Consider the following 144,179-nt stretch of genomic DNA (forward strand, 5'->3'; position numbering starts at 1 on the left):
TACAGACAGAGTTCGCTTTGAGAAATCATGCTAACTAACCGCAACTTTCTGCACCTGGACTACATAAATTCAATCAATCATGTTACGACTTATAAAAGTTGGTTCAACTATTTAATTGGAACTAACCAATGACTTGATATTTAGTTTATTAACTTTAGTAGGAGGTAGTTTGTTAGATTGCAATTATTATGCATTTTTTAAAGATGAAAACGCCCTTATACGGTGTCAATTCGTTGCTGCGTGGAGAGACAGACCGATTAACTTACTTCTACCTTCATGTACTATCAACCACAAGCTGAAAAATTTCAAGACTTCAAATAGCCTATATACTTTCGTGTTCCTAAAAAAAATCTTCACAAAAATTACATAAAGAGGATGTTCTTTACTCCTATCAAAGAAAAAATTATTTTATTATACTTAACGCGTATAGGCAATTTGAAGTTTCAACTATATCCAGCTACTTATGGGGTTGACTGTACATTCAGAAACCATCCATTTTACCATTCCATATTACTAGTTGCAGTGTAGATCTATCCATAAATTGTTTAATAAAGCTATTAGTACGAAACTATCGTAATCTCAAACGCTTTTAAATAGCTCGCTTATCTAAAATGCAAATTTTATAGTTTTAATACCCTACAATAACTATTTAGTAGTTTAAATTTTTAATTATAAGAGATATGTATTTTTAGAAATAAGGAAACGTAATCCAATTGTAAGTCATTACGTATTATAAAATAGAATACTAATTAAATAATATCGGCCTTCTATTATAATGTACTGTCCCACTGTTGGGCACGGGCCTACTCTACTACTGAGAGGGATTAGGCCTTAGTCCACCACGCTGGCCTAGTGCGGATTAGAAGACTTCACATACTATGAAAATTCGTATAGAGAATATCTCAGGTATACAGTTTACGATGTTTTCTTAGAATAATAACGAATTATTTAAAATTAAATTCCAAATTACAGGCGATTTCAAAATTAGAATCAATCCATTTCACCGCAAAAGACCAGTAATCGTCTTAGTTTAATTTACTGCGAAGCGTAGATAAACTACCAATCTACTAGCAATTCAAGTAGGACCGCCTTCCCGAAAGAAATAAAATCATCTAATAAGTTTGACAGTGAGGACTGCCATCTCAAATTGAAGCCAATATCTACTTAATAAAATCCAAATAAATTTAGGCTAAAATGGAGGTTTCGTTTCGGCCAAAAGGCTTTGTTGTTAAATTTTCCCCGCCCTTAATTATGTCTTAGTTACAAATTTCAAAAGATTAACAAGACAGTCCACTAATTCCACCCCTTCGGGCCGCTAGGTAAATAATTGCGGTATTAAATCTAATACTCTGATGTCCAATATAAATTAATAAATGTCTTTCAAAATAGCATTATGAGGAATGCAGGGAGTTTCACGAGCGCTGTGACTTGTCCCTCTTTAAATGAGGTTTAAAAAGATTGTTTTCTTCCCGGTAGGCAACGGTTTGTCTGTGCCCATAGCATTGCAAAGAGCTTGGACGGCAGATATTGCTTATCATTCAGTGAACCGCTTGCTCGTTTGCTTACTAAGGCAATAAGTAAAATAAATAAATAATGTATACTAGTTTTGTATATTAAGTATTTTGTTCCACTATAATAAATAAATTATTAGTAACGTAGGAGATTATATTTGTAAATGACAGGTCAAGGTACATGATAATTAATAAACTATTGGGCATAGGCCTCTATTACTGAGGCAGTTAAGGCGTGTTTTCTAACTTTGTCAGCGCTAGCCTGATACTTATTAAATTTTATTCGACATTCATAATATTAATATATAGAAATATTCTATAAATAATAAACAGCCCGATAATAATATTTTGGTTGGTCATTGAAAACACCCTATAGGTAGTTATACAACGTCCCGAAGCATCCGTTCTGAACTGAGAGATACTGACTCTTTATTGTCGGTCTCTATTCATAAAATAAGCCCACACACTGTCTAATACTTATTTGCACCGTTGTAATGTATAACAAACAATAATTAAAATGTAGCCTTTGCATCGGAAACACGTTCTTTTATTTCAATTCACTCGAATAAAAGTTTGACTAGATATTATAATTCGTACATATAATGAAACAGAATGTGTACAAAGTTGTTTTTCCTACAAACATCATGAGTTCACAAAATCGCAATTTGTGCTGGGTTGCGTTTCGTAGTTTTTTATTTATTTTATTCTGTGCATGGACTGTGATAAACAATTCTCTGAAACATCTCTCTGTTTTAAATTAAATAAATGGGTACGCATGAGTTTGCTGATAATTTTTTTTATAGATATTAATATTATTATTTTCTTTGGAATTTGTATGCGATAGATACATTTATACATTTTCAGCTCGCGTATAGCTAATAAAACTAGTTTCATCTCTATACATAATATTATCTAATTCCAAGTCATATTGTTTATAACAATGTAAGTTGAATCTGTAATTCCTTTTACAGTAACAGAACAATATTAATTAAAACATTGGCTAGTAGTGAAAGCAAATTTTAAATGGAATAGGGATTAAGTTTTTCAAATATTATGTTGAAGAAGTCTTGAAGAAAATTACGAGTGAATGCTTTTAATTAAAGTAACAAAGAACAACATTTAATAATTTACTTTTCAAATGAATACATATAGTATAATAATAAAAAAATCACTTAATATTTAACTTGAAATGAAAACGGACTTCAAAGGACTCTTTAATCAATCAACGTATATTAAGAAAGGACAGAGACGGCATCAAAGCTTTTGTAATAACGGACTGACTGACTTAAAGGCAGGATAGTGTTGAAATAATTAAATTATCTTAAAAATTTTAAATGTTTCTATTTTTAAATGATTATTTTTTAAACGAGAACGGCTAATTGATTCACTGCAGCTGATGGTAAGTGGAATGAGGTCCAGTAGAATTGCGACTGACAAGAGATGATTACCCCACGGCACTCAATAGTAAGTAAGCAATGTTAAATATTTTTTTGGTATTTAGTGGTTTTTGAAGGCGGTATAATTTTTCACGTATCAATATGGTTAGAACAATAATATTTTTTTAAGGGTATTTGTGACACGTTTTACTATAAAAATTACAGACTGATAGATTTCGCCTCTAAGCATTATGACGAGTAAACTAACAATTCTCTGCAAGCCATTCATATGGCACAAAATTAGACACGAATGTACGTACAGTAAAATGACTATTTTGGTTCCTAGCTAATCAGACCAATAGCTAAAGCATGTAATGTTTAGAGATAAGACCACAACCAATTCCATGGAATTACATCCGAAATGCTTTGATGGTTTCCAATATTCAGTTGACATTAACTGCCAAAGGCTTTGATACAGTGAACATCCCAATGTTTGAAATCAAACGTGCGAAACGCACTAAACTGAATTCACGTTTCGTAAAGCCTTCTGATCCTGATTTTGATCTAATGACGTGTGTAGGATTAAATAGCATTTGTAGTGGGCAATATGTCAACTTCGTGAAACTCATGGTGACCGGCAAAGTAGATGGGAGAAGGCCTCATGGCTGCAGGCTAATGCATTGCACACTACGATTAATGAATAAAATATTTTAAGTTTTTATTAAAATCTGTTATGTTTTCTATTTTATAATTTTACCTTTGATTTATTTATCAATTTGTACGTAGGTACTGCAATCGTACTTCTTTATGAGCGGACAAGTATAGCTAACGCGGGGCAGCAGGGCAGACAGCAATTTATAAAGACAATATTATTGTTAAGAATATTTATTTATTCGAGTAACATAGAACTCATATTATTAGTAAAGGTAAATTTAAATTTCATACCCCAAATATGAAATCTAAATGAGGCGTGTTTAAATCGACTTTAGATTTCAAGTAGATACTTAAATGATTCCATCTGCCTACGGAAGATAAACTCATTTCGAAATCTTTCCATTCTGCCAGCAATTATTGTAATTAAACGTTATTGCGGTCGCACAAAGCTGAGACTCCCTTGGGTGACGTTGGAAATAGCCTATGCAAATACCGCTGCAGTAGAAGCTATTTCAAATGACCTCATTAGCTGCACTTACTTGTCAACTCTTTCATCTCTCACGGGAAGCTGTTGCGTAATTGTGTTTCTGTTTGGTTCTATTGCAAATGCGTGAAAGTTTCGATCTATTTTAGGTCATGTTGTAGAAATGGACTTGTCAAATAAAACATAAGTAATAAATTACATGGAATTTAAATCGAAGACGATTATTGATGTGGTAAAATAAAACCAACGCATGACAATCGTGCCATTCTTTAGTAAGCTACGATATCACATACAGACAGCAAGACATATTTTTGCGTCAGGGGTTAAAAAAGGATGTCAGGAGTAACATTTATATTCAAACGTATTTAAAAACTCTTTTGTACCAAATTCAATCTTATGGATACACAACCCAGATTTAATTAGAAATACTCATACTGTGAAAAAATTACGGCACGTCCCTAACAAGTCGTTCTTTGCGCACGAATGCTTCGTTTGAAAAGGCAAAGAACACTCTGCTTGTAAAATAGGATTACTGTGTCACTGTTAGGTTCACTTTTTCTGCTCCTAAAGATTTATTCTCTCATTTTTCCTCGTTGTTTCAAATGGAGGTCCTCTTGATGGTTTTATTGTGCTTTGTTTCATTGTGTGGTTCGTTGTAATTAGAAAATATATCGGAATGTAGCGAGGTCGTATATCTTGCTTCTTATTTTTATTTTCTAAAGAGTAATTTCTTAAAAGCCATAATTGCTGCATGAAGTATTTGCGCTATCTAAGAACTAAACTGTTAAATTGATGTAGTTTCAAAACTCAGCGGATTTAAAAATAATATGTCAAAATTAATGTGAAATATCGATCAATTTATTTTGCAAACAATTTCAATCAAAAGTCGTCCAATATTTTTCTCATATTTGTTCTATCTTCATGATGAAACAAACAGTTCTGCAGAATAATCATTAGTTTCTCTCAATATAGATTCGATAGCAAATGCAAACGCTGAACTTGTGAGATTGCAATTATTGATTCAAGTTGGAGAGCTGTTCCCATGGACTTGAAGAATACTTTGCTTTGACGCAGTTCTTTGTGTTTGGATTGCGCTTTATTGAAATACCGTCTAATTTTATAAGAGGCTGATTCTATTATTTTATAACATATTTTACATAACGATAATTATTTTTTACGAAAATTGGTTTGTATTTAATTGCATTTATTAAATTAAAAAACCTAATGCACAATACGTCACTGATGAAATTGAACTGCAACTAGCTAGACTAATTGAATTCATAAATGAACCCCAAAATAATGTACAATATTTACTATCAAATTAACCTTTGTAGAATGTAGAACTAAAATATTATCAAGTTTGTACATAAGTTGCCTTAATATGCATTAAACAATGTTGTCTTGTACTTAAGCATCGGTGTAGTCGAGTCCTGTTAACAACTCAAAGAGAATAGTGTTCTATAACTTTGTTCGTTACCTAAGTGCGCTTTGTATAGAAACCCTTAGTAACTTTTACCTCAATTTGTGCCTTTTGCTTGTTTTCCTGGAAATATAACCACGTCACATAATTATTAGTTTTTAATATTCATGTGTTTAAAGTGTATTTTCGAATGAAATTAAAAAAATAGATCTCATTATTTAGACTTTTCATATAAATTTAAACATGGTTACTAGATGACAAAAAGTAACAACAATTATAATTTGCCTTCAAATTGCTCTTTAAATAAATGAAACGCGGTAAATTCTTTTAGGAATTTATAGTCCAATTTAATCATTTTCTTGGTTTTCCTCAAGATATTGTAATCGTGTTAATATCGTTAATACTTTTTATATGTATATTTGTTATCATATGAACTATAATTGGAAACTCTCTATATTAAGACTTTAATATAAATTCCAACATAGTACATCCGAAAACAATATTTTATTTCCATCCATACCTATTCATATTAATTAATAATCAAACGAGGCTATGTTTTTACAATCCATAATCCTGATCAAATTATATAGTTGAACATAAGGTGAAGCTATACCAGCAGTTAAAACATTGATGCCATATATCTTCCTATCTCGTTTCAATTTCTTTTATGGCTCGAACTCACCTTAGAGGATGTGGCATTGATTTTATGGCCTGATGGATTGCCTCTGTGTCACTTCGACTTTTAAGGGTTTTGTTTTGTTTTACAAGCAGATGACTTTGAAAAATTGTGTTGTATTTGCTACAATTTATTTTTATTGTATTCTTGTAGTTGTTGTCCTCGGTGGCGTAGTTGTATTGCATATCCGGTACAATAGCGCTTTGAGGTCCTGGGTTCGAATCCCGGGTCGGGCAAAGTGATATTTGGGTTTTTCTGCTCAGTATCAGCCCGGAGTCTGGAATTTGTGCCCGATATGGCGATAGGCTCGCCCCCTATCACATCATGGGACGGAACATACTTGGCGAAAAGTGGGTGCCCTAGTTGCACCTCTGCATACCCCTTCGGGGATAAATGCGTGATGTTATGTAATGTAATGTATGTAATGTAGTTGTTTTCCTGCAACCTTGTTCAGCAATGTTTTCTACTGAAACGACATTGCTATATTGCTGAACAAGTGGCGTTAGAATGCCTTACATTATCAGATGCATTAATATTGATATTAAGACTAATACAGCTGAAATGGGACTCCCTTGCGTACTCACACAACTGTTCAATAGGTACGGTACACATTTCTGGTTATACCTGTGAGGCTTTTAGTCTTGTCGTTTTATTTTATTAATTTTTTTCCTTTTATTTTAAATTATTATAATTAGTCTTAATTACTGTTAATACTTACATATAATTTATGTTTAGTGTGAGTTACCGCAATAAACGTATTTTCTTTCTTTCTTTAATTATAAATTTTATTTTATGGATTTCCTGGCATTTATATTTACAATAATACATTTGTAGTACAAATACATGAAATTGAGAGCCTCGATGTTAAAGTCGCTTTAACATTATGTCTAAAAGAAACATTAGTCTAAACGGTGGCTAAAACTGTCTTTTCTTTCCTCCCAGCCCAGTCTTCTTTGTTCATTTTGTACTCTTTCATTTATTTTATGTCCAATATAAAATGTCTGTAGTTATATAAGCGATTTAATTAAGTAATAATTAATTTGATTAATATTGTCATGTATCTTGACTTATCATAAGCGCAACATGTTCGACTACGTGATGAATAAACCATTTTATTTTATTTTAAACTCTAAACCTCTAATTTCAAATACTATATGAAATAAATTGAAGTATAAATTACTTGAAAGATAAAATAGGAAAGGACTACGTTCCCTCATTGTAAAACTCGACAAGCAATCGCAATGTTAGCAAAGAAATGTCTATATTAATATTTAATACGTCTATATTTCATTAACAATACACTCTAACTAACAATTGCAAAGGTTTTTCACGTAGTTGTGATTGTACGCGGTGCGAGTACGACTATCACGCTAGAGTTCTGGGTTCGAATCCCGGTTCGTGCCAAAATAATTATGACCATCTTAAGAAATACTCAGTCGAAGCCCGGAGCCAGGAAGTTGGTGGTGTGATGTCCCCGTGCTTCGGAAATACGTAAAGCTATCGGTCCTTCGCTTGATCTCTCTCCGGTCATGGCAGGTTGCCGTCTCACCGGAATATGGGAGTGAGAGACTAAATAGTGCACCTGTGTATTGCGCATACACTTGTGCACTTTAATATCTCCTGTGTACTTGGCTGATCTGTGTTAAGATTGGCCGCCGTGGCCGAAATTCGGTTAGGAAGAAATCTTAAAAGTAGTTTATAAGTTGGTACATAGGTCCATAGTTTAAACATAATTACATACATACATATATAGTATCACACATCTATCCCATAGGGCTAGGCAGGAGACTATGGATTGCCACTTTGCACGATTCTGGCATATTTCTCACGCTTCCTCCACCTTCACTAATCTTTTCATGCATTACATAATACTTAATACTTCTATTTGTTGGAAGGCATTATAAATTTACACACATCCCTATTCTTTATCTATGTTATTCAGTGATTGTCATTGTAGCTTTTCCTCTTTCTCTTTTCGGCCTCCCTAAAATCTATGTAGCCGTGTCGTGTTGAATAAAATTCAAGCTTCCAAAAGGTTTTGTTTATTATTAAAATAAGAAACCCAGTGAAAGGCGACAGCCTAGCTGGTTGTGGAACGGATTGTCGAGACGAATGTCCGCAGGTTCAAATCCCAAGGGCACACACTTCTGACTTTTCTAAAAAAAATATGTGTGTATTCTTTGTGAATTATCGCTTGCTTTAACGGTGAAGGAAAACATCGTGAGGAAACCTGTATGCCTGAGAAATTCTCTATATGAATTTCAAGGGTGTGTGAGGTCTACCAATCCGCACTGGGCCAGCGTGGTGGACTAACGCCCAAACCCCCTCAGTAGTAGAGGAGGCCCGTGCACAAAGAATACACACATATTTTTTTAGGAAAGTCAGAGGTGTATGCCCTTGGGATTGCCCGTGGGACAGTATATAATACAGGACTGATATTATTATTATTAAGAAACCCATACCAAAAACACTATTAACGTTTATGATTGTTACAGGCGGACATAGCACATTCGGCGAAAGGATACGAGTCAGAGGATGAAAACGCGGGCAGAAAGTGGCAGAGGGCCAGCGACGAACGTCCAGCCAGTAAGACTACCATGTACTCAAAGCAGGTGAGTGCAGCATCATTACAAACATCAATATCATCATTATCATCGTCATTATCGGTAGTCTTTTTCAAAAATTTGCGAGTAGGCCTCCTTCAGCATTGTCTTGAGAGTGCAGTCAGTAAGAATAGGAATTGTTTTGTAAATAGGTAGAGAATATAATTATATTAACATATACGCTTTAAACCTAATTGATATTATATTGAACATTTCATATCCTCGATATTAAATTCTGTTATATATAATTCTTGAGTTAAGTTTCAATATCTTTCGCATTTTATGAACGGGGAACGATAAACTTAAGCTTCTTATAGGCGTGTTGCTTCAGGGCTGTGCCAAGTCACGAATAATTGGAATTCTAACACTGAAAACTTGAATTTATTGGAAAAAAATAATATAATGATAAAAAAGATTTTTTTATTTTTACTAGCTTATTGCCTACACCTCCACCCGCGTAAAAGTTTTTCCTAGATAAATATATTTCTGGGATAAAAACTAGTCTATAGCACTAAGGAGTAATGTAAATAAAAATATATTTTTTTTATAGTTTCACGAGTTGTGAAATTGAAACCAAAATCATATATCGAATTATAAAAATTGTGAATGTTTCCTGAAATTATTAATGTAATTACGAACACGTAGATAAGTCAGGTTCTAATGGTCTGATTCCTAAAACATGTGTTAAAATAAAACTACTTTTCGGATTTTATCGCGGTTTTAATATTTTAGTTTTCCCCGACGTTTTAAAGACTTTGCAGCCTTCGAGGTCACGGAGGGGAACAGAAATAAAAAAAATTAAATAAAATTCCGATCCAAAAATTTCCTTCATTTATAGAAAATCCCCACAGTCCTTGAGTAAAATATCTGTTTGTCCTAGAAATACATTCACGCGGCTGTAAAGAGAGAGTAGGCGCCAGTACATAATAAATTTGATGAGTACAGGTGTGCGTATCGAAAATGGATATGATAAATGATGCCAATGTTGATGATGATAGTATGAAGGATCGATAGGGGATTACATTACGCATTGATAGAATTTGATGGAGAGAGCTATAATCACTTTCAATATTGATAATTGCTTCTGTTCATATCAATTGGAGTAAGTGTTTATAGCTGAAAATATACGTTTTGTATTCATCGAAGCAGAATTAAATACTAGTGGAAGTACAAACAATAATAAATATACAAAAAATATTTTAAATGTCGTCAAAGTTCATAGCGTTTTACAATGCAAGCTAAATGGTCTGCGAACAGCTGATAGAACCATTTGGGCGTACGCTGTGAAAAGTTAATCTTGAAACATATTGAGGCATCGACGTTTCGAAATGTAAAATTTTATATTTCTGTCGGAATGATGCTGAAGGAAGAAAATTTTCGAAGACTCCGCGAATACATTTTAATATATTATATTATTATAAGTTTGTTATGTTTGAATGAGTTTTATCAAATACTCATGGACAATAAGTTATTATAACTTTTATATGAATTCCATGTATCTTTAATTATACTTGCTTTTTTTTGCGGACACTGTAAAGTGACCCTACTACACGTAATGGTAAGTGAAGTGGGGTCCAAAAGAATGTCGACTGACGAGAAATGATTACCCCTCGGCAGTCGACACAATTATGCCGGCCTGTTGGAACCGGATATACACAGGTTGATCTCGGAACGCGACACACTTACCTGTGCCACTATGGCGGGTTTTAACACCTTGTGTACGGTGGTCGCCATCCGAGCGGATATAAAATATACCCTACCACTAGCACCTTGATATTATTCTAATGTAAAAAAATCTACACAGAAATTATAATAAACATAAATCAGTTCCATGAACCTCTGTTCGTATTATTATATTACTTCGGATAATTTGTATAGCTTTGTTACTTTCTATTGTATGGAGAACTTTTAATTGCTTGTCGTTTCGCAGGAATTCCGAGAACAATACTGCATCAACAACAAACAACTGGATCTGCTGGAATTGGAGAAGTCCAAGAAGGATAAATTCCTCGGATGTCTCTCCCAATATCACATCGAGAGCCCCTGTTCGAGAGCCAATAGGTAGGTATATTTTTAATAGAATTGGTGGAAAGAATGTAAACTTGGATGATATAACATTCTTCAAACCTATTTATCGTAATAATAATCAATAAATTATCAAAGCTGTTTGGCCAATTGAAGAACCAGAAATGGGAGAAGTTTTAAACCTTAAAGGTAATAATAATTATATCAGCCCTGTATTACATACCGTCCCACTACAGAACGCGGACTTCCTCTACTACTGAGAGGGATTAGGGCCTAATCCATCACACTGACCTAGTGCGGATTTGCAGACTTCGCATATCTTTATTTTCAGACCTATTAACTAAAAAATAACAGTATCTAGAATACAAAATTTGAAATAATAATTTAAAAAAATTAATAAACTTTATAAAAAATTAGCATTTCAATTTAGTGGAAAAAAAATTGTAGTTCTCGAAAAACGAAAGTTAGATAAGAGAGATTAATGAGTGCATTAATGATGGATCAAACATAAAAAACTTTCTATTAATATGATTATAATGCCTAGATTATTAAACTCAATTAATTTGTTACTGTAACTTAGTCAAATATATTAGAAGCAAACCATCCACAAACATTGAAGTTCATCCAACAAAACAATTAAAAGGAAGACTTACAAAGATTTATCCGAAGAGCGAAGTATAAGGTTAAAATCTTAATTGCAATGGATCAGTCGGATTAATATAGTAAGGTTATACCAGCGAAAGCCAATTTAATATTTTAAGAATTATCCAAGATTTTCATTATACAAATTTATCGCTTGGGTGTATTGTTTGAATGCCTCGTTCGGACAGGGAAAATAATGCCAAAATACTGAGTTCCAAATATGACTTTTAATACACAGAACATTACAGCATTAAGTAATAAATAAAAAAAGGATAGGCTCAAGTGTACGAGCCGCACTCGCGCGTCCTTCCACCCCTGGGAGAGGGCTATTAGGGCACTAAGGGATCGCGGGCGATGAGCGCTGGCGCATTTCGTAAGCTTTCGAACGGGGTAGGAGAGTTGATGACACGTGATGCCTCCGTACACTATGGTGGCGCGCTACAAATTGTATTTTTTTATTTTTACTGAAAAGAGCTTTAGGTAATGTTTTATTTTGTACATTTAATTGTCACAAAGAAATATTTTTCGCACAGACATTATCAAGCCAATATTGAGATGTTGCTTCAGCAAATGTCAGTTATAGTATTGTATTTCTCGCCTTGGCCCTTATTCTGTACGATAGTGTAAACGCGTAACGCGGCCGTGTCATGTTATCTTCGAGAAATGTGCGTGGAATGGTATTCTGTAAGCCAAATTTCTATAGTCCTAAACATGATGCGTTGTGTTGCGTGCTTGTTACGCACTGTCAAAATAACGTGCGGGATAGAGAATAAGGCCCAAGATGACAGAATCTGCGTGTCGCCTTATGTAACTTTCATACACATTTTATTACTACCGAATACAAATACTTTACTATGTAAATTGTTTAACAAATAACCAAACATTAACATTGCATTAAACAAAACATATTATTTTGTTGACAATTATTGTATTCCGTTTACATTCGATCGTTATGAATAACCTAATTCATATTTTAGTCAAAAACAAGTAACAATGATGTGAAATTGGAATCATATATCATTAACTGATAGAACAATGGAAATAAGTAGGTCGGTATGAGAAAATGAATTTAAATATATTTGCATTATAGGTACTTTTTAATAAATTCACATAATTATTGCGTTAATAATAATAGTTTGTCTAATATGAAACTATATGGCATAAACAAAAGTAATATCCCACTTAGAATGTGTCAAAAAACATAACACGACTGCATGTCGTTTTATTGTGGTTGGTTGAGAGACTAACACGTGACTGACGCATTGGTCTATCGACCACACATAACGACTTACGATTTGCATTTTTTTGGACATTGTAAGTGAGCTGAACATTTAAATAATCGCGGAACAAACACACACAAAAAAACATGCAGTCGAATTGAAACCTCCTTCTTTTCTTGAAGTCGGTTAATAAAAAATTACTCTGCACGCCAAAGCTTATACTATACACACACACTCACGCCTTTTATCCCCGAAGGCCTTAGCAGAGGCACAACTGGTCACCCACTTTTCGCCCTGCATATACTAGAAAAACAATACGGTATCTCATATCTATATACATAATATGTATTATAACAAGCACCAACAATCATTTTTAACAAAACCAGTACGAAAATGTATACTGATATTTTTCATTCGGTTATTCTCAAATATCTAGAATAAGTTAAAGAAAACCATGACACTAGAAATAAAGAAAAAGGTATTTAAATGCATAAAGCTGATTTGTTAGTGTTTGTAAGATGAGACCCAAAGTAAATAGCTTTTATTGCAATTGCGTCAATATTTGCAACTCTTGGCAAGGACTTTGTAGATGTTTGAAGCGTGTTGACTAGAACCACTTTGAAAACCAAAAATACAATGTAATTTGGTATTTATTTATTCCGCGCGGAATACAGTTGTAGCAATTTTTAATGTCCTATCTAAAGATATGTTGTTTTTAGTGGAAATTTTGAAGATGTAAAATCTAGTATTGGATATCATAAAATACTTTTTCTTTTTGCTTTTCGCTAAAGTAGTCCTACATAAATTTAGGTTTGCCAGTCATAAAATTGAAGTCATAATTGAAATATCTAGTACTGGATATAAAAAAAAATCGCTTTTCGCTAAAGTATGCCTACGTTAATTGGGTAACTCTGTAAAAGTATTGAAATCAAATTTCAATACTTTGACTACAATTTTCTATTTATAAAACGTAACAATATCTTTACTCATGTGTTTTTGATAGTGTATACATAAATATAATTATAATGTATTTGCCTCAAGCTAGACAAATTATTATTAAAATAAGTCAAACCCCGTTTTGGTAGTTTGCATACATTAATCAGGGGTGTACTTGAATTAGCGCAAACGAATGTCGAAACGTTTGCTAATATCTAGGAGGTAATTCAATAAAGGGCAACGAGGGAGCCTTTGTAATTTATTTAAGACGTTATTAATGCCGGATATCGTTAAACCTGAAGACGGAAATGCCGTAATAAGAAATTGGGTATTAAAAGATTACTAAAATATTACTTTGCGTTATTTATACACTTAATATCAGTCAGGTCGTTTGATATTACTTCTTAAAGATATCTTAGGAGAGTTTAAAATCCCTTGTCTTTATCCTGGTCGACGGAGTAAATAGCCTACATTTTATAATTAATATTGTGGTTTCGCTAATACAAGTTGAAACACTGGAGCCGGTTGACACATTTCCCCAGATACTAGAAAAAAAATACTGAGAATCCTTTCTTTTCTTCTGTGCCTCAGCCGTTTGAGCCTCCTCAGCCCATTGAGGCATTTCATTCATGATTCCTCGAAACCGCTCACCTATTAAAGCGGAAAAATTGCGAAACGTTCATAAAACGGTTGAATACTTTGTGTGACCGAAATTGAGCTTCCTTTATATTACTTTCTTGACAATCCCCAATTCGGCTATTACCCAGGTTGTTTCCATGCATAAGGTATGAGCAAACTTTTGCTATCAGCATTTCACGTATACCAAAGAAAATATTGTTCCCTGGTTGCTTAAGAAATAAGTTGCAAAAATTTACTTTCGTTTCCTCTGCTTCAAGTAACATGTTTCCGTTTCCATAATTATTAGTGATTTTTCGTGTCGTGTTTCAGTTTATTTCTAGTTTTATATTTGATTTTCTGTCTTAGGCAGATGTATTACGATAAAGGTGACCTAGTATTTCAGACATCGCCTCAAGTTTGTTGAGAATTCTTTGTATTTATTATAAAGTTAATTGCTTTAGTCAATTATTGTCCTTGTTTTAACAACTGTTTGAATTATTGCACTAATCAGGTACTTGTATAGTTTAGTATAAAAAAGATTTTCTCAACAGTAATTATAGGAAAAATTTTATTATTTTTAAAGAACAATTTATTTTCAATTCTAGGTAAAGTATAAATAATATATAATTTAGTTCAAGCTAAGTTGAAATCTGACAAAAGGAGACCAACTTCACATACTGTCCGAGTTACGAATGCAAGTACAGTGAATTTGATGTCGGCACAATTTATTTTATATTGATATGACCTAATATTAATATTAAATAATTCAAATAAAATTAGGAGCGATAACATTTATACCTTTGTGTTTTCAAACTCACAATAAATTAAATAATATACGTAATACCAATTCTATAACAACAAAGAAATCCGAGGAATCTATAAAGTAACAAATCCCTTTCCACTAGAAAATATTATTGGTGTCTTATTGGATTATTTGATACTACCTGAAATTCACAAGTAACCTTTGAAATTATTATACCGGTGTACTATTTCACACAGAGATGAAAACCTACAAATTATATTTTCGATGTTTATACATTATATAGAATATGTCAATATTATGTAAATACTGTATAGTTACAATATTAATGGTTATGCAATTCTTAATAAAAAAATAAAGCTCTTCTTAAACCTTAATATTATGTGTGATCTGTGTTAAGACTTATGGTAAGATCTTTTATGAAACCAAGAACGATGATTTTTTTATTGTCACGGCCAAATGAGCCAGTAGCGAATACACCTTTCTGAAGAACTGGTGAAGTATTTTGTACTTTAGAGAAATAATTTAAAGCATATAATACTATAACATAGACGTTATTTATGACATTAAGTAAATATTCACAGCTAAGTAAAAGGAAAGGCAAGCAAATAGTAATTCAATTGAAATTATAAATACAATAAATATAATCATCGAAAAATATTATACGGTAGATGTAATTTAATTCACTTTCTGACTTAATACAGTCAATAAATTCCTTTCCTATAACGAAATAGCTTTTAATAGGAAAACAGAAAGATTATTTCAAATTAGTGGTCACCTAAATTGATTTAGAGATAAACTGAGCACCGCTGGGGAAAAGTAAAAGTAACAAATTGGCCATTTTATTATTCTGCTCCCTTGTAATCTTATTTCCACTGTAATAGGAATGAATGTGCGTCAATCTAGTGTGTCCGGCCTTTATATCCTTATACGACTTGTGCTGCTACATTTTTAAGTTGTAATTTGGTGTAAGGAAGAAAAAATCAAGACCCTTGAAAATAAATTTCAAAAAATATTTATGAAAGAGAAATATACAAGGTCATTTTGACATCGCGTTACTAAATGAAACCACATACTTATCTACTTAGAAACAACACTTCACAATAAGTTACTTGAGCCGTAGTAATAAAATAAAAAAGTATAAGTTTCGGACAAAATAAATATTAATAAAAAGTAATTTTAATTTTACGCGCTCTAATGCCACTACTACTACTCTAAGAGAATTCATTGAAATGGCATCATTATACTTTCAGTCAGAAATACACGCCATATTCGCATTAAACTACTAAATGATAAAAAAATCTGAAAACTAAAACCAGGATTTTTGGTGAAAATATTCGTTATTAATGGATGATTTTTGGCACAATGTCAGCAAAGCTGAAGAGGAGTATGTGGTTTCATTTAGTAACGCAAAGTCAAAATGACCTTGTATATTATTATTAATAACTAGGTATTGTTCGTGACTTTACTCGCGTCAAGTATTTCCCGCTACAAAAGTCCCTAAAAAACTGTATGATGCCAGTGCCATCTATTTAAAAAATCAGAGTAAAAACTCTTAATTTCCCTTGGGAGTACGGAATAAAAATCTTATGTGTTAACCAAGGACACGGTCTACCCGTAGGCAAAGTTTCATTCAATTCCCTTTAATTGTTTTTGCGTTTACCTCTCACAAACATCCAAACATTTTCACAAACTTTATAATATTAGTAAGAAGTAATTTGAAGTTATATAATGAATTATAATATCAGCCCTGTATTATATACTTTCCCACTGTTGGGCACGGGCCTCCTCTACTACTGAGAGGGATTAGGCCTTAGTCCACCACGCTGGCCTAGTGCGGATTGGTAGACTTCACACATCCTTAAAATTCCTAGAGGGAACTTCTCAGGTATGCAGGTTTTCTCACGATGTTTTCCTTTACCATTAAAGCGAGCGATAATTCACAAAGAATACACACATAATTTTAGAAAAGTCAGTGGTGTGTACCCTTGGGATTTGAAACCTGCGAGCATTCGTATCGGTAGTCCGTTACACACCCAATTAGGCTATCGTCGATTAAATTGAAGTTAATATATTATTATCATTTACCTACTTCCTAACTCTAACATTCTGCTACTGAATATATTTTGATTTTAGTCATATTTTTGCTTGGTTGAAAGGTGATAATCTCTCTAAAAACCAAATTAATTTCTTCTATTATATACAAATAAATAATGTATAGTTTCTATTCTATCTCTAAGCATAATTTCTGAATAAGTTATATAAAACCTCATTTAAATTACCCTGTCATAATTTTACAAATAAACATAAAAAAATTCTATTACATGACCTAATTTCGTACCTACTTAATCTTGTTTCTCATTTGTGTAAATCCACGTTCCCATTTCCATTCAGCCTACGAGCTTACGGTCTGGATTTAATTTTTTCCATTCGGTAGGTGAAATACGTAGAAATGTCTGTTGAGATGAATTAGACACTTCTGTGAATTGACTAAAGGGTTTGATGAGATTTAAAAAATATTTTTAAATTTGTAGAGTGGTTTATAATTTGTGTTAGTACTGGAGGACATAGAGATTTGAGTGTTTCGCTTTGGTCATTGGATTCTGGGAATATAAGTTTAAAGAAATATTTAGACGTGTATATTTTTTATTGCTTTGAAGGACAAGACTACACGACCGCCTATAAATAGTAGAAACACAATCCAGCACCTTAAATTACAAATTATTATTTTGTTTTCCCCTGCGCTCGCCATGTTAAGTCTTATTACGTCCAGTAGTTACGCTGGCTACAGTGTTCTTCAAACCGGAACACAACAGTAACTACACACTGCTGCTTGGCGGCAGAAATAAACATTGCCGTGGTACTTACCCAGGCGGACTCTCACATCTGAGAGAGCTACCAACAGTCTCAATTAACTGAATTGGGTGTTTCGTAGTTGCTGATCTTTTAAAAATATTTAACGTCAAATTTATTTTTGTCGTTCCTTGTGTTATTTGAAACAAATATATAACTTAATGTGAAAGTTAAGGTGAATCATGTTTCAACGTAAATTGAATCTTAATTATTTGTTTCAGAGCATCATTTCTATCCGTGTGCGTCCGCCGACGTGTGCCCTCAGATGAGAATCTCAACACCGATTATGCACCCATACAGCGGTATCCCAGGTAATATAACTTATTTCAATAAACCGCGAGCCCTTATAATAACTTAATGAATTATAAAGCTATAAAATATTATCCATATGAGCAAAATTAATTTTACTACCTTTGCATATTTTGAGTTGGAATGTTTGTTGGATGTAAAATCAAATACCATTGAACAAATTTGGATTAAGTCTAACACATAGATAGACCGAGCCCAAATATAAAAGTATTGTCCTGGTGAAGTACTGAATGGAGATTTTACTCCGGGAAAGCCTAGTCACAATCCTCATCAAACATTTGTCTAAAGGTTTGGCCAACCCACCCCGGCACCGCCCGAGCTATGCGCCTACGATGCCGACCTGGAATGCTCATACTTCCGTCGACGTCCACGGTCGGTGTGCAGCCAACCTGACCCCAAGCGGTATACATGGATGCCTGAGGACGAAGACTTCACCCGGATGGAGTGGCCACAGTGAGTGAACATAAACGATAACGATTTGGTAATGTTTTATATTTGGTAATATTAAAGACTAGCTGACCTGACAGACGTTGTCTCGTCTTAACTATGAATTTGCAGCGCGCATTCTGTCAATCGCTCACAGTTATTTTAAACAATTGACAGTTATATAAAATTAATATTTTCGTTAAGTTTTCTAAAATTTTCTAATTTCCGCGCAATTTTTTGAATTTATTCTTTCATAAGAACCACTTCCTTACAATAACAAACACAACAACAAAAAAATTGTGAAATCGGTCCAGCCGTTCACGCGTGATGGCGTGACCGAGGGAAATAGGGATTCATTTTTATATATATAGATTATACAATATATCAATTGATTTTGTAAGGTCTTTTGGGTACCAGTCCTACTGAATAGCGACGTCTTACTCTGACGCCTTTTTATTTGATTACTGGTAATGGTAAATGATTTTTTATTTGTATCCCTTGCAATTGCGAGGCTCCTCGCAGCATTAGGCCCTGGATAATTGCCTTATTCGCTATCCCTAGGACTGCCAAATCCAATGCTACTGATCACGCATTTACTGTATAATTTTATTTATATTCCAGATTCTAAAGTTCTACCAGCTGTATGAATACATTGATCCTAATATCAATATCAAAAGGAGATGTTGTGTCATTCAAAATCTCATTTCCACTTTCTCATATAACACCAACAGTCTTGAATCGAAATCGTATAATTCTTCCATCTCTGCATTCAACATTAATTTTTTACTTCAATTTTAAATATTTCTCTACGAAATATCATTTTGACGCTTCATTTTTGCGAGATGCGACCAAGCTGTAATGTCTGTTTCGTTTTATCTTCTTGCTACAGTGGGTACGGAGTAGGGACGTATTTATTTCTGTCTGATATTTTATGCATTTAACTTAATAGGTATCGTATTTGAGTAAATGGTTCGTAGATTTTGTTGTGAAAGGCAATTGTCTCTTTACTGCATTTAAGATAATTTCATATGAATAATTATCAATTTCTAGGTCTATGGTTGGTTATCTCTTTATTGATTAATTTAGATTTTAGAGTAATAAGTAAGAATTAGAGTTTTCTTTATATTATGAATTAAGTATCTAGTAAACTTTGAATATTAAATAGGAAAATTATATTGATTACTAGTTTTTCCTAACAGCTGCGCCGCGTTAAGTAGTTTCCTGGGATAAAAATTATTCTACAGCACCCGAGAGTAATATAGCTTCCTAATAGTTAAAAATAAATCGGTTTCAAACTAAGAGACAAACTCTTCAGCTTTATATATTAGTATAATTCCAGAAGGTTATTTTGAATACTTTTGGGATAAAAGATACAAAACTATTGACCTTCGATAAAGCCAACAAATTTCTTTGTCCAATGTTATATTTAGTTTACATGGTACTTACTGTTAGGCACATTATTTACCTAAACACAAATAATATGACGTTGAAAGAATTATTTCACTTTATTTATTGAACTTTCATTACTCCAAACATTCGAACACAACGATGACATTTCAGATCAACAAAATATATTCATTAAGAAGCGTATTATATGGAATACGAACTTCTTTAACTTTGTGACAGCACGAACTTACCACATACCACAGGTATATCGATTGAACTTAATCGAATTCATTAAACGAAGATCGATTTAATGTGATTTAAATGACCGTCCGAAAATATCTTCGATGGGAAATCAATCGCTCGTTTGTGGTGCAAATGGTGGACATAATGTTGAAGAGCAGCAAAATTTACATAGCCACGGAACCTTTATCTATACTCTAATTGATTTAACTTGAGTGTTTTCGATGTTTTCGCAAATAAAATATTAACGAGCGTTCCTCGCATAATGGAGCGTTGGGAGCATTTTATTTCCCTTTGTTTAAAGTATTGTGTTTTTAATTTTCGGTCGGAGTTAGGCACGCTTGAGATCGTTTTATTGTAAGCTCGTTTGGAAAGTTAGTCACATGTACGTTATTTATTTCTATGGTACACCAACAACATATATGTACATAATATATAAATTTTAAAACATCTAATGATACTGTAATCGTTAGTGGCTGATATGTATGTCCATTACAGGTATAAGCAACTAAACTAAATTACAAGATAAAAATTAAAAAATACTAACTAAAAAAATTTAATTATGTAATTTAAAAGAATGCCAAATAATTTGTGGACATTTACAGAAAACCCATTGATATATTTTCCTGTTAAGTAAAGGTTTAAATTTTAATGACGTTTTCAAGATTCCTAAGACTAAAGGCAAAATGAATAGAAGAAACAAAGAAGAAACCTATCTACACAATTTACAACAAAATAGTAATACTATCAAATGAGGACAGCTAATGAATTCTGAACGCCTCTTATTTTTTCATCAAGTCTTCATTTCAGGATATACATTTTCATGTCAAGTACAATCTTTAAATACGTGAAACGTTCATGTAACTTTTTATATAACCGACAGCCTTCAGTCGTCTGGAAATGTCCCAAGCGAGTTACCTTTTCAACTTATTTTAGGGTTATAACCATTTCTATAGGGAATAAATCTACAGCTCGAGAATGGTAGAAATAACCTTTTTTTTTTATCTTTAATATCATTTAATTGACAGCGAAACCTGGGCAATATTATCTCTTAGTTTAACGAAATTCACGTGTTTTAAGCATTGTTTTCTACGTACAACCACAATCTACATACTAGACCATTTTGTAGTAGCAATTAGAAATAGTGCCTACGCATTTTTAGAGTTTTTCATCTGGAATTATGTATTATTACACCTGTAAATACATATTTGTATGTCTTAATATTAAAAGAATTCTTTAGCTTCTATCAATCTGAGTGTTATAAATTAAAATTTATCTAACAAACAGCAAATATACCATACATGAACAAAGCTTGCTTACTGAATTACGTTTTCAATTTGCATAGAGGCTTGTAGACCCTTGCGGAGTGTGATATTATACGACGTATAGAAACCTCATAACCGCAGTTTATAGAGTTGCCGAGGGTGTGATAAGTTTTGTGGCCGGGTTACAATTATGGTGTGTGTGTATAATGTTTCTTGTTTAGCAGATTATTATTAGTTTCACTAAATTAGGAAATATTATTGAAAATTGCATGCATATCATGCGTTTTTTAAATAATAGTTATTGTTTTTTGTTTTACTTCTTTATAATTGAAAAGGTAGATGGACATTTGTCTCTCCACCACCTTAAGGTTGACGGAAATAATGTCTATAGCATTAAGTCCGCCATTATACATTTGTATATTAAGTGTAATAAAAAATAAATAAAGGGTAAGTCGTAAAAAATATCCAATTTTTTTTATAACTTCGTGATATTTTGGTTTCATTGTTTTGAAATAAGTTAAAAAATGGTTTAACCATGCTCCTGTTGGGTATATTCTCCTAACAATTCTTGATCATAGTGTGCGATGGTCTCCTTGAACGTGCCATGTCGTAGAAGTAAATTATAATTGATATAAAACCCTATGTAAATGCAGTCACTGAATATAAAGTTGTAAATAAATTTGTAAATAATTTATACTATTTACAAATTATGCTCTAATTCCAAATGTAGCTTTCGATTGTTTCTAAATTCAAAAGGGTTTACTAACACTCAAATGTTTTAAACTCAAACCCAGCCAGAGTTGAAAGCCTGGATAATCTTCAAAAAGGTTACAATCCATCAGTAAACAGATACAAAATTAGACACTACAATATACAACTGATGTACATATAGTTATTTCTTATGTTTACGCGAATGTTAGACATTGAAATAAAACTATTTACAGATTTTATCGGGGTTATTTATATTATTATTTTCTCCCGACGTTTTGAAGTTTTTGCGGCCATCGTGGTCACGGGGCGGACTAATGTGGTGATCCGAAAAGTTAGTTACAATATCTAAGTCCATTTTTTTTTAAATTTAATTGTAAGCTGCAAATTCTTCAAAACGTCGGGAGAAAATAATAATATAAGTAACCCCGATAACATCCGTAAACGGTTTTGATGCAATAATGTACATATTTTCTTCTTTCCTTCCTGCCTTCCCGAACAATTAGCAATTTCTCAGAACTAACTATTTTGCTTCGAAATATGAGCTTTAGTTTTCCAAGTTGCATCGCTTCGGATTTACCCATGTTTCTGAAATCTCTTTGCAATTCGTTTCATATTACGAAAGCAGAGATTATTTGCTCGATATTTGCTTCCACGCCAAAGTACTCTGTGTAATTTGTGGAGCTATCAGTAAACTTTGGTATAGGAATCAAACGGTAATATTTACCACAAAATAACTGGAATAAACCTCTTCAATTAGATTAAGATCTACCAACTACGTATATACCTCTCTTATGCCTTTTGAATCTTCTTTTGTGTTTGTTAGTCTAAAGTGTAAATCAGTTAATAAATGATTTTAATTTGCTAATGAACAGATGGATTTACTGTTGCTAGGTGCTATGTGAGAGTCCGCATATATAGGTACCACCGCAATGTCTTTCTGCCGCTGAGTAACAGTGTGTAATCACTGTTGTGTTCCGGTTTGAAGAACATTGTAACCAGTGTAATTACTCGATATAATAAAATTTAACATCCATGTCTCAGGATGGCAAGCGCAGTAGAATACCAAACAATATTTTGTAATTTAAGGTATTGGATGGTGTTTTTACTGTTTATGGGCGGCCGTATCGCTTACCATCAGGAGAAGGGCAACCTCGTCTCATCATTCAAAGCGATAAAAAGAAAGATTGGATAACAAGGCACTTCTACACGATTATTAAAATTAGACAGCAATTAATTTAAGTAATGATGTGATTTTATTTCAGATCGGTAATAGAAGATAACGCGGGTTGGCCGCAGAATTATAATGTGGACCAAATCGCGTCAGTCAGTCGTGGTGGCTCTCTGCCGAGGCCGCCTTCTATAATACCGTGAGTATATTGGTTCCATTTGTCTTTTCTAGCTTGAAACAAACACTCACGCTTTTCATTCTCAAAGTGATAGGCAGAGGCGCAACTAGTGCATCCACTTTTCGACATGTGTGTTACGTTCCATGATGTGATTATGGGCGGCATAGTTGTAGGTTGGTCCAGCTTTGTGGCTTAGAAGCATTGAAGCAGACACCTACACTGTACTTTACTTAAGCTTCGCCTACCAATCGACTTTAGGATCAATTTTTTCAAACAAATATTTTAAATTAAACATAAAACGATCCGCTAACTTCAACCAAGTCAAAAATAACAAAAATCTTCATTGGCGACATTATCGCTAATTTGTAATAAAAAAATCAGTCGCACCGTATTTCGAGGTATATGAAAACATAAAGATAAACACGAAAATTACCCTTGTTTACATAAACAAAGTCGTCTAGGTCGTATGAAACCTTTGACACATACAACCCAAACAAATAAAGGGAGTTGATATGACAAAGAGGCTAATATTGCTTCAGTTGTATTTTTTTCCAACAATAGCTGATTTAAGCCAATCGCGTTTACGACTCTATTCTTGGAGTTACGTTTTATCTTCGTATTTTGAGTTCAAAGTTCTTTTTGACATTGGATACCAGAGAAATTGGTTGATAAATTCTATAACTAATAAAAGTATGGTTATTGTATATTATTTTATATATTATTGCCAGCAAAGGATTATCCCAATCCTTTGCTGGCATTTTGTTGGATTATATAAACATTATGTTAGTGTTAAAATTTCTTGGAATCTTTTTATGCTATCGAGATTTCTTTTTTGTGTGTGGAATTACTGCAGTGTGTGCGCATATTCATAATTAAGTTGCAACCTTCGTACATTGTGGAGTTTGTTTTAATAGCAGTTTGAGTATGGAATGTCTTTGTAAAATAATATGGAGAGATTATTGGAACGACAGTGGAGTATATACCTGTATTGTGAAATTCACATGTAATTAAGTTTAATAATGATATGGTAAAAGCACTTAGACTGGAATGCTGAACCCACTCCTCTGATATTTTTTTGTCCAAGCGTGATGATTGTAATTCAATTGTATATCTAGTGAATATGCTGTTTTGTTGCTTGCGTTAACCATGGTAAGCTCACATGGTAAGCGAAGATGACATAATGATTTTTATCCCAATAAATATAATATATACTACGTTGATATAATATTTCAATATGCTTGTTAGGTATCTTCTTTGTTTCTAGAGTGCCTGCCAGTATAACGGTATCAATATTGCAGATCAGGCCTTTGTATCGCATGCTCTTCAGTTATAAGCGCCTTTGTGAGACAAGTTGCTTGATGTCTAAGATGATTAGTTAAGGAAATTGCGACCATATTGACTAGCGTTTGAATTTAAATAACTGCGCAATAATAAGGTTCAGACTTTGGACACTAATGATGGGACCAGTAGACTAATGGTGGTAGGTTTTTGTATGCGAGGGGTCGTCTGGGTAGGTAATGTCTTTTTCTATCGTTAAGCAGCAGTGTGCAGGCACCTAGTTAGAATTTGGAGGATAATGTAGCTATCGTAATTACTGGGCATTATGAGCTTTAATCTCTGTCTCAGGGCGAGTGCACTGGAGTGCCGCTACATACTTAGTAATTCAAAGTACAGTTAATAGATGGTCCGATCGCTTACCATAAGATGAGCGGCAAACTCGTCTCGTCATTTAAAGGCAGACATAAATAGACTAACACTAGTATTTATCTAGGTGTGCGTTCTCAAGCAAAACTAGCCACCTATAGTCCCTAAGTTCCATCAGGATTTTGATGCAGATAGATTGACAGTCAAAGCTGAAATATCCATAAATCTGTCTGCTGTACGTCACGGCGGATTATAATCCATCACGTTTGCGTTCCAAAGCCCTTGTGTGGACGTGATCAGCGAGATTTGCCGTATTGATGCGGATATTTTTGTCCCAATATTTGTTCAAATATTTGGTTTAATATGTAACAAAATTATCGTTTAACTGTTAATGCGGTAAGACTATAGTATTTTACATGGAGGTCTTTTTGTACGTATTTGTTATATGCATTTCGACCGCCATGCAGCAGAGTAGAAGCTCTGTTGTGTTTCGTTTTGAAAGGAAGTTGTAGTCAGAGTAATAACTTATCGTTGTTACTCAAGACCTGTTTTAGAGTTATCAAGTAATACCAGCTGCCCCATACATTTAATTTAAAAGTAACTTTTACATGAAATAGGCATTTCAGATATGAGTAAAACAAAGCTACCCCACTGCACCTGATGGTAAGTGGAGTAGAGCCCAGTAGAATATCGATTGACAAGAGATTACCCCTCGCCAGTCGACACAATTGTGCCGGCCTGTTGGAACCGGAGATACACAGGCTGATCTCGGAATGCGACACACTTACCTGTGCCATCATGATGAGTTTTAATAACAGTTTACGATGGCTGCTATCCGGGCCGATATAAAATATATTATACCACCAGCAAATGAAAATATATAACCTTGTTTGAGGAGCGTAGTTTAAGCAATGATGGCATTCCACTGCAGTGATCTGTTCGCCGAATTCAACGCAAGGGCTGTACCACGCGAGGCCCATGTAAGCCCAAAGCATTTTTAAGGTGGGCAAAGATGTTTCTAGGTAGGCACCCATCACCCATGCCGCCCTTGCTGTGCCCATATCTATTACCTTATCAATTAAATGTTAAGCAGGTACGTGATAATGTAACGCAATAAATTTGTAATTAAATTTGAATTAGGAAATATGAATTCTAAGATTTACAAATGATACTAACCGCTCCGCAATGTGTGGGGGCGCGGGTAGCTGTACGGATGGCGAAAAAAAAGGTGTATAGTAATGTACTATTACATCTTTCATACGTAACTCATGTGTTAAAATTGTATTTATTTTCTCAGCATATATAAAAAGGTTTTTGCTTACGGTTTCTTCCACAATTCGATTAGTAAAAACTGTTTAAAAAGTAGACCATATACTGTCTTAGTTTTCAAAGTCAATCCTTACCAGATTTCATCGAAATCAATTCACTAATTTACCCGTGAAAGCGTAACAGTTATCCATTTAGGTATATTAATATGGATATGTCGTTTTCCCACCTCCACATTTTTAAAGGGCGAAACACATCGCTCCCTTAACAACTCACTCAGCAATCATGTAGAGAGAACTCGTGCGTTGTAATGCGAGCTTTGAGCTGTTTCATAAAGGTTACTCAGGTGGACGTGGCTTGCGTGGAATTCCTTTTATTTATGTCTTCTTTTAGTTTTATCACTGAATTTATGATTATGCGCTACAATTATTGTTTTGTTAGTAAATTTAATCTGCGCTGGATGTATTAGGTACTCAGGTGCAATTTAGAATATTATCAAATAAGTGAGTGCCTCGGTGGATTAGTTGTACTGCATGCGCGGTACGGCAGCGCTCTGAGGTCCTGGATTCGATCCCGGCCAGGTAAAGTGGTGTTTAGGTTTTCTGCTCAATATCAGCTCGGAGTCTGAAATTTGTGCCCGATATAGCGATAGGCTCGCCCCCTATCACATCATGGGACGGAACACACTTGGCAAAAAGTGGGTGCCCTGGTTGCGCCTCTGCATACCTCTTCGGGGATAAATGCGTGCTGTTGTATGTGTTAAATAAATTAGAAGCACCAACTTGAAAAATAAAGCAACTAAGTGTAATAATTCATTACGAAATATATTTTAGGTAATCCACTATAGTATGAAAGTTAATAGAACATCGTTTATTTTACACGTAAATTGAAAAAAAAACAATTAATGCGCGTGGTACGATGGATACACGATTCGCAAATATATGCACTCAAACCAGCTTATTGAAATATATACCTTACAGTTTAACAAAATAGAATTGCATTCTCTTTATGTACATCGATTACAACTAGTATAGCTTAACACAAAAAGCAATCAACGTATTTTCTATTGTGAAATGATGTCAACGGTTTATAATTTACTTGGTCCTTTTCTTGAATATTAAAGTGCATATTGTTCAACGTTCTTTGAAGCAGAAATCAATTTTCTCCCGTCCCCACGATGTCCGGCTTTGTGTTATAATGAAGCTTGACTATTAATATACATAATAGGGGGTTAGGTATAGAGTACATCGTTTTGCTTCGAAATTTTTTAATGCTTGATATATATAAAAAAAAGCGGCGATAGCCTAGTTGGTTGTGTAACGGACTGTCGAGACGAATGTCCGCAGGTTCAAATCCCAAAGGCACACACCTCTGAATTTTCTAAAGTTATGTGTGTATTCTTTGTGAATTATCGCTTGCTTTAACGGTGAAGGAAAACATCGTGAGGAAACCTGCATACCTAAGAAGTTCTCTATAGGAATGTTGAGGGTGTGTGAAGCAGTGGCGAAGCGTCCATACAAGCCGATTCCTACCGGGTTACCTTTTGTAAATTAATTAAAAATAATAAAAGAAAAACATAACAAATATAACAAGAATAATAATAGTATACTCTAACAAGTCATCTTATACTTATTCAATTAAATCGACCCTTTAACGATAACGGTACATAGTATCAATTCGTTAAATCGTAACTCGCGCGCAGTGCTCGCACCTTGTAGTGTTCGAAGGGAACCCGGCCGCGCATAGCTTCCCTCGCGATATTGTTGTCTCTTTCACACGCAGCGCGGTGTCTTTGTCTAATCTTTTGGAAGTGACGTAAAAATACATGTATGCGTGCGTGTATATGTACTTCAGGGTAACCCGAGAATCTGCGGCTTCATGTTGAGCTATTGGCGCGAATTTTTTTAATAATTTAGAATGTATTAATTAGTGTTTGTGTATACTTAGTGTGCGTTATTAATATTTGTTGGACTCTTTTAGGTACCTATGTTCAAAATAATATGTGATTATTTTTAAAATTTAGAGTTTAGATATGTGTTAGAAGGAAATTATTAAGTATTACGATATTTTACTGATTTTATTTTTATTGTGAAATGCGTATTACATCTGTAGAAAAAATATTTCTTCGGGTTCCCTTTTGAAAATTTTCACCCTTCGCCACTGGTGTGAAGTCTACCAATCCGCACTAGGCCAGCGTGGTGGACTAATGCCTAAGCCCTCTCAGTAGTAGAGGAGGCCCGAATCCAGCAGTGGGACAGTATATAATATAGGTCTGATATTATTATTATATATTATTATATAAAACGAAAGCTACAATAAATTAAGATTAAAATATAACATACTAACAGCATTGATGATAACAAGTTTATTATAATAAATAAGAAAGATAACTAACGCAGTTGCTTACGTAGTATGTAAACCGATAATAGATCAGATATCGGAGTTCAGGGATCTACAATGTTGATATTCCTCAAAATTGAAATCTAATACGAAATATTATCGAATAGGGATTGAAACTAAGGACATCGTACATTTCATACTATTATTCATAATAACAGTAGCTTAACGCAACATACCTGAATAAAGATGAAAAACAAAATAACTCAAGATCTAAAATAACTTTTTGCCCTTTAAAACGCCTTATAATATTTTTACATCCACTCTAATGTCACGACATAAAGGTTATTGTCAAAAGGTCAGCTCGGCCGGTCTGTGGTGATTTCCAATTAGTACTGAAGTGATATCCATATGGTGCATTTCAGTGGACCTGTTCCTTTATCATGATCATAGTGGAATATTGTCTTAGTTTCTGTGACGTGCAAACGTGAGTTCTATTGTTTTGTATTGTGTTAGTATAAACATGTTTGTGAGGGTACTTGTTTTTGATATAAAACGCTGAGCGTTGACAGAACGGGGCCCATAATCGTTGATGTCCCCAAACATCTTCTCTCAGTGGCCGTCCTGAGCGGATGCCGTGGCCTGAGGGTCGCCCTCAGCATGGTCACTTAAGGGCTCGCAGTTCCTAAAGCACTCACCCGCAAGACCGGTGTGTTTGTATAAGACGGCCCTGCCAAGATAACAAAAAATAAAAAAAGACCGGTGCCATTGGTCGTTGAGTCGTATTGGTCGGTTGGTGAAATATTTGTGAAAGTTTTTGTGTGGTCGGTGATATTTCTTTTATTTCAATCAAAGTAGCTTTAGTATCTTCACAATTGTGTTAACATTTAAACGTATATATAATGTACATAGAGATAATACGTGATAATAAATTGATTTTTGAAAGTTGGCTTTTTAACTTGGCTCGGTTTAATACACATGGTAAGTACGTTGTGGTAATAATGGCAACCAACATTGAGTCCGTTGAAACGCGCCAGAATTATATTTGCCTTGTATATTCTGACTTATGTTATGGTGGGTTTTTGAAAGTAATTATCTATGTACGTTGGTCGCTATTCTGCGAGATACATAATATTTTAGCACACATACACACACACGCGCGCCTTTTGTCAGCGAAGATATAGGTAGAGGCGTAACTGGTGCAGGCACTTTCAGTCATATGTTTACTGGTGGTAGGCCTCTCATATGTGAGAGTCCGTCTGGGTAGGTATCACCTCAATGTCTATTTCTGCCGTCGAGCAGCAGTGTGTAGTCGCTGCTCTGTGCCGGTTTGAAGCACTGTAGCCAGTAACTACTGGACATAATAAGATTTAACATCTCATCTCTAAGGATGGTGAGCGCAGTGGAATACCAAAAAATACTTTGTAATTCAAGAATTAACAATTAAGTATCTACTATCTACCCAGACAGACTCTCACATATGAGAGACCTACCACCAGTACTGTGTTAAAAATGATTGAAAGGAAATACGTGACCATAATATGAAATTCTTCGGAAATGTTCAGTCATCTCATAAATTCACAAGATAGGGGCGCAGCTGGCGATCTCAAGTTTTAATACCGGGCAAAGGTTTGCGATGCAGACGTACAAGTTCTAATACATGCAATGCAAGGAATCTGCTGCATGTCGGTTTTGAATTTAAATTATGAAAGAAAATATGAATGCCGCTGTGGCGTAGTTGGCAGAAAAATGATTGCGGTTTTGCGGTCTTGAGTTCGACTGTAGGTCGAGCAAAGTTCTGTTAGGTTTTCGATAGATAGGTGATAGGCTTGCCCTTATCCATGGGGTGAATATGGGGATATACATGATTCGTATGACAAAATTCCTAATATCCGATCTATATAATCTTAGGGTTGCATTTATAAATGTAAGTCAGTTCCGCTCTCAAGTACGATAAAGCTGAGACGCTGACAAACAAATATCGGCATCTTAAGATAGCCGCTATTAAAGAAACTCATATTAACTAACCTCAAATGATTATTAACAAACAGCATAATATTAAGTTTTAAGTCACAATATGTGGCTGTCTTTTGTTTATGTATTACCGCCAACTCAGCTGAGAAAAAGCTCTCAAATGACAGCTTAAGCCTGATTTATAAATAGTTCTATACATTATGTCCACTTGAAATGTAACTCAGAGGTGAATCTGATGCATTAATAAAGCCTTTATATCTTTTCGATATATAGTTTAATAAACAGCCAAATGAACGGAACGGAACGGACTGCCAAGACGAATGTCCGCAAGTTCAAGTCCCAAAGGGCACACACCTCTGACTTTTCTAAAAAATCATGAGTGTATTCTTTGTGAATTTATCATTCGCTTTAACGGCGAAGGAAAACATCGTGAGGAAACCTGCACATCTGAGAAGTTCTCTATAGGAATTTCGAAGGTGTGTGAAGTCTACCAATCCGCACCAAGCCAGCGTGGTGGACTAAGGCCTAATCCCTGTCAGTAGTTGAAGAGGCCCGTGCTCAGCAGTGGGCAATTATATAATACAGGGCTGATATTATATTATTATATAAACAGCCAAATACCAACATTAATATCACCAACACTCATAAAAAACCGCATTATTAACCCGTGCGTAATCCCAGAATTCATATAAAACTAAAAACATACAGTTAACCCTCCATAATCCAGCTTTGAATTCATCTGTGTCAAGCGGTGACGCTGTTTGCTTCGCGCCCGTACATTTCTGAGGCACGTACACACTAATAACCGTAGTCCGATGGGTATAATAGACCGTGTAATTACTACATCGCATACAAGCCAAAACTATCTTAGTGTTACGTTATACGGGTTTATTGAAGTACATTTTTGTATGGATGTTTTTGATACGTGCTCGGTGGTTTGGTTAATGTTACGTGGAACGTTTAATGACGTCGTATTCTCTATTATTATTCCAGATGGATTTTAGTTAGCGGTGTATTTTGCTCGTCTATGTACTAAATTTATTTCTACTTTTATATGATTTACTATTGGAGCTTATTTTATTTAATGCTTACTTTTATTAAGACATTTCGTGTTGTAATATTTGATTGCTTCGGTGGCGTAGTTGTATTGTGTACACGGCATACCTCGCGGAGGTTCTGAATTCGAATCCGGCAGTCAGGCAAAGTAATATTGAGTTTTTATACTCAAATTCAGCCTGGAGTCTAGAATTTGTGCCCGATACAATAGGCTCGCACCCTATCACGCCATGGGTCGGAACAGACATGTCGAAGAGCGAATGCCTTGATTGCTCTTCTGCCTAACCCTCTGGGGATAAAGGTGTGATGTATGGCATAGTACATTTTTTTGAAAATCCCTTGGGCTTGAGTATGAAAATAATTTGATCGATGTTCAATATAATCTGCGGATAGAAGCCAAGATGTGTATTTATCCTTGCCTCTAAAAGCCTTATTAATAAATACAACTGTGTTTCACTCTGACGTGCGATATCAACTGAGAGCCTGTCAATTTAAAGTTAGCATCTTAAGGTCGCTATTTAATAAACAGCTATCAATAATATCTCAAGTGATATCTTAAGTCATATGACGAATTTTGATAACTCAACGTAGTTTATTTAACAATGCCGACTCAGTTGAGAGCAAGCTCTTATATGATAACTTAAGCTTCGTTAATTACATTCAAGATATTAAATATCTACTTGAGATCCTACTTAAAGGTGAGATTGATTTTTTAAAACGGCAATAAAAGTAAATGTTGCAACTATTTAACCTTTAAAAGATGACGTCACAATTAGTTTTTATTTTTAAGTATAGATACAATACTTTATTTCAAAACGAAGCATTAGCCTTAAATAGAATAATCCTTTCTTAAGAAATAGAGGATCATCAAGGTTATCTTTAAGTAAAAGAAAGATAACCGCTACAGTACATAATCGCTAGTATTTCTATACATTTCAGTGAGAATCCGAGAAATTAAATTAATAGAATGCTCTCAATGGGCACTGTTAATGCTGTATTGTCACGGAAAATAGTAATTTGTAGTATAACAAAATGTTTACTTACATAATAGTTTACTATAGCTATCAATTTGCAAGGAAATTACTTTTATTTGTTCAGTATTGTTTGTATTGGGTATAGATAAATTAATGGTTTTGTTTCACTTGCTTTTCGTGGAAGCGTTTAGTTAGAGTTTGGTTGTAATTAAATTATAGCATTTTTTTGGAAGTTATAAGATGTTGTTTCAACTTTTGACCTTATATTGTTAGTTGTCGGTCCAGAATGTCTAGTAAATATTTTTTTTATTTTAAAAATTCATAATTGTCCCCTCTTTAACTAGATATAGGGGAAATAAAAAAAAATGTAAAGATACTTAAACATATTGACGTGCAACTACTATGTTCTTATCTCTGCACCACACCTCAGGATGGTTGGTAGAGAATGCCTCTGGCATTAAGTTTACCTTTACATATAATCAATAAATAAATAAAAATATAAGTCATTATTATAAAAATGTCTTCGTTTATCTTACGCCTTATTGTCCCCGACTTGGAAGTTTCTAGTAATTTACATTTTCCTAGTATACAATGTTTTCGGCGTACCAATAATAAATACTCCCGCAGTTGTTTTCAGAGTAAATATTGTTTACTTATGTCAGACAGCATTTGCTTCGTCCCCGAAGTAACAAAAACTATGTTTTTCGAGTCATAAATAAGAGCAGTAAGATTCGTGAATTTATTTATTTAGAAATATACTAAGAAAATAATACACTGCCTTCTGAATTGTAAATAAGCGTTCCCTAAATTTTTGGATGATGAGCTATTACTAACCAGGCGCCGCAAAGTAGTCATCTTCTACGATCGTTAACGCTAAAAGAAAATAGAAAAAATGTATGAGAATGACATATCTTAACGATAAGTCTATCGTTAGGATATGTCATTCTCATATATAACATTAGCGTTAATGATTATAGGACTGTATCTCGACTAAAGCCACTGTATATATTATTTTGTTCGTATATGGACGTAATAATTGTCATTCGACATTGTGTATGTATGCTGTACAATGTTTATAATGAATTTATATATATACATCGGTCCTGTATTACGCACTGTACCACTTTTGAGCATGGACCTCTTCAACTGCCTAGAGGTATAAGGCCTTAGTCTATTATTCTGGTCTAATGGAGATTGGCAGACATTACATACTCTCAAAATTCTTATAGAGAACTTCCCAGGTATACAGGTTTCCTCACGATGATTTCCTTCACCATTAGCAAGCGATAACTCACAAAGAATACACAATACAGTTTAGAAAAGTTAATGTTTATATGTTTGTATGTTTGTACCCTTAGGTTTTGAACCTATGGATTTTTGTCGTGGCAGTACGTTCTACTCCCAACTAGGCTATCACCGTTTTATATATATAACAAGCTTTATTTATGGCTAATGTTATTTATATAATTCGAAAATAACCCTTTTTTAACAAGTACGGGGAGATAAATTACAATATTTTCAAGAAATGGTTTCATATAATAACGCAATGTCAAGATGACCGTGTATTTATTTTTATCAGAAAAATCCATGCGGCCGGAGTCGCTCTAATGCTATTAAAGCCGGAGATCCATGAGACTTGCATGCAACATGAATGCCTTCCTTGATACAATACGTGTTGTTTTGCAGCTGTCCTGCCCACACACCGATACCGCCGCCACCCCCGCCGCCTCCGCTTACCATACCTCCACATAGGTAAATAACAATACTAAATAAACACGACTACTATGCATGCATCCAATTAACCGCCATTTTCAAACGCAATTGCTATTTCGAACTATTTCAAAATGAACCAATCAGAACACGTTTTTTTGACAAGCTTCAAACGAGTTATTTTGATTGGTTCATTATCAGAATTTAATTGACGATTAATATTAGAATCGTTTGTTCAAAACGACTGTAAATAGACTTTGCTTTACGTAATGAGAAATGTATTCAGAAATAATTATAAATAAGCAGTTCTGAGTAGACGTCAGAATTACAGAAGTGTTTCTGAGGAAAATCTAAGTTTAAGCCTATTGGTATGCATCCTTATAGTGGTATAGTGTACTTTTATTTTGACTTTTTAAAAAATGTACAAGTTTAATAATGTAAACTTCGCCATTGTCCATCTAAATCTAAACTTGCCTCAAATCTATCTCCTTTTCAGGACGAAACACGTCTCATTTGCTCGCTCTCACACTCTCACGACGTTCGACGATTCCGTCATGCCGGCTGCCGTAGGAGGCAGTCGATTTAGGAGAGATTGTGAGAGGTTGATCGATGGTAGAGTTGTTAAGGTATGTAAAAGAGTTGAAGAAGTAATATTTTCAGAAAATATTAATATAAAAATCCATAGTTACACTTTTTAGTTGCAGTTGTGACTAGATTTATCCTAAATAAATATTATTGGTTCTCAGCAATTCTTAATTATTCATCTTGTAATCTCTTAGAAAATCATTTATCAGATCCCTTTAATTACACTGTAGATTGTGAATTAAACTAGTTAAGCAATGTTTTCTTCCAAATTTTATTTCAGCCTGAAGCGAAGCAGTACGCGACGCTGCCTGTGATGTTCCAGCCGTTTCCGCCGTATCCGCAATTCATAGCTGCGCAGGCGCCGGCGCCTATACACTACCCACCGCCGATCGCGCCGATGCCAACGCTACCGGCGACATCAGTGCCAAGACCTACGCAAACAGAACAACCTAAGGTTGTTGTACTAGGTAGGTATCATTATTCTTAACCTATAGTAAAGATCTCCTACCGTGTTAGTTTGGTCTTATGTAATTAAATTAGTTGAGCGTAAGCAGCAGTCCAACATTGAATAAGGATTAAGGACTCGAAAAGGACAGATATTACTAACATTGAATAATTAGATATTCTTTTCTACCTACTACTAATTATTATAATTGCTAAACTTTAATTAATTTCATTAACAATTTCAGATTCAATAAAGAAAGGAGTGATGCGGACACAAGCGACACAGACTGAAGTATGTTTAGGAAGGAAACCATTACCACCTAACTACTTGTCACTTAGCCCACGAACTATTAAACGGGTAATTAGTGCTACAATAATAGAATGTGTTCCATTTGTCCCCATATTAATCTATATAAATATACAGGTTAAAATGGTGGCGGCTGGCGTTCAAACTAACGGATACACTGTAGGAGTAAGACGACTTACCAAGTCTTTCTCGGAGGTAGGAGGTGATAGGTTAGCGGGTCGTGATAATCAAAGCGATATTCCCACTACTGTTGAAAGGTAAATAAACGACTTTTATAAAAATAGAAGGTAGAATAGAGTAGATTAATAAAGTAACATAACACTTACAGCTTCATAGGAAATGACCACGAAAAACTTCACAGGACACAGTCAGAAGAACCGCCTAGGTCTCCTAGATCGCCGACCGCTATGATGCCTTCTTCACCTCTGATGCAAAGAGGCGACTCTGATGACGTCACTTCTTCTTCTGTAAAGTCTGTAGCTTCGTCACAAATAGACAAATCGTCGGAACTAAGCGCATTACAGAGGCAGGCGCAAGAGTACTTCCAACAAAACTTTCAATTTATTCACGAAAGTGATAGAGATGATACTATAGATGACGATATAGAAACTATAGAGAAAAGTATGGCATTAAATCGCAGAAATTTAGAGTATCTACAGCAAGAAATAGCAAAACAAGCGAAAACCGATAAATCCCTTAGATCTATTCTGTCGAAAAGTACTAGCGATGCTTCACAGAAAACTATAAATTCTTCGCACCCATTCTCAAAGACTTCTACATTCCAATCAGAACCTTCTACAGAAACTTCAGCTACAACGACAGATGATAGTGAAAAGAATGAAAAAGAAATCATCATAGACTTTGAACCGCGACCTGATGATGAGGCTATACCTTTCACTACACTCCGCAGAAAATCAAGAAGAATGTTACAGAAAACGTTATCTGAGGGTGAAATTCTTCTCGATGTGTAAGTATTGCTCTTAATAATATTTGTTGAATTAATTACACACTAAATAAATAGATATAAAAAATCAAATATTACTTTTAGAAGAAAAACAGAATTACAAACGAACGGAGAAGGTGTAAAAGACGCTCCTCTAGTAATGTCAACGAGTCAAGAAAATATGACAAGAGAAGATAGGGAACGAGAAGCAATGTACAGACAATACATAGCTCAGAATTACAATCAAACTCCGATAAAAGACGAAGGAATATTCGGATTTGAACCCGATGGATCATTTAGGTAATATAATTTGCAGAAGTTACATGGCTAGTTTAAGCACAAACAGTACATTAGATTAAGCAACTCTACATTACACTAGCGCATCAATTCAACACTTCACAATTTCCAAAATTAAGTATAGTGCAATGCCTATCACCTTTTATTCGACTGCTGCAACTAAGTAGTTTTAAAATGTATGCTTAGCTTGCATTCATTCTCATCCATGTATATCTCTTCATAGTTCTTCAGATGGGAATGCACCATATGAAGACTTTCACGAAAAATATATTAGTTACAAGCATGAGCCATTTAGAAATCGAAGCGTAAGTTTCGAGGAACCAACAGAAATTACTAGTAAGAGGGATGCTATTACAACAAAGAGGTATGCACGACGCACATATTAGCTACTCTTTTTAATATTTTGCAAACGATTGGCAAAACTTGTGTTAGAGACGATTCATTCTTTCGTAGTCTTAGAGTAAGGCCTGCCTAGATTTTAATTATAATGGAAGTTATAATCGAGGTAAATAATACAGTAATGACATATATAACCTCTTAGTTATAAACAATTTAAGTAAATGACAAGTTCCATAAAATTTTTTTTTCAGTACTGCTAAATCAAGCCCCGGTTCTCCGGAACCTACGCAGCCAGAAACTGACGTGGAACATAAAACAAAGCGGGCAGTGATTTCAAATAACGTAACGACAATACCAGCGCCTTTAGAGAAATCGTCGCCTTGTGCATCAAACGAATCACTTACAGTAGATCCTACAAGGTGGGTATTTGAATCTTTTCGTTAGTCTCTCTTCGAGCATGCTAGCTTACGTCAAATTCTTATAAAATATATATTTTCAGAGATCATTCTGATGGCATGTGGAATGAATCCCAAACAACAGTTCTTCAGATAGACTCTGGCACAGAAAATGGCACTGTTATCAGGTAAATAAATCTAATATCAAAAATATATTTACAAATACTTTCTATTATATTAAGCAAAACATAATTCAATCTCAATTTTGGAATTGCAGTTCGTCAGACCTGAGTTCTTTAGCTGCCTCGCCTGGAGCGCTAGCATTGTTAACTCCGACATCAAGACGAAAACAGCTTTTATTACTGCAACATCAGCAACGATCTTCTTTAGACACAGATGCTTTGGATGAAGAGTTTGATGCGTCACAGGTACTGTTTCCTAAACTTTTGTGATGTTTATTTATCTAGCCATCATAAAAACATATAATGAAATTAAGTATACTTATATGCATATATTATAATTTCACCAGAGTCAGTCTCCTACATCTCCAAGAAACAAACTAGATACATCAAGCTCCAGTTCTGCACAGGCAAGAGCATCTTTGTCTCCACCAGCAGTTGTGCCAAGTGTTACTCTACCGATAACAAAACAGCCAACTATATCGAAAGCCATATCGCCAATAGCACCACCAAAAGTTAATCATACACCAGCGATTGCTATCACTCATCCAAGTTTAGATTTAGCAGATGTACCGTTTAAGAGAACGCCGAGTTTTATCAACAAAAAGCGAGAGAGAGCACTCAGTCCTTCCAGGCGAAGAGATTTACAACGAAAAGCAATGCAAAAGGAACCCAATGGTACAATACCGAATCAAATTAAAGAGTCACCGTCTGAACCTTCATTAGCTAAAGCTCCTAGCAGTGAAACAAGTTTAAATAGAACTGATTCTGGTAAAATAAATACCACAGATGTATCTGAAAGTACAACAACAACTGAAGATTATGTCACAGCGAACTCAGATAGTTCGAAGAAAAGCAACTGTAAAAATCAGAATCAGCGTACGTATAGATTTTGGTTGATGATTAAGCTCCTATGCGTTTTTTAAATAAAATATTTAATTATTTACAGATCACGAAAATAATAAAGCCCAAGAAGGTTCATCTTTTGAAAGTGCTTCCAGTCTTTACTCTTCTACTCGAACGGACAATATTCCAGAAGAGTTTGTCGTTCCAAGTTTTTCACCACCTTTGGAATTAAATGATGATTTCATGGTACCTGATTTATCATCACCACCATTACCATTACCTGAAAGAATTTCAAAGTCATCTGTAGAAAAGATTGAAGTTAAAGCCGAAATTACTCCGACCATTGAACACATCAAGAGAGATAAGACTGACATTAAAGTTAAAGAAGAAAATATACCAAGGGTCTCTAAGGTGAGAATGCTATTATTAGCAACGGAACATTTTTTATAAATATAACATTTTATTGTGTTGTGGTAATTAACATTAATGCGAAATACGTTCATTAAAATTTTATTGTAGTCTATACGTGGTACAATAAGTGGCAAAAGTAGTTCAAGTGGAAGTTATAGCATAGGTGGCTCTAATCCAAATGTTACCGAAGATGTTGAAGAGAAAACACCCACAGAAAAAATTGTGGAAGTGCCGGAAAAGATAGAAACCAAAACCAAAGAAGATAAAGTAACGAGCCCAATTCGGGAAAAAGAGCAACTAGTGCCAAAAATGATGGTAATGGGTTAAGAGTATAGTATATTTGTAAACAAAAATATGTTATGTACTTAGATATCTCTTCTATTTCAGGGTTCATTATCCGATGATGAAAGAAGTGTCCACTATTCATCTTCTGGTTACTATGAAAGTCCCGTTGAGGATGATGATGATGGTGGATTGAGTAAGAAAAGTAATTCTTTTTATACTAAATAATTTTTTACACATTGGTCTTATCTAAACCACATTTCTTTTTCAGCTTACAAGCACTCTCAAAAATATAGATCTACTAGCAGGCCGAAAATGTGGCTCAGTGAGGAGAAACGAAGAAAGAAGAAGGCGTTTACGTTGGAATTTTCAAAATCATACGATGATTCTATATCAACTTCACAAGATGATTGGGGTAAGAAAACAAAAGAACCTGATAGCATCAGCCAACGGTCAGAACGGAGTGTTTCAAAAACGTCAAACCTCAAATCACCAGGAGAGGAAAAATCAGAAGTTAGAAAGAAGAAGACTCACTTTATTGACAAACCTAAGAGTGTGCAGTCATCACCAAGAGAACCAGTTGACATAGAAAAATGCCTGAAAGAGAAATCGGTCAAAGAAAAAGAGGAAATAAAGCGACCTGTTGAAAGGGAACGTTACGTCAAAAGAACAAAATTAAAGGCAAAAAGTCCTACACAGAGTAAGGCTATAGATGGAAGTCATGGCTACAGACCTCAACATTATGACAGAAGGGAACCCATGGGATCTAACATGAAACTACATTTAAATATTCCTACGTCTGATGATTCCAGTGAACAGTATAGAAAAGATGGTAAATTCTTTTTCAGTCAAATTAAATTCTGTCTTATTTCCAGCATTATATTATAACACATCCTTATTTTTATTTCAAGGTGGTAGTAATGGCAATATATCACCAAGGAAGCACAGGAGGTTACGGGACAGCCCACGTAGGAAGACAGCTGCTAACTCTAATAATATCAAATCGCCGACTGCAACTGGCAACCACACAGGCTATAGGTAATAAACAATACAATGAATATACTTTAAAAATACTACATATACAAAAATATTTAATTACTATGTGATATATCCTCTTCCGATTAGTTGTAGACCACGACGAAAAAGCGGGTCAAATGAAAGCATATCACTACCTGGTAGTTTGCCGAGAAGAAAACAATCAATTCCCACAATTCCATGTGTCAGTTCGTTGGAAGCGGAAGATATAGAAACTACTAGAACATTAACTAGTGCTGGATCAAGACTCACTCCTTTGCGGTATATCAGAAGTCCTACGACTTCACCACGACATCATAGGAAGCAAGATCGAGGTATGTGTCACTAATTAATAATTTATTTACTTCAACGAGTTTTGCTAATTTATACCATTTTAGCCTGCTAAGATCGTGATACACAACTTGATTAACCATAATAGACTTTAAGATCTTCTATTTTGAATGTATTTTTAACTGACTTCAATAGCAAAGGTTGCTTAATTCGTCGTACAATTTTTTTTTTCAATTTCTAGATGGTAAATTTGCAAAAGCAGCATCAGCGGAATCTTTGCGTTCAGTCTCACCAGGATCAGACTCGGTCTTCTATTCAGAACAGACTGAGCAAAGTCTTACCGGTGCTGATGGGGAGGCTAAAACACATTGCTTACATTGTGGTAAAGAAGTTCATATCATTACTGCTGCGCATGAACACGACAGCGTGGCTTCAAGGACTTCACATACTGATGTAAGTGCTTGATTTGGTAAATAAATTTTAGTATGCAAACTTGTTCAAAGTCGTATAAGATTTGCTATAGGTGATCTTGTCTCCTATCTCTAGAAATAAAGTTGAATGATATAAAATTGACTATGAAGTAAGACAAAATACATAAAGCGATACTGATATATATAAAAAAGGATTTACTCCTTCTTCTTTAATTACTTACAGACATACATATACATATTAAAAATTATTTTAGGAATCCTATGCGGATGCAACTCCAGATATCGTACCAGCTCCGGCTGGATTTGCAGATTCCCCTTCCTGCTCAACTGCATCTAAAAAACATACTGGAGCTCGGTTGTATAAGAAACTGGATAAGAGATATCGATCTGAAGATAAATCTCGGCATCATTATCGTCACAGGCAAGACGTCAGAGCAAAGGTAATATATTACTTGTATTTTCAGTGATTGTATTAATAACAACCTGAAATAGATTACATCACAAAATTGATTTCCTCAAAATATTTCGTGTACAGTTATATAAATTAATTCTATGGTTGTTTAATTAAAATTTCCTAATAAGTTGCATATATAAATGTTTTAATCTCTCATTTCTTTATAAATATATTTACACACAGGTTTTTGTTTTATTCTCGAAAGCAAAACCCCACTTACAGATACACTGAAAACCTCCAGGGGTGTTCAAGCAATCTTGAGTCTTATTGTCACAGTGACTTTCATCTATAATGCATTCATTTTTATCAACACACATGCCGAATTGAGAATTCCAAATGAATCCCTCATCCTCGCAATTGCACGATACATTCCATTTATTGTTAATCATGCTGTCGAAGTTGTGATTACTTCTTCGATCAAATTTACATACGCTTTTAGTCCAGAGATTTCGTTTATGAACCAAACAAGGATTTTCATTTTTTTGTAACATTCATTGGAGTTTATGTACCTAATTGGACAACAAAGATCAGGACAAAAACTATACATGGCACATGCGAAAGATTGAGTATCGTTAGCTCTGTAGTCGTGGTTCCTCGATCCGTGTACAGGATCTAAACAGTTCGCGAAATTATCACAAGGTTCGCCTAACATAGACAAAGCTGGGGTTTCCAAAAGAGTATACCAGCACATGTAGTAAGAAGCAGATGTACGCCATACAAATCTCTCTTTAGGCCCATCAAATGGTATTCCAGTTTTGTCTGCATTCGACACAGCATCTTTACATTCATTCTCTAATGTACTCACCGTTTCATTCACAGGCACACCGTTTGCATTTATTATTGTCAATATATCATCTTTTCTAGTTATAGGTGCAGTTTCAATTACACTATGAAGGTATATTATACATTTATAGAAATCTTTGTGGCAGTTTTGTTGAACTTTCCAATGAAGACATTTTAGCGGAGGCTCAGGAAATTCTTTGAAATAGCCAATAAGTTCTTCGCTTGGTTTATTTTGGTGATATCTTTGGTCCCATTCATTGAATTTGTGGTTTCTTAAATAATACGCGATATCCTTCAACGCCAGCGAAACCCATCCATCGTCAGGTACTTGAAATGTGGATTCATGAGTTTGCTTTATTGTAGAGACTTCGACAATAATATTTTGCGTGGCGATGGTTGTTACAGTCCCCTTTTTAGTTTTGCGACATTCAATTAATGATGCAATGATCATTGAATACACTATTATTATGAAAATATGGGAGGATATCTTCATTTTTATAAAGAAGATATTTATCGAATAATGACATTTGTTGACAAATTAAAATTTTTAAACGACGTTTCAGCTAATGCTTTTCACGCAGTTGGATCATCAAAGATATGAACTCAATCTATATTTAAGTTGGAATGTAATAAAAAAGAAATATATAATTTTAATTTCAGTCTGAAGAAAGAGGTAAGGAAGATTATGCAGTTACCGAAAAGCCTGCTGACACGCGTATAGCACGATCTGCTGGCAACAGTCTTGACAAATTAGCTGGATCTAGCGCTAGCGTCGATCCTGATGGTAAATCGTATTTCTACTTGTATTATCTTATTTCCTTATGTTTAAAAGGGTAAGAAATAAAAATAAATACCAAACGAAGTAATAATATTTGTTATAAGTTCAGAAATAAAACAATTATTTTACTTTATGGGTGTAATATTTATAAAATATTGATTTCCAGAGCTATTATAGTTTTTCTAATAGCAAAGTTGTAAAACTATTGGGAAACTGACGGTTGCTCAAACTTATACTTTAGGCGTTTAATCAAATACGTAACATAATATTTGCTTTCATAATTTGAACAGGTGTTTACGCTACAATGATTATTTTCAAATTGATTACATTCCATCTGATGTAGAGTTCAATAAAAAATTGACGCCTACTTACAGTTAGTTTTCTCATGAACTGTAAAAGTAAAAGTAACATCCAAGGTAAAAGCTATAAAAGTAGCTGTAAAACAAAATATTGTAATTTAGCCAAAAGTAATTTTGACTTTTAGTAACAGTGAATTAACTAGCCACTAGGTTCGATAGTCGGCATAATGTCAGTGTTTAAATACTTCTCATCTTAATTACATATTAAAAATAGAGCACGAAGAATGTTCGGGAAGTTCAGAAGGTGCCGAAGGCGGCCGCGATGAAAGAGGCGTTTATGCGACACCCTGGTGGTGTGGTACCTGGATTCTTCTATCAGAAAATGACGATCATTGGACCAGGATCCCACCAGGTAAAAACTAATAATATTGTGTTAGTATTGTAGGTAAATTAATATTTTCGACATTCATTCAAACTACCATGATGTTATAAAACATTTTTTTTATTCTTAAACTAAAACAAAAAATCTGGTAGAATGCTAAGGAAACGGTTAATTTAAATAAGTGCAATTACGTTCAACGTAACATCGTTTATTTGTTATTATAATATCTTTATTTGCATACGAAATTTTTAGTAATTCTATGTTATTTCAAAATAAAAAAATATGGCGGGATTGTAAACAATACTTAAAATACAAACCTCTTTCATAAATCTTAAATATTCCGAGCATTTATTTTGATAAAATGTGTTCCAAAGATTCTCTAGACGCCAAAGAAGCTGGCAAAGACGATCCGACGGAGTCAGAGACGGAATTCAACAAGAGATACGTGGCGCTCACGCACCGGTTGGTGCATAGACGGGCGTGCATCGAACTCAACAGACGACAAGCTGACAATACATTTGGTGAGTGGTTTTAGTTTACAACATTCATAATGTAAGTATATAATAGCATCACGCCTTTTCCCTTGTTAGGGATAGGCAGACATATAACACCCACATTTCACCAGCTGTGTTAAGTCCCATATACTGGGAGAGCCTATTGACATTTACCACAACAAATTCCAGACCATGGATTAAAGGTGGATAGAAAAACTAAATATCATTTTATATAAGGGAGTCTTGCCTTAGAGTACTTGAGATTTACTAGTTTGTACAAGAAAGTTGATTTAAGTAACTTTTGCTCTTCTCGAGAACGTGAATTTTATTGTAAATAAATAAAGTTCAATGATTGTAGCCATTGTCTATACTGAGCACTATAAAATTGGGTAAACATGGAATGTTTCCGAAATGAAACTGTGATAGAATTACTTATAATTTATTCAGTCATTGATCCCAAATAATACATTACTTCAAATCACTTTGAACACTGTATTTAATTCCCAATCTATCGGTGGAAAAACGATGACTAGTCGTAATTCGTTGTGCCACTACGTCATGATTGTTTATGACGTCCAACCATTCGACTTATTAAAAAAAACTTGCTGAATGTGATAATGTCGTAGTATTTTATCACGTGAACACTTTAGAATTTTAATCACGTGAAAGAGAAACTGGGAAAGCTCATGTAAGAGAGGTCAACAGCCAATACCGAATTAAAATAGGCCGATGATGATTACTCATTCCTATAAATTTCATGTTGCTAGGAAATGAGCTGCGAATCTCGTCGATTTGCGACTGGAATAAAAATGTTCAGGATCTACTATTTTTAGAGTAGCTATTACGCATTCATCGGAAGGGGCTGCAGGTGTTATACGCCCGAATGACGGGTTCTAACAGGCCGGCATAATTGTGTCGACAGCCGAGGGGTAATCATCTCTCGTCAGTCGACATTCTCTGGATCCCACTCCACTTACAAATGCATTAAGTGCAGTGGAGTTACTTTGAAATGCCCGTTTAAAAAAAAAACGTAATAGCTTCAATATACTATTATTTGTTATTTTTGGTTATTAAATTAAAGAGTTTGACACAATATTGTTACTTGATGACCAAGCATATATCTTACTATTTCTTTCTTCAAAAGTAAAAAATAATTTTATCGGCGCAATGTCTGTCCGTACATATCACAGCCGGTATTTCATTCTTACATTGTTCAATAAAATGGAATAAAGCATTGAGATTTGAAATAACATAACGACAGTTCAATGAATGTCGCTAACATATTTTGTGTGTGCCAAAATATTTTTGAAATTTATTTTCGTGAACATTTAACTGACCTTACAAAGGGCGTCTATATTTAAATTTTTAAAACATTTTTCACCAACGCTATATCATCTATAATAAACTAATATTAAGGTATAATAAAACGTTAATCAATTTATTACGCACAAACTCAAACAATCGCGCAATCGCATAATAAACAAAACCGGCTATCTTCATAAATCACTACGTGTACTAAATTCGGATAACTGAAAGCTGTGTTTCTACCGCGTGCCCTTCATTATTCCCGCTCATCTACAGCAGTTAGTATTGCGTCACAACTATTAACGACTCACATGAGTTAACTGTTCCACTTCTAACCGTGACGTGTTCAATTATTTCTAGTACTGTCTCTATTTTAATAGCATCACCTATTATTTTAAGAGTGTCCACTAAATTCTTTTGCTTGTCTACCAGTCGACTTGTATCAGCTCTAAATTTTTCATCCGCTGATGTAATGTTGTGAACGGATTTAAAACACAACCTTGACATCATAACGTATAGTGTAAGATATAAACGTAACTACTTCATGTTTGAAAGAAAGCAGTCGATAAAATCTCAAATCAAAAATGGCCGATCCCTACCGAACTAAATTTAATTTCGCAGAGCGTTTCGGACGTCAGATCTCAGTTGTTGACTGTGAGGTACTGCGGATAGATTTTTTCACATGTTACGTTGGCAAAATGTGCAGTGCGTATTGATTTTACATCGGATACTTGTTTAGAAGACAATTATTAATGTGACGTGTGACGTAATACTCATACTGTGCCTGCGTAAAAGTAGGGACGAAACTATCAGTCATTGTATGAGAAAGTCCTTGGAAAGAAGTTCGGTGATATCTTCAACATGGGACATTCGTGTGAGTAATACAATCGACTTACTTTTTTATTAGTTTCATTCGAACTGGTTTTTATTTTAGATTAATTTTCTTTTTTTGAATTTATTTTTTTAGTTAAAGACATGTTAAAGAACCCAAAAGGGAGTTTGAGGCAGAAATTGGAGGAGATATTCAAATTGATGTTGGTGTTGTGGTGTCGGCAGTGCGAGATTAACAAGCTTGTTGCTCCGGAGCCCTGTGGTAACAGAGATTTTTATTTTATTTTGTTTTGATTTTAGTAAGAGAATATTAAATTAAAAATAAAAAAAATGTAATTTGATTGCAAACATGAAATGTCAAAGTGATTCATGGAAGAGAGAAATATAGACGACGCGTAAATATTTTGAATTTTTAAATAACCGTAGAATTATTAAACTTATTTAGTTTTTACACTTATTTTTGTTACGTAAAATTGTTGATTTTATTTATTTATAAAATTTTTTTGCAATCAAGTAAAATAGTTTAATTTTTACTAAAATAAAAACTACAAATAGCGGTCTTATTGCTTTAGGCAATGTCTTTCAGACAACCATGGAATGGTTATTAAAAAAGGAGAAAGAGAGGGCAGCCTAGTGAATAAAATAATAATTTAGGATTATTAGAAATAATAATAAATAAAATGATTTATATACATGAAAATACGCATAATGATTTTAATATTCTTTTTGTCATTATATTGTTTTATCAAGTTTAGAATCATCACAAACAGTATCTAACACGTGGCGTACTTAGTCATTTCTTTTTATGTGATTGTTTCGATAAGCAATCGCGATATAGATAGTTGGGAATTGTTGGGGTATTCATATAATGAATACACATTTATTGCTCTAATGAATGTTTTGAATATTTAATTGACCATCAATTTACTACCGAGAAAAAATTTATCATGCATTATAAAATTATATTCTAAAAAAACCCATTTCATGATTTATTTTTTTACTTTTTATGATTTATTTATGTACCCATTTTATTACCAAATGTACATATTGGAATTTTTCAATTATAAAATTGCTAGAATACCGAATTACTATTACAAATGAATTAAGTAATATATCAATACTAACCAATTACTAATACAAATTCATGAACTAATATATCAATACTAAAATCTGGTCTGGCTAGAATGCAGAACAATAAAAAATACTAAACAGTTATAATTCACGGATACTATATTTGGAGAGTTGATCGATTTCCATAATAAGAAGTCAAGTGCAAATACCTTTCATTCCATTATGCTCGCCATGTGGAAAGTCTCAAGAGCTCATCAATTCATGTGCCAGCATTATTGCGCACAGTCTTATTGTGTTTAATGATGCGATGGTGTCTTAAAAGAAAAATGGCTTATTTCGGTATCATTGACAATAGCAGCTTGTATTGAAGAGTGGATAATGTGGTCTAGTATCATGGAGATATTATTGAATGTAGTAATTTTATATAAAAGAACACCTTCATTAACGTTTATGAAAATATAAATTTATATATTATTAACATATTATAAATTATTTCTTTTTTTAGTAATTATTAACAGTGAATTCCGTTTACATGCATGAATTGAAATAAAACTATTTATCGGATTTTATCGCGGTTTTTTATATTATATTTTTCAACCAACGTTTCGAAGATTTTGCAGCCTTATTGGTCTTCGGAGGAACAAATAAATTGATACCATCTTGAAATTAAACTAATTTTCGGATTGTATCGCGGTTTTAGTATTTTATTTTCTCCCGACATTTCGAAGACTTTGCAGCCTTCATGGTCACGGGGGGGACCATGAAGGCTGCAAAGTAAACATAAGAAATCATTATGATACTATCTTCCTGATTTCATATAACCGAATCGAATTTGTTGTTTGTCTTCTACTTTTTTCAAAATAACACATCTTTCAACAACTAATTATTAACAAACAAATCGATCATCACTTTTACTGCAACACTAGCATACTGATCGAGTTCATTCGCTACTATCTGAATACTCGCAAATTCGCGTCTCGACTGCCATTTTGTAAAGGCACAACACATGAGAAATTAATTACAAACATTAACCGCTAACCACGGTGATATTAATGTATGAATGAAACTTCACCGTTCAAGTTTTGGAACATTGCCAAAATGAGCGAATGCCGGTAAAATATTTTAATTGAGGATACGTTCCGACCGTCAAGTACGTTGAAGTGTGTCATGGCCGAGCGTTTCTACGGTGTTTGCCGTCTGTAGGTCGCCATTGTGTCTATTTAGATAAGAATATGAAAGACCGGCTGAAGAAGACATGTTGCTATTATGAATACTCCTAGTAATGACTTTAATGGCTAGTTGTGGTTAGGCTGTTTGTAGTTAGGATTGTTTTGGAATCGTCCTTTTTAATCTTGTAATATCTTGGGATAGGCAGTAACATACATAAATGCGCAGATTTTCTACTTTCTGGGGTTCCTCCTCAGCGTTTGGTAGTCGAGTGCTGTACTAGTTATAAATCTTAAATTGACGAATACATCTTCGTTGTTATCTATGGCTCATCTGTTAATAACCGACTGCCCGATTAATGTTGTTGTTCATAGAAGAGGTTTGAAAACTTCTCGTAATATGATCTATATTGGATTTGGATTAAGTTAACGAATGTAACCCTATAGCGGTGATTAGTTTCTTCAAAGCTTGTCTGTAATTATGTTACCAGTACTACCGACCTTAATGGCGATCGAATATTGAACGTGACTGGAGGGTGATGGTAAAAGCGAATATGCCGGCTTGCATGTTTAGCTGCTCGTTTATTGTGAAGAACGGCGATAGCCCAGGTGGTTGTGGTTCATAGAAGAGGTTTGAAAATTCCGAAATGGGTATATTGGATTTGATAAGTTACTTAACGAATGAAAATATGTGGTGTTAGTTTCTTGGCGAATTATCGCTTGCTTTAACGGTGAAGGAAAACATCGTGACGATCTGCATATTGAAAAGTGGAGGGTGATATTTTCTAGGGTGTGTGAAGTCTACCAATCCGCACTGGGCCAGCGTGGTGGTGGTAAAGCGAGTATGCCCGGCCCTTGCACGTTTCAGCTGCTCATCTCAGTGGGACAGTATATAATACAGGGCTTATATTATTATTGTTAATATTATTCTATTTTGTGTCTGCTACTCATCCTTCTAAACATACATGGAGCCTTTGGAATAAGAATAAGATCGTAAGGCGGCGCTCTTACAGTTCAATATGACATTACATTTACAATGCTCGTCAAATTTTTCCGATTCTGTAGTGCATCAGGGATGTTTGCAGATTAGCGAATAGATTGTTTTGACATATTGCGTATAAGGTGTATCTTTGATGGAAAGGGTGCAGGCCAGCTCTAATAGTAGTCTTCAAATGATTGATATTGTTGATTCTGTAACATTTCACATGGAATGGTTCAACGGTGAACCGCGTATTAATTTATTATTTAATAACTTACTAATATAATAGTTTAAATTATAATATTATTATTAATGCCTTTGGTAACCCGAATAAATAACTTATTTGGCGTCTTATTTAAATATTATTTTCAACTACACCCTGACCGCCAACTAGGAAATTAATCTTTCACGGACTACAGTTTAATTAAAACTCTTTCATCTTGGCATCTATTACATTTTTGAAGCCAGATATCCACCTTACGGGAAAGTTTAAGTAGACCCTTTCTTGGATATATTTAGTGTGGAATAAAAGCAATTTACGGCCAAACGAGAAGAGTAGTCTCCAAAGTACCTACATCGGCTCATCCAATCATATTATTAATGACTATATTTGGTCATATAATAAGACCCTTAATAAATCTAGTGCTTTCAAAAAGTACACACACCATCCCGCATTTATCCCTGAAGAGGTATGCAGAGGCGCAACCAGGGCAACTACTTTTCGCCAAGTGTGTTCCGTCCCATGATATCGGCCAGTCTATCGCCATATAGGGCACAAATTCCAGACTCCAGGCTAATACTGAGCAGAAAATCCCACATATCACTTTGCCCGACCCGGAATTCGAGCCCAGGACCTCAGAGGGCGCCGTTGTACTGAATGCAGTACAACTACGCCACCGAGGCAGTCCAAAAAGTAAGTAGAAATAATATCCCTTTTGTTGCAGAAAGCGATAAGACTGTTGTGGTCAGGCGCGGTAATGAAGAGTTCGGCTTCCGTATCCACGGCAGCAAGCCGGTGGTGGTGTCAGCCATCGAACCCGACACGCCGGCCGAGACCTCCGGGCTGGAGGTTGGGGATATTGTTATAGCTGTTAATGGTAAGGAATACGGATTAGATTTGCGCGCACGTGTTATTGAAAACGAAAATTTATTTGGTGGAACATACATAACCTTGTATATTGTATGTGTGTTAATATTATAGTGTTAGAAAATAATTTTTATACTTGAATGACAAAAATATGTTTGTTTTGTTTCAGGGATCAATGTTTTAGATAAGACGCATTCAGAAGTCGTGAAAATAGCGCATTCAGGATCAGAAATACTCGAACTAGAGGTACTTACTATAAACAATGCTTGCTAATTTAATGTCACCTTTGGTTTCATTCAAGTTTTTTCCACTCAAATTTACCAAAGACTTTCATACCATACCATACTTTGGTCTTGATAGTTCTCAAGCGATGTCTTTACTGAGTTAATCTAATTTTGAAGATATTTATCTCCTTCACTAAATTACATTTTTTTTTAATATAAATGAAATTCAAGTTAAAAAACATTTTTTTTTCTTTGGACAGCATTAATTGAAACGTTTTTGAATATAAAACCTTCATCCTTCATCAGGTGGCACGAACCTGTGATGTCGTAGCTTCCTTAGCCCATGAAAGCGGTCCAGCGGCGTTGTTCTCCGGATATCTCTGGCGTGCAGCTCCTTTGCGGCCGCATCATCCACCTCGCTGGACGCGGCGATGGTTCGTCCTGAAGAGGGACAACTGCCTTTACTACTATAAGACAGATTCGGTGAGTTATTTTGAAGTGGGTGATAATATACTGGATCTAGTTATCATTATTACAACTGTAAAAAGATGCTTTTTTGTTTATTTTGTATAATTTTGCAACCCACTTGCTTATTGGTGATAGTTAGAGTTCTTTATAATATCGTTATCTTGAGATAATTTCTTTATGTAAGTAATCATTTTAGGATTACACTTATATTTCTATTCATCTACAGCTTATATTAAATTTACGAAAATATTAAAAAATGCATTCAGAATAACCGCTTCCAACTGTCACAGATCATACTTTCAACTTGATTCTCATTTCATTTTGAAAACTTTCCAAGCGGTAAGCTACCATAGAAATTGAACGCATTAATTTCTAGATAACTAGACGGTGAAATTGTTCTGTTACAATTGTCGACAATGCACGCTAAGATTCCGCTACTCTTCCTATTAACTGTTACTGACACTCAACACGGCACGGGCATTGCTATCCGTTCAGGAGCTACAATAACAATTGCAACCATTAGTTCGTGTAACAGTCGTGATTGCAATTTCAAATTTCGTATACTTGTACTTTTACTTTAACGGATGTTCGGTTGAGAATTAACAGTCTCACTAATAAACTTGTTTTAGCGTTAAGAGATGATTAAGAATTGCTTAAGTAGCTGTCAAAAACATCACATTTTCTTGGTTTAAACCTTATTAAGAGGCAAGATGGCGGGTTTTGACTTACAGCTGATCCAGTAAATTTGTGTTTTAACTAAGCATAGCTTAATGAAAATTTTATAAGTACGACTGATTTTTAGATAAAATTTTATAATTTTCAGTCGACTAGTTGATTTCATGTTGTTATTTTATTTTGAAAACAAATAATATCATATCTATAATTAATCAAAAAATGTAAAATAGTCTGATAACCATTTACTTTTAGTTTCTGCATGTTATTTATATTGAAGTATGCTTGTTAAATTTTAACTATACAAAACAGAGAGTATATAATATACCTACTAAGAATTACCTAATGGAATTGGAAAAGAATAAAGAATATACAAGAAATAAGATTAACACAGTCAGTGAACCGTTTCAAATCATTAGCTATAGTGCGTTTAAAAATGCTTATTAACCGACTTCAAAAAAAGGAGGAGGTTATCAATTCGACGTGATTTTTTTTTTATTTCTATAACTATTACAGTCAGAAGTCATCAGCTGTAACACCACATCGTAACCTGGAAAACATATGTGTTCTTCTTTTATTAAGTCGTTAATCTAATTTATAGTCTGCTGTTTGTTGTGTAATGATTTGGAAGATTGCTTCCTAGCATCCGTTGTATCAATACCATCTGTTTATCAAAAGTTTTATATGTTTATTGGTTCCCTTCTGGTTAATTTGTTTGATTTTAAAACGTAATTAGTTTTATTATATCAGTTTATAACCGTTTCAAGATTGGTGGGTTAGCACTGTTTATATTCATTTTATAAAGATTTTTGGGTTCCGTATGGGCTGGAAAATGTTTATATTTGTTACATGTTTCAATTCTTTAACTGCACTCTGATGTGGGGCTACCCTTGGCATATTTAGTATCCATCCCACTTATAGATGTCGCGCCGATCGCCTATCACAACAATTACGACATTATTTTAAATATGGACTTCCTTTTACAGAGTATTCACCCAGTAGGAGCTTTGATGCTAGTAAACTACCAGCTGACTGAGGAAGATGTGGGCAAGCCCCATGGGTTCCGACTGCAGCGCGGCGGCGGCGTTCGGCTGCAACTCGCAGCTGACAGTGCCGAGGCGGCCGCTAGATGGCGTGCTGTTATTGGACACGCGATAGATGCTAGCAATCAAGTAAAATACTTTCATAATTAGAACGGTATAAACAATTCATAACAAAATTTCGTCTTGCTAGTTACTACTGAGATGCGACCATCTTTTTTGATTGTTCGAGAGGGCTGTGCCGATATGTTGTAATAATAATGTAACGAACTCCAATTAGAGAACATTATAAAACAATGTTACTATCACCGTCTTGGATAAAATTAACAAAACTTACAATAGTATTCAATGACATAACCTAATTAGGTAATTTGGTCCCCTTGGTAATATTGAAAGATATCAGTTTCTACCTTCAATTCATAGATGGCGTTATTATAAATATTCAAAGTATCAAAACAAAAGATATCCACATGCTTGTTTCATGGCACTGTAAGCTAATTAGATATTACTAGGAATATTCATGACCTACGTATAGTCTAAAATGATAATCAATAACAATTGCACTCACGGTAGTCGCCATTATTTTGGCGGTCTGTCTTTAGCCGTGAATACTACGACCCCCGCGTCACGGGGAGCAGGCTTACTGGCTTGGAGAATAAAGGCTTGGCCACCTGCGCGCAAACCGTGTCCTTTTTTTATTTCCCTTTTTTGTTGTGGTTTACCAAAGGATTGTTATTGTAAGGTTATGGTTTGGGGGCAGTGATGTATTGTGATGGAACTATGTCTCTACTGTCATTTGTTTCTACAAAGTTTTAAATTCGTTTATATGTCATTGCCATTTGTAATGATACGCATTAATGATTACTGAATTATAGCACAATTATGAAAATTTTAACTCGCCATAGCTTTCTCATTTATATATAAACAAAAAATCTGACTGCACATTTATAATGTTTTAACGCTGCTACATACCCTATTTTATTTCTGGTAATTGAAAACTAGTGTTGTGTAGCGATATCCAAAAATAAGTATATTTTAATCATAATGATTTTTTATGTTTACGCGAATGTTAGACATTAATATTAAACTATTTTTTGGATTTTATCGCGGTTTTAATTGTTTTAGTTTTTTAATATTTTAATCATGTTAATAGACGATAATATGAATTTCGTTATATTAATCAAATCTTTACTACTTACCATATTTTCATCGGATCCATATATATTATACTTATGTATTATAAAGAGAGAATTACTGAATGAAATACGAAGTGAAGCTATTAACAACAAACCTTAAAAATCAATGTTATGATCCAATCAAAAATTGTTCCCAAATATCGCAAGCCAAAGACGATCTTAAACTCTTAAAAATAATATATATTTTATTTCAGCCCGATGGTTGGCTAGAAATAACAATGAGGAATATGAAGCTACCTCCGTCTTCGATCCCACGGCCTGACTGCTTCGGGTACCTGATGAAGTTGGGCTCCAAGTGGAAGTCTTGGGCGAAGCGGTACTGCGTGCTGAAGGACGCTTGCCTTTACTTCTACAGCGATGGTAACAGCAAGAACGCTTTTGGTAAGAAATTTAAGTTTAAATTATTTTTGAAATGTAGGTTTAATACGGTTAATTGAAAATTGATAAATTAATAGGTGCCTGCTATGTACAGTGACCTACATAGGTAGCTGAACAAACTCAAAACTTCGAAGATTTTTATTCATAAAAATAAAATAAGCGAGATTTATTTTACTTCACACCAAGAAAGAAATGTTTCAATTAGACTAACGTGTGTGGGTGGTTTGAAGTTTGAATTTGCACACCTATGTTTGTGTCTAACTGTATCCATGAGTGATATAACAATTAAAATAGCAGATTATATTATATTTATAAAAGATTACAATGATAATAATGTAACATCGTTCTATCACCAACAAAGATATATTCTTAAAACGAGAAAGAAAGAAAAAATCTAATCGATTAAAAAAATCTTGATCGAAGAAATTTTGACTAAAAGTAAATAAGTTTCGTATATCACACGATTGTATACAACAATTAAACCCTTACATTATTACAAAAAAAAATACTGACATCGTAAAATTTTTAACAGTTCATTGATGCCATAACGGTGTGCAAATTCGCGGACAAAACGACTTATTTCTAGTTAAAAAGTGCGTCAAACTTTAATAACTGTAAAATTTAATTCCTTATACGAGTCAGGGGCTCTATTTTTTACCATTGTCCTAACCATTTCTATTGTCCAACTTTATCTTAACCATAATAAGGTATTAGCTGCTTATTTCATGAATATAATGGAATTTTGTCTACAAAGGAAACACTTGAATAAATAAACAATAGAAAGTACTAATATGCCGTTTTTCAAATGCAATAAGGGTTATTTGTGGTCACGTGGACATTGTGAGAGTAATTGCCGTGAGAAGTAACATCTAAATATCATGTGGAACATAAAATATAACGCAGATTTTGATGCAGAACATTTAAGATATATGTGATTCGAAATTTAAAATTTAAATACTGCTCGAAGTATTGCATCGATTGCTGTTCATTAAGCTTCGTGATTCGAAATTTAAATGAATAATACACAAAGTATTGCTTCCTTGTTGCAATTGTAACCCTATGTTTAGTTTGTTGCGTCTTTTAATTGTATAAAAAAAATCGGTAATCATTGGACTTTATCCAAAATATCAGAATTACACACCTCACGCCTTTTGTCTCCGAAATAGGCAAAGGCGCAACTGGTGCACCCCTTTTGCCGAGCGTTTTCCGTCCCATAATTTGATAGATGACAAGCCACCCCCATATCAGGCACTAATTCTAGTCTCCGGCTTAATACTGAGTAGAAAAACCCAATACCTAAAATCAAAAAACAGATACAGTATTTATTTTAATTACATTAGAATACAGTAACGAATTAAAATTATAAACCGGTATTTTAGATTCTTAAATCTACCCTTTCTAAAGAACAGAAGAGCCCTAACTACAATGTCCATTATGTTGTAATACCAAGCCTTTCATTTCATTGAGGAAAGACCAGTCGGTTATTGTTTGTAACCATTTAGCTTACTCAGAAATTGATTGCGAATTGGCCACTGGCTTGAACTTGCGAAATATCAACTAGGAAGACTTGTGGTGTCTCTCTACCCCTTTAGCTGACATAAATATTTTATAGCAGGGTTTGGATTAACTAGAAAATTTGCAGAATTCATCTTCCGCAAGCAATATTTGCTGATAACAATCATTACAAACTGACTGCGGCAGCTTTTTGAGCTTGTAGAACTCGCGGCAAGTCGTATATAAATGCATCTGAAGGTTCTTGTGCAATGAATTGCTAGAAAGACTTGCTAGTCTAACTTAGGTTATTAGTGATTAGTTTTAATAATCTCTAAGTATTGCTCGCGGCATTGTTCACGTCAAAGTCTACTCTAAACTAATAGCATTAAGTGATAATATGGCCTCCTATTGTTAAAAGAATTATTTGTCTAAGAAGATGCAGACATAAGCGCATTTAATAATTTTTTAAATCTCGTGCAATAATATAGATTTTTTCATTTTAATTCTTGCTAGTAACACAGTATAAATATAGGTGGAGATAGTTGGGTGTGGAACGATCTGCCGAGACGAATATCCGCAGGTTCAATCCTAAGGGCACCCACCTCTGACTTTTCTAAAGTTATGTGTGTATTCTTTGTGAATTATTGCTTGATTTAACGGTGAAGGAAAACATTCGGAGTAAAGCTGCACACCTAAGAAGTTATTTATAATAATTTTAAGGGTATTGTTATCCGCACTAAGTCAGCGTGGTGGACTAAGGCCTAATCCCACTCAGTATTAAAGGCCCGAGCCCAGCAGTGGTACAGTACATACATGATATTATTATATTGTGGCGGTACAATTAGTATATGTATTATAAACCGCCTGCCTGGAAATCTTCCCCTTCGATAGAGGACCGCAACCATCTGTTCCTCTACAGTGGCGTCTATCTATATACGCCGCTAAAATATTTATTAACATAGTACAAAAGTGCTTATGATGTCTTAATTATACTTCTTTACAGGAATGGCGTGTCTTCACGGTTATAGAATACAGACTTGTGCTCCTGGCGGGAAGAAGTTTGCCTTCGAGGTGATGCCCACGGAGCCCAAACAGAGACACTTTTATTTCCACACCGAGTCTGAAATGGATAGGAAACGGTGAGATTTGAACATCTTCACGAAACGGGAATTCGTTGAACGCATTTCTATTCGTAGACTATTTTGTCAATACTCAATGACATTAAAAAAAAAATCGTATTTATCGCATTTTTTTATATTATAGTTTTCTATAGACGTTTCGAAGACTGCAGCCTTCTGTCAAGTCCCCCAGTAACCATAAAGGCTGCTAATTCTTCGAAACTTCGGGAGAAAATAATAATATAAAATTCGTGATTAAATCCGAAAAATACTTTTATTTCAATATTTAACATTCGGGTAAACATAAAATATTTGATGTCTTGTTTTTTAATTATTTCGAAATTTAAGTATGTGGTACCTAAATAAGATTATTTTGCAGGGAATTATGATCTGTATTAACACATTTTTATTGTTTTTTTTTTAACAGCTAATACAATTTTCGCTGTCGTATGCTATAGACTAAAGTATAGTGGTTGTTTTTGTATTGCAGTAAGAGAATCTTTTGTCTCAAATCTAAGTGATGCGAAGCGGCCGAAATGAAATATTGCAAAGCATATTGAAGCCTAAGCCAACAGTGTAGCATACATCTTTGTATGAATCATAAACATGACGCATGCCTACGCGCAAGTAGGCATGGACGGTCGCCTTTTTAAAAGAGCTATCGAAATGTCTACTTTATTTCCCTAAGATTGAGTTCATTTTATTATGTACATAGAAAACTAGTTGAAATATCCTATTTCTAACTAAACTTAAGTACCTATATCATTCAGTAGAGTGCTTTATCTCCATATTTACTTACTATATTTTAGTTAACTCTATAAATTGCTCTACGAAAGTAACTTTGTGAGATTTTATTTATTTACTCTATTTGTGTATAGAAAATGTCATTTCCTTACTATGGGAAGTTGTTCCTCGCGACAAATCCGTAGATTTTTGTTAAAGTTGCTTCAAGTGTCTCAACTGCATGATGGTAAGTGGAGTGAGGTCTAATAAAACGGCGACTGACAAGAGATGATTAACCCTCGACAGTCGACACAATTATGCCGGCATGTTGGAACCGGATATACACAGACTGATCCCAGAACGCGACATACATGGCCCACTATGTCGGTGTGTATACAGTGGTCGCTATGCGGGCGGATATAATATACCACCAGCAAACGTATGTAGTAATGTAAAACGAATATAGCGTCATATAAATTCTCTTTCTTTTTCAGGTGGATGGCTGCACTGGAATACTCCATAGACCGATGGATGAAGGCCGGTTGACGACGACACATCACTCTGAACGATTCTTTTGACAATTTATAATTTAGTTTCATTAAATACCTTATTCGACACAACGCTTAACATTCGTTCAATCCAATACAGTCGATAGATCTAGTTATTAAAATTAGTAGGTATATAAAAGTAGCATCTCAATACGCCATCTGTATTGGATTGAAAGAAAAAATTCAAATTGTTTTATGAATAAATATAAGAAAGTAATGACAACGTTGTTTCCCGTCCTGGAAAATTACCTGTGGTACCACGTTTCAAGACAAAAAATTTGATTATCGCCATTAACAATAAATATACGTTGTAAATTTTAAATATTTATTTGATTTTAACATTCATATTCTATAAGATTATTATTGCAACATCGAAATTGATATATTAAAGCATAGCTTTAAACTGTTTTATTCTAAAATATATATTGAATGAATATCAATCACTAAGGGAATGTATTTAAAATCTATGACTGAAATAAACGAGACTAAAAAGTATGGAGACATGTGAATAAAATTATTCCTAAATACGCAATAAGGATATTAAATTCTATTGTTGGTCAAATCAAATAATTGATATCAGATTAAAACGTAAGTATAAACGACTGAGGTCGTATAAATGTAAAATGGAGAACTAAAATATCTATTAACATGTATAGATATGTTATTCCTATTACAGCACAATATATATGCCATTTAGGTGTGAGAAGTAGGTATTAGAAAACTAGCGCTATAATGGACGTCGATGCATATAAGTAAATTATACTTATTCGTACACAATCTATTGGATTTATATAAGTAATTTTATCCGTATTTACCTGTAACCCGTTTGAATATGTGATTAATGTCAGTGTTGTGAATTTTTGAACGTATTTTTTAACAGTATAGCTTTCTTATTTGATGTGATTTTTTTGCGTACACATGTAAATATTTCATGAAGAAGGGTTACAGAATTGTCAAGTCGTAAATTTATAAGAATAAATTCACATAATTACCCCTTAGAATGTGGTCCATACTAGGTGACTTAAAATTGTACGTTAAATGTTAACAAGAATAAAATATAATAGTAAATAAAATGTCGTGTTGATGTACATAAATCATTTAAAAGCTCAAATATATTTAAATAATAAATAAAAGACTTGAATATAAACAGATCGGTGGAATGCTTATACAGTTTGTTAGTAAATGTCTACGTATGTTAAGATTTATTTGAAATATAATTTTAAATGCACGTTACATGAAATCATAGTCTATTGTTTATGTATTTATAAATTTATCAAACATAGTCATTGTAATGTGTTCAGTAAATAAGTGTAAAAGGTATGAATGTTGCCAAATTTAATTTCAAGGGATGCCAATATATTACGTGCCAATTTCAATAGATCAGTACATTGTTTTGGTAATCTAATGAAATGTTATAGATGCAAAGTATCTGGTCTCATGATGGGAATCTTTTTAAAATAAATGTGATTGTATGGTTAGATTTCATTGTAATAAAGAATAAAAATGATATTGTGTCTTTCATTTTTGATCAGAATAATTTAGTTTTCGTATACAAATTGTCTTTATTTATTTGAGACAATTACTTGATGTATGGATAAGAGTATATCATAGATGGATAGAAATTTTCAAGGTAAAAAATATTTTAAATACTTATTGAAAATATGAAATTACAAAAAGATTACTAAATAAAAATATTATATCTAGAGGGTACGTATAATACGTAATTTTGTATATGGAAAATTTTATGTTATGCCGTGGAAGTATTATATTATAACTTCTTTATCTGTACCTGTAACTGTTCTAGTAAGTGAAGCTAAAAGCTCCGAACAAAAATAACATCCAAAGATCAATGATTTGGTCCGTTAAAAAACAAACTTTATCAATTAGCAAGTGCAGTCGAAATTCAGGATGAATACGAAGTTCGAAGGCGGCGTTAATTTACACGACTTATAAGCTACTAACATGAAAAATAAACAATCCGATATCCTTCCCTTTTTTATCGCTCCCAAAGTAAAACAGTATGGAGGCTTCGGCTGGTCCGCTGACAGGGGCGCGGGCGTCCGCGAGGCGTGCGCGGGAGGGGCGGAGGGGGACCGGTACAGGAGCGCTACTGCCTCTGACGGCTCACGGCAGTAGTACGCGCGCTCAACTCCCACCAGCCGCGCGACATATGCGCACGCGCAGCCTTCGCGCAGTGATACCACCTGAAAAAAAAACTCTATTATTGTGGAAATTGCACGGATTACAGTGTACACACACGGACCTGTGCTAACGTGATATCAAAGTGACTGGTTATCAATAATTCATCGACTCATCACAGTGTCTATAAAACTGTTTATGGCCTGTGCAGTGCTATTGTGTGCGCTTCCACTAATCTCTTATTCACCTGTATAGGACTGTGAAATGTGACAAAAAATTGCAATGGACATCTTTTGTGCGGGGAGCCACAGTGTTAACTTTGCGGGGTGACTACCTGACTACCGAGGGTTGTAGACAGGCGTTTAATCGAGCGACGCCTGTGAGTTAAATTTTTTATATCGGTAATTTAATACAGCGGATGTGGAATAAATTGGGTAGACAGGGTGCGCTTCACCCGCTACCTGTTTTACTGTATCATGTGCTTGATGTGTGACTGTTTTTGTGTTTCTGTTATTGTTTTTGACGCAGATGGTGAACAATTCTGGGAAATAACGGCGTGCGGTTTACAGCATTGTTCGTACATTTTACAGCGGTGTTTACTTTATATTTCCTGCCACTGTGTTTCGCACTGAGTAATTAAATGGTAGCATTGTGCGGATTATTTATGACTGTGAGGTAAACAGAATGAATCAGTCATTAAAACTACAGCACGTGCCACCATTTTTATGCTGCTTAAGGAAATTATGTCTTATCACTCTTAGCTTTAAGTCCTCTTATCTATTCAATGTAGAGTCGTTTGAATTTATTTTATGAAAGTTATATTTCCTAAAACTATTAAATCTTAATTTCATGCGTAATTTAAAACTAATTTGCGTAAAAATATATCATTTCCCATGGCTTGTAAAAGGCAGAGTCGGTAAATTAATTCCGAAGTGGATTCCAAGTCTTCAATTTTTCAATAAACATAACATTTTTTTTATGTAACAATCAATCAAGCCAAATTGCCAAATCCGACAGCAAAAACTTAACTTATCACCAAAAACATTCGAATTTGGACATGATTGCAAATTTCGTATGATCCATTCGTCTATCCAATTTAATAGATGCCATAAAAACATCCGTTAATTTATATGAAACATCAAACCTACCGCTTGATTTATTCAAAACTCTTGACGCAACTTTGTCTACCATTCGACTATTTTGTTATTTTGCTATAACTATATTAATTAAGTCTTCTGCGGCGCATGCGCATATTAACGTCTATAAGTTAGCCAGGAAAACTTGTTCAATGTTACGGCCGATATTCTATATGTCAAACACTTTATTGTTGACCTGAAACTGACGGTAATAGTCCGGTTGCTGGCTGGTGTAACGACCTCCAAATAACAGCACTAGCGGCTTACGGCTTGCAATAAAGTACCGGCTTGATTGTGGTTAGACGGTATATTACGAGACACGGTTTGCAAATACTACAAACTCTATAAACTCGGACTTATAGACCAAATGAAAGTATGGGTAACACAATGAATGTCTAACTCTCCATTTCTTGACCTTTGACTCACTTCTTGACTTATTATTATTCGTTTTATATCGGTTTGTATCAAATCTACAATAAAGTATTTCTTTAGCAATCGCTACGCATACTTAGGAAGTAATTCGATATTTGATATACAGTTACATTACTTTCTTTCGTAAGAGAAACTTAACACCATGCTTTAATTACAGATAATACTGTTTATACAAGTTTAATATCCTTGAGTAACCAGATCTTAAGAGCTGATCCCAACAATTCTCAATAACGTTTAAGTAGAGTGCATAACATTAAAACTTTAATTAAGTGGTGTTTAGATTAATTTTACTATAGCAAGCAATGAGCATATAAATATAATAACATACTAAGTGGTACGAATTCATCATTATATAATATATATACACGAATGTAAGATATTAAAATAAAACAATTTTTGGATTTTATCGCCGTTTTTTACATCATAATAGTCAGGGCCACTGGGTTACCAGTATAAAAAAAAATCACAATTAAATCCAAAAAAATATTGACGTATATTCTGCCGATAGACACGAACGTCCATATAAACTATTTGTTCAAAATCGGGAGAGAACTAAAGTTCGCTGTAGTGCTAAAACAGCAATCGTCGTCTAACCAAACTTTTTAAACATGCAATGCTAAAGTGCTTTAAAAAGAGTATAAATAAAATGGCAACCAATACTGGATTGCAGTACAATTCAGTTGAACACAGTGAGTGTAGTACGCCAGATAGTACGTAGTAAATATATATCGATGCAAAAAAAAGATTTATTTCACGATTTAAATTGTAGTAGCGATGTAAAATTTTATAGTTAATACTAAACTACATACTTTAATATACTTGCGCAATAGTAACACGGTAGATGCGACTGAAAGTTTTAATTGCTTAACAAATAGTAGTTAATCACAACGATATGGTATCTAATCTCTCTCTGTGATGGTAATCTTGTAACCTTGCTCGTTAAATGTATCCGTTCTGTTTATGTCTATGGTGTAAATATTTTAACTTGTTCGTGTTAGGGATAACCAAAAATGTTCATCTCCTCTCTATGTTACTATTTGAATAATTTCATTGCGGGATAAAAACAAATTAGTATTCCTTGAGACTCGCCGAGCTTCACCGCTAGATGTCATAAAATGTGTGCTACTGCCGATCCTGGCTTATAGGAGTTGTAGTAGCGGGTGTGAGGGCGGGAAAGTCTGTGAACAAAACTTTTGTAGTCAGTCAATTCAATCAATTTCAGTCAATTTTATATATTTTTTTTCTTGTTCAATGGTCTGGAAGGGGCTTTATCTAAGCGCCGACTCTTGCAAACATTACATGCACATCTTCACCCCTCAACTTTCGTTAGGGAAAGAGACTTAGAGAGGTTTTAATCAGTAGTATGGTTTAGACCGGTATCATGTATATATGGATTTTCCTGTTTCCTAAAAAAATTCAGTTGCTGGTGTTTGTACTCACTCGTATATCAACCACCATAAGGCGTGAACCCGCTATAGTGGCCCACATAAGTGTGCCACGGGGATCAGGTTGTGTACATAACGGCATAATTATGTCGACTGGAGAGGAATAATCGTCTCTCGTCAATCGATACTCTTTCTTGACGCCACACATACCATCAGGTGCATAAGGATCACATTGTCGTGGCCATACATAAAACTATATTATAGTAAATATGGTCACAAGTAAACATCTAATTTAATTCATTCTGAATAGATCGGACCATCAAAATCTAAAAAAAAAATTTTAAACAAGTTGTATAATTGTAAAATGTAGTAGATATTGTAAATTTGACTTTGCGAAACGTCGGGAAAAAAACTAAAACATTAAAATTGCGATGAAAAATAGTTTAATTTTAATAACTAATTTAACACTCTATGATCTCTAGAATCAACCTCTACTAATCAATAGTTGTGTCAATATGCAATTGCGTTTGTTGACAAGGTTTTCTTGATAAGGACGAAGGTTACTTCTGTTGCATGATAATTTAGCGCAAAAGCGGTATGTCAGGGAAACCTTATTTTGAGATAATCGAAGTTTTGTAAATATAGTTTTATAGCTTTGTATGTAAAACTGAAATAGAGACACTCTGGTAAGGGTTTTTTTAACAAGTTCTAAACAAGATACCGTTATTTAGATAAGTTCATTGGATGGGTATTTCTTTAAGCTATCTAACGATATAAAAATCAAGATTTTGTTTTTTTTTTGAGATACCACTTTTGGGCTTGGCACGGCAGTATAGCTAGCGTTGAGACGATATTACGATCTGGCAAGTATTCATTGATAGATGATAAGGTATTTCGGGGGAAGAACAGAGTATAAATATTAGTGCCAGTATTACCTTGCGCTAAATTCTAAATATATTTTATGATAAATAAATAATATCCAATGCATTTATGAATAATTCTTGTTCGTCAATATTCAGCCTTGAAATTTTATTATCAAAAGCTTAATTAATATGACATTTAAGTAAGCAAAGTCATCAAAAGACCATAGTAATTAAATTGATTAAAAAGTTGTAAAATTCTGTATTTTTGATATCTGGTTATTTTACCATCATTCTTCTAAAGCAATTAAATGTACGAATATATTTAATTGATTTTATATATCTTGATTATCTATGCCACCATCTCTACAATTTTTTTTCCTCCAACATTAATAAATAAGAACTAAAAAAGTCATAGGAAACCTACGTACTTACCAGTTATATGTAACTAACTTTGTTCGCGCCTTCGCCCACATAAAAGAGTTTTTCGGGATAAAAGCCCCGCACGATAAGGATATCGAAAGAAGGATCTTAGGATCTCAAACTATCTCCCAACAAAATTTTATCGAAATCCGTTCAGTAGTTTTTAAGTTTATGGTGTTCAAACAAACAAACGCGGCGGGGGTTTATATCATATGTAAGGATAATTTTTTGCCAATTAATTTAATGTAACATTTGATGAGATATGTAAATAGACTCCATTGAATAACAACATTGGACCGATTAGCAAGATAGGCGCATTTGTTTTAATGAAAAAGGATTTTGTTTTCCATTTTGCTAGTTTCCTACGAGATGGTGCTATATTACATCTACTTTTATACAATTCTATATACTGACTAGAAAAAAAAATTGCTAGAGGGGCGCCACTTTTGCTTTTTTCGTTTTAAAGTTAAATCAAGACAAGAAATTCGTTTCACACTTTATCACAAGTTGGCAAGGAGAAGGCGAATCTGTTTTTTTTTTTAATTGATTTCAGAACCTTAAATTTATTTTTCACATTATTTTGTTGCGTGTTTTTGTAAGTAGGGTGTTGGAAGGTGGCAAAATTCTGGTCGAATCAGGATTAAATCTGTATTTTAAAGGAAAGTTTAAGTTCTCAGAATCATAGAACGAAATTGCGTTTAACAGTAGATTAATTAATAAAGGGATGTTATTATTAACTACAATAGTAGCCCCTTTCTATATAATGGACAATGAAATATATAACTGTTACATAAAACAAGATAAATAACACTGAAATGACTAAAACGGGAGGTAAATTAGAAAAACAAGCAAGAGGTCTATCCTATATTTCTAGAAAAGGAGGTCTTGTAAATGATATCCAGAAAGAAATACAGACCTATCAATCAATGGTAAATGTGTGAATGTCTGCTATATAGAAGACGTTAAGACACCGGGCAGATGTTAACTTGTCCAAGTCGCTAATAAATTTAGTATTGCTAAACTAATCAATATAGACGGCCAAATAAGTTCTTTATTAGTAAACACAGCTGTCAATAGTATGAAAGTCTTGGCGCCATTTTGTGCCGTGTTTGACACATTTTGTGTAACAAATTGACAGCGTCTACGCGGTGCATTACGGTTATTACACCTGCAGAAATGGTTTGATAATAATAATAATATCAGCCCTGTATTATATACTTGCCCACTGCTGAGCACGGGCCTCCTCTACTACTGAGAGGGGTAAGGCCTTAGTCCACCACGCTGGCCTAGTGCGGATTGGTAGACTTCACACACCTTCGAAATTCCTTTAGAGAATTTCTCAGATGTGCAGGTTTCCTCACGATGTTTTCCTTCACCTTTAAAGCGAGCGATAAATTCACAAAGAAAGAAGAATGGTTTGATAGCCTTCCTATAATAGTCAAGTAGGCTATGAAACAAAAGATCGAACGTTCGATTCCAAAATTTCATAGGTGCTCATAATTAATTGTATCGAAATTCGGTGTATTTCAACAGCCTAATAGCATGCTGTAAGAAAATATTTTAATATGGGATTTGGGCTAGAGTATCTGCCTATTTAATGTACTAAAATTTAAACCTTAAATGTACTATACTGAAGTCTTAAATGGTTATCGACCATTGGCGAAATCGAAGATACGATATGCCGAGATATTACAACATTGCCTGTACATTATACTTTTGACACATCTCAAATGAGTTTAACAACAATAAAGCTGTGCTCACATCCATGGGAATACGGTAACATTACCATGTCAAATTATTAATTAAATGTAAATAAGATCCAGTTGTATAATATAGAGATCGCAATGAAATATTCAGTGCTAGTTCGCGGTCACATGAAAGAACAGTCTACTTATTAGGCGTAGATCGGGTACCATAAATTTTAATATATCTGCATGGTATTTAAATGTGAACTTTGAAGTGCCGGTGTGTAAACATTTATCTGGTTCTTTCGCTTCGTTGTGAGTCGATGGAAATTTCCGAGTTAATTAAATTATGGAGTTAAATCTTAGTAATTAATGATTTATTTTAGATTTATTTCTTTCATTACATACAGAATTTATTATACCTTTGTTCTTATTAACGCAAAATTATTGGTAAATAAATACAGTTATTCACAAGAAGAATATGTTTAAAAATAGAAGCTAGATGAAGTCCAGTATTGCAGTAAATCATAAAATAACTACGCATTTTATTCTATTACCAACAGACTGCAAATAAAGTGGTTTCTGTAGAATGGCGTACACTTGCTCCAGCATACAAATGCATTATCTGACGTTGTACACACATCGTTTAAAGGCAAGAAATTTAAATTTTCAAGGAGATCGCTATAATATATTCCTTTTAAAAGGTTTATGTTATTGAAATGACCGGTATTACATCCCGGAGTCCATTACTTACTGTAGTGTCTACATACATATTCATATCTCTAAATTCTCGGACCGTAAGTGAGATAAAAGTAGTTTTACTGCGTCGGAGCAAGTAAGATGGTAGAAACTCGATCAACCACAACCCGGGTGTGAACGAGACAGCCGATTTGACGTAAGGGAGTGAGAGAGAGGCAAATAAAATCAGAAGGCTTTTACGGTAGAGCGGGCAACGTGCAGTGAAATGTGGGCCCGGCACTCGCCTTCTTTTTCGATCTCGCTTGAATAAATTGATTCTAAGATTAATCTTTTGTAGTTGCTGTAAGTGACGGCTAAGATTTTTTATGGCTGACGTTATAAATATCATAGAAATGCATTGAAATATCTCGCTTGGATGAGTCTCGTTATTTTTTAGGGTAGATATAAGAAATACTTACAGTTAGTATTTGTTTTTACCAGTATTAAATATAAAGAAACATAAGCCGTCTTTAAATCTAGTTACATAACTAAGCATCTATCTGCTTACACTTAAATATACGTATAAATATCAAATATAATTGGACTGCCTCGTTAGCATAGTTGTATTACGGTGCGACTACAATGTTGATGTCTCTGGTTCGATTGCCGGGTCGGGCAGTGATATTGGGTTTATCAACTTAGTATTAATACAGTTTAGAAATTGTGTCCGATATGGCGAAATATCCTCTATCACATCATGGGACGGAATACCTACTGCGAAAAATGGGTTCTAGTCGTCTCTACCTAACCCATCGGGGATAAAAAGCGCGAACGTGTGTGCGTATTATAAAAACACAAAAACCGGAATACTAATTAATTACAACAATCAATTCCCACGTTATTTTTTCGATATCCTTAATTACTACCAATATAACATCAAAGGCGAGCGATATAACAATACGAAAACGGGTATGGATGTCAGGTTTGTACACATAAAGAAACAGGAAACTCTATGAAAACACGACTCGAGCGGGTAGTAAACAGAAACGTCAGTTTTATTGTCCCCAGCATGATCATTTCAGATGAAAATAGTCGGGTAGTCGTAAATCTTGGAATAGTATTACAAACGTGTAATTGAGACTGCTGCAGTAACTTATTACTGCCGTATTGAAGTGTAGGTTCGATCACGGGTCGGGGAAAACGATTGGGTTTTTTTGCTCAGTATTTTTGGAATTGTGTCCGGTGAACGGCCATTCTCCCTCATTACTTGGGATCTAATATAGCTGGCACAATATGTTTAAGTCTACCTACCCTTAAAAAGGGCAAATGCGCGATGCTATGTATGTACTTACAGTAAAGTTACTATCTCTCGTAGAGTCATATGAGGTGATGTAGAGAAATATGAAGTCATTTGTTGTGGTCAAAAATGCGTCATATTTTAATATGGCACGACAATCGACTATTTATTTAGTAACGTATATTGTAATGAATATAGATATTTTAGGTTTATTCTCAGGTTAATTCCGTAGTTTAATTTCAATCAGGGCATAGGTTTAAGGAAGACAATCTAGTCTTAATGTAATTTAGTGCTTAAGTACTATGAATTAATGATTGTGTTCTGCATTATGCCTTTTGTTGAATAAATAAATAAGTAACTTCATTTGACGAAATTAATTTAAATTGTGCCGCCTATCATCATGTTTTGGTCCGGCAACGTTATGTTCAGGGAAGTTCACTCTTGGCACCCTTACCTATCTCTCTTTACATATTATAAAACAGTCCCCCAGCGCATATGTCTGTCTGTTTATCTGAACAAGCTCAAGAACCACCAAACTTTTTCGATGAAATTAATTATGGCGATAGTTCGAACGCCTGAGAACATAGACTACTTTTCATCTTGGAAATTATATAGCGGGACTTTTATCTCGATAAAACTCCTTCGTGCGAGCAAAGCAACGAGCAAAATATAGCCCTGAATAAAAAAATATTAAGTTATAGCTAACATATCACTTTACGTCACATTTTAAAATTATGAAACACAACATTTATTCAGTATACTTAATAACTTAATGTTGAATGAAATACTAATATCTTTACAAGGGTATACCTAAGTTACAACAGAAGGCCACACCCACTAACTCTTTCTCAGGGAATGTCTGAAGCATATCTTTCTAGGACGGCACAGCGATAACAACTAACGATAACTTCTCATCTCTCTAGTCGGTTATATTGGATGAACTTGTAAGATCAGAATATGCTATTCTCTTGAATATGCTATTCGCTTATTCTCATGTTACATTACTCATTTTCCAATTTATTATTTCAACATTATTGATAATCACAACATTTTCCATTCAAGAAAGCGAAATAAAATGAATAATGCTTAGCGAACAAAATTTTATTTACAATAATAAATGACTGAGTTCTGAGGTAAAAAGCATTAAAAATCCGTCGAATTGATAACCTCCCTTTTTTGAAGTCGGTTAAAATAATAGATAATACAGTTATTGCAAAAATATGAATGTCGTAAACAGTAATCACACTCTACATGATTAAATGTTGTCTATAACGTTACTCCACAGCGCCGTACTTTCTGAAGATAGTTCTACAGATAAATCCGAAGACAAATGACTCGAGCATCAACCGTCAGTGCTGTTTACTTTGACGTTGGAAAAAAAATCATAACGCTTAACAAATAGCCGTGCATTTTGATTGAGTAATTGTTCGGTCAAGCTTTGACTAAAGGAATGTAGGAAGCGAATGTCGAACTTAAAATGAATTAATGCATAATGGTTAAGACTTGTAGATAAAATCAATATTAACGCAATTCAAAATACTTGAAGATTTTAATATTAAATGGAAGGGGTAAAATAAAGCTCCGAATTATGATTAGTAGAGTTCGTGGTAATGAGCTTACTGAAATAAACTCTACTTGGTCGGTTGCATGCTTAAACTCTTGACTATCTTGTTTTATTTAAGTTCATACAATATTATAACGTATTCTAATTAAATTGCCGTTATCAGTTTTATCTAATTCAACTATAATATTAGAATAAAATAAATATGTATTAATTTTGTTATTTTGAAAAATTCGTATTAATAAAATAATTTTAATAAAAAAACATTGACAAACACGTTATTTAAATCTTTCTTAAAAATGGCTTCCACATTACCTACCGCAACTTTTAGGAACAAAGTATTTGAATACTAAAACCATTCACACATATATTGTCGTGCCTTTTAGCCCGAATGGGTAGGCAGGGGCGCAACTGGTGAGCACAATTTTCGCCTTGCGTATCCCTAACTATGATGTGATAGAAGGCCAGCCTAGCGCCATATTGGGCACATATTCCAGATTCAGCGCTAATACTGAGTTGAAAAATCCTAATATCACTGGCTGACCCAGGGGTCGAATCAGAGACCTCAGCAGTAGTTCTTCCACCGTACATTTACGGCACTGAGACATGAGGATAGAACGGGTAGATAAAATAAAAGATTTAGGACTGTTACTGGACTCAAGATTGGACTTTAGGCAGCATATAATATCTACCTGCGAAAGTGCCAGTAAAATTCTCGGGTTTGTAATAAGGGTATGTTCCACGTTTGATAGTTGTAGAGTTGCTTTAACGCTATACAAAGCGTATGTGCGCAGTAGACTCGAATATAATGCATTGGTCTGGGATCCATACCAAAGTATATATACTTTAGGAATCGAACGAATTCAAAAAAATTCGCTCGATACTTGTACAAGCGAATGTATGGGTATTATCCATATCTGTACCCATCTTTGTTTATAACGGGAATGGTGGGGCTAAATACGCTGGAGTATAGGCGGAAGCTGTTACTTTTAGTCCACTACTACCATCTCCTTATAAACAAGGTGGACAATCCGACCACGTTAGAACAAGTGGGTCTAGCTTGCATTCCGGCTCGATTTCTGGTCGGGGCGGAGAGCGCAGATGGTCCACGTCGGCGCAGAAGGATGTTCGCGGCGCCACGAGGGGTGCGCACGCACCGCGGTGCTGCGGCGCCTACCGCCCGCGCCGTCGCACTACTCAACGCTATGCACGCTCAACACGCAGATCTAGACCTTTTTCATGACAAACCCCGCCATATATATAATGTAATTAAGCTGTTCCTAGATAGTTTATAATAAGTGCACATAGTATATGTATAGGTATTAAGTTTTTAATAATTTAATTTTAGTTAAGAAATAATGATATCCTTTGTTTTATAGAGTTTATATTTGTTAAATTTTATGTTTGAAATTTTTGTTAATGAAAATGTAAGTGTTTTGGTGTCAGTACTGTAAACTTACATTAATTTGTGATAAATAAATAAATAAATAAATAAATAAATAAATAAATAAACATCAAACCAATGATGTTATTTTCCATAAACGTAAGTGATTCAAATTATAATTAAATCATATAATTTATGGTAAAATCAGGGCCATTTATACAATCCACGGTAATATATCAAGCATCGATACTAAATTCGAATGAACCCAAATCAGGTCGACATTAACATTTCATGATATCACCAGAAGCTAACAAATACGATTGAATATAAACTGATGAATGATGCATGAATCACGAAATTATGTACGAATATTATAATTGAACAAAGTCAAGAAATTATAATTGACAGAATTTAACATTAAAACCGAGTTTTTATGTCAATCATTTGAATAATTGCTTCTTGAAGCAAATGGGTTTACAAAAATAAATTTATATTTAAGTCATCAATTTTTTGTTTTGTACTAAACATAGAAACGTTTAGTTTCATTTTGTCAATGAACATTTTAGTATCTTACTGGGTGTCGAAATGATGTCTTTAGCATGCTTTACAATTTAAAGTTAAGGGGCTATGTAACAGCTTTTTAAATACTCTCGAAAGTTACTTAGGATATTATCCACTTACTAAGACTTTTACGCCTGAGTATGTATAAAAGGGGCCGCAAATCTTGCATATCATGCTGCAAATCGCAGAGATTTTTTTAAATTAAGTTGTCATAAAGTTTAATATCTCTATCCACGTTTACTTGTATACATCATAGTTACCAAAAACTATGTTATAAAATGAAATAGGTATTCGGATTTTATTATCCATAAACATAAATTGGAATATGTAAATTAAATGAACTGATTTCAATATTAGATGAATGCCGTGTGAATTTATGTACTTTGATAATTGTATGTATGCAATGTAGGGTCTATTAATTAGGCATGATTGTCGGTCCATAAATCTGAATTTTCATTAGATAGTCTATATAGTAAGTTCATCGTAAACTGACAACCATAGATTCGAAACGTATATCAAGTTTACGATTTTGTGAAAGGTATGAGATACAGATCAACATTTGAAGACAAATAATGAAGCCAATAGTTTACGAAGCGATATCTCATGCTCGTCTATTTGCTTTTCTGTTATGATCAAGCAATTTTATATCCAAATTTAGATCGTTTGCTTTGTGGTTTCGCTGTTGGTGTTACTTTGTTTCCATTTCAACTTTGACTAAGCTGGTTTAGAGTTTTAGTTTTACAGTTTCTAAGACTTACTTTTTGTTTGCAGATGTTTTCTAGATCGTGATGTCCGAAAACGGCGGGGCAGTTGTATCAAGGGCTTCTACACCACGCCCAATAGCTGAGGCACCAGTGAATGCACCGTTACGCTCCAGACATGATCAGTTCCTTGCTAGTTCAGCTGAGCGTAATCAGCAAAGAACTTCATCGAGCGGAAGAAATGCAAACGGAAATTTTGAATCTCCCCCATTATCTTATCATCGCCAGATAACAACTGGCTCTCTCCTTAATTCATCGCATAGAGAAACATCGGCCTTCGTTCCTGTTGTTCCTACCAGAACAATGCATCCAGTTATGTACCCAAATGAAATGCATCCTGCTTTAATACCCTCAGAAATAATAGAAAGAGAAAGAATTCTAGACAGGGACCGATCAGAGACTGCTAAAGGATCCCCTGATAGGGCGTCAGGAAACTTCCCTAAAAGAAACTCATTCGATTTAATGGCGATGATGGTTGAAAAAAGAAAAGAGGTTGCGTTACGTGAGGCTGCAGCGGCAATGCTAATGCCTCACCACCGAGCATCCTCCATGGACGGAATGATGTCTGATGGATCATCGCAACCTCCTATTTATGGCCCACCAGGAGCATTCCTTGGTACACCAGGACCCTCACCTACCGCTGCAGGCAATTTCGGATTCCCCGGCGCTGGATTGTTCCCTCCTGGTGCTGGACCTCACCAAATGCATCCACATTTAGATAGACGGTTACTACGAGCGCCGGGTCGCGCTTCACGACCAAAAAAGCAATTCATATGCAAATTCTGCAATCGTCAATTCACCAAATCTTACAACTTGCTTATCCACGAAAGGACTCATACAGACGAGCGGCCCTACTCCTGTGATATCTGCGGGAAGGCGTTCAGGAGACAAGACCACCTACGGGACCACAGGTTAGTTGAAAATTATTTCAAATTTACTTAAATTATTAATGCGAAATAACTGTCATGATTTTGCACAACTGAACCGATTTTAATCAAATTCGGTACGATGTAAGCTTGTACCTTAAAAAGAACATAGGCTACTTTTTCGTATTTCTTTTCTATTTAATGCAGACGGAACCTCCAGCCAAAGTAAGTTGCCTATAAATTACACACGCTGAACATCCGCATTGCACATTTTAATTTTCTACGACGCTGATTGTGGTGTAAAGACCCAATTTATATGCGCCTACCAGCCGTTCGGTGTAACCCTAGTTGCAGATGTTAACCCAACTGTAGCGGCATCCGCCTCACTACGTGGAAATAGAATATTTATAACGTTGCTAGCTTCGTAGAAATCTATATTGATTAATAAGTAAAGATTGTCTTTAACAAGAAAGACGGCGAAGTTTTTGAAGCGCTGTAACAAATTATTCTCGAACGTTCTTTGCTGATTGTGACTGATAAAATATCTCAATTAGTACATGACAAGATGTTTGGTGCTCTCAATATTTCAACTTACAAGTAATTGTATGAGTAATACTTCATAATGATTTTGAATATTAACATCCATGTCGATATAGATATTATATATACTTTTATTTATTATTATTAATCAAGTAACATAGACTCCTATGAGTTAGTAAACGATACTTATATTTATATTAGTTTGATAATTATCAGGCGATAAACAATAATAATGTCCACTACTACTCTCTTCAATATTAACTATAAAAAATATGGCACAAAATATTGTCACCGTAAATAACGAATTATGTAAATACAGTGATATAACTCGTTAGAAAATGAGTTATAAACTAAAATAATACATTAATTTGACATATTAAAATTTATTTACCCAAAACAGAGGTGCAGTCCCTACTACCGGAAATTTGGCACCTGTCAGCACAAATAACTGTCTTATATCTTATCGGAAGACTTTCGTCGAAACAATCGATTACCCTTACTGAATTTACATAATTATAAAATAAATATAAATAGTATTCAATAAGACTTATAAACTGTTATGAAAGAATGTAGGTAATACTTTGAGACTAACAGAAAACCTCTTTCTTCGACATTAAACAGTATAGGTATTATTACATTTAGTAAAATCAAACGTGAATAAAAGTATTTAAAATAGTATGTTATACTATAATACTTGTAGACGAACAGAAAATATGTCGCTCTCTTCGACGGTAAATAGTTTAGATATTATTATCATTTTAGGTATATTTCGTAAATCAAACGTGAATAAAAATATTTGAAATAGTATGTTTTGCTATAATGAATTTAAATCTTTTAAAATATCTATCTCCTACGTGACCATGCCCCGCCTTAAAGCGGCTTTGAAGCATTTTGAATGTCAATACTATAAAATATAAGTCATTAAACGTACGATCCGTGTAGGGGCCGACGCCTCGCGGATCGAATCAAATAATTTTATAATGTGCGCTATAAAAAATGAACTGAGTTACCTCGATTCTGATTGGTTGATAAGTGCTACCAACGATGGTACGCTCTACAAGTTTGTGAACATTCACAACTAAACTTAGTCAATGCTGGATGTTTAATTTTGTACTTAAATTTCGTTGGAATAGATTTGATTATTATATTTTCTATCTATAGATTGATTTAGGATTTTTAAAAAAAATCGATTTTGTGCAACTAAATAATACATGGGTTTTCGGTGTCTGTACCTTAAATATAAAAAAAAAATATAACACGAGAAATAGGCAATAGAATGTGGTTCATAATAAAAAAGTTTTGTAAACGACGCTAGCAATATTACCTCTAGAGAAGTTGTTTATAGTTTGTAATAAGATAAATTCGTGGCTATCTTCCCAGGTCAGTAGACGTGTACCAGTGTACAAGTTTCGCAAATTCTCACCTAATGTAACAGAGAACGAGTCCACGCCATATTATTATGATACGCAATCGAACTAATCTTATTATAAATGCGAAAGATTGCGAGGATGGATGTATGTATGTTTGTTCCTCTCTCACGAAAAAACTACTTAACGCATTTGGATGAAACTTTACAGTAATATTGGTTATACATCAGAATAATACATAAGCTACAATTTATAATCAGTTTGTGTTATTTGGTCATAATATAACGATACATATCAAGTAAGGAAAAAAAAATATCCCGGAAAACTCCTTCACGCGGGCGAAGCCGTGAGCAAAAGTTAGTCATGTATACTTTATTTACTACTCATCGGTATTGTTAAATGTACTACACTTCTAAATCAATTTTGAACTAAAACGTGTATAAAGCCAGAAGTGAAGTTTAGAAACGTCGTATGTAACAAAGTGATTGCATTAATTAACGATAAACCTCGATTACGCAATTCAGATATCGATAAACAATAATTGCCCTAACAAACAAAATGTGGTACAGTAAAATATATTTTCCAAGAAAACATTATCTTCAAAGTACATTTACCGTATTACATTATAGTACTACTTGAGTAAGACTGCGAAACCACTTAATCTTATGACATAAAAAATTAATTATATAAGTGTAGGTATGATCGGCAAAGACATTTCGATAGCGTTCCTGAACTAATTCAAAAATATTTACGACTTTACCAGAGATAGACATCTATAGAGTCCAATTTACTATGAGTTATCGGGGTTATTATAGATTATCTTAGATTATCAATACTGATAGGATAATAGTATAATTGTTTCATGGAAATGTTGAATTAGTACTTGTTCCGCCTTTGCCTTCTCTACTGAAACATCCAGTTTTAGTAGCAAACGATAAGTTCCTAAACATTTAGTAATAAAATGATTTGCAGTAAAACAATGACCAAAGTTATTTTGCAAATAAAATATTATTTCCTGTTTGTTTTATTATAGATAAAAATATGCAGTTATAAATGGTCTAAGCACCAATCTAACGTTAATTCTTCACTTTTTGAAATATCATCACTTCCTGTTACTAAAATAAAGTTTCCAAAATGTTTCGCAAAGTGTGCCAGATTTGTTCAAGGCGAATTAATGTTTTCCTATGGTCATTTAATTCCCATCGTGCCTACAAAACATCAATATGCCATTGAACGCTCCGGCTATTCGCTACACATAGTCACTTTTTTACTTTTCGACCGTAATTAGTTTAAATTCTGATGACTCATCGGTTTCTATTGGCACTCGATGCCTTAATGGACCGAAGGATTTAGTATAGTTGGCAAAATAAATTAAGCTTGCTACGCAAAAAATATCTTTATTCTCTTCTTGAGATCGTAAAAAATGCCGGATTTGCTTCAACTATAAAATCCTTATTGTAGGTTTCTGTATAACGTTTATTCAATTCGTTTTCGCTGTTAACTTATTGATAGCATTGTTTGCGATGTTTAAAAGAATTTAATTATATATTCTAAAGGATGTCATTAGTTTCCACGAAGAGCATAGTAATTGCGTAAAAAAAATATTAAAATGTACTACCAACGTTAGTTAAATTTATATGCCGACCGTACAAATTGCGGTCGGTACCCGTGCCTTTTAATCTAAAAATAATTTTACAGTGCTTAGCGTTATCATTTCAAAATTGATTTCTAAAGCTGCGTTCTAAAATATACAATTATTTCTCAAGCAGCTTGTTAATTGCCATGCCGGGTAGACGATGCATTTATTTTAACAAATATTCTTTATTATAGACCTAATGGAACGTGTACCGGCAATTTTATGTAAAAAAAAAATGACTGTATACTGTCTAAGTACAATAATGCATGTACGAACTGAAGCGTGCAGTTATCATATATTTTACTAATTTTAATTTCTAATAAATCATAATAATTTTAAAAGTTGGTTCAATGTTCAACTTAGGAATATTGCTACCATATCAACCGAATTACACGCATCTACTATATGTATAAAATATTTACTAATGAAACTATACATCAAACAAAGCTGCCTAAAACAACTAGATTTGACGAATGACTAACCTTTACAAAATATTAAAATTTCGCACAATATGATATCATCAGAATGTTTGCTATAATTATGTGCAATTTTTTGTCGCATATAATTATGTTATGATTGCGTTTATAATGGCCACGCAACTCACATGAGCTGCATAATGTCAGGTTATTAAATCCTTCGTAATTAATAACTTTAAAGAAATAAAAACACGACGGCAAGCGTCTTCGACCCTTGGCTATACTCACAGTTCTAAGAAAATAAAACGAAAACATAACTGAAATAAGCAAGCTATTTAAAACTTGAGGTAATTATAAAAAAATACTTGAATACTCGAACTGGCGCCTTTATTATCAAAAGATCGGTAAACGTGATCGGAATTTCTCCCAAAATGCAAAGTAAAACGATTTCGGTCGAACGGTTGGTCGATCTTTAAAAAGATAAGAAACAAGGTAAATTAAAAAAAAAAGCTATTTACGAACAAATAATTACCCCAATAAATACAATGTAAAACACTTTGGACTTTATTCCACACTTTTAACGCGAGAAGATAACGAAAACAGGTATCAACAAATACTTGATACACGTGTAATAATTAAAAACGGAAGATCTACGACCTCAATCAAAAATACATCAAAACGCTGCAATTAAAGTATTAGAAAAAGAATAAAAATAAATAGTTAAACCCTTGCATCTACCAAAGGTCAGCTACACATAAAAAACGAATATTTAAAACGTAATCAATACATGTATATCTAACAAGACCTTGTTTACTCTGAGAAGTTTCTCATGTTTCATCAATTTTCATAAGATTAAAATTCTTATGGGAAGATAATTCGGAGATACGCCTCCAATCAACGGTATCACAGAAAATCCACTTACAAAACTGTATTCTGTAGACGCAGTACATTTAACTCGTAGACTGTTTGTGCTTATGATATTTAGAAGGATTTTTTCGTATACATCCTTTTTCCCACGCCTCAAATCGCCTGTCTTGGACAGCACCCACGTTTGTTATTGTAGTCCTAATTGTTGTGGCCTTAATCTTTTCTTGTTCCATCAAGTCTCGTGTTTCTTTGTGTTGTCTCTATCGTTTAATTTTCATAATCTTTACTTATAATAATGCAGTTTTCTATTTGGTCAAACTAAGGTCAATTCAAATAGTTTGATGATTGTACTTTAAATTCTGAATGCAATCCACCTGGCTCACTTCGAGATATAAATGTCACATACATTATATTACCACCTTTTGAAAGTAATGTAAACGTAATAAAAATAAATATAAAGTCACTTTTAATAATAATTGTATAAACAAACTTTCATAAATAAGTAGAAACCAAATATCAAGCACAGGTGCATGATAATGTCTTCAAATGTCGAACTTAATGTCATTGATAACTTTTAAAACATTATTTCGCACTCAACTCAAATAGTATTTTGACTTTCCTATTCTTGGCAAGATATAGCGTATGCCTACTAAGAATTATTTCGCATTGAACACTACTTTGTCTTGAGGCTCGTATGCAATTATGATTGGTCCGAGAGCACATATAATGGGGACCGAGTAAACCTCTCCTCGATCGGATTGCTCAAGGGGCCAAAGCAAAAAGGGATATCAAATTAATACTGAATCTATAATAAATCAAACGAAGGCAGGTGGATTCGGTCGCAGGACAAGAGTTTCGCCTAAGGTCTTTAGAAATTATCGTCTTGAACGATCCAATCATAACGCTTCATTCGACTGAAAACGAATTCGATGGAATTTGCTAATGCAAATCGGTTCTCGGTTATTCGATTCCGTTCGGGACAGTTCCGCGTGACACGCGATTTTGGAATACTTAAACGTCTTTGTGACAGATTAAATGGCCAAATTTTTATTTCGGAAATAGAGGCAGGCGTTTAAAATTCATGATGTTAACAAAATGCTATCGCATAAATTATTGGCTGCCCTTGATGTCTGTAAAGACCTAGGTTTTAGACAAATTGTTGCACTTGTCCGGAGCGCACTCGGCACACTCACAGATAAACATGCGTTTGAAATAATCGTGACCGCGGCTGTAGAATAATTAGCCAGATACGCGATACGCGGCAAACGGCTTGTCGATTTCACAGTATCTTATTGCCTTTTGAAAGTTCTCTCTTGATCGTTCATACAAGTATGTTGTGCAATCTTTTTTGTGTTCGAACCGTTTTGAGTCAAAGGACGCATTTTTATACATATCCTGTACACCTGCGGCAGTGGAAATAAATTCGGTTGTTTATTTATTAAGAAATAAGTCAATAATCCGAGAGCGGGTGCACGTTATCGGTCGGACCATCTTCGGTTGCGAAATCTGTATTGCACAAAGTGTGCTAAAGATATATTGGGGAGTAATGCTTTTGAGAAGATAGCCAATTTGCACATTTTTTAATAATTAAAAACGCTGCTCTTGCGCATGTCATTAATCGTATTCACGAATGCTCATCCATTTGTTAATTGGCCGATTTGTTCGGACAAGCGGTCAAGTGAAACTTTCAAAATTCGAACGCGTTGTATCGTGCACATCTGGATTTGATCGCATGTTAACGGATTCCAACGTTAGATTATTCAGATGCCATTATTGTCGAGTCGTTTCAGACAGGTAAACGCATTATTTAAATTATATTTCGAGCGTTCGCGTGTTGGTTGCAAAACGCTTTTTTGTCGTCCTATCTGACCACTTAAGTTTCGCACTCGCGTGATTTGGATTTCAAGTTGAAATAAAACAAAAACACATTCTGATGTTACTCGCGGTGTTATTTGATGATATTTATGCCGAGTAGACGTTTCAGATTATCTGGCCGCAAATGGAATTCCGCACTTCATTGGACAGTAACTGTATTAGAGCGACCACTAAATTTGGCTTCTTAATAGTCACGACAACAAATTTCAATTAAACGCGTTGCGATATGATCAATTCCATTAATCATACTTTAGCTATCGCAAAAACGGAAAATAACTGTACGTAATCCGAGAACCTGTCTAGCTATCCGAATGTCAGTCTTTTTAGACTTCAATCCATTTACGATAGTGTTTATCAATTCAGCTATTACTACATCCATATCATTAAATCGTTTCTATTTTCTTAGAAATCTATTACTAAAATTTAATAACAATGGTTACTAAGTGTTTGACTAACTAATTATAGCCGTTTAATGTATTTTTGCGCAATCTATGAAAATCATTGTGATTATCATCTTAAAAATATGAATATTTAAATCTACATCAGACGTTAATTTAATTACATGGATTGATACAATAAACAACCATGATGACGTTTTATTTTTATTTTACGTTTAAATAATTGGTGAGATTTTAATATCAATAATATTTTCAGACTTATCTTTTTTTTTCCTAAATAGTTGTAATGATGAGAAATTTATCCTTTTTGCATTAGCTAAAAAACTATAAATATCAGTTCTATATTTGAAAATTAATCTCAGTTTCTAAATCAGGTTAAAAAATGATCTTTTTTTAAACATTCCCAAAAATTTAATGGCACTTCAAAGCGGATCTCATGAAACATCTCAAATAAGATATTAAGTACATGTTTCACACGCGTAATACGTGCAACAGCAACCATGACACTGTCAAACCTGTCTTCATCACTGTTACCAAGGCAATTGACGCCAGATTTATTTCCAAGAATTCTTTAACCGTCATGTATAGAGCTCATATTTTAAACAATAGAACATTTATTTCATTTACGTTACACGCATTATCTTTGCTTTTTATCGTCGCACACAAAATGCACCTTAGCCTTTGCAAACAGAGTTCAAAATACAACACGGCAAGTTAAGTTATTCTGGTTCAGGCGTGGGTTGACAAGACTTATGCTTATCGTCGATTTAGCATTTCTTTGCTACTTAATCCAGTTTTTAAAAGCCATTAAGCTTGTAGTAGCACTCTGTATTGGTTGTTTTTCAAAGTACCTACAATTATTGGACAAGCTACATTGATTTAAAGCGGCCCTGTCTACTTATGGTTATGAGATGGGCCACAAGTGACAGAATATGATAAAAAAAATTATAGTGATATGTTTTTAAAACTAGAAACTCTTTTTGATGTTTGTAACAAGTATTGGTGCTTAGCCTTTAGCTCTAAGAAATTTTGATCAGAAATCTGCTTAGAATCTTATTTATAATTAAAATTGCAGCCTTAGATAAAACACGGAAACTGCTCCATCCAAATTTACTCGCCGAAGTAAATTTACCCAAATAATTACCCATTATAAACAAAATCGCAGCCATTTCAACCGTCAATCAAATTTGATTTATCGATACTCTATAACAATTACTTGCATAATCGCCGCAACTACTTCGGCTAATCAATAACCTTTAACCACTTTAAAATCCAAATCCAAACTTGCTCAAGACCGCTTCGCGTGAAATATTTCCGAGTGGTTCCGAGGAGTCTAAGAGTAAATAGTGACCGCTGGGTTGTTCAAACACTTGACTGTACCGCTGTGGCCTCAAGTATATTTGTATTTACATTGACATCCTCTATTTGTATATGATTATTGTAATTACTAGCGCAAGTCTCTGTTTTAAATTCATATTTTACATGTCACGTAGCTGTATGGGTAATTTTTATGGTACTTCTTTCTTTTACTTTTACCGACATATGTTCTTTGCATTTGGTTTCAGTAGTTTTCTTAATCATAATATATAATTCTTGCATTTTTTTTTATAGTTTCATATTAATAATTCGGTTATTTTGGTTTACTGTGTTGGATAAGATACCACTGCATTAGACAAAAAGTTTAGAAATTACGAAATTTATAAATATTTTGTTTAATTTCAATATTATTTATTCTGCATCATCGAATCTCCTTTTTATGACGGCAATCGTTTATGAGGAAAATTAGTGTTTATATTTCACATTTAAATTATTACTCGAGTTAATGTTTGATCTTAACACTCATAAAACAGAAAATTGCGCAAATCGTGACAAACAGACAAAACTTATTTACTAGGAAAAATATTTTTAATATATAACACTAATAGACACTAAAACATTTCAAATCATCTATTCTCATGTACCTAAAATACAGAATCATCATTTCCATCAAAAAAATTTACCCATACAAAACCTATTATTATTGTGGGACAAAAAACAAGCTTGGAAAGTATTCCAAAACTTCAAATGTCATTGTTGTTTACGTTAAAGAAAGGTATACCACGAGTTACTAACCATTAATCATACGACGACCGTCTCCGAGATAAAATCCTACAAAAATAACATGTATTTGCCTCACACAGGTAAAGATTAATCTTTAAGAATTTCTCGGTAACTGTTTCGTTATCAAATAAGATTTGATAAAGTTGAGCTTAGAGCTTAAGTTGATTTTAATGTGATGTAAATGAATAACTTTCTGTAAAATCCAGTAAAGAATTACGGAATTCAGTAAACAGTATAAAAAATATTTCAATATTGAAACATTCAATAAATTTGCCCACGTCTTTTTTAAAATGTCGTTTCTAATAAACTCAAACTTTTTGAATCAACTAAAATACAGATACGTTATATTTTTAACTAAAAAAATATTATAAGTCAGACCTACAGCCAAAAACACAACGCAATCCTAATTTTGTCAAAACAACCAATTTGTAAAACTACAAACAAATTCAAAAATTTAATTCCACAAGTTCCCACGACGTAATTTCTCATTATCGCGGCACATACAAGATACAGATGCAGATAAGCTAAGAAATATTTTGGAATTATACGTGACTGCATACGGGGACACTAAAATGTTTTGAAATGATTAAACTTGATTTTATCTTAGCTACCCAGGGTAACTGGCCGTCCTTGGAGATGAACCCGTAACTGCTTTCCCGCATCCGATGTTTATGGTGTGTTTTATTGTGATGGAAAACGTTTTTGGATTGTTCTGCCATATATGTAACTAGATTTTGAAGTGTAAAATTTCTTTCCGTTTTCTGAAAGTAATGTGTATTTTCTAATGACACGATTCTAGCAATACTTATGTTTGAAGTTGAAACAATGTCTGCTAAAGAGACTTTGTTCATCTTTCTTACGCGTAGGTGGTCTTCCGATGCCTTAGTTGCTTGTTAGCAGCTGCAAACGATGAAACTGAGCAAATACGGTCGCACTTTGTTTTAAGAAAGTCAAACGAGGAAACGCTCAGCGTAATACCGGGAAACTAACATAGCAATAAGAGTTTGCGTAGTTAAGACTAGAAAGAATACAAAAGTGTTAACAACTTTCAATGCAGAATAAATAGGAAGCGATATTGCGAAGATTTTCAAAGATAAAAATATAGCTTTCGATAACCCTAACAATGCTTAAAAAAATCTAAAAGACCTATGAAATACTTATAAAGAAATCTTTAATATTTTACTTCTAATTATAATGCATGAAGGATTTAATCTCGTAGCGTCGCCGTATAGAAAAGCTACAAAAACTAGAGATTAGGTAGCAGTTCATGAGAAATCTAACCAAAAACCCAAACTTAATCCCGTTAACGGATTTTTCGGATGGATTCAGTTAAAAAAACGACGACCTATGCCAGTTTGTGAAGGAAATAATCGTGTTATTTATTACCAACGCTCAGACCAACCATTTTTAATCTTTAAGAACGTAAAGACGGATTTTATGTGAGATTAAAAGCATCGATCGACTTTTTAGAAGTTTTCTGATAGCCATAAACATTTATTAGAGACCAGAAACTAGTTACGGAATTAATGCATCCAATTACCATTCTATTGTAAATTGCGTTTTAAAATTTCGATTTTGATTATGTCGTGAGAAAACTGACGTAGCAAATTGTTAAATTTAAAGCGAGTTTCGGTAACTTAGGGATGGTTCATGTTGGGCTTTGAGTGGCAAAGGCTCTGTATAACCCGATTCCTGCTATTTTTCGCTTTTCTTTTATGTAGAATCTAATTCTCAATAGAATGATTTGCAGACCGCATTGATACATATTAGTACCTATATGTTGTGTTGGCTTTCGACAAGCTTCACCCGTCGCCACTCTTAATACTAAAAGTAATGGAAAGAGTACGAGACCAGGGATAATAAAAGCAATTTATTTTAGACAACTTTAATATTAACGATTTTTATTTTGAGAAATGTGTCACTTGAATTCTAGTCGAAATAGTTTGATGAAATAGTTTCTTTGTTTCTATTCAGTTCGTTGAAATAATTTCTACATTTCATCGTTTCTAAAATCTAGTAAGTGCTTTAAAATTGAGAAAAATATACTAAATCATAACCACGTCTATCTTGACTGACATAAAATATGGATTTAGTGTTGTTACAACAAAAATACCTTTTTACCCCAAAACGTCGTAGGCAGCAATCAACAATGCACTTATCTTGGAAATTACGTTTTACAGTAGTAATAAAAGTGGCAAGTTACAAATACAAAGCACTTCTACCGTACATTTATCGATTTCTCAGTATTACGATAGTCAGTATCTACACAATATATTTTAGTGCCCTCGGATGGAAGTCAACAAGAGTGTCCCTTTTCCCATAACTATGTAGATTTTTATCGTTCTTAGGTAAATTGTATTTGATGTCAACTTTGTTTGCGAAAATAACTTGTAACTTTACTGGTGGTAGGTCTCACATATGCAATCCACCGCAATGTCTATGTCTGCCGCCAAGCAGCAGTGTGTAGTCACGCTTGGGTTCCGATATGAAGATCATTGTAGCCAGTGTAACCGGACATAATAAGATTTAACATCTCATGTCTCAGGGCGAGCGTAGTGAAACACCATACAATACTTTATAATTCAAGGTGTTGGATGGTGTTTCTACTGTTTCGGTCCTGTCGCTTACCATCGGCGAACGGCAAGCTCATCTCGTCATTCAAAGTATTAAAAAAAATAAAAAGAAGTAATGTGGCGATTTTTTTTTTATTATCTTGTTTTTAAACTTCATTAACGGCTAATGTCATAGCATTATGCTTTACAATAATTTTATATAAGAATAAATTGTCATTGGCTACATCTAGTACAGGATTCGTTTTACTCATCAACATAATCTCCACACGCATCTACTTAAAATTATACTCCATAGTTAATTAAAATCCGAACATTTAACTTCCCACATCTGAAGCCTCTAATAAACATATCTTAGATAGATTAAAGTCAATTACACACAACACTAAAACTGGATTTACGGTCAAACCAAAATTAACACTCGATCGCCCATTTGCCCTAATTGCATCTCAGCGTATAATAAATCATGAATATGAGTTTCAACATAACAAAATCGTAAGAATCCTAATTGGGTTTGTACATAGAGATGGGACCTATCAATATACATTGATTAATGATATATCCGATCCTCGGTATAATTGCCAGACGAGATCATGAATCAACTGCCAGTGTTATAAATCTGATAGGCAAAACTTGTTCTCGTCTGCCAAGTTACCCGGTGGTACCAATACTACCGACTGATTTTTTTTTAAAGCTTGTTCCATTTTTAAAAATGTCTCCGCTTTGGACGTTCGATTTTTAAATCTTATCAATTTATTTAATTAGTATAGAGAGCCAACAAATATAAACGTGTTTAGAGACACGTAGAAAATTGTTATCGATAAATTTGACGTTCCAAACTATGGATTTGAAATCGACGTGGAATTAAAGAATCGACAAATTAAGAGTTATTGCTACTAGAATATTGGAAACGAATTTTTAAAATTAGCAATCATAATAAAAACGAGATACGAGAATCAGGTTTCATCAAACAATATATGAACCGTGAAAAATTGTGTTTTGGGACTATTCAAGCGCGATCATAATGAAGTTATTTGATACTTGCATGTATTAAGTTTCTTTTTTTTTAGGTCTGTGAGGCGCCATTTTTTTGTTATCGTCCGACGTTATATTTGACCAAAACTCTAGACAAAAACAATGAGTCCGAGACGGAATTAAGCCTCACGAAAATAATGATTGATGTACAAAAAGAATGCTAAGTATAGACTCGAATTACTGTTTGCAAGAAGCAGTGGTTTTGCGTTCTTAGAAGTAACAACTCATCGCAAAATATTAACATAATTGCCCTCAATAAAAACAACCTTATTTATTTGAATAACAAAGATTTCCGCGAGAACGTTAAGCCAAGATTTTCCTTTAGCGGTGTACGTAAGGTGGGCAATACACCTGCCAGACGGAAAGACGAAGTCAAGTACGCGGTACAATGAATGTTTGCGTCAGTCAGAGGTGAAATTGTGTGTGAAGCGGCGGCAGCGGGCAGCCGTCGCTCCCATTACGTCGCTTGGACTGCGTACGCGCCGCCAAACCGGCTTCGGGTGCCTTGTTGTATGTTACTGGCACGAAATTTTCTACTGGAATTATTTATCCACAAAAAAAGTTATATTTGTTTTTATTTTATTCATAGATGTTTAAAGTTAGATAAAAACAAAACGTTTTCACCTCAGTTTAGGAAAATACGGTTGAATGCTTAATAGTTTGATGTTAATCACTACGCGTAGTTGTGTTCTAACTTGAGAGAAAAATGTTAAAGTATATTGCGATACGTAAATTATTTCAGGACGGCTAATGCCGTAAAATGCCTAACAATAGGTATATTGTAGTTTAAAGTTGTATATTGTACTCCAATGTTCATAAACAAGAAGGCGCCAGTTATTAGCTGCACGACATGGCCGGCATCATTCACTCCTTTAAAAATGTTGCATAACATGCGTAGTTAAAATATGTTTTGTTTGTTGACATTTCACGTGAGAGAAAATAATACAAGGCCCACTTTGAAAGGTTATACAATCTTCATTCATAACTTTTGCAACTCAACGTGTTGGTAGTTATGGTAAGAACCTATTTTAGTTCGACATTAGTAAGTATCTTTTACCTTGTACTCATTTAGTTCTATATTTAGGCACTTTAATGTACTGACCGCATATGAAAATATAGGTTTTGGATCAGGATTTAAAGAATTTAATTATCTAGTTGTCACCATCAAGCAAGCTTATCTTAGAAAGCCGTCTAAATTCTTACAGAAGTTGTGTAAAAACCTTGTTCGGTTCTGACATAGAGGGATAAAATAGATTATGATGATTTAATAATCTTTCATTAAAGAAATAATATGATGATTAATATTGGAAGAGTTTAAACTATTCTAATTAAGATATTCAATTCTAATGCAAGAGACTCAATCAGATTTAGTTTGACATTCAGAATAATTATCATTTTGAATTTTAATGATCCTAGTTATCAATAGCCGACTGCACTCCGAAATTAGCATAAGTGATAAAAGACATGTCTATCATTATAATGATATATTTGACAAGGTAATCATTTTTCTGTGACTAATAAGAGACTCTAGATTAACGAGTAAGTGCCGGATTGTCGGCTTTAATTGTTACTGCTTTGTCCACCACGAAGTATTTGGTATTTTTATGTATGTTTCTTGGATTAATTATTATAATCAATAAATGGGAAACGAGATAAATATCAGATAAAAATAACTCTAATACAATCTGAATATAAAGTTGATTTTAAAATAGTTGACGTCCATGCGACTACTTACCTCAACGCGCCGCGGTCCAACCACTTTGCCTCGCTCCATTAGTATTTTCCATTTATTTTTTGTCCACGTACCTGTCGGAGTTTTGGGGATTTGACTTTTTGTAACGCCGGCCGCGCGACGAATACAAAATTTCTTTAGTATACAACAGCGGAAAAAAATGATGGACCATGGAAGTATGCGAAGCGGGTTGTATTATTTTTCGATTAAGTTTTTTGTATGAAAATAGAAGTAAAAAGTCACTGTTGTTAGGAACCTCTTCGTACAAGTTGATTGCTTGAAAGGGTTTCGGGAAAAAATCTAATTGAGAGAAAATCAAAGGTACTCTACTATACGTGCAGTCACGTGCCGGCCTAGAAAGCCCTACCCTTTGCTTGAAGAGTTTTCAATCTCCATTGAATTACCTTGTATCTATTTCTCAACAATGCCAGGCCTAAATTGCACCTCATTACGAATTTAACTTGTTTTTCCACTACTCTACGTCGTCGAGTATACTTAACTAGAAACTAGTACCTTTAAATGTTAATTGATATCTGTTTTTGCTTCCAATATGTACTGGATTTGGTGACATTGAAAATCAAGAAGTTGAGAACCATGATTGAAATATATCACTCTATTGTAATGGACTGTCGACTCTTCGCAAGTCGTTCAAACAGATTTGCTAAGTATCCACCAAAGCGTTTACGCAAATTGAAACCCAACCGTCAGAGAGCTTTCTAAATTTTATTACGTATTAAGAGTAAACGAACTGTCCATAATTTTGACATTCTTTTTTGATTGTTTTATGGAATTTTTCTATAATGATCAAAATTGCTAGTTCCGTTGAACATTTCGTACATGCAAATTTTATGTCAATTATGAATTAAACTTCGCTCACTAATTTCAAATTTCTAGCAGATTCTATTATACGTTAAAATTGTAAACGTTTACCTGAACATGACTAAGTAACTATTTCTACAACCACAAACCTTTTTACTGATAGCTTCTTAATTGAAGTCTCTTGAAATATTAAAGGAGTTACTGTTCACAAAAACTATTCAAATAATGATTCTACTAAATTCAAATTCAAAACTGGTTTCTATTTAGTGTCGAGGATATTGTCGTGTAAGTAATGAAAGACTTTCAAGTGTAGGTAGCTAAATGAATGATGGAGACCGCCAGTCTCCTGCGGTAATGAGTCATTGTAATGCATGGACTTATAGAAAACAAACGCCTACACCAACTATGGAACTTGCCCCACCCGCTTTTTTAATATTTGTACATTTGAAAATGTTTACCGAATTAACCATGTTTGTAATTGAACTATTCTGACTAGAGGTTTTAAAGTTATCAGGAATGTGTTGTATACTAAATATAGAAAAGAAACCAATTAGGAAGGAGAAGGAATATACGCACGTATTAGATGTTACTTCGTTTTATTGGTGGTTGTAAATACTGTCGTGGGAGTTGTTCAACTTCCTTCTATTATCTTAAACAAATATTAAATTCAAAACGTATCGTCTAACTGAATGTTCTGGCGCATTGTTTACCTAAACGTTTATAGAAACTCATTTACCCAGACGTCCAGCGAAAGGTCGTAAAGAAAATTGAACACAGCAATATCTCTTCTAGATCTACGTAAGTGTTTTTTGGTCTTTAACAGAAGTCGTTACGGAAGATCATTAAAAATTTGCATTTTCCATTCCGATAACACAAAAAACAAAGTTTATTGACTGGCCATTTGTTAGGAGAGACGGCAAAAACTATGTAATGAGAATGTTAATTTGGTCGAAGCTTGCTAAAACATTCACTTCGTCTCATTTGCATTATGTCGTGTGCTACGTGTAAATGTTTTGCTACTGATACGGGTTCTGACTGACGCTTTATTGAAATATCAACTTACTAGGTTTTATGATAATTATCTCCATCTGAAGTTCATGTTTTATCTATTATACTACGCTTCGGTGCTTCTGACACTTTATTAATAAAAATCAACCAATCAAAAATACGCATTAATACGATGTAAGTCGCCGCGGTAATAAATGAGGGAGAAATGAATCAGGAAACCAAAATCGATTTTGCACAAGATTGATGAGATCGTGAGAAGCGACTTGATTCTTTGTATTATGTCATAAACTTTTTTCCATACATGATTTGTTGCCAGTCTTGTTTTTGGATTTTGGTAGGCTTCATCTCACGCGAGGGAAAGTGTAATACTTCGAGCAAAAGCACGTCGCGACGACATTTATTATTTCCTCTTCGAACACCCACTAAATCATTTCTACGCTGTCAAATAATTCGCAAACAACGTTTCTAAAATCATATAATTAAGTTATGATATACGGCTGGCGATAAACTATGAAATCTGAATGATCAATATTAAGACCAATCGATATTGGATTGTCTATAGCAAGAGTTACTGCTTTGATCTTAATTTTGCATATCGATAGTTTTTATGTTTGATTCATGCCTAAATTCATGTAATGAAGCAGTAAATTTTGTGATTCAGTTAGAGGTCTCAGCCGCTATCTAATCGACTTTAAATTTATATCACCGGGAGTTAGATGTTATACTTATGCTGCCATTAAACGAGATGTATATTTATTACTTAGTTTATCTCGATACAAGCCAGAATTGCCTGATATATCAACCACCGCGACCACACATATCTGTCATAGATACTGGCTTCCGACTTTCGTAATTCCAACTCAAGCCAGTAGTCACTAAATAGAAATAACCGTATTATTTTCATCATTTTCAATAACTTTCGGCATTATTTTTGACTATGTGGCCAACGTCAATGAATATATTCTCCAGCATAAATTATCTTCAAACCTAACAACGTTATTATAATGCTAATTAGTCGAAAGTCGAACATGTCACTACTGATGCTGAGATATTAGTAGCATTACAATAAATTTACTTAAAGCAAACCAGCTTGTTGTAAAGAGATAAAACAGCGCGTGGGCAACGACAAGCAAGCACAGTTGCTTAAGTACCGCATTTATGTAGCTTAATACTCCGCTTCTTCCGAGATGGCTTCGTGAGGTCCACGCAGCGGGATGCTATCCCTTATTATGTAGTAAATACGGTCTATTGATTTTTATATAGCAATCTGTTTTTACGAATTGTTTTATTACAATGTTTTGGTAAGCTTCTATAGTTTAGATACTGATTTTTTTTAGAAATTTCTGTAAGGTCAAACGTACGTTATAGTTCAAGATCAATTTGCAAACATTAATTTAATCGAAATAATTTATATTTTATTCAAAATCACATATGAAACATTTCCACAATTGTATTTCGAATTTCAAATACAATATATGACAAAAAAGAAACCGTTTAAGAATATTATTTAAATTAATCTATAGATACAGCGATTGATATCAACTCGTACATAAATAAAGTTGTAGTACTTATGTTTATTTATGAAGAATATAAAAAATATATAACGGCTTCGAAATACGATTTAAACATTTTATAGATTTATTCACATAAAATTGATGTTTGGTACGTGATTATAATGTTTGAAGTCCAAATGCTATCAAACTTTATGAGGTAGTTCTTAAACGTTTCAAATTCTGTGTCATCCAGACTACTATTAGGGAAAGAGCTTATAGTTTACGTTAAAATAAGTCATAATTTGACCAGTATAAATATCAAAATTAGTTGCATTCGAATTTAAAATCTCGAGTAACATTGACAATTGTTTTCTATAATTATTATATGTCTTAACCACATAATTGTTCTACAATCGTTTTGCAACCTTAAAGATATTATAACCTATATATCTTATAACCTATTTAAATATAAAATCAATTTAATTAATCTCGCTGTACTATTGTGTATACACTATTGGTGTTTAAATTATAACCTTATTTCAAAACCTGTAAGCTTTAATTCAGTAAAAACATTCAAACGGTGAACGAACGATAAAATTACATACATATGCATCTCCCTGAAATGCTTTTAAATAACAAATTCTGCTACTTCATTATACAAATAGCGATATTATGTTAATACGAGATATTTATAATCGGTTTTGATTTACTTATATGCTTGTGTCGGTTTGAGTTTGTCGCGGGCAAAGTTCGAAAGATATGTCAAATTGGACTTGACCAGATAATCTATATATATAAAAATGAATCCCTATTTCCCTTGGTCACGCCATCACGCGTGAACGGTTGGACCGATTACATTATTTTTTTTGTTGTGTTTGTTATTGTCAGGAGAAGGTTCTTATGAAAGAAAAAAATAAAAAAAAAAATCGGAAAATTAGAAAATTTAAGAAAACTCAACGAAAATATTAATTTTATATAACTGTCAATTGTTTGAAATAACTGTCAGCGGTTGACAGAATGCGCGTTGCAAATTCATAGTTAAGATGGGACAACGTCTGTCGGTCAACTAATAAGTGAATAAAATATACTATTTTCTCTTATAAAACTTATCACTAATTGCGATTGTGGTCATGTAATTTGCTATAATGTTTTTTTTAACTGGGATTCTATGTTTGTAATAAGACTGTAGTTTCTAGCGCATATAATTTATGCAAGAAAAGGTTTTCAATGAATTTTACGCTTGTGTTAAATGGGGCATGGACATCGAAGTTTCTAGAAATTTTGAAAAGGCATCTCTAATAGAATATCTAAGAGTAATAGCAACTAGACAATCTAGAGTCAGCATTAACATACCGATATTGTCGGCAACATATAAAATTTATTCCATATATCACGCTACTGTAGTGTGAGTTTTGCAAATACACCCACATAATTAAGTTCTGTTCATTCATTAACATAAATACAGTGGCATTGTCTTCTCAGTTTTATTTATGTGTTAAATGGCTTAATTTCGTATAAAACACGGTTATTATTTTTCCAATTTTGAAATTCGAATATTATTTATATTATTAATTATTTTTTCACATTTGACATTTATTATTTGTGTTTTATGTTATCGATTTAGTGTGAATGAATTCATCGTATGAAAGAAATAACATAAAATTGATCTGATGCAAATTTAAAACTTAAATGTCACTCATGTAATTTCTGAATGATTTATGTGAAATAAGTTGCAGAAGTTGCTTTAACTTTACCAAGAGGAATAATTCTGAGAATCGTCTACAGTAGAAATTATTTTTTCATAAAAAAATGCTATGACATCTTTCTAACGAAGCCAACGCTCTCAAAAATGGTCCAATTAACGAGCAAAACCTTTCAGTGCGATTAATCTATACGATAGGATGTTGCGATGCTACAGATGGGCACAGGGGGGGACGGCGGCAGGGGGGTGTCGGCCAGTGACCCACGCCGCGGCATTCCAACGCACACCGACGGATCTGATCTCTTTACTTTTAAATAGAAAAATTAAAACGTCTTGCCAGTTAGAGGCTTAAATCTTACACGTCTTAGACACGATCTGAATTAGATTATGAATTGCACGGATATTTTTACGTGCGAAAAAGATCGTTCAGCAACGCTATTTAGACAAGAAATACAAAACGATGATGTTCCTTTTTTAAAAAATTGAACTAAGATTTTAAAAAAGTAAATTTGAAATTAGAACGCAAACAAAAGTAGGTATACAAAAACATACATAAACGAGAAACGAAGTTAAGGTTCTTTTACACCTTTAATGTAAAAATCATAACCTAAATATAAAACGTAAAGTATAATTATTTTAATTTTCGCATTAAAAAATCAAATCACAGTTAATATGAATCGATTTTTCGTGTACCAGATGGTCTCATTAACTCTTGGTCTCTCGTGGCTCGCCGGCGAGCCAAGACAGCTACATGACATTTGCGTGTGTCACGGGATTATAACCTTATATACTACATAATAAGGTTATTTTTCCGTCACACGCGTAGCTGTTTGACAAGTCATGACGGGTTAAATACATAAATTACTTAGCTATAATTATTTAAAATCCACCAAAATATTTTACCTAACTACAAATAGAATTTATCCATCTCGCGAAAGTCACTGAACTAAAACCAAGACACCGAAAGTCAAATGGTTATTTACCGAAGGAAAAGTTCCCACAATTAAATTTAATATACAATTTTACTCAAAAACGCAAGGCTAGACTGACGTTGGCGCCTCCGAGCTGTGTTTTTTATCACAATTTACACACATGAATCAAGTTATCTATGGGTATCGTCCAGTTGGCTGACTCTATCCACTATTCAGACTTTGTAAGAATAAAAACTAAGAGAAATTGATTCGATCCGTAGTTGGACGTGCTGCGACATACGAATCGTTCAGACACGTACAATAATAAAAGTTTTTAATCGTGTAAAAATGTTTTATTGATTTTTTTTGCGGATTGCGGCGTGTGCCATTTTTTTTAAATACTGGCCATTAATTTTTTTTTGTTGGGCTCGCAAGGATATTAAAATTTTTGTTTCGATGTCATTTATGAATTAATTACGTCAAAAAAGCCTCTTCATAATTCTGTTTGAGAAAAAAAAAAGGCAAACATAACAGGCGTAAGCGTATTATATTTTATTTGTAATTCGTTTGACACAAAAGACAGAAAACAAAAACTAAAACTTCACATTGTTCTCTCTTAATAATTATTTTCTTAACTCTACGGTCATTCTCAGCTCTTGGTTGTCCGTTGATAGGCAATCTCAGCACGAAAACGAATTGGAAAAAATATCATATTGACCCGGATCACTAGGCGGAACAGACATTTAGTTTCATATTTCTGCTATTCCTAACGATCTAGTATCATTACCAATACAGTAAGAATTAAATATATCTACAGAACAAAATTTGGTAACATTAATACACACTTAGCCCGCATTCACAAGCTGTCGCAACGTTGTACATTGCACTTTGTAAATCGAAACGGGGACGCTATAAAAAAACCTGTTTACGTTCTGCCAAATGGTTTGTTAGCTTAACCAATTACGTTCGAAAAAAGTACATCAAAAAACTGTTTAGTTTATGTGAACGCACCTTTTATTCAATTGCCACTCTGAAGTTATTATCAATTCAAGTTATTACTTTTTCGAGATCATGCGTCAGCTCCGGTAACATTATGGTGCCTTCGGTAATGGAAAAATATTTTAATGTCCGCCATTAGCGCCAGAGTCCAGTCTCTTTGTAATTTGGTGTGTCAGTTTTTTAATCTCGGCGCCTTGATGGTGTTCTGAGCGACTGTCCATCTCGATCTTTATCTCAAAGCATAATACGAAGAGACAGACGTTACTTATATTTTATTTAATGTCAGAACAGATCGAACTTGCTCGATAACGTATTCGGGATAGCATTCGCTTATGTCATTAATTATGTACATTATTTACGACTAATTTGTTTTTTTTTTTTGTCATATTCCTCAACGTTTAATTCTAATTAATGTTTTACAATACACTCTGCCCACCGTCACACGCGTCCGCTGGCACCAAATGTTTTTTAAGCTTTAATCTCCAGTTTTATAGCTCGAGCCAGTTTGAACGTTTTCGTAGTAACTCGGTAATTGCCTTGTTAATTTGAATCTATTGGCGGTTTCTTTGATGTTAGTGAAGTTGTTAGACTGGTGTTTCCGAATCCGTCATCGGGACCGCACGATAAAATTTCTCAATTCATTTGACTATGGACTTCATTAGATATTTCAAATTTATTGGGAGTTATTACGTTATATCTTGTTTTATAATTGGTATTCTTTTTTTATTCATCAAAAACGGTGTTGGGGTGTATAAAGTTTTGATCATTATCTTGTTTTACTGCGTCTAGCTCGGACTGACCAAAATACGTAATATTATCGTTGAAATCTTGTATTTTATCGTGGACGCGGGTCGGCGGAGGTGGTGTGTACACAGAAACCGGTTATGCCGTCAGTCATAACACAATATTTGCGTGATGTCGATGTAACGCTCGCGCCCTTCCACTGGGTTCCATTCATGGGTGTTTCTGATCTTTGTCTTTAAGTCATTTTATCGAAAACATGGATTTATGCGTTTCCTTCCTAAGTTTCTAAGCTAAAAGATTTGATCGGTAAAGAGTATAATATCCCTAAAATCACACTCATTCACTCTTTCACTCACACTCACCCACAATGTAAAAGAAATATTACATGCCGATAAAAAGATTTTGGAATTTGCAGCAACAATCATTTTACAATATATATGAAATCAATCTATACTATTATATAAAGCTGAAGAGTTTGTTTGTTTGTTTGTTTGAACGCGCTAATCTCAGGAACTACCGGTCCAAACTGAAAAATTCTTTTTGCGTTGGATAGCCCTTTGTTCGTGGAGTGCTATAGGCTATATATCATCACGCTATACCCAATAGGAGCGGAGCAGTAATGGCTAATCTCAGGCACTACCGGTCCAAACTGAAAAATTCTTTTTGCGTTGGATAGCCCTTTGTTCGTGGAGTGCTATAGGCTATATATCATCACGCTATACCCAATAGGAGCGGAGCAGTAATGGCTAATCTCAGGAACTACCGGTCCAAACTGAAAAATTCTTTTTGCGTTGGATAGCCCTTTGTTTGTGGAGTGCTCTAAGTTATATATCATCACGCTATGATCAATAGGAACGGAGCAGTAATGAAACATGTTGCAAAACGGGATCAATTTATTAGTTTTGAGAGCTTCCGTTGCGTGCGCTGCGTAAACGGTTAAAGTTATGCAACAATGATGTATGACGGGATTTTTCCTCTTAAAAAGTTCTAAAAAATATATTATAAAACAAAGTCCTCCACTGCATCTGTCTGCCTGAACGTGTTAAACTCAAAAACTACCCAAAGTATTAAGATGAAATTTGGTATGGAGACAGTTTGAGACCCTGGGAAGAACATAGGCTCCCGGGAAACTACTACTTTTATAACGGAAAACTTTAGCCTGAAAAACTTTATAACGCGGGCGGAGCCGCGAGCAAAAGCTAGTGTAAAATAAATAGAAATCTAACTTCAATAAATATTCGTCTAGGCCCACCCAAGTTTTTGGTTAACTCTCATAATTTTCCGATAATCGATTATGCGTAAGCCATCCGTGAAATTAACACATAAGGTCAATGCTAGTTTTTTTTGCGGAAATATTAAGCGCGGAGGTGTTCGTGTTTTAAAATATCTAGTAGGTTTGCAAATTTTGTCTAATTATCTAACAAATCTGATCGTATTTAGTTATTAAAGATCAGCTCTCTAGCATTATATCTATACATATAATGAAACAAAATCCCCTTTCTGTCTGTATATTATCTATTTTCTCAAAATCTACTACTCTACGGATTTTTATGAAATTTGGTACTTATATTTTAAGACCCTAGGAATGTTATAGGCTACTTTCTACCCCCGGAAAATACACAGCAGGATTTTCATCTCAAAAAACTCCTTCATACGAGCGAATCCGCGAGTAAAAGCTAGTTTATAAATTAAAGCGTCAGTTATATACAGTTTTGAGGCATGCTAATAAAATGAAGAAATACGTTAATATAAAGGCAATCAAAAACCAAAGACCAGACCACATTATATTTAACCACCACACCATAATTCCAGCTTGCATAAATATTTACTATCCCTTCAACAGATCGAATATTATATTCTGTAACAAAAATCATGATGCCTATTTTAACTTACAGTCTTTGAACCTAAACTATCAACATAAAAATTGCCTTCCTCACCTTCCTACACAATAACACATAACTCCAAGAGTCTCCAGCCAATACTTCTTGACCAGTTTTTTCCATACCAGTAATGATATATTATTTACTTGACGCATTCTTCGCGTGACAACCTATGGAATCTCTGGAGTCATCATCATTAAATGAACCGACGTTGGATTCTGGGCGGTTACTCATTAGGATTTTTGTGTGGTTAAATTAGTTCCCATGATTAGGTATTAGAGTTCTTGATTGTATTTATAGAAGAGATGCGCCGTTGATATAATGATGTAATTCGAATATGGAATATTTTTTTTTGTATGTTTTGAAAATGGAACTGTTTCATACAATTATATTTTTTAGATATGAGGTACGTTATTTGCAATATTTCTCAGTTATGTGAGTAAAATGATAAATAAGTTTTTCATTGTATTCAATTATCGAATTATCTACCATGATTGCTAAATTGGTTTCAATATTATATAAATGATGGATAATACGTATTTACTACTTACAACCAGGTTAATCATTGCAATCACATTATAGCAGTTATCCTTCGGCTACTGATGAAATAAATGCGTCACGACACTGTTTTTGTAAATTGTATTTTTCGTTGCCATCGACTTTACGACTGTTGTTAACCTCATAAAATCATTTAGCAACAAACAGGTTATTAATTTGATGTGCGCGTCGATTAACGTTCCATACACTTCCTTTGTTAATTTGCAAATACCTTGGCTCGCTTCCTTGAATGAAAATATCATCTATAGTTCCGTCATGTAATTATTCAGTATTCAAAACTTTAATAACTACATTGACCACTTCAGTCATCATTGTTGTATTTTCTATTGGTGATTATTAAAAACCGACATTTATATTACTTTGACTACTTATATGCTTTATCTTAATGAAGCTTTTACTAAAATAGTCAGAAAAGATTTTAAACATTTTTAACAAAAATATTCCTTTGTTAGTTCATGACTAGTATATTTCATACTTGTGATATTTTAAAAATGTATCTACCTACTTTCAATTATATTTAATACATAGTTCCAAAATAATCAAGCTTTAAATTAACTATTTAGAAATAGGTTTCAAGATAATTATTAGTCTTAAGACAAGGTTTTCGTTCATTACGTTGCCCATCTAAAAGCAAATGGCTAATAGTAACTCTAAACGGCCGCTGTTAATAATATTAATCGCAACGATTGGCCACAAAATGCTTTTAAAGTAATTCGATTCGGCTCAACTGGAACTCTTGTGGAACGGAACCAGCGTTGCTTGACCTTCCAGCCTCACCTCGTTATTGGTCGTTCATTTATAAAAGGGGGAAGTGAAAAGAATTGCCAGGGGTCTCAGAAAAATGGTGAGGTTACGTACTCTTGCGCATGCGACGTCGTCGATCTCGCCTTGAGAATAAAGGCTCATGTTACTCGGATCACGTTCAAGGTGTGCCAGAGCCGTGTAGTGGTCGCAGACATTAAATTTTAAGTTATATTACACTTTGTAAAACCAAACTGGATGTTTTTTACAGTTACATCGCGTATTGAGTACGTTAAGATGGCACCGCGGCTAAAGTCATTAATATTTTTTTATATAGGAATATAAACGAGGGAATCGATATCAATGAATGAACTTTTAATACCAACTAAACCTGTTTACCGATACCTACATCTTTGTAATCGAGGTTCATAAATAAATCACGTTCATATAAAAGATCTGCAGAACGTGTATCCGAGTCTACTCCGCCCCTCTGACTTTTAATTAAACCGTGGTATTTTATGGAAATAATAATTAAAAGTTTTAGTCAGCCATAATTACACAACAGGTCCTCTGACCCTTGGGAACAAACAGGAATTTAATTTCACTTTCTCTTGTTACAGGTACATTCATTCCAAGGAGAAGCCGTTCAAATGTACAGAATGCGGGAAAGGATTCTGTCAGTCGCGGACCTTGGCTGTCCACAAAATACTTCATATGGAAGAGTCGCCACATAAATGTCCAGTTTGCAGTAGAAGCTTCAACCAACGTTCTAACCTTAAGACTCATCTGTTGACTCATACCGATCACAAACCATACGAATGCAATTCATGTGGAAAAGTATTTCGACGGAACTGCGACTTACGAAGACACGCTTTAACACATGCTGTGGGCGATGTACCTCCAGGAGACGTTTTGGATGTTGGCGAAGAAGATATTGGACGACCAGGATCGCCGATCGAACCGGGATATGATGATGATGATCCAGAAATATCGTCACCAGAACATTCTCCAGTAAGAAGAGCTCGTTCCTCTTCAGTTGAAAGCATTGGCAGGGAACAAAGTGAGGAAAGACCCAGAAGAAATTCTCCGGTGCCTGTTGAACGTACACATTGTCATCACAATGAACAGAGAGACCGTGCAAGTCCATACACAATGAGACCTCAGCATGCTGAAAAACATCGCGTACAGTCTTTAGACATGTATGAGAAACGACGATTTACATCAGATGAAATAATTGAGAAAGAAATGCGTTATACAGAACTACCTGAACAGCAAATAAGACATCCACAGTTACAGATTCGAAGAGATTTACATCAAGTTGCACCACCGGATCCCTCCAAGATTGGTCAAATGACAAGTCCGCCCATTGATCCCGGGCCTTCTGGTATGTACATGAGTCCGTTCAGAAAGAGAAGTCATCCGCCAGATATTGGTGAGAATGTTAGGACTTGCGCAGCAGTTTACAGAAGTCGATCGCCTGAACCGACAAATTTGACAATGCCTCGACCGCCAATGGGGAATGGAGACGTTGTTGTTGGCATTCCTCCTACAATGATAGGAATGCCTGCGTACCATAAATTTGGCCTTCCAATGCCGCCACCACATCCACAGATTGCTTATGGACCCATACCACATCCCGTCATGGGACCACAGCAAACGGTGGCACAGGATTTAATAGTTAAACACGCGCCTCCAAAAGATACAGTACCAAGTACTACAACAAATGTTACGACCAGTAAAGAGAATCCTAATACAAAAGACTCGGAAGAACCAAGTTCAAGTTTCATAGCTAGTGGGATTAAGAATATAGTTGGTATTCAACCACCCGCTAATCCAAAACCAGGGACAAGCCAATCTAGCGGACCCAAGAAGGGTTTTAGTATAGAAGATATTATGAGACGTTAAATATATTCTAGCTGGTAAGTTGAAGGTTGTAATTGAGTATTTTACGTTAGTTTAACATTTTGCAGCTTCTTGTGAAAAATAGTACAATTCAAAAACTGTTTTTGTTATGCCTATAAAAATACTTTTAGAGTACGTGATAACGACACACATTTGCGTACTGATGTTATTTCGTAGAATAATCAAGTACTCTGTTAAGAAACTTTTTCGGATATCTATTTTTCTTTTGTGCAATTATTCATAATCAGTGATGTGTCTGTATAGATTTTACTTATGAAAAGTATTATTAGTTCGAGTTTCGGTTTATCTAGACGTAAGGTATGTACGTATGCAACGTGGCTTGGTTTTCGCAACGATCTCATAAGGTTTCTGTAATTTTGTGCAGTGTTTTGTTTAACGGGAAATTTTTAAAATTATTTTATATCAAAATTTTAGAAGATATTCTTTATGTTTACTGTCAATTGTTTTTTAACGAATGTTTTAAACAAAACTTATGCGTGAGGTACGTGCGTGTTGTAGGCAAATTCTACAATATAAGTATATTTAATTGTTTGGGCTATATTTTATCGACTGCATTGTGGTATAATCCAACTAAATTAACAATAACCCTTTAAATAAACACTATCCTAGCTAAATGGGTCTATTTTATTATGTTGTCAGTTAATTATTATGATGCGCAATTTGTATGTTGCCTAACCAATTGACCCATCATTATATTTGCCTACATCACGATTCTATTAAGTGTAGAATATAAAATACATTTAAATTTTAAAATAAAAATTAAGAATCGACTGGTTTTTAATAATTCAACTGTTATTTATTATTTAGGTTTTATTACAGTTGTTTATTGTAAGGTAGTTTTAATTAGGCAATACATTAAATGTTTTACGTTAATCGTATTTTACATTATAATGCTAATTTGTATATATAATTATTATTTGTTAAGCTATGATTTTAATATTGTTAATTCTTTTGCAATAAGGAATATGTTGGAATTAAAATATGTTGAATGTATTTTAAGAATTGTTCATTAACGGAATTAAATTGAGCAAAAAATGGAATCGTTTAGTTTAAATATTTTGCTCAGGTATAATTTAATTAATTATTACGTAATATACATTCGTATTTTTTTATCTTAATAAATTATGATGTCACTTAATAAGATTTTTATTTTTCAATTCATCACTTGCCTTTTCAAGATTAAATTTTCAATACCTATTCCTTTTTTACCTCCCTAATTATATGAAAAAACTCACTTATACAAAAACACTTGTGCAAAATTCCATGCTTCTAGAACCATCTTTAATATTATCAAGTGCAGGATTCTCGAGTCTACAAACTTCACTCAAAACAAATGCTTGCAGACAAGCATTTATCCCTATGTGGAGATTGAATCCACTGCCTTTTGATTTACAGTCGAATTCGCTACGTCACAAATATTAATTACATGTATTACATACAGGAACATCACTTAGCATTTTACTATAAACTTGGGATCTTTACATATAAAGCAAAGTCCCCCGCCGCGTCTGTCTGTTTAAACGACAGTTTGATGAGTTGGATAGTTTATGATAGATAGTAGATGTTTGATAGTTTGAGACCTTGGGACGAACATAGGTTACTTTTATCCCGGGAAAATATATAGCGGGACTTATTCCGAATAAACATACTCTGATAAAGCCTTGTGCAATAGCTAGTTATACTGTAAAAAGATTTAAGACAAAGCATTTTATCGACATAAATTTCCATTATTTTTACCGTAAAATGTAATTATTACTATTAAAAGGTAATAAGTGAGACGCGAAAATAATATAGAAAAACTAGCTGACCCGACAGACGTTGTCCTGTCTTAACTATGTATGCACGCGCGCATCCTGTCAATCGCTGACAGTTATTTCAAACCACTGACAGTTATGTAAAATTAATATTGTCGTTAAGTTTTCTAATTTTCCGCGCAATTTTTTGTTTTTTTTCTTTCATAAGAACCTTCTCCCGACAATAACAAACACAACAAAATAAAAAATAGTGAAATCGGTCCAGTCGTTCACGCGTGATGGCGTGACCAAGGAAATAAGGATTCATTTTGATATATATAGATTCTCAATAATCTTTAATAGACATAACAACATTCAACGTTTGACATTTGTCAAATATTTAAGTACAATAAAATAGCAAATAAAATATATTCAAATCCTGATTCATCAATAAAATCAAAATTCGTGCGAAGATACAACTATTATAGTCGTTTTATATCTACAAAATTGAGTAAACATTCTATAAAACAATAGGAGGTCCAATAATGAAGTTAATTAGGCATTTTGTATACATCACTGTCGAATAATGCTAATATTGATATTTTATATTTGTAAACTTTAACGTTATTGTCGGTTTTATTATAAAATTGAATATATACTTGTACTGGAATAGTTTATGTGTCGTTATGCCTTTATGTTCGATTTGTTCTTTACGGTCTTGTTTTCTAGTTTTTAACTGTATCTATATTCATTTAAATTTGTTTTTTGATACTTTATCAAAGTTTTATATTTTCCACAAGTGATACACATCCTTGCGATTTCATCCACGAAAGGGTAGGTAGAGTGCAACTTGTGCACACTAAATACACTTTTAGTAAAACATATTATCTGCTCCTTGATGTGTCGATGTGAACACTAAGCCTTTAAGAAAAAACAAAAATTTTAGAAAATCAAAAATACGATATTTGCATCCTAGATAAAAGGAATAATTATATACATACACTAATCTAATTCTAAGCGCAAAAAAAAATGTTATACTAGAAAAACTCATTTACATTCCATTGATTGGTCTAGGGTCGCTACACTCTCTTCACCTTTATCAGAGAAGATAAACGAGGGAGTCAACAGTAGTACATACCAAATTAAAACAAAACAAAAACCGCACGCTCATTTAATTCAAGTCGACAGCGCGACACGTATTTCCAATCACATTTTTTTTTTGTCTCAACTAACCAAAACAACAAGAGTTTATAAGCAAAAAGGTGTTTCTTTTACGAGCGGCATTTACGACGCAGCGCGGACCTCAAATACATACCGACAGCTACTTGGGAGTTTATGCAAATCGCACGCCGACGAAATAAAGGTAAAAATAACAAAAATATTTTTACGAGCGAATGTCGTATCTTCGATATTTAAATCCGCGCTGGTGAAAGCCAAATGCGATGGCAATCAATTACAATGCTTTTTTAATAATTCAGATCGCACTTCGAATGCAATTTGAGAAATTCGTTCGTGACTAACCAAGGCCTTTCACGTCTATGAAACAGTACTGGGTAATTTTTATATTTAATACATAGTGGTTTAAATAACGAAATCGATGCTTGACTTTGAATTCTAAGTGTGTATGTATCTGAAGTATTATAAGTTTTAGGATAACTTAGAAGGTGTATTTGATATATTAATATCAGTCCTGTATTATATTCTCTTCCACTGTTAGGCATGGGCCTCCTGTGCTACTGAGAGGGATTAGGCCTTTGTTCAACACGCTGGCTTGTAGTGGCTAATGCGGATTGGTAGATTTCACGAACCCTCAAAATTCTGATAAAGAATTGCTAAGGTCTGCAGATTTCCTCACGATGTTTTCCTTCACCGTTATAACAAGCGATAATTCACAAAGATTTATAACATTGTAAAAGTTGGAGATGCGTGCCCTTCAGTTTTGAACCTGTGGAAAGTTAGCTTGGGAGTCCGTTCCACTCCGAACTAGGCTATCGCCACTATTTATTGTTCAAAGGAGAGTGCAATCAAAATTTATTCTAATGTAGCTTTGGAGTATCCGGAGACAGGGTAGAAAATTACTTTTAGATCCATTTTGACAAAGAAAAAAGGATTTTGCAACATAAGACTTTTCAAAATAAAAAAATATATTATCGATTTATTTTATAATTCCTGGGAGGGTTGGGCAATTGTAGGGGAATTAAAAACTTATTATGTTCAAAGTAAATAAATGAATCGATCTAAACTAAAAAGAAAACTAAATGTACACTTTTTGTATGATATACTATATCTACTTTATCTTTGAACTGATTTTGAAAAGAGGAACACTAAAGTTTTTTGCCCGTTCATCTTTGGTACTTACTACTTTCGAAACTGGTGGTAGAATAAAAGTATTACAAAATCTAAATAATGTTTAATATTTTACAAATTCAAATAAACTATCATTTTAATTTAATGAAAAAGGATAAAGTATAACTAAATAATGAAGAAAATGTTACTCAAAATCATGCTAGCCTGACATAAAATAAGCTTCATATTTTCATATGGTTATCGTAAAATCGTCGAAGGGACAATGTTGCAAAGTGGGCGGCGACTTTCTATTGAAAGCAATGGGTGGGAAGCTGTTTCCCATTGTACGCTTACAAGGGCACATAATGCTGCCCTCTAGAAGCATGATGGTAGTCGAGATGCCAAACTAAAAATAACCTTAGCACTAACAGCCAAGTAGACACGTAAATAAAACCAAGATGATGGTGATATAATTATAAAAAATAGTGTGACGTGCACGAAACTGCAAAAAAGCCTTTAGAAGCGGTTCATATTCTAGATACGATTTAAGTCTTAAGTACTCGACCAGCTGTCTGTAGCTGTGAAGGCCGATAGAGGCTGATGGCGTCTCGATAAGAGTAAAAAATAGTGCTCAGTTGCCTTTTTGCATACACAAGCAATATTAACATCAATAGCGACCCGCGTTAAAGCGTACACTTAATAATGTACGTATTTTTTGCAACTGAAAAATGGATGTTAAAAAAACATGAATTAGGTTTACAATTCTATACGTGTTTAATTTGTGGTTGATTGCTTGACGTTAGAAAACTTCTGCGTATTAAGTGATAAAGGCCATATTTTCGCCATCGCCTTTGCTGGTGATAAGATATATTTTATATTCATACGGATAGCGACCACCGTACACAAGGTGTTAAAACCATAGTGGCCCACGTACGAGTGTCGCGTTCCGGGATTAGCCTGTGTATATCCGATTCCAACAAGCCGGCATAATCGTGTCGACTGCCGAAGCGTAATCATATGTCGTCAGACATTCTATTGTACACTTTGCAGTATACCTATGATTAAAAATTAATTGTAACTTACCTGTTAGTCAACGTTTTATTTTTAACATACCTATTTGTCTGAATATAACTTGTTTAATATCACAATACATGGTAATAAATAAACGTAGTACAACGATATCTTAGCTCGTGCTCATGATAATAAATCCACTGATTTATACTAAAGTTTCTGATTTACTTCACATGGATTTTCATTATAACACACCCGGATTCGAGGACAATTCCGAATAATCGTAAATCTACAACGTGTAACGAATTCAAAACTCAAATGAGTTTATGTTTTTAAAGGAATACGTGAAGTGGGAAACCCATATAGGTAATCTAAACCACTGGCTGTACGTGACGAGAAAGCTTTGTTGTATCGTAGCGTGACATACAGATGGCAGGATTGGCAACAAGATTTGGCTCCAACAAGCTCGATGTGCAACTATTTGAAATTGGTTAGATAGCTGAAAATACTATTTCACTTAGTCTTTATTGAGTTGTGAAATGTTATGAATTTCTGATGTTACTAAATTATAGACAGTTATATTTCATTAAAATTAAACTATTTTTCGGATTTTATCGCGGCTTTTTTATATTTTTTTTCTCGACGATTCGAGGACTATGTAGTCTTCATGGTCCCGCGGACTGAACGGAGGGGAAGAAGAAGAAGAAGAAAACATTTCAAGATAGTTTTTAATACTGAGGCTCGTGATGTATAATAACCCTTTTATTATTCTACTAATGAAGTAATTCATGTCACAATTTACTGTCAGGTGGTATACATCTAGAAATAGACATTGCAAAAGCGATTAATGTCTAATTAAGTAAGTAATAAAACTTTTAGAGATTATGCTAACTTAACATAGACATCATTTTATGCTGTAACTAGCTTTTGCTCGCGACATCGCCACCATGAAGGGGTTTTCCGGGATAAAAAATTAACCTATAACCTTCCCAGAGTCTTAAACTATCTCCATACCAAATTTCATAAAAATCCGTTCGGTAGGTATAGGTATTTTGAGAAAATCGATAACATACAAACAGACAGAAAAGGGGACTTTGTTTTATAATTTTATATATATCATGTATGATACACTTACCTAAAAATAAGTCTATTATTTACTGAAACAAAAAGAAGACATCAAATTAAACCGAGAAAGATTTAAAGATATGTATTTCGTCCGTTTTTTGTGTATAGGATAATGACACCTTTAGGCTATTTTATAAAGAGAAACATGTTTGGGCTATAAAATATAACAATAATATACGGCGTGGTGTTTCCTTTTATTTTTATAGTATAAAAAATTAAAATAATTGTACACAGTATTACGAATTGCGTACCTACTTCAAATACCAGGCCATTAAATATACGCACTAAGTTATCAAAACACGATGACTATTTCACTTTAGTTCTGATTATTATGTTTTCAAATAACTTCAAATTAGACTGGAGTTTGGAATTTGTGTACAATATGGCGATGGCCTCGCCCCCTAAGGTAATATACCTATTATGTTCCAACAGGCTGGCATAATTGTATCGACTGACGATGCGTAATCATCTCTCGTCAGTCAATGTCCAATGAGATCCCACTCTACTTACGATCGGATGCAGCAGTGGCGATGGGTGATCTTTTTCATAAGGGAACCCGATGCAAGGAAAATATGCCTTAGTTAACATATCGCGGGCAATTTCATAGAAAACAAAAACGAAGACATAAATGAACCTAAAAGGGAAGCCGGTAAGAATCGGGTTGTATGGACGCTTCGCAACTGAGGTGCAGTGAGAACACTTGGCTGCGCACGTATACAAAGAAACACGATGGCACGGTATTGACATGGTGAAATGTGGGTGCACTAGTTGTGTCTCTGCTTACATACATAACATACATAACATCACGCATTTTATCCCCGAAGGGGTATGCAGAGGCGCAACTAGGGCACCCACTTTTCGCCAAGTATGTTCCGTCCCATGATGTGATAGGGGGCGAGCCTATCGCCATATCGGGCACAAATTCCAGACTCCGGGCTGATACTGAGCAGAAAAACCCAAATATCATTTGCCCGACCCGGGATTCGAACCCAGGACCTCAGAGCGCTATTGTACCGGACGTGCAATACAACTACGCCACCGAGGCAGTTTTTGCTTACCCCTAGGATAAATGACGCAAGTGTGTGTATTTGTGTGTAATAAGATTCCAAACTTCATAATTATTATATTCATAAATATAGATTACTCATCAGTATTTATAAAAGTCAATGCACCTTCCTACTTGTCTCATGAACTTAGCATTTCATCAGTTAACCCTTTACTTTTTAGTTAATTTTAATTTAATTATTCATGAAGTAATAGCTATGAATAAAGGTTGTAAATAGATCTTATGACATAGAATTTTACGAAGATCAGTCATAACTTACCGGTCATACTTCGTAAACAATAAGTTATTACTTACGTCCTAAACTATTTTATACTCAGGTATATCATTAAAGACACGACTGAACGGACTGGCGATAGCCTAGTTGGGTGTGGAACGGACTTCCGAGACGAATGTCCGCAGGTTCAAATACCAGAAAATGATGTGTGTATTCTTTGTGAATTATCACTTGCTTTAACGGTGAAGGAAAACATCCTAAGGAAACCTGCACATCTGAAAAGTTCTCTGTAGGAATTTCGAAGGTGTGTGAAGTCTACCAATCCGCACTAGGCCAGCGTGGTGGACTAAGGCCTAATCCCTCTCAGTAGTAGAGGAGGCCCGTGCTCAGCAGTGGGCAAGTATATAATACAGGGCTGATATTATTATTATTTTATTATTATTATACTACAGCTGTTCATACTTCAAGACAATATGTCCCGATTGTCTTAACTGTCTTAAATGCCGACTACTTGTGCATTGAATACAGTAAATAGCATTGTTACTTAACGTGATTCATACTTACGAGGTTTTGCAAGTTCATTGTAATTGTTTTATTAGTAGCAAGAAATGGACAGGAAATCGAAACATTCCGGTGATTGATCGATGTTTTGAATGAGTATTTTCTTTAGGTGAAAATAAATTATTTAAGGCAAATAGCTTATTCATTGTCCGATTAAATTTTGTTAGTCAATATTATTATCTAGTTTGGTTTGTAAACGTTCAATGGCCTCTGGGTGTAAGTGGGTAAGACCAACTTAAGTTCGAGGATCATGCTTCTGACGAATATTGTGAAACGTAGTATCTGAATCTAATAAGTACCTAGGGTTTCCAACTGTACTATAATATATAGTATTGCACTACATTTTGGGTCTGTTCACATATACTTTTGAAGAAATATATAATACGCAAAATACTATATTTTCAACACCTCAATCTAATAAACAAATCCTTCATTTTAAAAACATATGAACGCTTTTTTAAATATACTTTTCCGTGATGAGATAGCGTGTATCTGAACTTTTATAGAAATAAATCAGTAACCAATATATGGTTCTCTATTTTTTTTTGCCTTTTCCATAAAACACTATAATTTTTTCAAGTGTACTATATTGTTTATACCTTGTTTTGAAAAATACTATATTTAACCGAAAAAGTGTTGGCAACCCTATAAGTACCTATTGCCTAATTCGTAATACTAACAGGGCTCGCCTATACGCATTGCAGTTATACATTTAATTATATAAATTGGATGTTTAAGGATATCGAAAGACAAAGACGGTATTGAATTGCAAACCATAGATTAAAACAAAAATGAATATATCTCATTCAATTGGGCAACATTACATGTTTGTACAATTGAAACGTAAAATGAACTAATTTGATGTATATTTTCAACGTTTTGTTTCAAAATTGAAATGTCAATTGCGATATTGCATCAGGGCGGGTGACATGTCGAAATTATTCCGTGGGAACTTTGGAATTTAGAACAATACTAAGGAAAAATAAACTATAAATTGCTTACGAAAAATCGTATGTCATTCCTTAGCGAAAGATTCATGATGTGACATATTATTTGAGGTGTTGTTAGTGCATCAAAAATATTGCTTACAGACGTAGGACACAGAACTCAATATTTAAGAATTTTTTATCAAATTTGGAGACAAAAAGTTACAAATTCCAGGATTTATTTTTTTTATATAAAATTTTACACCTATTATGTTTTTTTTTCATGAATATTTAAAGTTTCTGGTTATTTAACTGTACAAGTCTTTAGTACATAAGTTAGACTGTATTCAGTGATGTATTTTATATAAACATAAAAGTCCCGAAATATTTTTTCCCGGGATAGAAAGTAGGCCATAACCTTCTCAGTGTCTTAAAGTATCTCCATACCAACTTTCATAAAAATCCATTCAGTAGATTTTGAGAAAATCGATAACATACAGACAGAAAAGGAGAATTTGTTTTATAATAATATGTATAGCTAGTAATAAGTATCGATGAACACTGGGATGCGGCGATCATCCACATTCCGTCAGGAAATCGATCTAGACAGGTGGGAAACCTGTCCGACACATTCCGTTCATGATTATATTTCTGTGATATTATTTTTACTTCTTACAAAGACAAAACAGTCTAGATAGTTATAGACCGGACATCAAGACCAAAGAGCTCCAAAAGATATAATATAAAAATGAATCCCTATTTCCCTTGGACACGCCATCACGCGTGAACGGCTGGACCGATTTCACAATTTTTTTGTTGTTGTTGTGTTTGTTATTGTCAGAAGAAGGTTCTTATGAAAGAAAAAATTCAAAAAATTGCGCGGAAATTTAGAAATAATAAGATATTTTAACGGAGATTTAATTTTATTTAACTGTCAATTGTTTGAAATAACTGTCAGCGTTTGACAGAATGCTCGCTGCAAATTCATAGTTAAGACGGAATAACGTCTGTAGGGTCAGCTAGTTAATAATATAAAAACAAAGACATTAAACTATATAGTTTGCCCGGAGATCAGGGCAAATTTTTGCTCCAATATGTGTTACCAATTGGAAATAAGTCGATGTCTTATTTGACAAGATATTACAGCGTCTTTAGATATTGATAAAGATAACATATTTACAGAAAATAAATGAGCATTAAAAACGTGCAAATTACGATATGGCAAAAATATGAAGAATTTTACATTGGTGTTTTGCTATTTCATGGTACATTGAATAACCATTGTGAACTCAAAAATTTTGTATGACACTTGTCAATGTCCGCTCTATATAATCTAAAAACTCTTTGACTGCTTACTAATTTATGTATTACATTTCTAAAATATTAATATTTTTAGACCTTACATTAATAAGAAAGTTTCAAAATCTATATTAAATGCAGTCATCGCAATTAATAAATGTGATTTACAATTATTTGCAAAAATACATACGTAGATTACTACGTACCAGAATTTTACTTACCTTTGTTATCTTATTCATACTTAATATTATTTCCGTAACACAAGTTTAGGCTTTTAATTATGTTAAAAAACTTTAAGCTATTTCGTATACAATGTGTACCCAATTATGACCTATTTTGTGTCTGATAAATAAAATGGAATATTATTAAGTTGAGATAATTTTGTTATATATAAATTTTAAGAATAATTTTGTTATATTATACTTAAAATTTATTCGTAAATAAAAAAAAGTAGGTGAGACTATTACATGAAGTTCAAAACGTTAAAACCTATTATATTAATTACCAGTTCGATTTATATTTCAGCGTACTGCCGTGCTAAGCTCAAAAGCGGTATATCAAAAAAAAACTTGATTTTTATATCTTTAGATAACTTAAATCCATCCAATGAACTTACCTAAATAACGGTATCTTATTTAGAACTTGTTAAAAAACCTTAAAAGAGTTTCTCTATCTCAGTTTTACATACAAAACTATAAAGCTATATTTACAAAACTTCGATTATCTTAAAATAAGGTTTCCCTGACATACCGCTTTTGAGCTTAGCACGGCAGCGTAGCTAATCTTAAAAAAAAAGTATAACTACCTAATTAATTGCGAAGTATAATATAATTACAGTTATTAATGTAACACCCGTATGTCGTTCTACACAAAGGAAACTCTCGCGTATCAAGTGTTCACAGGACCATGAGTCTAACATTACGGCTAGGCGGCACATAATAGCGAAATACTATCGCGTTCCGTATCAGACAATCTGCCTTCGCGGCACTTGCAACTGGACTAAAGGATATCACCACGGTGTGTGCGGAGTTAGGCACATTTGTTAGGACTATTTTTATAACATAATTCTGCTTGGATTAACATCATTATATATTATTGCAATTTTTGCCCGCATTACTGTTATCAGTGCTCAGGGTTAATAGTAAATAGTACTCAGAATTATTGGCTTCTTGTCACTGTAATTACCTACCAATACTACAACCTATTACCACTGGCATGAGGAAAGTCGAAGACAGGAGGGCTTGGAAACAGCTCGTCGTCGATACCGTCAAGAGGTTTCAAGACGGACACGACTTTTAGTAATGAAGAATACGATCAAGAGGAAAATCATTGTAATAAACTTAAGAATCTGATTAAAGTTCTTTTCGTCGTTCGTTCTCTTTATCGAAACTGTAATTCTCTCTAAAGCAAAAACGAGAAAAGAAAATAATAAAATGTTCACATATTGTTATAACTGTTTATTCCTAAATATCGTCATTGGATCGTATTTTACACAGGTTAGGTAAATACATATTAGTTAATATAATATGTCTTTTTATTCAATCATCTTCTATATCTATACTTATAATAAATCTGTAGAGAGGTCAATTCTGTACATGAAATATATTTCCAAAATAACTATCAGGGGGTGATTAGGGATCGATACTGATGCCAAAAATGCAATTAGTAAAATTTTTGTCTGTCTGTCTGTCTGTCTTTCTGTCTGTCTGTCTGTCTGTCTGTCTGTCTGTCTGTATAACCGTTATAGAAACAAAAACTACTCGACGGATTTTAACGAAACTTGGTACAATTATTTGTCATACTCCTGTGCTGGTTATAGTATACTTTTCATCACGCTACAATTAATAGGAGCAGAGCAGTGAAGGGAAATGTTGGGAAAACGGGAGAAGTTACTCCATTTTTTAAGCTTCCGTCGCGTGTGCAACCTTAATGGTTAAAGCTACGCAGAAATCATGTATGACCGAAATGTTCTCCTTAAAATTATGTAAAAAATATCCCACGACAGCATATGTCTATCTTTTATGGTTGACTCACAATAACACGTGTAACTCCCGATAGCTTAGCAGTTCGAAGCTTTCTCATTATATTTGACTACTCTTACGTTTATAACACTCTCAGTCATCCCTAATTAAAAAAGTTAACATTATTAAATATTCCTTAAAAAAGATTCATAGAAATCGGTATAGAAACGAATGAATGAAATGAAATTATTATGGGCAATTTCTCAGGTATACAGATTTCCTCGCGATATTTTCCTTCACCATTAACGCAAGCGATAGTTCACAAACTATACACATCACTGTCGAAAAGGTGCGTGCCGTGGATTTTGAACCAACGGACATTCGTCTCATGAGTCCGTTCCACTCTCAACTAAGCTATCGCCGTTTAAACCGAGTTTATTTTATTTAAGTCCATTGTTACCGTGGTATCAATGCACTATACGTAGGTATTAGCTGAACGGCTGTGTACAGTGAGTACCTCCCTGCAGCGCGGCTGGCAACCTTTATCTACATGCAAATACAGCGCCGATGACCACGTGTCACTCACAGGGAGTTCATTATAATAAATCAATGTGTTTTGCAATACTCAAATAATTTGCTAACTTACTTATAATTTTTTTTGAATGTCTTATTGACTTTTAACTATCGTTAAATTATATTTTTGTATAAAAACTATGAAAATCCAGGCTACTTTCGTTAAGGAGTCAGTCAAGTTTTTACTTTAAGGAAAATATTCTTACTAAATTTATTATCGACTTCATTTTATTTGCAAATAGCTTTTGCTCGCTCGACCGCGTGAAATTGATGTGTCGGTTTAAAAATCCAGATATTCTTTCCGGGATAAAAGTAACCTATATCCTTCCCAGGGTCTCAAATTATGTGCACAAAAAATTTCATCAAAATCCGTTCAGTAATTATTGAGTTTATTGCGCCCAGACACACGCGGCAGGGGAATTTAATTTTATTATAAGGATATTTATTATTTATTTAATTAAAATTAAGATGCAAAACAGATTACAATCAAAATTAAAGCAAATTATAAAATATACAAGCATAAAAACTAGATTGTATTCCTAAACATTGCGCCCTTATACTAGTTAATTACTAGTATAAGGGCATAACCTGGATAAACACATTCCCTTCGCTCTACTTAACAAATTCGTAACTAAATTCCATGTCAAATAACAATGACGTCACAAAATCGCATTCCAACATCGCAAACAATAGCATGTAAGATTTCTCCAATCACTTGAACACGCAAACACCCTCATGCATCACGCGTATCCGCGGCATCGGAGCCTAATTAAAACGGTGCAAGAACCCTTTTATCAACCGAAGGGAAACGGCTCGGCGACACGCGATCTCTCGCTTCCAAAATTTTGTTTTCGATATAATTCGATAAATTTCGATTTATGACCGAGTCTGAGATGTTTGCAATGTTTTTGATATGGTTTCACGTTTCGAATAGGGTAGGTAGAGCTGCAACTGGTACAAATTATTTTCAGTCTATGAAGTTATCCTAGGATGGGCCTATTGCAATAAATTATTATTATAATGAAGAAATAAAGCTATAATGACTTCTTATGTTCACGCGAATGTTAGATATTGAAATAAAACTATTTAGGGATTTTATTGCGGTGTTTTATATTATTTTCTTCCAACGTTTCTAAGACTTTGCAGCCTTCATGGAGTCCTCCCCGTGAGCATGAAGGCTGCAAAGTTTTTGAAACGTCGGTAAAAAATAATAATATAAAACATCGCAATAAAATCCGTAAATAGTTTTATTTCAAAATAAAGTTATGTTTATCGAAAGGATCACACTCATTCAATCGCGTTAATACGTTACCACTAGACATATAAAGCAATTTCTAATGCCTTTTTTCTACTTTATCGTAATAATCCTAAACTGACGGGAATGCTTTTAATAGAACATAATTAAGACATATCATAAACAGCTGTTGTCTATTTATCATAGTTCTGCATTACAGACATAATAATTAAGGCCACTTTAATCCTTGAGCTTTCCTTTGTATTGTATCTTTGATATCTACATTCAAATTCCTATTGTGGTCTAATTTGTTAGATTTTGTTATATAACTAACTATTGAGCACATTTATATCCTTTCTGTTCCCGTAGTTTGTTACTTAATTTTTTTAACAATATAGAAACAAGCATACAGTCCTCTAAATGGTATTGACCATTTATTACAAGCATTTTATAGCTTATATATGCCGTGGTCTTAAGTATACAATTATATAATAAAATATAATAATCCTAAAATCTTGAAGGTCTCTCATATGTGAGAGTCCGTCTGGGTAGGTTGTGTGTGGTCACTGTTGTGTACCAGTTTTTAAGGACATTGTAGCCAGTGTTCTGATTGTAATAAGACTTAAAATCTCATGGTAATGGAATATCAAACAATATTTTGTAATGCAAGGTGTTGGATAGTATTCCTACTGTTGATGGGTGTTCGTATCGCTAGCCATCGCACAAACAAACTCGTCACGTCATTAAAAGAAATAAAAAAATGATTTTTTAATATCAAATAAAACTGACCACACATTTGTCCAATAATATTTATGTAAGACAAACCTATCTGAATATACCTCGCCACGCGCCACACATTTCTAGAAGCTTCAAAATCGCGTGAAACCATCTAATTCGTTAAAGGTACAAACGTGAACTTAAACAATTCGAAAGTACAAGGTGGCTAGCAATTAAAAACAAAAAGAAAGTAACAATGAAATAACATTTTCTAACAACATAATACTAATTGCGTTTATAAATTTTGAAGTTTTAATAAAGTTTTATGATTTGTACCCAACGCGCCCAGTAATCAATACAGTCGGTGTGTTTTGGATTGTCGTGTGAGTTAAATTAATCGTATTATTAAAAGTTTACTTGCACTGGGATTTATTGTTTAAATATGGCTTTAATTTAGGTTCTGGATGTCTTTCATCTATAATTTTTTACAAGGTACAATGATCACTGTTTTGATAAAAGGTGTTTTAAATGATTCAATAACTTGAAAATAAGTTATTATGAAATAATTGATTAAATAATTATTTGATTAGTAAACCTATGATCTATAAAGTTTTGGTGCAGCACAAATGAATAACTAGATCAACATAGATCGAATATAGCAATGCAGTATTGGCTGCTATTTCGTAACTCTCAGAGTTGATTAATTTCAAGAAGATGGTTGATCACAAAAACTAAACCAATTTTTTTTATACGTATGAGAATGGCAAAGTGTCCACCTCTGCACCTTATGGTAAGGAGTAAGATCTAAATAGAGTATCGACAGATGAATGATGATTAGCCCTCGCCAGTCGACAAAATTATGCCGGCCTATTTGAAACCGAATATGCGTAACCTTATCCCGGAATGCAACATACTTACGCGGGCTACTATAGTGGGTTCTACAACGCGTGTATAGTAGTCGCTATCTATTACAATTGCTATATACGAGAAAGTATTGCGCCTACTTTGAAGAATAACTGTCGGTAAAAGTAGAAGAGATTTTATTGATGATGGTGTTTCTATATAACAATCATCTATTCATTTATCTTCCTTTTCTTATTAAAATGTAATATCCTGTTAATTTGTTAATACATTATAGCATTAGGGTAACACTTGTAATGGTAATGTCTATAAATATAATATACTAGCTGACCCGGCAGACTTCATACTACCTCATGGATAAATAAAAGACCTAATCTTTTGTATAAAATGATTTTAAAACAAACAAATCGAATCCGTATTTAATAAAAAAAGCATTTATTGAATAAATAATTTAGCCTATCTCCTACATTGTCACTCACTAAAGAACGCAATTCTGACATAGCAATACGACTATTTTCTTGATCTGTCTGTCTCTGGTCATCAGTGCGGTTAGCACGTGAGGTAGCTCTTCGCACATTTGATTGACTACGACGACCTAAGTCAGGTCGTCTTCTCCTCGGCATCGTAAATTGTAATTAATCAAAGTGAGAAAATTTCCCGCTCATTTAGCAGTAAAGTGTCACTATCACAAAAAAGAGCACATTACTTGGAATGTCACTATCACAAAGGATCACCAAAGTAAAGAAAGTTCTCGCGCACGTAACCACAAAGATAGATATAATATCGTAATAAATAATAATACTTTTTCCGTGCTCTGAAATGCGACAGGATGGATTGACATATTAGTTGGTTGTCAAATGTAATGTCAAATATTATAATTGCGTTCAGAAATTTAACTTAAGATTCATAATTTAATTTGTGACAAAACTTAAGATTTATCTTCGATTTCTATATAGTCTTATTAAAAAAATAATCGGACAGATTAACAACTGAAGTTAGCTAAAATTGAGTTTCTCGAAGCCGACCACTGTTTATGTACTATGTATTTTGAGACTATGCAATTTTGTCGCGTTCGCGATTCACTTTCACTTTTGTTGAGTTTCAGAACGCGATATTAGATCCTCCAACGCGCAAGCGAATTTGAACTTTATGCAGCAGTAATAAATTACAAATTGACTCTCCATTTTATTTAGAAAACGTTTGTATGGGAAATAGAAAAATGCTGTTTTGAGGATTTTCCCGGCAATTATTCGAATTTTTCTCACCTTTTAAATCTTCCCTAGACCTCCACGAATAATTCAAGACCAAGATAAGATAAATCCGTTCAGCCGTTCTCGAGTTTTAGCGAGACTAACGAACAGCAATTGATTTTTATATATATAGATAAATAATAAATAAATAAATGATAAAAAATAATGTAACAACAGCCAATACTCTACATATAAAGCGTACCCGCAGCACAGCCTCTAAAGTTGCGAGCGGCGGTATTCAGGCTCAGAACCAGTTTCGTTCCCTTTATAGCATAGACCGCCTGCGCTGCAGCTTGCGTTGTGTGACCATACTGCATCATCAAACGGGATTAAATCGGGGAATAAATAACAGATTTATTCCTCAATACAGTAATATAAGTTGAATTTTCACATGAGGCGTGCTTATGTAGAGAAAGTAGGTGAAAATAGAGGAATAAGGAAGATGAATATTATTGATACAAAGATGTTCTTATCTAGACTGTATTTGGAAATGGAAATAGTACACACACTTTAATCCCCGAAGGGGTGGGCACTACTACTGATACAATTTCCACCGTGCGTATACCGTCCCATGATGTGATAGGAGTGAGCCATATCGGGCACAAATTTCAAACTGGCTTGATGCTGAGTAAAAAAGCAATATAAAATCACTTAGCCCGATTCGGAAATCAAACCCAAGACCTCAGCATTGCAGTCGCACCGTAATACAACAACACTACCGATTCAATATGGAAAAAGTATTGCCCAAAAACAATATAAATAACTGTTTATAATTAAATTGTGACGTCTATTTATAAGTTTCGAAATTGAAGTGGTTAGATATCGTCACTCGTCTTTTGTCACTCTGTTAACCACAAATCTAACACGATCCACCAACTCATATTACAATCAGATATAAATATAACAGTTTATATTTAACATTCAAGATTGCATCTTATATCTCAGGGTGACGAGTGCAAATCAATGTTACGAAGGGTTTTCTAGAATAAAGAATTGCTATTGGATCTAGAGGGTTTGGTCGCTTAACATAGGCGAGGGACTTGTTCAGTTTATCTTTCACGTATAAAAAGAATCAAGTTAGAATAAAAGAAAAGGTGGTTGAGTGAATTACAGTAATTTTTATTCTGTCATGGTTATAAGCTATTACCTACGCTTATGGCTTAGGCCCAGGTGGGGCAAGTTGATATGAAGATTGAGAAAAATATGAATTGTAGATAAATTCGAGAGCACATGTTCCTCTGCCACTCCCCTCTCCTGCTTTAACAATAACATAGAGCAGAGCGTAATTGAGCGTACGGAATATTAGGAATGGAATTGGTGAATTCATTCGAGTAACGATGTACGGGAATGATCGATCAAGCAAGTCAAGTCAAAGACTTAGAACTTTTGTTGCTTTATATTTGGCAACTTTTTTAGAATCACTAGCGATCCCTTCCCTTGGCCATGCCCTTACCTACGCTGCACCAAATGATTATGATGATTTTTTTAATATGTGCAATATGAAAGAGCTTAACTTGAAGCACAGGGCTGACATTAGAGATGCAGTCGGAGGAAAGTTGCTTTTCGATCTTATGGGACATGAAGACGAACAGAGCTGATCTAAGAGAGCTACAATCAGAGGAAAGCAAGGTTATGACCTTGTGAGATAGATCAGTTGAGAAAGAGAAAGTGATACAAACTGTCATTGTGTGTCGCATAGAATATCTGTCGTCACACGGTAACTATTGTGCGTTACATCAGGCATCAGTTCAATTTGATCAAGCAAATGTTTGAAGATTTAAATTGAAATATTTTCCAATAATACTAATAATTTGATCAATCCATTGATTTTACGAGAAATTGAAACCCAATCATGCTAAGACCATGGATCGAACTGATGCTAAACTGAACGTGTTATGTCCTATCACATACATACCATCACGTCTTTTTTACTTGTAGGGTTAGACGGAGAGATAACATAGCATAATTTTGCCAACTATTTTCAGTCCCTTATGTCAACACGTAGGGAAGAAGCCTTTTACCGTTCAACAAGCCCACAATTCTAAACTCCAGGCTGATAGAAAACAAATCTAATGTTACGCTTCGCCGTGAGTTTGAACCTTAAACCACGGTAAAAAAAGAGAAATAACCGGTGAATTCTTAGTAGTCTAATCAATGCTCACTTGCTTAATACCGAAATATAAGATGTCATCAAATACTCATTACGAGATCTTGATTCCTACAGATATTTACTTAGAAATGTCCTCGTGCCTTATTAAGTCTGGTAACCCCACTTAGATTTATACACGTATGTACTGATATAATGAATTAAAACAGGCCTTATTCCAGACTTAGAGCTGGCGCGAAGGCTTTTTAATGATTCTAGACTCAGAACTGTGTAAATGGAAATATAATTGCTATAAGTTTTCACGCTACTGTTATTATGTTTTTTATAATTGGTATTTACGATCTTATGACGATAACTGACAGTTGTTATTCGATTGGATTATTAAAAATATAAAACGTATTAGTTTTTCTAAAAACAGGTGTTAAAGACGTGCTTTCATTATAAATAAAGTAAATGCTACTTACCATGAAATAAGTTACATTGGTTGCATTTATTGTAGGTCATAATAAATGTTATAAAAAATTATAATTAAAACGCAAGTAATAATATAAAGCGGCGATAGCCTAGTTGGGTGTGGAACGGACTGCCAAGACGAATGTCCGCAGGTTCAAATCCCAAGGACACACACCTCTGACTTTTCTAAAAAAAAATCATGTGTGTATTCTTAGTGAATTTATCATTCGCTTTAACGGTGAAGGAAAACATCGTGAGAAAACCTGCACATCTGAGAAGTTCTCTATAGGAATTTCGAAGGTGTGTGAAGTCTACCAATCCGCACTAGGCCAGCGTGGTGGACTAAGGCCTAATCCCTCTCAGTAGTAGAGGAGGCCCGTACTCAGCAGTGGGCAAGTATATAATACAGGGCTGATATTATATTATTATCTTATTAATAATATAAAACATGATTCGTATAATTGTACTAGTTGTGCCTACGGCTTCGCTCGCGTGGAAGTCAGTGTGTCACAAAGTTTTCCCGCCTTAATTCCGACCCACGAGATTTTTTACAGACGCGCGACCTTTTCAACGCTAATCTTTATACTTCAGTCAATTTACATAAAACCGTAATATACTATGAACCTAAACCTTCCTTAAGAATTGCACTATCATTTAGTAAAATCTGTATAAAATCCTTTCAGTAGATTTTGAGAAAATTAATCACATACAGACAGCTTTTGGAGACTTTGTTTTATAATATGCGTAGATAGATAAGTTAACAAAAAGAATCTCTCTTCTAGAATAATGCCCAAAAGAATCATGGACTTATTAAATTAACAAGCATTTACGGCTGATCCCACGCACATTAATCTCATAGTACAATAGTCCTTCTTACTAACACCTACACATGTTTACTTTGTGCTAGAGCACCGCTGTGGCCAGATTTTTACTGTCATATTGACCAAGATGGTACCAAAGTTCAGATATTTGCTGCGAAGCCACTAGTTTCATGTCATAATACAAATCGCACTCTTAATAAAATAATGACGTATTTCAAAATTGTTAATTTGTAGCAGTCGTCGGAAAACGAATTTTTGTTTGCTACCTTTTCTTGAAGTTGCTATAAAATTGAGCTTAATTAAGATAGGTAAATAATGAAACCTATAGCATGAAAAAAATGGGAAAAACTAAAAGGTCACAGACGGAAATTGGTTGTTTGACGATTCCCACAAATTGCCAATTTTGGAATGGGTCATTATTTTATTAAGAGTGCGAAATATATATAGCGACTACCGTACAAAAGGAGTTAAAAATATAGTATCACATCACCGCCATAGTGGCACACGTAAGTGTGTCGCGTTCCGGGGTCAGCCTGTGTATCTGGTTCCAACAGGCCGGCAGAATTGTGTCGACCGTCGAGGGGTAATCATCTCTCGTCAGTCGACATTTATCAGGTGCAGTTGGGTTACATTGCCGTGCCAGTATTAAAAAAAAACTTAGGCTTAAGTATTAGCTGCCTTATAAAAATATCTTTTGCTTTTTGTTTCTTTCTGAATATCAATGATACCATACAAATATAAAATATATAGTGCTGGTCAGTTGCTGGTGGTAGGTACGTTTGTATAAGCCTGGATAGCAACCAATGCAAGAAAGGTGTTAAACGCGCCATACTAGCTCACATGTGTTGCATTCCGGAATTAGCCCATGTACTTATATCCGGTTCAAACAAGCTGATATAGTACCGTGTTAGATTCTAGCATTCTTGTGCTCGTTTTTCGAAAAGAAGTCTTAGTTAATAAAAGTAAAGAATTTGGTTATATTAAGAATATTATTATTTATATGCATGTATCAAAAATAATAAAAACATTGAAAACAAAAAACTGTTCTTTGGAGATATTAAAAGTAGAGTGGTTACTATCAACTTATCGCAAACTATATTTTAAGTACTTTAGTCCTTCTTTCCATTAAACCTATATTAAAATCGGCAAATGTTACCTAAGAAAAATGTCTCATTGTATTCTAACAGTAATGGAAAATGAACTGCATCTTAGTCTTACTCTTGAAGGGTATTATCTATCTCTTTCTTTCATCAAAAGGGACAAATATAGCCATCCTTGTCAGTAAACAATGCCACACTACGCACCACAAAAAGAATGACACGATAGTGGATACACCGTCGCGTCATAAAATATCGATTGTTAAGTTTTAATCGATATTATCGCTGTTTGTTTATTCGGTTTAAAGTTGGAATATTATCATCATAACATTGCTAAAGGTAATTTATGAAAACTAACAGATGTCAAAATGGAATTAATATTTTTTATTACCTTACTCAGTGAACCAATACAGGAATGGTATGCTAGATGAAATTACCCATGAAACATCTACATAGACAAAAACAACCAAAACATAGAAGTTTTAATACATCTATCTATAACAAAACATAAACAGTATTTTTTTTTACGTTCAAAATTTTACATTGTTCTAAAATTCATTTCATTCGCATTATAACCAAAAATAGTACTAGCGTAAATTTTACGTCGCTTTATCGTATCCCTTATCGATAACTTAAAACTATCGATAAAGTCCCAACTGGAGCCGGCTACTGCCACAAAAAATATTTTATCGTGCACGGGCCAGCCTAAAAAAACAAATGGTCGGTAAGTCACTCGTATGACGGGCAAAAGAGGAAAGTTATTATTTTTTTGTCGCAGCCGGGCCGCGGGCTGGGCGGCCGGTCAATGTATTGTGTTGGCCCTGGTGCTCAATCTTTTTATAATCGATTTCATCTTTATTGTTATGAAATCGATTAGTGATTGAGTTTGCGATTTTGTCAATTTCATTATTTTTTTCAGTGAACTCTTTTCAAAATCTGTTTATGGGTATTATATATTTAATTTGTTTACAGAAATTGTTCGGAATAGATCCCAAAATAGAATATTTGTATAAACCAAATCTATTAATGAAATCAAAAATGTATGTGGAATAGGAAATCAAATTTGCAAGTAGCTAATCCTACTAGGTGGAGTACCATGTTCATATTTCATTCACGTACGGGTAACAGGGCATACAAACCATTAGACTAACATACAAACCTTTTACACTAGTATTCCCACCATGTAGCAGGCAAATTTATTACTTAAAATATGATATTAAATTGCAAACAACAAGTAATATGCTATGTTGTAAAGTAATAGTAAATTAAGACTACCCAGGTGATCTTCAATGGCACATCTAAACGATTCTTAACAAGATTAAGGTGACGCTCCAAAACCAGATTTCAGCCAATTATAGCTATTAAGGCAATTTTAGAAATTGTTTTAAGTGTGTAAAAAGTAAGCTGATAATTTCTTATTCCAGTCATTCACGTAGTCATACTGTATTGTAAAAATATCGATCCATACTGAATTTAAGCGCTAAGAAGCGCTTAAATTCAGTAAAAATATATATTCTGTAGTAAATAAACAATATACAAAAACGTAGCTAACAAGGTAATTAAAAAGATAGCTAAACAATTTAAAATTTTGCATAATTGTAAAATGTAGCTAGATATTGTAACTTTGATGTTTCGAATGACCAACAACCGTCGTTCTCTTGACCATGAAGGCTGCGAAGCTATCAAATCGTCGGTAGATAATTATAATATAAAAAAAACTGCGATTAAATTGGTAAAATAGTTTTATTTCAATATACCAAAGTTTGAGAAGCGCAGTCAAGGAGCAGTGGGCACATGCTTGTGCGTTTTTGAAATTCTATACACGACATTAAAAAATTCTAAAATATTAAAACATGAAAAATTATAAATATAACTCTTTTATGATGGAATGCTCATAAAGATTAAGAAACGTTCGGCTTTGTACTAAAGATTTAGTAAAGAAAACATAATTATTACACGCATTGCAAACGCGGTCGAAACTGAACTTTTTAAATTATTCGGAAGCAACTAAGATATCTATGAAATGTGAAAAATGTACCAGGATTATTGAAAGTGCTAGTCAGAAAATTATAAGTTTTGGAGCCCTCCCAGCTGATATTAAGTAAAACGAAACGGGTGTATGTAAATGTACAGGAAACAGGACAGTTCTAACAGTGTATAATTACAAAAATATATTATGAGCTCATTTGAGTATATAATAATATTATGTATTGGCGCTATTTTCATTATGATATGATAATATTCGGTATGATAATTTATACTAACATAGATAATCGTGTTATTCACCAATTTCATGGCACTAACCTTACTGTAAGCGCACCATTTTCTATGAACATTTGGCTTCTCAGACCTTTTATGATACAAAATACTACATAATTTACAATACTAAATCATGCAGAATTTTGCGCTTAAATTCTAATAAATTTACATACATTTTCTTCAATCTGCAATACAATACTGTTACATATTGCAGTTTAGGACTTGATTAAGACAAACCATAGCCTCACTCATTCGAACTGCAACATCAAGTGACCCAGTAGCCATTAATTATCGTTCATTGATCGACGTCTGTGGCCTATACTGAACTTTACGTAATTTTAAAATCGATAAAAATCCTTTACCAATTACCAAATCGATTACTATAGAAGTATAAGGATTCACAACACAAGTTCAGATTACATCGAAACTCCTGAATACAAACGCAATGATTTATATCCATTCCATTAACCTTGTCGCTCGTTCCATCAATTTGATTCCATCGCCATCTTGCCGCGATGATTACAGGGCATGCGCGAAACGCCCCCCGCAGAGCGTCACGCCCCTCCGGGTGCTTTGGGAGGCGAGGGTTGGGGACCGTAGAATGAGGGTGAAGTTGATTTTAGGGGTCAATCGTGGGGATTCTTTAGGTATATTATAAGATTTAGGTATGATATAGAAGGTCTTTAGCCGACGCATTTTTCGTGAAAATAACTAGGTATAAGATGGTTTTCGGTTTCGAGTTGGCAATAAATAAGTAGTATTATATTTAAAACAAACATACATACACACACATTAATGCTCCTCTAGAGACACTATCCCACTTTTAACTGCCTATTTAAACTGTAAACAAAATGTAAATCCGTTATTGGTCTTAAGGTAAGTGTATCAGATTGTGTCACTCTAGTATTAAGGGCTGTGGATTTTTAATTAATAAAATAAAAATATATATATGAAGTAACTTATTTATGGTGCAAAGTCGACCTGTGGTACTTATAATCTTTTATTTCATTGTTGTTGCGAGTTAGGTTAGTATTTCCAAAAACTTCTTGGACTCCAAGGCTCGGTCTTTTAAACTTGGGTGGTTTTGTTGACTTAGGCTAAATATACAGGTATAATCACAGAAAATCTCAGTCACTACAGCAAAGTTATCATTTCGCATAATTTTTCAGTGAAGAAATCGTCGTCTTCTGTGCATTTAATTTTAATAAAATGTCATTGAATGTTGCTCGTGGCTCCTCCCGTGTAAAAATAAGAACTAGCTTTAAATATTATAATTATACACAACATGTTTTACTTTAATCGCAAGCATTCAAATTTGATGCCAAGTCATGTCGGGATTCAAACTGTCCTCCCTCCCTCGAAAGAGATTTCAAATAACAATCCATTGGTTTTAGAGATTTTTAAAACTGACCTCTGTACCTACGTATATATTTTTTTCAAATAAATTGTTTGTTGTTTTATTTCTTTAACCCCTCCACCCGATACTAAAACTTAGCTACACCCGTGATCCAAATATTCAAAGATTCAAACAAACATCTTGGTGATTGAATTATGTTTATGTTTTACTTCTACCAAACATTTTCACAAAATTTCGCATCTACATCAGTAAGTAAGACTCATCTCATACATTCGGCTCCATTTCGTCCTAAAATGTATCGATCTCTGCACGTAATAAACTCGGAACGTGCAAACACCGTTCCCCGCGTGTTTGCCGACACACGCTCGTTGTAATGAATCTGATTAAGTAGCCTCGCCTCCCAAATTGGCGCAAACCAAATATAATTAACGTACAATGCGGAAAACTGGTGTGGTGCGGACAATCTGTGTTTCAAAGCACGAATATCGAAGGTAAATTGTGAGGGAATAATAATGATTAACGAATGGTAAGATATTATGGATGTATTATTAAAGAAATAATGGCATCGAAATACAATAAGCAATACAATTTATAATATATTATGTTCACCTGTTTACTTCTTTAATTTAAAGAAGAAAATTTAAGTTATAATTAATAGAATGTAAGTTTTTCACTTTACACCAACATTTTCATAATTTTCATTAAAGTTACCAAGTTGATTGTTTTTAGCAAAAAAGTACATCTAATGAAAATTTTTTTGCAATAAAAAAATCTCGGAAAAATCGCGGAACATACATGGGGGTGATTCGGATACCCCAAAGTGCTCTATCTCTGGACCTCCGCTTGACACTACTTTCTGGGACACCTTGTATATAGAGGCTCCCTTCCACCTCTACTATTTCCGGCCTCGCTCTAGGAATATTAAACAGGTTAGCATTAAGCTAGGAGGCCATTTAAGTACTACCAAAGATGCTTTAAAAATAATGTAGTTTAAAGTCGATGAAGAAATGTCAAAAGCATCATAATGTATCTAGTTATGAAAATGATTTAAAATGTACTTACATAGTTTTATGCCGACAATAAAAAAATATTCATAATTATACTGTTATGATATATTTATTAGGTAATAATTAAAATAAAAAGTGTATGAAGTACTTATCTTTTTATAATTTGCAAAGTTTGTGTCCTTTTCGCAAAGGTCAATGAAACCTTCGAAGTTTGTTTTCGCAATTTTCGACTGGCTTTTAAACTGATTGATTAAATCATTTAATTTTATGAATTAACTACATAATTTACTTATAAAATACAATTCAAGTGAATTAAAGTTTGTGTACGAACCTTTGGTAATTTGAAGAATTGTTAACGTAGGTGACTTAGCAATATTTCTTTTTAGATATTAATATTACGGTCAAACAACAAAAGTACGCTATATTTTTTTAGATGGATTCCATGTTCAATCAAATAATCTACATTATTTTTGTGTTGACTTAGAGTGTAAAATTATTAATTTAAGTATATTTAAAATTTGTTTTACACCCGGCATTCATCGAAAGTGACGGGACCCCTTACACAAGAGAGCCGGCAGCGACTGGATGCATGAAATATCAGACCGGGCTTTGTAGTGTACCTTGTTAGAGGTTTATGTCCAGCAGTGGATTACAACAGGCTGATGATCATGATGATGATAATGATTCATCGAAGCTCGGCCCGGACTATACCAATATTTAGTAGATATTTATTTCTGATTACAACACTGTGGGTTGTATTCTGAATTATTTTCTAAAACCATGGTTTCCATAACTACCTACTTACTTACATTTTATTGTGTTACTACGAGCTTTATCAAGGGCTCTAATTTCTAAAGCAGCCTTAAAGTATTACCTCACAGTAAGAACATGATTTATTACATTCGGTGTGGTTAATGAAAATCAGTCGCCGCCGGGGACAGCAAACATAATAAATGCGGACGATAAATTAGCCCAATAACGTCGGCCGTCAGTGTAATAGCTATTTCACGCTCATGTCGATAAATACACTATAATAATGCGAATTCTTATAAAGATCTCTATAAAAATAATAATCTACTAATCTCGTAAATACAAGATTATGTTTAGTGCCATCTAGCGGATTTTTATAAAATTCCATGTTGTGCCAAGTAATCAATCGTTTGAATCGATAGAGGTTTTCTTAAAAAAATATAGATGGCGCTTTAAAGATAAATACATAAAAGACAAAAGCTGAGAATTTCGCATAGCATATACATAAGATAATATAAAAATATATATTTTGTCTATTTATTTCATCTTTGTTAATTAAAAATTTGCTTCTGAGTGCTATATTATGAAGCGGAATGTAAAGCGCCATCTACTGACTTTTGTTTGAATCAACACCAAATGATCGATATCCGTGTATTGTTTTCGTATTAAACAATATTGTTAGATGGCATTATTTATAAAATTTTATTTAAAGTATAGAACATTGAAAACACTATCAGCGTATTTTATATTATGTAAACAGGTATATAAAACATAAACAAAGATATTTTGCATCACAAATTGGCAATTCTACCAAAAGAGCCATGCCCCAAAAATTTGCATGCAGAAGCGCCACTTCAAAGGTAACCGTTGATAGACCCCCGTTTCAGCACTTCCCACACAAACCCATGAAAACAGCCACTAACAACCAGAACATAAAGCTCAAACTCATATGTTACAATAATTCAAATTTTCCTTGGGGAAATTATTTCAATGCTAAACCATAACGGACTCTATTATAAAGAAATAAACAATAAATTTCCTTGGCATTCGCTTGATTTGGCCCGTTTCAGATTTGCTAGAGAGAAGATTGGTTTATTTGCAAAGCGGGGACCGTAGGGGTGGTTTAACGCAATTTTGTACCGGTGAATGAGTTTTGGTAGCCGCCAGCCATCTTCTACTTTAGAATTACAATTTTCAAAGTTATATCTAAAATAGGCGATGTTTTGCCTTTATTTTTTGTAAGAGTTAATGACTTTTTAATTTTGCGACCCTTGTTTCTGATAATATTAAAAAGAAATACACTCTACATTTATGAAATTCAACTCTATATCGTATTTATGCTGTTTTGTGACTGCTTTGAACGACGAGATGAGATTATCGTTCGCCTGATAGAAAGCGTTATGACCGCCCATAAACAGGAGAAACACCATCCAACACATTGAATTACTAAGTATTGTTTAGTATTGCACTGCGCTCGCCATCCTGAGACATGAGATGTTAATTGTTTTTATGTCCAGTAGTTACACTGTCTACAGTGCTTTTAAACCGGAACACAACAATAACTACACACGGCGGCGTCAAAAATACATTGCGGTGGTATCTACCCAGGTGGACTCTAACATATGAGAGACCTACCACCAGTTACTAGTGTTAGTGCTCTCTACTTATTGCATAAGTGCGAACTTGATAAGTTAAATGTTTAATGTTAATGTTAGGATTAGTATGTTTTTGATAATCATTATTTTTTCCTTTTCATTGTCTAACAACATTAATGTATTGTCGTTAATTGATCGTTTAAATCTATTTTATTTGTAACTAGATTCCGCGGCTTCGATCACGTGGATAAACTTACCCAGGCTAAAAGTCTGTATACTTTTTATAATAAAAGTGGTATAGGTATAAATTACTTAAGAACATGGTCTATGTGGGTGCCTGTATTCAAATTCGTTTAATTTTGCGTCTACTTCTAAAAACATTTTCACATTTATGATAATTGGGAGATGAATAGTTTTTGTAAGTAATATTTTGTGTTAATATACTTTTTATAATTATGATGTGATTTTATTGTTTTTTTTGCTAATAATTTATTATTACTTGGAACACTAACTACCACATTTTACCTAAGATTCGTTCATTTTAAGAAAATACTTATCTTATATTTTTATTCTTAAAATTAACCAAAGTTCATCGATTATATTATCCACTTTATAATATTTTATTCTTAAAATTAAAGTTCATCAATTAGATTCTTTGATAAATTACATAAAGTTAAAGCTGCACTAAATTGTTTTCAAATAATATTATAGCATTTGAAATTATGTTTCCTCACTTTAAATTCTATTAGGTTTGAACCAACAATGTACCAAAAGGGTTTTGCTCCAAGTATTTTTCAGTGAATTGAATTACACTCATAAACAGGGTTTTTTAATCTTGGCATGAAAAATAGTCTTCCTAAGACCTTGACGGCAAGTAAAAAAAAGTGAGCTAGCAAAGAAGAGAAACACTATCTACTTCTTCTAAGCCTCGGCAACAAAATGAAAACTCCTACAACAGCTGTCAGGTTCACAATTTTAATTGAGGTTTTAATTATTATACTTATTTAATTTATGAATCATTACAAAATACACCGAATAACTAAATTGTCAAAATGCATGCTCCCGCAATATGGTGTCTTGTGACATGACGTCTCATTCGTCTGTAAACACTATGTATATTAGCAGTGACGACAGCAGATGTTTACAAACCTGTGACGTCACTGAATTTCGCGAATCGAAACCAATTACGGTGACGTGATTCCAGTTAATGATAAAACGTCTTTTTTGGTAAAAATATATATTTTTTTTATATATTATGTTTTTTTTAATATGACTATACGATTATTGGCTCGACAGAGACGGCTTATACAAAACATACAGGACTTTCGGGTGAGCGCTTTAGGCATTCGAAATCCTTGAAAATTAAGCGACCATGCTAAGGGCAACCTAGTAACGGGTTAGGAATCTCGGCTCATGACCGGCAATATAATATGTTATTGTTTTTAAACTCTATAGTCTACACAAATGGTAATAAATAAGACATAATTTTGCACACTCTCAAATAGTCTATTGCACTACAGTTTTAAAAGCAGTTTGAGGCAATGAAAATTTGTCTAGAGAAAAGTTGGATATATCATATTAATCAACCCTGGGCAAGAGGTAATCAGCACGCGACTCGCGCCGACGCGACGGGTGGCTGCGATAACTGATAATAGATAACATTTGTCGGCGTCGCATCTGGCACACTGTGACGTCATCGCTGTGATTTGCGACGCAAATTTTAGTCCCTAAAGTGTACTTAATTACAGAAAATACTTTACAAAAAAAACCTCGGAAACGTACTTACGACTACGGCTCTGAGATTTAAGGTTTGAATCCAGGATTGGGAAAAGTGATATTGGCCTTTTCTGGTTACTATCAGTCCGGAGGCTGGAATTTGATAGACTCACTTATCATATCATGGGACCTGAAGAAGGCGCCTATCATTTCTGCGACTAGACAAGCCACAAATCCTCGCAACAGAACACCGATTCCTGCCCAGGAAGGATGGTTCGCGAGGCTATTGAAATTAAAAAACATCCTAATTTCAATAGGGAAGATGGTTGGAAGCTTGCACAAGCCTGGGATCCAGTTCTACATTTAATTAAATCGGAACCCAAAAGACCGACTGCCAGACTTCAAGACACTGTGAGCTCATTCTGCGTAGATCGGACCACCAACATATAAAATTTAAATATGTTGTATAATTGTAAAATGTAGGTAGATATTGTAACTTTGACTTTACGGATGAACAACACCTCAGTCCCCCCGTGACCATGAAGGCTGCAAAGTCTTCGAAACGTCGGGAGAAAAATAAAATACAAAAAACCGGGATAGAATCTGAAAATGAGTTTAATTTCAATAAAAAAAAAAACAGTCGAATTGAGAACTTTCTTCCTCCTTTATTAAAGTCGGTTAAAAAGGTATTAAATCTAAAATCTAACTTTAAGATACATTAATCAGCAAGCATCCGAACATCCACATCTAGGTCACACATCCATCTTCCATGAACCATAAATACATCAACCATATCTATTGATACCTGCAAACATAGTGACATGTAAACAAACATGAAGATATCACCAATTGACAACCCGTAGAAGTATTAAACGCATTATCTCCTTAAGAAGTAAATGTAAACATTCGGTTTCCCACACTACTTTTAAGTGCTTGACACAGATGAAGTACCGCATCATCGGTCCACGTGAGTTGTAAATTAATAAGTGTTTTTTTGTATTAATAATCATATTAGCCCTATATTATGTAGTGGCCATTGCTGGACACGGGCCTCCTCTACTATTAAGCAGTGGCGAAAACTGAAATTTTCCGAAAGCGAACCCGACACGGTCTGCAAATCGTTCTGATGATAATAATAATAATAATAATATCAGCCCTGTATTATATACTTGCCTACTGCTGAGCACGGGCCTCCTCTACTACTGAGAGGGATTAGGCCTTAGTCCACCACGCTGGCCTAGTGCGGATTGGTAGACTTCACACGCCTTCGAAATTCCTATAGAGAACTTCTCAGATGTGCAGGTTTCCTCGCGATGTTTTCCTTCACCGTTAAAGCGAACGATAAATTCACAAAGAATAGACACATGATTTTTTAGAAAAGTCAGAGGTGTGTGCCCTTGGGATTTGAACCTGCGGACATTCGTCTCGGCAGTCCGTTCTACACTCAACTAGACTATCGTTCTGATGATACTTATTAGATTCTATATTAATACTACTTAAAGGGAAGCCGGCAGGCATTGGGTTATATAGACCATTCGCCACTGCTATCGAGAGGGATTCGGCCTTAGTCCACGACTGACCTAGTGCGGATTGGCAGACTTCACATACCCTTAAAATTCTTGGAGAATGTCTCAGGTATGCAGGTTTCCTCACGATGTTTCCTTTACCGTTAAAGCAAGATATAATTAACAATGTAGCACACATAATTAGAAAAGTCAAAGGTGCGTGTCTTGGGTTTTGAACCTGCGGATAGAATCAAGAGCAGTATCATCATCCAAAACTAAGAAATACTATGAAAAGCAACATAAAGATGTATTTTGCTGGATATTTTATATCTGCCCAGATAGCGACCACCGTACACAAGGTTGGCACCCGCCGTGTAGCTCACGTAAGTGTGTCGCGTTCCGGGATCAGCCTGTGTATCTTCGGTTCCATCAGGCCAGCATAGTCGTGTCAATAGCCGAGGAGTAATCTTCGTTCATTAGCCGACATTCTACTGGACCCCACTCCACTTACCATCAGAGAAAGTGGGTTCAATATGCCGTGTTCGTAAAAAAATATGCCAATAGCAAAACCCTATCTTTTTCCTCATATTTGTCATTACTTAAATCAATATTTCTACCAAACAAGGATTACTGATAATATTCAAGTGACCCAGATTACTCAGAACACTTAATAAATATTTTATTTAAATTATCTAATGACATTAAATTGCATGATCTCATTAATTATAATGAAACGTTAGTAATACATATCATTTTACAGAAGCATGTAAATTTTAATATAAGGAAAACTGAATTATGTATAAAAACAATAATCATGCGGTAGTCAGTGTGTCTACGATAACTCGTTATCTTGATGATAAAGGATATTGAATCATTTACAAAGGAAACGTTTCCTCTTGGATTAAGTGGTAGATAAAGTAATATTGAGCATTATTTCGATACTTCGACTGCGATTAAAAATAGAACAAATTACATAACATTACATAACATTACTGCCGAGACGAATGTCCGCAGGTTCAAATCCCAAGGGCACACACCTCTGACTTTTCTAAAATCATGTGTGTATTCTTTGTGAATTTATCGTTCGCTTTAACGGTGAAGGAAAACATCGTGAGGAAACCTGCACATCCGAGAAGTTCTCTATAGGAATTTCCAAGGTGTGTGAAGTCTACCAATCCGCACTAGGCCAGCGTGGTGGACTAAGGCCTAATCCCTCTTAGTAGTAGAGGAGGCCCGTGCTCAGCAGTGGGCAAGTATATAATACAGGGCTGATATTATATTATTATTATTACATAACATTTAAGGCCTGTGGGGCCGAGCACTTATTGATCGCTGTATATTTAACGTAATGATTTCGACTTACAAAATGTTTGTAAGGAAATTTAAACAACGCTTCGAACTCGATAAATGTTTATGACATGAAATTATTTATTTGAACCCGTAAAGTGTTATACATTATTTAGATTTAGTCAATATTAACCCTACCACCAGTTCAGAAAGCAGTTCTCAATGGAGAAGGACGGGAAAGAAATTGATGTTGTTCCTTTCAAAATCAGTTTAAGCTATAAAGTATAAACTACAGTACATGACACAAAGAAAAAAAGAATATTTACAATTGGTTATTATTGTTGTTTACAGCAGTTCATTTATAAATGCTCGTAAAATAGGTAATAAGTTAATTTTAACTTTAAAAATCGTTGCTATATGTCAAAGAAAATAGTCAAAATTGGGTAAACTATGTGGATTGTGGGTAAAATAAATAAGCAAAAATAAAATTCACATACGATAAAACATTTGTTTTCACTTATACTACAGATTAGAATAAAATTTCTAGAAATCAATATTTTCGATTACCATGCGTCATTTGGAATAATGAGGTGATGTTGATACCGTCACGTACTTTTACAGTTTTTCGTCATTCGTTATTGTTTTGTTCTGTTTGATATAGTATTATAAGAAAGGGTAGTAATCTTGTGACTAAAGCAAATATCACAAGTTATGCCACGACTGTTAAAATTAGATATGTTTTTATTTTTTAGTCATTATATTAATTATTCGAGAGCATAAATATACCGATGTAAAAGTAATTATTTAACAAAGAAGCACGTAAGATCAAGCAAACAATAAATATTATTATTTTTTTATTCGCGTCAACTAACATTTTTTTTAACCATACCATTACATAACATTACATTGTATAGTATAAGAGGTTATGTTTACCTTTTGAAGATATCTACAACTAACAAAGTATACAAATGTCTTAACTAAAATCTTTAACGACTCATTCTGAACAAATTTATTTCTTCCTAGCTTCTGACAGCAGTTTCACCCGTGCGAGTCTGAAAAAAATATATAGTACGTAAGTAAAAATATATAATATACATATATATAGTATTTATAGTAACTTATATATGCAACAAATTCCAGTACTAATATACAAATACTGATATTTATGCGACATCTTCGCAAATAACATTTAAATCTCTAAACCCATTTTCATTATTTTTTCACTATTAGGAAGCTACATTACTCCTCTCTCCTCAGTGCTATAGACTACTTTTTATCCCAGAAAAAAATCATTCTGGCGAAGCCGCGAGCAAAAGCTAGTTATATACACTCATTACGCAATATTAAGACATCCAGAAAACGGAAACCACGCAATATTTTACCTACTCCATAATGTAATAACAAGTACATTCCCATGAACGATAACAGTGACAATCTTTAATCTGTGGTGCTAGGAGTGAGATCGCAGGTCAATCCACTTGACTGATAATAGGGCCGGTTCCCAAGAACTGAAATTGGTAGCAGCTCACCGAGTTTGACTGCTGCTACGAAATGCAGTGTACTAAGTTTTTGTGACGTTTTGACTACGAACACGGATTTTTTATCTGTAGTTTACGTCATATTGTATAAAAATATTATTTATGTAATCATTTTACTAATTTGATAATACTAATAATTAAATAAGCAAATGAATAATTAGGAATTTATATTTTAGTGTGATTAAATAGTTAACATAGGTTACGATTAAGAAAGGTTTTTTTACACGAATAAAAAGTATTTGAGAAGAAAAAAAATATAAATAATGTAATTCCCATCCAAAATCGGATCAGTAGTATTTAAGAAAATTGTGGACATACAAACATAGTCGATTATAGAACCTCCTTTTTAAACCGATTAAAAATACTAGACTTTCAGGCAAATACTATAGCTATTGAAGTCGTACGTATAGTGTTGTATTCTGATGAAATTTAAGGAGATTTTTTTTGGTAAACATATCATATTGTTTTAGTAATGAAATTTACTAAAACAATATGATATGTTATAAGTGGCGATAGCCTAGTTGGGTGTGGAACGGTCTGCCAAGACGAATGTCCGCAGGTTCAAATCCCAAGGGCACACACCTCTGACTTTTCTAAAAAAAATCATGTGTGTATTCTTTGTGAATTTATCGTTCGCTTTAACGGTGAAGGAAAACATCGTGAGGAAACCTGCACATCTGAGAAGTTCTCTATAGGAATTTCGAAGGTGTGTGAAGTCTACCAATCCGCACTAGGCCAGCGTGGTGGACTAAGGCCTAATCCTTCTCAGTAGTAGAGGAGGCCCGTGCTCAGTAGTGGGCAAGTATATAATACAGGGCTGATATTATTATTATTAATGAAATTTAAGAAGGAAAAATTTAAATAAATAATAAATTATGTTTTTGTCAATATATCGATGACTCCTAAGTAAACTTTCGTATAGGAAAAAATACAAGTATTCCCTTTTTAACAATTTTTTATCTATTTACTGTTCACGACCAAATCTATTAAAAATGGTAAAAAAAAGATTTTTAATGAAGTTTTTTTTCGTATATTAACTTTTGAATTAAATGGGTTTGGTAGTCAACAATACCTTGATAACGAAACGCTAAAACTGAATATCGCTATTTTTCCAGATACTTAGGAGCCATCGGATATCATGACTCAAGACTGATCATTGGACATTAGCTAACCGTTCGCAGTTCACACGCACTACGTTATCACGAATAATTTCACTATCATCTCAAATATTTGTCTTGTGAATTTAACGTCGTGGGAATTAACGAAATTGTGGCGCCCGTTCATGGATAATTTGTTGATAAGAGTTTACAATTTTGTGGGAATTATCAACTGAAATGTTTATATTTCGCAAGTTATTTGCATATTTCTATAGATGCGATGTTATGGAGATTAGTAATCGTAACACCGTCTGAACGGATGTTGATATAATTTAGATAGACCATGTCTGAATTAATATAGGGTTTTTATACTAAAATACAAAGGAAATCTATACCCAGAAGACAGAGCTTTGAGTACTATTGATTTTATTATAATTTATAGTATTTCTGACATGTTTACCAAAGTATAAATTATGACGCCTCGACGATTTATGACTTTAAAATTATTATATAAAGTATTGATATTTATGGCCTTTATTCGTAAACACGAAAAGTCGTTTATATTCGTTAATAAATCCATATATATTCATTAACAAATCGATAGCTGCAATTAACACTACGCTAACTTGAAATTGTCAACTTTACAGAAGAGACGTTTAAAGTGAAAAATAAGATACCTTTCTTAATGGGCGTTTTGTGTAATTCTAGAACTCATTTTATAGCAAAACACAAGAGATTTTGTAAGTTTATAAAAGATAAATAAATAATAATTTTGCATTCTAACGGAAATTAGCCACAAATCGATTTAGCGTAGTTAATTGCTGTTATTGAAATTTTGAATGATATGAATCCTTAAATAACACAATAATGCAAAATTTTAACATGATAACATGAACAACTGATGTAACGTTACTAATAACGTTCAACTTTACTTTCCTAATTAGTCTGTGTTTTGGAGTGAATGATATGCGTCTTTGTAGTTTTAATTGCTATTCTAAGTCATCGTGGCCATGTATTGGTTGATAAGTTGTTAATAGTTTTGACTGTCTAGACATTCACAGTCTTACAAGAAAAATTCGCAAAGCTATGCTTAGTTAAAACAAAAATTTACTCGCTCAGTTGTAAGTCAAAATCCGCCATCTCACCTCGTAATAAGGTTTAAACTAGGAAACTGAATATTTTTGACAGCTATTTAAACAATTCTTAACCACCTCTTAACGCTAAAACAAGTTTATAAGTAAGACTGTTAGTTTCTTAATAGTCTATGCCTTAGCTTAAAGATTTTCCTGTCTCATGATTAGGCCCTACGCATAAGTTATATTATCTACTCCAAAGATCAGTGGCGAAAGGTAAAATGTTCCGAAGTGGAACCCGACACAACATATAGGTACTTATATGCATGAGTGTGGTCTGCAAATTGTTCTAACATAATTAGATTCTATATAAATCTAATCTATATATAAAAGAAAGTGGTGTTAGTTATACTATTTATAACTCAGGAACGGATGAACCGGTTTGGCTGAAAATTGGTGGAGAGGTAGCTTAGAACCAGGAGACGGACATAGGATAGGACGTGACATAAGATGTGGTATAAGAAAGCCATATTTGGTATGGAGATAGTATAAGACCCTGGGAAGGTTATAGGCTACTATACCGGGAAAATATATAGGGGGACTTTTATCCCGGAAAACTCCTTCACGCGGGTGAAGCCGCGGGCAAAAGCTAGTTCTGTATAAAGGGAAGCCAGCAGGAATCAGATTATATGGACCCTTCTCCACAGCCGAAAATACTACATTTACTAGAACAAATTAGCATTTGTTGTGTAATAAAATGATGTGTTTCATACTAATAGTATTGCGAGTTTCTTTTTAATTCATAATGTATTTCTATAGAACTATAAGCATAAACACCTCAACAGATTTTTTACAAAATCCGTCGCGTGTTGCGCGCGTCTCATCCATTATCTATTGACCGTGCTTTTTAGTCAAACAAAAATATTCATTTTGGTAATAAAAAGACTCAATGTCAACGAATAGCAATTACCAAACAATGCTCTTAAAACGTAGTCTACAAAAGAACACAAGTTTGGTCACATTATACAGAGACGTTTAGGCAATTTAATGCCTTATCCCTGTGCTGTAAAGTTCAAAATAAGCTGCAACAGAGAGCTTAAAGCTGCCGTCTTTGGGAAGGATGTACATGGCGTGCTTCACCCACGCGCCGTGCTTGTAAAACAATTTAAACAAATATAAAAGATGAATAAATAATACAAAATATAACAATTCTTTGTAAACAAGGCGACAATGTTTTCGGAAGGTCGTAGGGGGCTAATGGGGGTTTGTTTGATTTTTTATAATTCATGGGTACTATTTTAATTTTTTTCGTTTCTCGGTGATGTTTTTTGCTTGCCCTCATTAATGATGCATATCCAATTATTTTTACAATTTAGTACACTTCCAAAACCAGACTTAATTTGTTCTTGTATATATAAGTACGTCTTTACACTTATAAATTGTTTGGACAGGCTAACTACGGCTTATATCACTCTACTTTGACTTAATTACAAAATATATATGGAAAATAAGGAAAATAGAAAACAACGATTAGATTAAAATCTCGATTTAAGCTAAAATAAACACTCATTACGTTCTTAAATCACACTGAGACCTTGGAATTCTTGATCTTGACATAGAGCATTATCTCGAATACATTTTTGATATAATTACAGTACCAGCACTTATTATACACTGTCGCCGTGGTGGACATGAGCCTCTTCCACTACTAAGAAGATTTAGGTTGAAACGCTGGCCTGTTGAAAGAAAGAAAAGAAAGAAAGAAAAAATATTTTATTATTGCACACAAACAGTATAACGTGCACGTAGTAAACAAATAAAGAATAAAAACATAAAAATTAAAAAGAAATGTATTATACCTATTGTGCCAACAATGGGAACCCTCATTCAGCTTCTTGCTGCAGTACCAGTCTAATACTGCAGCGCTGATTTTCAATGAGATACCCCGGGTGACATACGGACACTAAGTAGGTGTATTACGCAAGTGAAGATAAAATATAAATACGTATACAAACATAACATAAACAACGAATACAAGTGAAACGAACAATTCAGAACAAGTCATGAATGCTCATCCAGCATGTTGCATAATTACCCACGCATTATAGAAAATGTTGCGAGTAAACAGATTACTAATTTTGTATTATAACTAGCTGTGGCTACAACATCGCCTGCGGAATGTAGATATTTTTATTGGAATAAATCTATTTTACGGATTTTATCGTGGTTATTTATATTATAATTTTTCCCGATGTTTCGAAGATATTCGAAACATTAATTCGAAGATATTAGAAACCTTCGTGGCCACGGGGTGGAGTGACTGCAGTCTTCGAAACGTCAGGAGAAAATATAATATAAAAACTGCTATAAAATCTTACTACTTTGATACTTGTGCTTTTTGTTTCTTTCCATACAAAGGTTGCCCGGAAGAGATCGCTAGTAGCGATAAGGCCGCCCAATGTACACCATAGATTTAAGAAAATGTATTAATCGTGTTTGTGTCTCTCTATTTAACAACGGTTACAATAAAGAGTATTTATTATTATTATTGTTATAAAATCCGTAAACTAGTTAAATATTTAATGTCTAACATTCGCGTAAACATAAAAAATATTAGATCTTTTTAGTTTGTTTTATGTTCCCTCTCAAAACACCTACCCGCGTAGTATCTATAACCCGTGCGACTTAACAGTGAATTTCTCTTACTGCGTTACGAAAACGTACTTCGGACAGCATACAGCGGACGCATATGGCATGCTAGTCTCGTCACTCAATTGCGATAAAAAAAATATATAAAATTTTGTAAAAGAAATATAATTACATCAACTTTTTAGCAAAGGGCGAGGTGCACAGATACGTCGAATAAGTTTTAAAAAAAAATATTCCGTAAGTAGATTACAACGAAATGAACTTTATCCTATGTTACATTAAATAAACCTTAATTTAATAAGCAATTTTGAATGTGTTATTTAGCAGGATACGATTTTATTATATACAATAGATGTTATAGTTACATTCGGCAGTATATTTATTATGAGACGTTTCCTTATTATCTACGACTCGTCTCATTTCAATAAAGTTTCGGACCTAATGAAAAATAACATAAGCGGAGATTTATGTTATATCGTAGCGGTCTACTTGTATTGCGTATCTTTTTATGCTTAATAATATAAAATACTAAAGTAGGTATATAGAAAAACCTAACCTAACCTAACAAAAGAATAACGGAACAATCATGTCCAAGGTTACAAAATATCAACAAAGGACAATAACATCCATAAGTACTAATCAATTTCATACTATTTTTGACGTAAAAACTTTGAACGCGCCGTCACCAGCGGGGAGTGCGGCCCTAACACGCGTTAAACAGCCCAAATCACTATTTGTACACAAACTGTCGGCCTCTACATTACCATTAGCACTAACAATACAAACAATACAACGCATATAGTGTGCCATTGTTTAAGATTGTGAAACCATTAAAAATTTATTGGCCAAGTGACGGAGAAACAAGATCTGTACTGGGAATTGTACGTGTTTGTTACGGATTAATTGTTGGACCCATTGTTGGCGTGCAGGTAATGTAGTGTAGGACAAAGAATAAATTAGCGATGTTGTTGTTATTGTTTTGGCTGATTTGCGAATCGATAATGAAGATGAATTGCATTTGAATTTATAATGAACATCGATATGAAAACAAGAGATGCGACATACTTTGTTTATAGCATATTATTATATTCTTTATGAATTATTGTTTGGTTTATCGGTGAACGAAAACATCGTGAGGAAATCTGCCAGAGAAGTTCTTTTTGGGAATTTTGAGGGTGTGTGAAGTCTACCAATCCGCACAAGGCCAGCGTGGTGGACTAAGGCCTAATCCCTCTGAATATAAGAGGAGGGCCGTGCTCAGCAGTGGAACAGTATTATAATACAGTCGATACATTATTTATCATCATTATATACAAATCTTTTATTCTATTCTTCTTGCTTATGACTAAATTAGTTGAATGTATACCTATGACTAATAATATATAGTTACAATATAGCTTCTTTAAAAAAATCGTTCGTCTTTTGTGCCTATCTTTTTCGATACTAGCTTACGTATATTTTCTTCTCCTTTCTCTTAAATCGATCAGAAGCTCGCGTTTGCGTATTCTGCTGACAAAAATAATTCACATCTTAGCAAAGTTCAGCAGAATTTGCCAGTTTCTGTACAGCTTGGCAGATGAATGTAAACAATTCTATAAATTTAAGTATTTATTGTCTGAAAATCCGTCCTACCGTTTTTACGCACAGTTCAAGTCGTAAACGATAATCGATTGAAAAACACCTTCGTTTTATAGCCAGCCATGTGAACAATTAGTTCCCGATTTTATTCTCGACCGTATCGAAAAAAAATTATGGTTAAATTTACTTAAACACGTTTTGTCACTATCGCTACCCTTTGAATATTCAAGCACGGAATATTGAAAACTTTTTGCGTGCAGTTTATCCAATTTTCGACCTTAAGCGTTTGCGATATAGCTATCGTTTCGTTTTAGGATTGAATGTTGTAATTTTGCTATTTGCAGTTCACATGATTGACATTTTATGTAGCGTTCTAAACGTAATTTATGTTTTTATCATTTCGCAGAAGAGTTGTTTCCGTACCCTTTGTGTGGGCGTTTTATGACATTTTGTTAATTTTGCTTTTAAATCTGGTGACACCGTTCGATTGAAGGTTTTATTGATACCGTATTTTATTTCGTAAATGCACACGTGTATATGAATGATGTAAATTTTGTAAATACTAATCTCAAAACGTATATTTGTGAAAATGTTTCGAAGTTTAACAGATTCCTAAGTCAAAAAATGTTCCTAAGTCACAAAAAAAAATTTGATACACTACTAGTTAGATGGACCACATTCTAGATTAATGTAGATATAGTTTTATTTACCCGAAAAAATATATACGGTGGAAATTTTGTTACGCTAAAAGTTAATAGGATCGAGGACCGCGATGACTTAATTGTAATAATAATGATTCATGTAATGTATTTTGACTTATTTATTTATTTATTTAAATATGGTTCTCCAACAGTACACATATTTCTTGTTTATAACATAAAAGTATTAAAGTTACATTCTGATGTGAGTACCAATTATAGGAGTACACAACACTCACAAATTAATACGCAATGTTGAAATTTTACAAAAAAAGACAAATTAAAACTAAAATCTACCAACTAATAATTACAAAGCAAACATAACTATGATATAGATCCTTTTATTAATTTGTACTTAATGCTGATTTATTATGTTTCGATTATTGAGGGTACGCATTGATAGTGGGATTAGTTTAAGTTTTGTTTAAGGTGTTCCAATATTTTTTTCTTGTAAATGTTTTGTGAATCATGAAATATGTCTGTACTAGGGTTGATTTTATTAACATATTTGACTTATCATGAGTACAACTAAGTGCGCCTACGTGATGAATACAGTAATATTTTTTTATTTATTTCAATATTATTTAATAAAAAAATATTCAGTAAAATAAAATTTCTAGTTCTTCCCATTACTAGAATATCGGTAACAATCTTCGATATTTTCTATACTAATATTTTGAAGATAAAAGTTTGTAATTTGGTTTGTAGGGGCAAATCTATAGAACTACTAAATTGATCTAGAAACTTCTTTTACTAATAACAAGCTACATTATTTCTGAGTGCTATAGGCTATTTATCCCGGGGAAATATTCATCCTAGAAAATGTTACACGCGGACGGAGTCGCATGTAAAAGTTAGTAATCGATAAAGAATGAAATAGTTTAGTGCAATGATAATGGTGTTTTTGTGTTGACGCTGACGAAGTTGACACGGTTTTAAAATGTAATGTGACCTAAAATTGTTTCTGGGAACGATATCATAGCTTATTGTTTTGATTTCCGCTGATATTGACTTAATTGATTTGGTCTAGCATATTTCGATAATAGTCTATCTATATTGATGGCTATCTATCTATCTATATTGGTAGTAGGCCTCTTATATGTGAGAGTCCGCCTGGGTAGGTACCACCGCAATATCTATTTCAGCCGTCAAGGAACAGTGTGTAGTCATTGTTGTGTTCCGGTCTGAAGGACATTGTAGCCAGTGTTACTACTGGACATAATGAGACTTATATCTCACGCCTCAGGATGGCGAGCGCAGTGGAATGCCAAACAATATTTTGTATTTCAAGGTGTTGCATGGTGTTTCTACTGTTTATGGGCGGTCGTATGGGCGTCGGGCGAACGGCAAGCTCGTCTCGTCATTTACAGAAATAAAAAAATAATACAAAGTTATACATAAACCCTTCTGCCTCAGTGGCAAAGTTGTATTACGGTACAACTGCAGTGCTGAGGTCTCGGGTTCAAACCCCGGGTTGAGTAATATTAGTAATATAATATGATAGGCTTGCCATATCGCATCATGGGACGGAATAAATATGGCGGAAAGTGGGTGTACCAGTTGCGCCACTTTGGCGATAAAAGGCGTCAGGGTCTGTCAGTCTTGACCACGTATAAA

The 144,179-nt window shown here is 33.9% G+C and overlaps 3 protein-coding genes across 3 annotated transcripts; 2 read left to right on the forward strand and 1 right to left on the reverse strand.

The window, feature by feature from the left end:
* The first annotated feature begins 7,676 nt into the window (after positions 1-7,676).
* Positions 7,677-60,185, forward strand: LOC115442702. Its single transcript, XM_037437194.1, has 36 exons — positions 7,677-7,682; positions 8,617-8,733; positions 10,655-10,785; positions 18,000-18,089; positions 18,376-18,540; positions 23,378-23,482; positions 34,399-34,464; positions 34,919-35,048; positions 35,288-35,474; positions 35,697-35,809; positions 35,876-36,015; positions 36,087-36,725; positions 36,807-37,001; positions 37,222-37,362; positions 37,589-37,756; positions 37,837-37,920; positions 38,010-38,160; positions 38,262-38,790; positions 38,861-39,168; positions 39,277-39,483; positions 39,556-39,655; positions 39,722-40,282; positions 40,362-40,488; positions 40,576-40,799; positions 40,997-41,208; positions 41,441-41,626; positions 43,084-43,207; positions 43,775-43,912; positions 44,257-44,403; positions 50,673-50,825; positions 50,985-51,061; positions 51,346-51,522; positions 53,166-53,351; positions 54,610-54,796; positions 57,291-57,426; positions 58,623-60,185. Exons 1-36 carry the CDS (start codon positions 7,677-7,679, stop codon positions 58,672-58,674), a joined length of 6,459 nt encoding a protein of 2,152 aa, XP_037293091.1. The 3' UTR covers positions 58,675-60,185.
* Positions 41,806-42,958, reverse strand: LOC115442703 (signal peptide, CUB and EGF-like domain-containing protein 2). The gene is given in 2 exon segments (XM_030167837.2): positions 41,806-42,118; positions 42,121-42,958. Coding segments are annotated over 2 exon segments (1,101 nt in total). The 5' UTR covers positions 42,917-42,958; the 3' UTR covers positions 41,806-41,813.
* Positions 60,186-60,820: 635 nt separating the features above from the next.
* On the forward strand, positions 60,821-102,280 carry LOC115442707 (protein bowel). The gene is made up of 3 exons (XM_030167842.2): positions 60,821-61,194; positions 72,989-73,889; positions 99,856-102,280. The coding sequence occupies exons 2-3, from the start codon at positions 73,006-73,008 to the stop codon at positions 101,138-101,140; spliced, it is 2,169 nt and encodes a 722-aa protein (XP_030023702.1). The 5' UTR covers positions 60,821-61,194; positions 72,989-73,005; the 3' UTR covers positions 101,141-102,280.
* The last annotated feature ends 41,899 nt before the right edge of the window (positions 102,281-144,179 follow it).

This window comes from Manduca sexta, chromosome 10, assembly GCF_014839805.1.
Source record: "Manduca sexta isolate Smith_Timp_Sample1 chromosome 10, JHU_Msex_v1.0, whole genome shotgun sequence".
NCBI lineage: Eukaryota > Metazoa > Arthropoda > Insecta > Lepidoptera > Sphingidae > Manduca > Manduca sexta.

What these genes read in the sequence shown, in the direction of transcription:
- LOC115442702 (XM_037437194.1), top strand. An exon ending in GGCAAGACGTCAGAGCAAAG is followed by an intron (nt 41,627 to 43,083) that starts GTAATATATTAC and finishes TTTTAATTTCAG; the next exon opens with TCTGAAGAAAGAGGTAAGGA. An exon ending in CGATAGATGCTAGCAATCAA is followed by an intron (nt 53,352 to 54,609) that starts GTAAAATACTTT and finishes ATTTTATTTCAG; the next exon opens with CCCGATGGTTGGCTAGAAAT.
- LOC115442707 (XM_030167842.2), top strand. Translation starts at nt 73,006, where the DNA reads ATGTCCGAAAACGGCGGGGCAGTTGTATCAAGGGCTTCTACACCACGC. An exon ending in GACCACCTACGGGACCACAG is followed by an intron (nt 73,890 to 99,855) that starts GTTAGTTGAAAA and finishes CTCTTGTTACAG; the next exon opens with GTACATTCATTCCAAGGAGA.